This window comes from Melozone crissalis, unplaced genomic scaffold, assembly GCF_028551555.1.
Source record: "Melozone crissalis strain CALT ecotype California unplaced genomic scaffold, PUWL_Pcris_2 ptg000008l_1, whole genome shotgun sequence".
Classification (NCBI taxonomy): domain Eukaryota; kingdom Metazoa; phylum Chordata; class Aves; order Passeriformes; family Passerellidae; genus Melozone; species Melozone crissalis.
In genome coordinates, this window is record NW_026535786.1 from 11,363,681 (window position 1) to 11,485,269 (window position 121,589).

General features: G+C 46.8%; 8 protein-coding genes across 10 annotated transcripts in view; 5 read left to right on the plus strand and 3 right to left on the minus strand.

The window, feature by feature from the left end:
- LOC128933211 (C-type lectin domain family 4 member A-like) overlaps positions 1 to 1,475 on the plus strand; it is a 7,210-nt gene extending 5,735 nt beyond the window's left edge. The window contains exons 4-6 of the mRNA XM_054270141.1: positions 80 to 231; positions 462 to 583; positions 1,296 to 1,475. Coding sequence (XP_054126116.1) covers positions 80 to 231; positions 462 to 583; positions 1,296 to 1,443 — 422 coding nt within the window. The 3' untranslated portion in view covers positions 1,444 to 1,475. The remainder of the gene's footprint in view (positions 1 to 79; positions 232 to 461; positions 584 to 1,295) is intronic.
- A 6,475-nt stretch (positions 1,476 to 7,950) lies between these two features.
- On the plus strand, positions 7,951 to 10,565 carry LOC128933212 (C-type lectin domain family 4 member E-like). Its single transcript, XM_054270142.1, has 5 exons — positions 7,951 to 7,969; positions 8,785 to 8,877; positions 9,201 to 9,352; positions 9,581 to 9,702; positions 10,418 to 10,565. The coding sequence occupies exons 1-5, from the start codon at positions 7,951 to 7,953 to the stop codon at positions 10,563 to 10,565; spliced, it is 534 nt and encodes a 177-aa protein (XP_054126117.1).
- Positions 10,566 to 18,292: 7,727 nt separating this feature from the next.
- Positions 18,293 to 23,104, minus strand: LOC128933213 (C-type lectin domain family 4 member E-like). Its single transcript, XM_054270143.1, has 5 exons — positions 23,095 to 23,104; positions 19,967 to 20,059; positions 19,486 to 19,643; positions 19,130 to 19,257; positions 18,293 to 18,713 (listed from the first exon to the last, which is right to left on the minus strand). The coding sequence occupies exons 1-5, from the start codon at positions 23,102 to 23,104 to the stop codon at positions 18,569 to 18,571; spliced, it is 534 nt and encodes a 177-aa protein (XP_054126118.1). The 3' UTR covers positions 18,293 to 18,568.
- Positions 23,105 to 24,411: 1,307 nt separating this feature from the next.
- Positions 24,412 to 27,416, plus strand: LOC128933148 (C-type lectin domain family 4 member E-like). The gene is made up of 6 exons (XM_054270050.1): positions 24,412 to 24,448; positions 24,834 to 24,929; positions 25,362 to 25,454; positions 26,480 to 26,631; positions 26,858 to 26,988; positions 27,257 to 27,416. Exons 1-6 carry the CDS (start codon positions 24,412 to 24,414, stop codon positions 27,414 to 27,416), a joined length of 669 nt encoding a protein of 222 aa, XP_054126025.1.
- A 9,217-nt stretch (positions 27,417 to 36,633) lies between these two features.
- LOC128932910 (TRPM8 channel-associated factor 2-like) lies at positions 36,634 to 60,938 on the minus strand. Of its 3 annotated transcripts, none has more exons than XM_054269645.1 (9): positions 60,504 to 60,813; positions 60,255 to 60,406; positions 50,955 to 51,588; positions 46,909 to 47,879; positions 44,332 to 44,426; positions 43,183 to 43,396; positions 41,593 to 41,832; positions 39,386 to 39,723; positions 36,634 to 37,840 (listed from the first exon to the last, which is right to left on the minus strand). In XM_054269645.1, the coding sequence occupies exons 3-9, from the start codon at positions 51,569 to 51,571 to the stop codon at positions 37,595 to 37,597; spliced, it is 2,721 nt and encodes a 906-aa protein (XP_054125620.1). In that variant the 5' UTR covers positions 51,572 to 51,588; positions 60,255 to 60,406; positions 60,504 to 60,813; the 3' UTR covers positions 36,634 to 37,594. The 3 variants fall into 3 exon arrangements, with proteins under 3 accessions (XP_054125620.1, XP_054125621.1, XP_054125622.1); XM_054269646.1 differs by having other exon boundaries at positions 60,729 to 60,796; XM_054269647.1 differs by lacking the exon at positions 60,255 to 60,406 and having other exon boundaries at positions 60,729 to 60,938.
- On the plus strand, positions 60,863 to 81,087 carry FKBP4 (FKBP prolyl isomerase 4). Its single transcript, XM_054269648.1, has 10 exons — positions 60,863 to 61,127; positions 64,612 to 64,756; positions 65,955 to 66,097; positions 69,910 to 70,030; positions 70,605 to 70,761; positions 71,793 to 71,883; positions 72,230 to 72,313; positions 72,990 to 73,175; positions 73,718 to 73,957; positions 77,202 to 81,087. The coding sequence occupies exons 1-10, from the start codon at positions 61,044 to 61,046 to the stop codon at positions 77,298 to 77,300; spliced, it is 1,350 nt and encodes a 449-aa protein (XP_054125623.1). The 5' UTR covers positions 60,863 to 61,043; the 3' UTR covers positions 77,301 to 81,087.
- A 156-nt stretch (positions 81,088 to 81,243) lies between these two features.
- On the plus strand, positions 81,244 to 91,296 carry ITFG2 (integrin alpha FG-GAP repeat containing 2). The gene is made up of 12 exons (XM_054269907.1): positions 81,244 to 81,339; positions 82,742 to 82,837; positions 83,256 to 83,297; positions 84,113 to 84,290; positions 84,594 to 84,733; positions 85,143 to 85,291; positions 86,341 to 86,435; positions 88,182 to 88,232; positions 88,696 to 88,787; positions 89,295 to 89,412; positions 89,999 to 90,172; positions 90,320 to 91,296. Exons 1-12 carry the CDS (start codon positions 81,244 to 81,246, stop codon positions 90,460 to 90,462), a joined length of 1,374 nt encoding a protein of 457 aa, XP_054125882.1. The 3' UTR covers positions 90,463 to 91,296.
- Positions 91,297 to 97,775: 6,479 nt separating this feature from the next.
- NRIP2 (nuclear receptor interacting protein 2) lies at positions 97,776 to 111,902 on the minus strand. Its single transcript, XM_054269844.1, has 6 exons — positions 111,176 to 111,902; positions 106,383 to 106,559; positions 101,852 to 101,934; positions 101,310 to 101,437; positions 99,399 to 99,451; positions 97,776 to 98,584 (listed from the first exon to the last, which is right to left on the minus strand). The coding sequence occupies exons 1-6, from the start codon at positions 111,404 to 111,406 to the stop codon at positions 98,492 to 98,494; spliced, it is 765 nt and encodes a 254-aa protein (XP_054125819.1). The 5' UTR covers positions 111,407 to 111,902; the 3' UTR covers positions 97,776 to 98,491.
- Positions 111,903 to 121,589: the final 9,687 nt, after the last annotated feature.

Sequence of the window (121,589 nt, forward strand, 5' to 3'; positions counted from 1 at the left end):
CTGTCCCTGGAAAACCTGGATGTCTGCAATCACCATCTCTTGTTAGTAGCCTGCATCTGTCTGTCCTCTCCCTGCACAGACCGAGGCTGGATGTGCTGCCCAAAGGGCTGGAGAAGGTTTCAAGGAAGCTGCTATTTCCTGTCCACTGATACGATGGACTGTGCTGAGAGTGCAGAGAACTGCACTGGGATGGGCTCCCAGCTGGTGGTGATCACCAGCCAGGCAGAGCAGGTGAGTGCACAGGGCCCCAGAGAGAGGGACCCAGCAGGCAGAGCCACAGTGCTGGGCCCTGGAGGGGACTCAGAGCCCCTCCTTGTCCTGCTGGGGAGGGGCAAGGTCCTGTCTGCACCTCTGCAGCACCAGCCCCCTCTGCAGCACCAGCCCCACATCATGGGGATTCCTGATGCCTCTCTGTGCTCAGTCCTGCAACACATGGACATTGCACTGTCTCTGATTTCCAGGAATTCCTCACTGAGCAGAAAAATCAAGATGTGCAAAGAATGAATTTATACATTGGTCTGTTTGAGGTTGATGTCGACCAGTGGCAGTGGGTGGACAAGACTCCCTACAATGTGAACGCAACGTGAGTATCTCTGGATGAAGAGTGTTTGGTGTGACTCCTGGTAGGGAAAGAAAGTAGGAGACATCTGAGAGGTTCAGGTACTGCATGAGAGGGAGTTGTCACCCCACTGTCTTGCCAGAGAGTAAAGATGCAGAAGGACAGAACTTTGTAGTACAGCTGGTTCACACGTCCCCATCTGTGCTGGGTATTGGTTATGAATTAACTACCTATGACATGGAAATCATTGCTGTCAGCCTAGAAAAAGCTGCATCTTGCCATCAGCAAGAACCCTGAAGAGCTGACAGGTTTTGGCTGGCCTACACAGCACTTATGTGAGCAAAATGGCTGTGCTGAAATTCAAGGAAAGAGATGGGACAAAGGGAGAGAGCACCAGGACTGTCCTTGCTGTGCCTTCTTCTGGAGAACAAACTTTCCCTGGAGTCCAGCACGGGCCTCTGCTGTGTGTGGGGTGCATGGGGTGAGTGGTGGTGAGCAGTTGCCCCCAGCAGGGTGGAGCAGGGAGGCTCTGTTGTGCTGGAAGGCTGTAGGAAGGAGGCAGGTTTCCATGTGCCACTGGAGCCCATGGGATATGGAGTGGGAGGAAGGGCACTGCTTCAGTCCATGGATCAGCATTGGGAATTTGTATCTCTTGCCTGTATCTCTCCCACTGGGGCCTTTTCCTGCAGGGCTTTACAGTGGGCACTGGGGAGTAACAAGCCTGTCTGTGTCCCAGGTTCTGGAAAAGCAACGAACCAAGTAACGGCCATACTGAGAACTGCACTGTAATGCATGTGCCTGAACAGACCCTCAACAACTGGAATGATGTCCTACCAACTACGAAGCATCATCGAATTTGTGAAGCTGCAGCAGTAATTGTGTGATGGAAATCCCCCTGTCCTGAGTAAAGCTGGGAGCTCAGCAGGGAGCTGGAACAGCTCTGGCTGTGCTGGCAAGGGTGGGGAGCTCTGACACATCTTCACTGTGTGGGGTGGGACCACGTGTGTGGAAGTGAAATGAGCTTTGTCCAGCATCCCCAGTGCCTGTGGTGGCTCAGGGAACACAGGGATGCTCAGGCTCTTTGCAGCATCTCCTGTGTTCTTGTGTCCTCTTCTGTCTGAGTGAAAAGAGATGGAGTTCTCCAGGAGGAAAGCACAGGAATGGAAGAGAGATATCCCGAGATTCCATGTCCTCTGTCTCCTTGAGCAGAGCTGTTTGCTTTTTGTTGAGTCCCACACAAAATGTCCTCTAGCTGTACTGGTTTCCTGAACAAATTCTGAAATCTTAGAAAGAGAAAATAGAACATCACACCAATGAAGAAATTCTCTGTACCCTGTCTCTGTATCTGTTTTTTCCTCCATATCTAAGCGGGAGAGGTAAAGTCCTAGAATCACGGAATGGTTTGGGTTGTATGGAACATTTAGGGATCAAGTTTTAAACCTCTGAGTCTTGAGCAGGGACTCCTTCCACTAGACCAAGTTTCTCAAAGCCCCATGCAGCCTGGCCTTGAACACTTCCAGAGCTGGGCTATGCACAGCTTCTCTGGGAAAAATGTGCCAGTCCCATACAGAACCCATACAGAAAAGAATTTCTTCCTAATACCTACTCCAAACCTGCCCTCTTTCACTTTAAAGCCATTTCCCTTTGCCTTATCTTGCCCTTGTCACAAGTCTCTCTCCAGCCCTCCTAGAATCCTTCTGGAAGACTGCTATAAGACCATCATGGAATCTCCTCTTTGCCATGCTGAACAATCCCTATTCTTTTAGCTTGTGCCCCAACCCTCTGTCTCTGACGTCATTGCCTTTGGACTTGTTGCCATGGGAGAAACAATTCACCCTGTGCCTTCAGATCCACCTGGAGGAAAAAGTCCTCTGCCTGACTCAGGGCTGATCCCAGGCTCACCTGAGGCAGCAGCAGTCCTGGAAAGCCAAATCCTCAGTGGTGCCAGGAATGGCATGCCTGCCCAGGCCAGTCCATGCTGCAGAGGAGGCTGACGGGACAGGGCTCCTGCTGCACATGACATCCCATCCAGAACATCAGTGCCTGTTGCATTGCCTTCATGTCCTGCTGTCAACCTTTGGACACCATGGATCTTCCTTTGCTCCGTCTCTTCCCACTTCCTGCCTCCTGTGTCCTCACTTCTCTTTCCTCAGGAAGCCCCAAGGGCCCAAACTGCCCTGAGGGAACAGGGAATGCAATGGGGTGTTCAGCTCCTGTCTGTGTGCCTCTGTCCTACCTATGGATGTGAATCCCCCCTCTGTGTCCCAGGGAGAGAGGTAAATTTGTTCTGGAGGCAAGGTGCCCAGGAGATTTGGCTTCCTAATCCAGTGGGAGCAGTTGTATGAACAGCAGTGCAGGTGCTGCAGGTGGCTGCAGGTCCACATGTACAGCTCGAGGCAGCAGTGAGACACAGTGTGGAGGGACAGTAGGTCCTACATATCTAGGGGCATGTGGAAGAAAGAGGACATATACATGCAAAATACCGCACAAATCAGCACAGGCAGTAAGCACTGATCCCAACTCAAAGAGCTGCCTGTTCCTGTTCCTCTCCCTGACTGCAGCAGGATGAAATCCTTCAGAGAAAATGTCTGTTTACAGCTGTACAATGAGGCCCTGCTGGTGAGGGCCACTCCTTCTACACCTGGAAAGCACAGCCTGCAGTGGCACAGCTTCTCCCAGCACCTGCCTGGGCTGCTGGGCTTGCCACTGGCTGGAAAGGGCTGCTTTGTCTGGAGTCTTGAGCACCATTCCCACACGTTTCTGGCTTTTGCCATGCAGGATCCCCTTTAGGCCTCCCCTCTGCCATAACTCTTAGCGCACAAGCAGGACAAGGAGCACATTTCCTGTCTGCCCTCCTCCACACAAGAGCCAGCCCTGCACAGAAGGCTTAGGCCTGCTGTGGTGCAGCCAGTGAAGGTGCACAGGCCCTGAAGGACAGAGCTGACCAGCAGGTTCCTCTGCTGGCTGTCCACTCCTGGGCTCAGCCTGTGGTGAGCAGCAGCCCCTGCTGGGTCTGGACACGGCCCCCTCCCCTTGGCTGTAGGAAGAAGGCAGGATTCCATGCAGGACTGCTTCCCATAGGAGAAGGGCAGGAGGAGAACAAGGGTGATTCATCCTGGGAGTTTGGGATGAATCAGGATCTGGAAGAGTCTGTCTCCATGTCCCTCTGAGCCCTGAGAGCCCAGGTCCTGGAGCTCATCCTTCCATGCAAGGACTGACAACATCCTGAATCCCAATGTGTCAGAATCACTGCAGACAAAGTGGACCTCAGCCTCTACTTGCCCAACAGCTCAGCCTCATTGGTGAGAGAGAGGTCCAACAGAGTCCATCTTGTTTTTGGGTCCTCCATAACCTGTCTCCTGTCTCAGAAAAATCCATGGTAATGATCCTCCAGTTTCCTCCTGGATTGAATTCATCTTTCCTGCTGCAAACAAAGCTCAGAAACTTCAGCACAAGTTGCAGAGCCTGACAGCTGCCTCTGTGAGCTGCCCTCACCCACTGCTGGGGCTCAGGGCTGTAGGGCTGGATTTCAGGCTTTGAGAGGGGAAAGCAACCAGGCACAGTGGGAGCAACTTTCTCTGGGATTGATTCTCTCTTCCTGTCTGTGCTGCTAGCACTTGCCCTGTGCTTTCTGCCTTTCTCTTTGTTAGTATTTCCTTCCAGGTTCCTTGCCCTTATGTCATTGTTGCAGATAAATCTTTGCCTTCAAATTATTTGGAATTCCAGATAAGTGGATAGCAGGAGTGCTCAGGGGATTCAGGTTGATGGAGAAATGGCAATCAACCACTGAGAAAGAGAGAATGTCCTCCACCCAGTTCATTTCTGAACAGGAGCACACTTGGTGTTCTTTGGACTTGGAACCCTCTCCAGCCTTACCCATCCCACTTCCTGTTGGTCAGATGGCCTGGACAGCAGCAAGTGACAGAAATGGGAGTGTGAATGCAGACAGCTGTGGGAGTTCAAAAGCTGCAGCTATGTCAGGGGCTTTTGACCCAAACCACTGCTGTTACAGGAGAACATGACTACCAGCTTAATGGTAAAAATCAGTCATCAGCAGAGACTTCTGGTGGTACCAGGGAACTGGAGAAGTGCTGTGCTGCAAATATCCTCCCTTACCTTTCCTGGTTTCCCGGTCCTCTCCAGCTTCTCAGTGCAAATGAGTATCTCATGCAGAGCTATCTCCTTCTCTGATGCCACTTGAATTTGTGTCCCTTGGTGTCCTGTGGTGGGAACACGACCATTGTGCTCTTCAGGGCCTCTTTGGGTCTGAGAAGCTTCTGCCCTCTTCCAGTGGCCTGGGACAGCAGCAAGTGACAGAAATGTGAGTGTGAATGCAGACACCTGTGGGAGGTCAATAGCTGCACCTATGTGAGGGGGCTTTTGACCGAACCACAGCTATTACAGGAGAACATGACCACCAGCTTAACAGTAACCAGGGCATTAGGGAAAGGCATCTGAGACACAGAAGAAACAGTCTGAAAATAAAGTTTAGATGAAGCAAGAACATGGTAAGAGAAAGAAAAGGGAGAAGTGGGAAGGAAGTGGCAATGGAGCCCAGGGTGCTCTGCAGCTTGGCCACCTCTGTGTGCAAGAAGCTCCCTGGCAGCTCAGTGCTGTGGGTGACCTCACTGATGGCACTGAGGGCAGCAGCAGGCACACACCCACAGTTCTGCAGTGTGACAGTGTGACCCTGTGCTTTCACCTGTGCTTCACAGGCTGCTGGGAGAGCTGTGGATACTCAGGAACCCCACATTTCCAGCAGGAAGTGTGTGGGACCAGGGGAAGCCCTGCTCCCACAAAGGGGATGTGTGCTTGCAGCTGCCCTTCCTGCATGGCTGGTGGGAGGCTGGAGGTTCCACAAGTCTTGTGAATGTGTTTTTCTGTGGGGTGAGAGCTTGTGCACACTGCTTACATAGAGATGTTTAGAAATGTAGGCTGTGACCCTGCCTGCAGCCTGTTGTGCACAAAATAACAGAATCAGGGGATGTCTTCTACAGAGAGCTCAGGCTTGTCCTCCCTTGTAAGCAGTTCTGTACCCTGATCTTGTGATGCCTCAGCTGAAATGCCTGTGCTGCTGCTGTGAGCTCTCCTATTCCTGTGTCTCTGCCCCCATGCATTCCTCTCCACAGGGAGAAACCAGCTGATGGAACATCTCAGCCTGTTCCACGTATGTCTGCAGCATTTGCAGTCACAACCAAGTGAGACTTCATGATCTGTCATGCACATGGACTCTGGCACTGCCAAGTGATCCTTCTGCCCCACAGTGCCAGGTCATGCTGAACCCCTTTGCTCAAAGCCCAGCTCCCTTCCAATGCAATGAGACCAAAACAGTGTCACAAGTTCTCTGTTGTGCTCAGGTTTTCTGGGCTCAGGATGCCAATGGTCACTGCCCAGATTCAGTCACAGATCTCCTTTCCTCTTATTTTTGGTTCCCTTTTGGAGGCTGTGCTCAGTGGGTTTAACCCTTTGCTAGCCAATGCCAAACACACCTGCCCATGTATGTACTGTCACACACATGGAGCCTCAGCAGGAGAGAGCAGGCAGCAGAGAGGGAAGGCCATGGATGATCTGTGCAAGTGCCTGAGGCTGGGCAAAGGGAGATTGTGTGAGCTGCAGTGATGCTGTCCTTCATCTGCTTTCCTTTGTCTTGGTGACTTGGTGTTTTGCAATGACCATCTTGTGAAATGTCCTGGCAGGGTAATGATGAAAGTTCCCTCATCTCCTGTGCTGTGGGTACACCCAGGATATGGCTTTTTCAGCACATCAGATTAGAGCCTGTGCAGGCCCCTCACCAGAGTGGGAGGTGCCCTGTGCAGGAGGAAGGCTGTTTGTGCCCACACTGGTAACAGGGACCCTTGGAGAAGAGTGATCCTCCTGCAGAGATGATGAATGGCCAAGGGAGAGTCAGTCTTGGAAATGCAGGTAACCCCAAAACCTTCCTTGCTTTTTGTCCTCCTGCCACAGGGGTTGGGGAAAGGCAGGGCTGGGATGGATCCTGGGCATGGTGCAGTGGGCAGCAGGAGATGGGGCTCAGGGCAAGAGCAAAGCAAGAGATGAGGGCAGTGGGCAGTGGGCACGCTGGCAGAATGAGCTTTTCCTAGAGCCAGGGGGAATGGAAGTGCAGGCAGAGCGTGCCCTGCTATTCCCTTCAGTGCTGTGTCTGTAAACAATGGGGCTGAAGGGGGCTGTCCTTCTGTCATTGCCCTGCTAAAGCTCTCTGCATCTCTCTGAGCACAAGTCCCTGCTCCCATCTCTGCTGTCTCCAAGGACACCCCAGCCAGGGCTCCCCAAGAGCTCCCAAGTGCCTTTTCCCTGGAAACAATCGCTCTGTGGGTCTGGCTGTGCACACCCTAAGCTGGGCACTCACTGCTTTGGGCGACTGTGCCACTGCAGAAAGGGGCTCATGGGACAGAGGCACAATGCAGGGAGTGAGGGAAAGAAGCTCTAAAGAGAGAGGAAGAGGAGGGAGATCCACAAAGAGCATTCAGGGACAACAGGGTAATGGAAGACAACATGGAAGATGTGTTGAGGAGAAAGGTGGTCTGAGAGGACAAAGGGGGAGTGAGGGTTGGGCAGAATCCAGGCAGGTCTTGTGATAAACAGGGAAATAGAAAAGCAGCCTCAGGGCAGCTCCTGTGCTCCTGTACTCTGTGGCTCTGAGCCACTGCTAGGGACAGGCAGCAGGACCTGCTTGCAGCACCTGAGGGGCTCCCCAGTGCTTGGAAGAAGGGAGCAGCAGGGTGCTGGGGAACAGAGCCCCCTGGGTTATCCTGCTCCTAACTCTGGGCTGGGACACGCTCACTCTTGCTTTGTGTTTTCCAGCCCCAGCAGAAGAGAGAGGCTGCTCCTGGCTGAACATCTGGGTCTTCCTTATTTTTGCCCTTGCAATCAAAGCTGCCATTGGGACCTTGTGCCTCTGGCTTGGTGAGTTCCAGGGTGTCTTAATTCCCTTGGGATGAAGGGCTCAGGTGGCTGCCCTTGGTCAGGTGGGAAACCCACATCCTAGTGCCTCTGCCAGCAGGGCAACACCATTCACCAAAACACAGGTAAGAGACCCCTTCTCATGCAGAATCAACATTTGTGGGAACACATCTGTAGCTCTTAATCCACCCTTTGAATCTCAAGGAATAAGTAAGATCTCTTGGATAAGCTGGCTGTGTAAGGAACTGCCTGTGGTGGCAGCAAGGCCGTCAGAGCAGGTTCCTCTCAGTCTCTCTCAGTCTGCATGAGCTGAGAGCTTGGTCAGCTCTTCTCTGAAGGGAGAGTTTCCAGAGCCAATGAGTTCCCATCCTGCTTCCCCAGGAATGCTAAGGCAGTAGCAGTGTCTCCCAGCCAGCAGAGGTTTCATGGCTGTCTGAGGAAGACACTGATCCTTTTTGATCCCTGCAGGGATGAACCGCTCCACAGCAGGTCAGATCCCTCAGCTGAACTAAACCACAAGTCATTTCTCTTCTCATCCTTTATCATTGGGTACGGACAAGGTCACCTTTATTGGCAATTGGGCCGCTCAGCCAGGCATTGCCCATCTCCTCTGAGCCTTCCTCCATTACAGCCATTCACTCATCAGGCACTGGAGCCACTGGGATTCTTCTGCTCATCAGTGACAATAGTTCTAAATTGAAAGATCAATGAAAATAGGCATCTGGATTGTTGAGCACACACTGATCAGCTCCTAATCCATACTCCTGATGAGTGTCTGAGTTCCTAGGAAGTCCTTGGGATTGTGGCTGTGGCCTGTCACCAAGAGTGCATTATTCCCCACAAAGTGGAGCCAGTAAGTCCTCGGGGTTTATGGTGCTGCACCCTGGTTTCAGGAGCTGCAGCTGTAAGTGATTCCCTTCACCTGCACTGGGTGTTGCTGATGGAACAGGCCCAGCTGAGGGTGGCTCCCCCAGGGGCCTGTTGCTGTGTAGCTAAGGAAGAGACAGAGGGTGACAAGGAGAGGCTGCTTTGTAGACTGGCAGCTGGGCTGGGGGTGTGTGCATGGCACAGTGGCTGTGGCTGGGAGGGCTCCCTCCTGCCGTGTGTGTGGCATGTCCCCAGAGGGATGTGCTTCCAGGGGTCCCTCTGCTGTCTCACTTGGAAGGCACAGGGCTCTTTCTGGCTGGGAAGGAGCTGTGCCACTGGGGGGGCCAGGAGAGGTGACAGCTGGGAGCATGCTTGCTGGGGAAATGGTGGAAGGAGAGTGCAGGGCTAATCCTGCTGCCTTTCCTGTCCCTTTGCAGTGGTTCCCTTCTGCCACAGCAGTGACCAGCCCTCAGCCCTGCAGCAGCAATTCTCGGAGTGGGAGTGCGGCTCAGCGGTGCCACAAGGCCCAGGTCAGTATCCCAATGTCCCCTCTTCCTTGGGGCCAAGGGCCTCAAGGGGCTGTGCCAGGTCAGGTCAAAGCACATCCCCAAAGGAACTTTGGAGAGCCTTGAGATGCCCTTACAAGGATTGCCCCGGCTTTGGGTACACAAGGCTCACTGCTCATACCCCAAAGCAATGGGAAGGAATGTCTGAACTATCCCTGTTTCTTCAAGCACTTTCTGTCAGGAAAAGTCACTGAGCAGGACATGGGCACTGTCCCTGGAAAACCTGGATATCTGCAATCACCATCTCTTGTTAGTAGCCTGCATCTGTCTGTCCTCTCCCTGCACAGACCGAGGCTGGATGTGCTGCCCAAAGGGCTGGAGAAGGTTTCAAGGAAGCTGCTATTTCCTGTCCACTGACACCATGAACTGTGCTGAGAGTGCAGAGAACTGCACTGGGATGGGCTCCCAGCTGGTGGTGATCACCAGCCAGGCAGAGCAGGTGAGTGCACAGGGCCCCAGAGAGAGGGACCCAGCAGGCAGAGCCACAGTGCAGGGCCCTGGAGGGGACTCAGAGCCCCTCCTTGTCCTGCAGGGGAGGGGCAAGGACCTGTCTGCACCTCTGCAGCACCAGCCCCCTCTGCAGCACCAGCCCCACATCATGGGGATTCCTGATGCCTCTCTGTGCTCAGTCCTCATGGACATTGTGCTCTCTCTTTCTGATTGCCAGGTATTCCTCATTGAGCAGGGAACTCAGCGTCCGAGCAGAGATCTTTTCTACATTGGTCTGTTTGAGGATGATATGGGCCAGTGGCAGTGGGTGGACAAGACTCCCTACAATGAGACAGCAGCGTGAGTATCTCTAGATGAAGAGTGTTTGGTGTGACTCCTGGTAGGGAAAGAAAGTAGGAGAGATGTGAGAGCTTCAGGTGCTGCATGAGAGGGAGTTGTCACCCCACTGTCTTGGCAGAGAGTAAAGATGCAGAAGGAGAGAGCTTTGTAGTACACTCAGTTCACATGGCCCCATCTGTGCTGGGTATTGGTTATGAATTAACTACCTGTGATCTGGAAATCATTGCTGTCAGCCTAGAAAAAGCTGCATTTTGCCATCAGCAAGAGCCCTTAAGACTTGACAGGCCTTGGCTGGCCTACACAGCACTTATATGAGCAAAATGGCTGTGCTGAAATTCAAGGAAAGAGAATGGGGCACAGGGAGAGAGCACCAGGACTGTCCTTGCTGTGCCTTCTTCTGGAGAACAAACTTGCCCTGGAGGCCAGCACGGGCCTCTGCTGTGTGTGAGGTGCATGGGGTGAGTGGTGGTGAGCAGTTGCCTCCAGCAGGATGGAGCAGGGCTCTGTTGTGCTGGAAGGCTGTAGGAAGGAGGCAGGTTTCCATGTGCCACTGGAGCCAGTGGGATATGGAGTGGGAGGAAGGGCACTGCTTCAGTCCATGGATCAGCATTGGGAATTTGTGTCTCTGGCCTTCAAGTCTGGTATCCCATTGTGGTCTTTTCCTGCAGGGCTTTACAGTGGGCACTGGGGAGTAACAGGCCTGTCTGTGTCCCAGGTTCTGGCGAGAAGGAGAACCAAGTCCAGGCCATACTGAGAACTGCACAATAATGCATTTGCCTGCATGGACTCACAACAACTGGAATGATGTCCTACCAACTACGAAGCATCATCGAATTTGTGAAGCTGCAGCAATATTTGTGTGATGGAAATGCCCCGGTCCTGAGTAAAGCTGGGAGCTCAGCAGGGAGCTGGGAACAGCTCTGGCTGTGCTGGGAAGGGTGGGGAGCTCTGGCACATCTTCACTGTGTGGGGTGGGACCACGTGTATGGAAATGAAATGAGCTTTGTCCAGCATCCCCAGTGCCTGTGCTGGCTCAGGGAACACAGGGAGGCTCAGACACTTTGGAGCATCTCCTGTGTTCTTGTGTCCTCTTCTCTCTATGTGGTTCCAGCAGCCTCTGGCTGATAAGAGATGGACTTCTCCAGGAGGAAGGCCCTGGAATGGAAGGCAGATATCCTGAGATTCAATGTCCTCTGTCTCCTTGAGCAGAGCTGTTTGCTTTTTGTTGAATCACACACAAAATGTCCTCTAGCTGTACTGGTTGTGCTGAACAAATTCTGAAATTTTAGACAAGAGAAAATACAGTATCAGACCAATGAAGAAAGGCCCTCTGCTCTGTGTGCATATCTGTCTGTCCTTTTCCATCTCTAGGCTGTGGGGAAATAATCCACAAACTGTGGAATGGTTTGGGTTGGAAGGGACTTTTACGGATAATCTAGTTTTGTGCCCCCTGGATCATGGGCAGGGACCCCTTCTTCTAGACCAGATTGCTCATATCCCCATCCAGCCTGGCTGTGAACACTTCAGGGATGTGACAGCCACATCTCCTATGGGCAACTGGATCCCGTGCCTCACCACCTCACAGTAATGTATTCCTTCCTAATATTTAATCAAAACCTGTATCCTGTCATTCCCTTTTTTCCTATCATGACCTTCTTGTGTACAAATTCCCTCTCAGCAAGGCCATTTCCCCTGCTGTAATACTGACACTGGCAAGGATTGGACTTCATTCCACAGGGTACAGTCAATAACACAAGCAAATGTGGAGAAGTGTCACAGGCAGCTGTGAGAAAGCAGTTGTCAGCAGAGACTTGTGGTGGTACCAGAGAACCGAAGAAGCGCCGTGCTGCAAATATCCTCCCTTCCCTTTCCTGGTGTCCTGGTCCTCTCCAGGTTCCCAGTGCAGATGTGTATCTCATGCAGAACTAACTCCTTTTCTGATGCCACTTGAGTTGATGTCCCTTGGTGTCCTGTGGTGGGAACATGATCAGCAATGTCTTCAGGGCCTCTTTGGGCCTGAGATGCTTCTCCCCTGCTCCCATTGCTTTCTTCCCAGTTCCAAGCCTTACCTTTCCTCACAACTCCTACTTCAGCTATTTCTTGACACCATTTCTCTCTCTTTGCCTCAGCCTACTCTCATTCCCTGCTGGCTCTGCCTAAGCCCAGTTCTCTGGCTGAGAGCACAGTACAACTCCCTTCAGCCCCCGTAGGTCACACATCTAGACCCAGAGTCAGTGTGCCTCCCCTGGGGACCCACTGCCAGACAGCCCCTCTGGTTTTGGGACTCTTATGGGGGTCAAGCTCGTCCCTGCAAAGCAGCATTTTATCCACTTGCCTCAGAGTTTATTTGCATGTTGACTTTCTTCTCCACTGTGTATTTGCATGCATCTGTCTTGCAGGCATGTGTTCTTCTCTGGTTTGAGTTCATTTCTCTACTTCCCACATCACTTGTCCTCCCAGCTTGTCTCCTGGCTTGTCCCTTCTCACGTGTTCAGGGCAATTTCTGCTCTTTGACTTGTTGTTACCTTTTCCTCCCCATGGGCTCTGTCTTTGCATTACTGGAATGAAATAGTCCCTGCTTTGCCTCCTTCTCAACCCAGCCTGAATAACAGGATAGGGAGCAAAAGAAACACAGCGGGGCTCCACTTTGGTGATCCGACTGTGTCCTCTCACTTCATGGAATGGCTCTCCATCTTCCTTGTGAGTTCTTCCTGCACAGGAGTCCTGGGCTGAGACTTTCTTCCAGACACATGCAGGAGATGAGCTCTCATGGAGCCAGCTCTGGCCTGGCCTACCAGGCTGTCATTTCAACAATGGGTAGTGGTGACAGCACATCCTCGTGGCCCTGCAGGGGAGGGCCTCTCCCTGTGCAGCCTAGAAACCATGCCCTGCCATGCACAGCTTCTCCCAACACCTGCCTGGGCTGCTGGGCTTGGGTCTGCCCAGAGGGGGCCTCCTTATCCAGGTCTTGAGCACCATTCCCACACTTTTCTGGCTTTTGCCATGCAGGATCCCCTTTAGGCCTCCCCTCTGCCATAACTCTTAGCACACAAGCAGGACAAGGAGCACATTTCCTGTCTGCCCTCCTCCACACAAGAGCCAGCCCTGCACAGGAGGCTTAGGCCTGCTGTGGTGCAGCCAGTGAAGGTGCACAGGCCCTGAAGGACAGAGCTGACCAGCAGGTTCCTCTGCTGGCTGTCCACTCCTGGGCTCAGCCTGTGGTGAGCAGCAGCCCCTGCTGGGTCTGGACACGGCCCCCTCCCCTTGGCTGTGGATTCCATTCATCATGGACTGGTGCCCATGGGAACAGGGCAGGAAGAGAACATGGGTGATTCATCCTGGGAGTTTGGGATGAATCAGGATCTGGAAGAGTCTGTCTCCATGTCCCTCTGAGCCCTGAGACCCCAGGTCCTGGAGCTCATCCTTCTCTGCAAGACATGACAAGGCCATGGTGCAGGGTGACACCTCTCCACTTGTGGAGCCCTGGGGAACTGACTAATGTGAAAGGTGCAGCCTGTGCTGTAATCCTCCAGAAGGCAGCAGGACAGCAGGGCTGGAACAATCTCCCACAGCAATGAGAGCCATTGTCTCCTGTCCTGGGTTGAAAAGGAAGTGAGTTTTTTGGGATGCTTTGGTCAAACCAATATGTGCTCAGCTTTGAATATTGGCACCTGATGTGGCCTCTGAGGACATGGATTCGCCTCTGACAATACGGGGGTTAAAAGCAGGGAACTCCCAGTGGGGAAGCTCTCTTGGGTTCTGGCGTGAAGGAGGTCAGAGCTTCCCTGCCCTGCTGCTGCAGGCTGGGCGAGGGAGGGGAAGCCATGCGGCCCAGCCCGGTGAGGTGAGGTGGGGCCTTGGACAGAGAAGGGAGGTGAAGAGGCCCCTGAGGATGGAAGTGTGAAAAACGCCAATCACTTGTTTTTAAAATTTTTAAAAGTTTACTAGTAATAAAATAGTTAAAAAGAATAGTAACACAATTAGAGTAATGACAATTTGGACAAATTGAATTAGGACAATATGAGACAATAAAAACAAAGAGTTACGGACGTCTGGGTACCTTTTTCTGGGCATCACGAGCCCGAAAAAGGACACCCGTTAACAAAGGATTAACCCTTAAGAACAATAGCCCGTTGCATATTCATACACTTCATACATGATGAATAAATTCCACTCAAATACAGGATTCTGTCTGGTCAGTGTCAACTTCTTCCTTCTAATCCTAACAGTGCCTCCAAGGCAGGAAGAAGTTTGTTTCTTCTGATAAGAAGGCAATAAATTCCCTTTCTCTGAAAGATTTAGGTGTCCTGTGGCTGCTATCTCGCTGCAAGCCCTTTCTGTTAAACAAAGCATCTTACATAGCATAGTTTCTATTTTAACAATTTTTATAACCTAAAACTATATTTAACACAGTACTTAAGAAAATTAATACAGCATTATTTTCTAACACAACACATATAATATTCATTTTAATATTTGCGAAAAGCCAATCATAAAATACATGCATTTTTCACAGAAGGGTGGAGGAACACCGAGAGGCATCGGGCAGCCACCCCCCAGAGAGGGAGTGAGCTGGTGCCTGGGCTTGTGCCATCTTGAAATTTGATAGCACGGCCAGCTGAGAAGGAGAAGGAGGGGTTGCACCGAGAAGGTGCCCGGCAGGGCAGCCGTGGGAGTTCTGAGGAGGCAGAGCCTGAAATTTTTAATCCTTTTCTTGGATGATGGAAACCTTACAAATGCTGATCCTCCTGGAGGTGAATGAGAAGAGAGATAGAGATAAGAGGAAATGGGCCACGAGAGAAGTTGAGAAGAATCTTAGGTGGGAGTAGGTGATGGGGCGGCCTTTGGCTGGACTTTTCTTCTATAGCTATGGACAGAACCATTTTTCCTGTGACACAGAGACTGCATTTAGGGGGAGGCAATGGCTTGGAGCCACGATAGTGCAGTGATGTTATGTGAAGGAGTGCGTGAAAAGAGACAACGGGTGAGGAGGGTGGTTGGTGCCCTCTGTCTTCAGTGAAGGAGATGATCTCTGTTCTCGAGACCCCTCGGCCCCAGGGGGTGCATTTGGGGGAGACTGGTGTCCCGAAAGTGAGAGACTGTGTTTTTTTCTGGAACTGGGCGAAGCATCCTTAAAAGGGGAGCCCTAGAAGCAGCTCTGGTCCATGTGCAGTGGTGAGAACACTGGGCATGGAAGGAAGATGTCAGGATGGCAAATGACCGTGACATATCCAAATATCTGAAGCTGAAGCATAAAATGCCTGAGGGAGGATACCTCATCCTGAGGATAATGGGAGGCCAGCAGTTACACACAGAGGGTCTTTGAGGTGGGTGTGAATGCTGCAGCCTGCATCCCCACTTTGCTGAGAAGAAATATTGTGTGGAAGACTGATGGTCAGGCAGTGGATAGCATTCCTCCCTCCTCTGCTCTGAACACTTCTAACTCAGCCTCTCTTCATGTGCACGAGGTCCATCCCAAAGATGCTCCATTTGCCCTGTCAAGGCCTAGGAAGCTGCTGTCAGTTACTCCTGCCTGGCAAAGACTGGCTTTGCAAGGAGATTGGCAATTTGCTGTCAGTCACTAGGACACATGGCCAGTGCTGTGGTCAGCTGCCTGAGGAACAGCCTGCAGAGAACAGTGCAGCCTTGTCCCCAGGCCTCTGGGGAGTCTCCAGAAAAAAGGCCACATTTCCTCTCTGTCTTGGGCACATTCACTCTGTGTCCTGCTCTTGGTGCCCAGGTGAGACTGGAGGTGCTGCACAATGGGCTGGAGAGGTTTCTTAAGTTGGTGCTCGCACATATTGGCTGAACAGATGTCTTGGAAAGCAAGGACACAGGCTTCCACTGGGTGGGCATCAATGCAGAAGCACATCAGCAGAGTGGGAGTCTACCAAGGGAGTCTTGCAAATAAATGCTCGAACTGGCCACTGTTTGCCCTCCTGAAGCCCCTGGTTGTCATCCAGGCCATCAGTCTTCCACACAATATTCCCTCTCAGCCAAGTGGGAATGCAGGCTGCAGCATTCACACCCAGCTCAAAGACCCTCTGTGTGTAACTGCTGGCCTCACATTATCCTCGGGATGAGGTTTCCTCCATCAGGCATTTTATGCTTCAGCTTCAGATATTTGCAGACAAAGGCTGTCACTGCTGTGGGAGATTGTTCCAGCCCTGCTGTCCTGCTGCCTTCTGGAGGATTACAGCACAGGCTGCACCTTTCACATTAGTCAGTTCCCCAGGGCTCCACAAGTGGAGAGGTGTCACCCTGCACCATGGCCTTGTCATGTCTTGCAGAGAAGGATGAGCTCCAGGACCTGGGGTCTCAGGGCTCAGAGGGACATGGAGACAGACTCTTCCAGATCCTGATTCATCCCAAACTCCCAGGATGAATCACCCTTGTTCTCCTCCTGCCCTGTTCATAGGGGAAGATGTCCATGATGAATGGAATCCTGCCTTCTTCCTACAGCCAAGGGGTGGGGGCCGTGTCCAGACCCAGCAGGGGCTGCTGCTCACCACAGGCTGAGCCCAGGAGTGGACAGCCAGCAGAGGAACCTGCTGGTCAGCTCTGTCCTTCAGGGCCTGTGCACCTTCACTGGCTGCACCACAGCAGGCCTAAGCCTCCTGTGCAGGGCTGGCTCTTGTGTGGAGGAGGGCAGACAGGAAATGTGCTCCTTGTCCTGCTTGTGTGCTAAGAGTTATGGCAGAGGGGAGGCCTAAAGGGGATCCTGCATGGCAAAAGCCAGAAAAGTGTGGGAATGGTGCTCAAGACCTGGATAAGGAGGCCCCCTCTGGGCAGACCCAAGCCCAGCAGCCCAGGCAGGTGTTGGGAGAAGCTGTGCATGGCAGGGCATGGTTTCTAGGCTGCACAGGGAGAGGCCCTCCCCTGCAGGGCCACGAGGATGTGCTGTCACCACTACCCATTGTTGAAATGACAGCCTGGTAGGCCAGGCCAGAGCTGGCTCCATTGGGGCTCATCTCCTGCATGTGTCTGGAAGAAAGTCTCAGCCCAGGACTCCTGTGCAGGAAGAACTCACAAGGAAGATGGAGAGCCATTCCATGAAGTGAGAGGACACAGTCGGATCACCAAAGTGGAGCCCCACTGCGTTTCTTTTGCTCCCTATCCTGTTATTCAGGCTGGGTTGAGAAGGAGGCAAAGCAGGGACTATTTCATTCCAGTAATGAAAAGACAGAGCCCATGGGGAAGAAAAGGTAACAACAAGTCAAAGAGCAGAAATTGCCCTGAACACGTGAGAAGGGGCAAGCCTGGGAGGACAAGTGATGTGGGAAGTAGAGAAATGAACTCAAACCAGAGAAGAACACATGCCTGCAAGACAGATGCATGCAAATACACAGTGGAGAAGAAAGTCAACATGCAAATAAACTCTGAGGCAAGTGGATAAAATGCTGCTTTGCAGGGACGAGCTTGACCCCCATAAGAGTCCCAAAACCAGAGGGGCTGTCTGGCAGTGGGTCCCCAGGGGAGGCACACTGACTCTGGGTCTAGATGTGTGACCTACGGGGGCTGAAGGGAGTTGTACTGTGCTCTCAGCCAGAGAACTGGGCTTAGGCAGAGCCAGCAGGGAATGAGAGTAGGCTGAGGCAAAGAGAGAGAAATGGTGTCAAGAAATAGCTGAAGTAGGAGTTGTGAGGAAAGGTAAGGCTTGGAACTGGGAAGAAAGCAATGGGAGCAGGGGAGAAGCATCTCAGGCCCAAAGAGGCCCTGAAGACATTGCTGATCATGTTCCCACCACAGGACACCAAGGGACATCAACTCAAGTGGCATCAGAAAAGGAGTTAGTTCTGCATGAGATACACATCTGCACTGGGAACCTGGAGAGGACCAGGACACCAGGAAAGGGAAGGGAGGATATTTGCAGCACGGTGCTTCTTCGGTTCTCTGGTACCACCACAAGTCTCTGCTGACAACTGCTTTCTCACAGCTGCCTGTGACACTTCTCCACATTTGCTTGTGTTATTGACTGTATCCTGTGGAATGAAGTCCAATCCTTGCCAGTGTCCATACTACGGCAAAGGAAATGGCCTTGCTGACAGGGAATTTGTACACAAGAACATTGTTATAGCACAAAGGGGAATGGCTTTAAACTGACAGAGAGCAGGTTTTGATTAAATATTATGGAGGAGTAGTGGTTCCTTCGTAATATTTAGGAAAGTGAGTTGGTGAGGCACCGGAACCAGTTTCCCATAGGAGATGTATCCCAACTGTAATATGTTCAAGGCCAGCCTGGAGGGGATATGAGCAATCTGGTCTAGAGGAAGGGGTCCCTGCCCATGATCCAGGGGGCTTGAAACTAGACTATCCTTAAAAGTCTCTTCCACCCCAAACCATTCCATGGTTTGTGGATTATTTCCCCACAGTCTAGAAATGGAAAAGGACAGACAGATATGCACACAGAGCAGAGGGCCTTTCTTCATTGGTCTGATACTGTATTTTCTCTTGTTTAAGATTTCAGAATTTGTTCAGCACAACCAGTACAGCTAGAGGACATTTTGTGTGTGATTCAACAAAAAGCAAACAGCTCTGCTCAAGGAGACAGAGGACATTGAATCTCGGGATATCTGCCTTCCTTCTGGAGAAGTCCATCTCTTATCAGCCAGAGGCTGCTGGAACCACATAGAGAGAAGAGGACACAAGAACACAGGAGCTGCTCCAAAGTGTCTGAGCCTCCCTGTGTTCCCTGAGCCAGCACAGGCACTGGGGATGCTGGACAAAGCTCATTTCATTTCCACACACATGGTCCCACCCCACACAGTGAAGATGTGCCAGAGCTCCCCACCCTTGCCAGCACAGCCAGAGCTGTTCCCAGCTCCCTGCTGAGCTCCCAGCTTTACTCAGGTCAGGGGCATTTCCATCACACAGTTACTGCTGCAGCTTCACAAATTCGATGATAGTTCAAACATCTGACACTATTCCAGTTGTTGGGTAGTTCAGTATCCCTGTAGATTATAACGCAATTCTCATCATAGCCTTCACTTGGTTCTCCTTTTGGCCAGAACCTGGGACACAGAGACAGGCTTGTTACTCCCCAGTGCCCACTGTAAAGCACTGCAGGAAAAGGCCTCAGTGGGATACCAGACTTGAACGGAACAGACACAAATTCCCAATGCTGATTCATGGACTGAAGCAGTGCCCTTCCTCCCACTCCATATCCCATGGGCTCCAGTGGCACATGGAAACTTGCCTCCTTCCTACAGCCTTCCAGCACAACAGAGCTTCCCTGCTCCATCCTGCTGGGGGCAACTGCTCACCACCACTCACCCCATGCACCTCACACACAACAGAGGCCCGTGCTGGACTCCAGGGAAAGTTTGTGACATCTCCTTCTGTTTCACCCACAGGCACCTTCATGTCTACTCTACTTTCTTTCCCTACCAGGAGTCACACCAAACACTCTTCATGCAGAAATACTCACGCTGCTGTCACATTGTAGGGAGTCTTGTCCACCCACTGCCACTGGCCCTCCTGCTCTGCAAACAGTCCAATGTATGAATTGTCTCGTTTCGGATCTTTAGATTGCCTTATCTGCTCAGAGAGGAATTCCTGGCAATCAGAGAGAGAGAGACCAATGTCCATGTGTTGCAGGACTGAGCACAGAGAGGCATCAGGAATCCCCATGATGTGGGGCTGGTGCTGCAGAGGGGGCTCGTGCTGCAGAGGTGCAGACAGGTCCTTGCCCCTCCCCTGCAGGACAAGGAGGGGCTCTGAGTCCCTTCCAGGGCCCTGCACTGTGGCTCTGCCTGCTGGGTCCCTCTCTCTGGGGCCCTGTGCACTCATCTGCTCTGCCTGGCTGGTGATCACCACCAGCTGGGAGCCCATCCCAATGCAGTTCTCTGCACTCTCAGCACAGTTCATGGTGTCAGTGGACAGGAAATAGCAGCTTCCTTGAAACCTTCTCCAGCCCTTTGGGCAGCACATCCAGCCTCGGTCTGTGCAGGGAGAGGACAGACAGATGCAGGCTACTAACAAGAGATGGTGATTGCAGATATCCAGGTTTTCCAGGGACAGTGCCCATGTCCTGCTCAGTGACTTTTCCTGACAGAAAGTGCTTGAAGAAACAGGGATAGTACAGACATTCCTTCCCAATGCTTTGGGGTATGAGCAGTGGGCCTTGTGTACCCAAAGCCAGGGTAATCCTTGTAAGAGCATCTCAGGGCTCTCCAAAGTTCCTTTGGGGATGTGCTTTGGCCTGCCCTGGCACAGCCCCTTGAGGCCCTTGGCCCCAAGGAAGAGGGGACATTGGGATACTGACCTGGGCCTTGTGGCACCGCTGAGCCGCACTCCCACTCCGAGAATTGCTGCTGCAGGGCTGAGGGCTGGTCACTGCTGTGGCAGAAGGGAACCACTGCAAAGGGACAGGAAAGGCAGCAGGATTAGCCCTGCACTCTCCTTCCACCATTTCCCCAGCAAGCATGCTCCCAGCTGTCACCTCTCCTGGCCCCCCCAGTGGCACAGCTCCTTCCCAGCCAGAAAGAGCCCTGTGCCTTCCAAGTGAGACAGCAGAGGGACCCCTGGAAGCACATCCCTCTGGGGACATGCCACACACACGGCAGGAGGGAGCCCTCCCAGCCACAGCCACTGTGCCATGCACACACCCCCAGCCCAGCTGCCAGTCTACAAAGCAGCCTCTCCTTGTCACCCTCTGTCTCTTCCTTAGCTACACAGCAACAGGCCCCTGGGGGAGCCACCCTCAGCTGGGCCTGTTCCATCAGCAACACCCAGTGCAGGTGAAGGGAATCACTTACAGCTGCAGCTCCTGAAACCAGGGTGCAGCACCATAAACCCCGAGGACTTACTGGCTCCACTTTGTGGGGAATAATGCACTCTTGGTGACAGGACACAGCCACAATCCCAAGGACTTCCTAGGAACTCAGACACTCATCAGGAGTATGGATTAGGAGCTGATCAGGGTGTGCCCAACAATCCAGATGCCTATTTTCATTGATCGTTCAATTTAGAACTATTGTCACTGATGAGCAGAAGAATCCCAGTGGCTCCAGTGCCTGATGAGTGAATGGCTGTAATGGAGGAAGGCTCAGAGGAGATGGGCAATGCCTGGTTGAGCACCTCCATTGCCAATAAAGGTGACCTTGTCCGTACCCAATGATAAAGGATGAGAAGAGAGATTACTTGTGGTTTAGTTCAGCTGAGGGATCTGACCTGCTGTGGAGCGGTTCATCCCTGCAGGGATCAAAAATGGTCATGTCTGGCAGAGCTGTTTTCTACCTTATGCCACAGGCACTTTACCTGCTGGCAGAGGCACTCGGATGTGGGTTTCCCACCTGACCAAGGGCAGCCACCTGAGCCCTTCATCCCAAGGGAATTAAGACACCCTGGAACTCACCAAGCCAGAGGCACAAGGTCCCAATGGCAGCTTTGATTGCAAGGGCAAAAATAAGGAAGACCCAGATGTTCAGCCAGGAGCAGCCTCTCTCTTCTGCTGGGGCTGGAAAACACAAAGCAAGAGTGAGCGTGTCCCAGCCCAGAGTTAGGAGCAGGATAACCCAGGGGGCTCTGTTCCCCAGCACCCTGCTGCTCCCTTCTTCCAAGCACTGGGGAGCCCCTCAGGTGCTGCAAGCAGGTCCTGCTGCCTGTCCCTAGCAGTGGCTCAGAGCCACAGAGTACAGGAGCACAGGGGCTGCCCTGAGGCTGCTTTTCTATTTCCCTGTTTATCACAAGACCTGCCTGGATTCTGCCCAACCCTCACTCCCCCTTTGTCCTCTCAGACCACCTTTCTCCTCAACACATCTTCCATGTTGCCTTCCATTACCCTGTCTGTCCCTGAATGCTCTTTGTGGAGCTCCCTCCTCTTCCTCTCTCTTTAGAGCTTCTTTCCCTCACTCCCTGCATTGTGCATCTGTCCCATGAGCCCCTTTCTGCAGTGGCACAGTCGCCCAAAGCAGTGAGTGCCCAGCTCAGGGTGTGCACAGCCAGACCCACAGAGGGATTGTTTCCACAGGGGGAAAAGGCACTTGGGAGCTCTTGGGGAGCCCTGGCTGGGGTGTCCTTGGAGACAGCAGAGATGGGAGCAGGGACTTGTGCTCAGAGAGATGCAGAGAGCTTTAGCAGGGCAATGACAGAAGGACAGCCCCCTTCAGCCCCATTGTTTACAGACACAGCACTGAGGGAAGAGCAGGGCACGCTCTGCCTGCACTTCCATTCCCCCTGGCTCTAGGAAAAGCTCATTCTGCCAGCGTGCCCACTGCCCACTGCCCTCATCTCTTGCTTTGCTCTTGCCCTGAGCCCCATCTCCTACTGCCCACTGCACCATGCCCAGGATCCATCCCAGCCCTGCCTTTCCCCAACCCCTGTGGCAGGAGGACAGAAAGCAAGGAAGGTTTTGGGGTTACCTGCATTTCCAGGACTGACTCTCCCTTGGCCATTCATCATCTCTGCAGGAGGATCACTCTTCTCCAAGGGTCCCTGTTACCAGTGTGGGCACAAACAGCCTTCCTCCTGCACAGGGCACCTCCCACTCTGGTGAGGGGCCTGCACAGGCCTTAATCTGGTGGCCTAAAAAAGCCATATCCTGGGTGTACCCACAGCACAGGAGATTGAGGAACTTCCATCATTTCCCTGACAGGGCATTTCACACAAGAATCATTGCAACACACAATCTCATGAAGGCAAGGGAAAGCAGATGAAGGACAGCATCACTGCAGCTCACACAATCTCCCTTTGCCCAGCCTCAGGCACTTGCACAGGTCATCCATGGCCTTCCCTCTCTGCTGCCTGCTCTCTCCTGCTCAGAGTCCATGTGTGTGACAGTACACACATGGGCAGGTATATTTGGCATTGGCTAGCAAAGGGTTAAACCCACTGAGCACAGCCTCCAAAAGGGAACCAAAAACGAGAGGAAAGCAGATTTGTGACTGAGTCTGGGCTGTGCCCAGGTGCATCCTGAGAACAGAAGAGAATTTGCCAATACACTTTTTAACTATATCCTTTAGAAATATGGATGGAGCTTTGGGCAGTGGTGTTCAATATGCCTTCTTTGTGGGGCTGGAGGGCAGAAAGGATGATTGGATGGTGCTGGAGTCCCTTTGCATGCCAGATCAGGAATTTTGCCTTGGTTATGACTACAAAAGCTGACGCCCTACATGGTGTTTCTAGCAGTTCTCAAGGAGATCTGGATTCAAGTCCAGCAGCCTCATATTCCTAACGACATCTCTAAGGAAAAAGGATCCCTACTGGATCCCAATGTCCTCTGAATGGACTGAGATGGAAACACAGCTTTTGCTCTTGTTCCATCAGATGGTTTCTCCCTGTGGAGAGGAATGCATGGGGGCAGAGACACAGGAATAGGAGAGCTCATAGCTTAACATCCCTCCTAAATTGAGGGGCCCAGAACTGGACGCAATACTCAAGGTGTGGCCTCACCAGTGCCCATAGCTGCAACTATGAGAGTTTCACTTTCCCCCATAGCTCTGCAGCTTGGCCACCTCTGTGTGCAAGAAGGTCCCTGGCAGCTCAGTGCTGTGGGTGACCTCACTGATGGCACTGAGGGCAGCAGCAGGCACACACCCACAGTTCTGCAGTGTGACAGTGTGACCCTGTGCTTTCACCTGTGCTTCACAGGCTGCTGGGAGAGCTGTGGATTCTCAGGAACCCCACATTTCCAGCAGGAAGTGTGTGGGACCAGGGGAAGCCCTGCTCCCACAAAGGGGATGTGTGCTTGCAACTGCATTTCCTGCATGGCTGGTGGGAGGCTGGAGGTTCCACAGGTCTTGGGAATGTGTTTTTCTGTGGGGTGAGAGCTTGTGAACACTGCTTACATAGAGATGTTTAGAAATGTAGGCTGTGACCCTGCCTGCAGCCTGTTGTGCACAAAATAACAGAATCAGGGGATGTCTTCTACAGAGAGCTCAGGCTTGTCCTCCCTTGTAAGCAGTTCTGTACCCTGATCTTGTGATGCCTCAGCTGAAATGCCTGTGCTGCTGCTGTGAGCTCTCCTATTCCTGTGTCTCTGCCCCCATGCATTCCTCTCCACAGGGAGAAACCAGCTGATGGAACATCTCAGCCTGTTCCACGTATGTCTGCAGCATTTGCAGTCACAACCAAGTGAGACTTCGTGATCTGTCATGCACATGGACTCTGGCACTGCCAAGTGATCCTTCTGCCCCACAGTGCCAGGTCATCCTGAACCCCTTTGCTCAAAGCCCAGCTCCCTTCCAATGCAATGAGACCAAAACAGTGTCACAAGTTCTCTGTTGTGCTCAGGTTTTCTGGGCTCAGGATGCCAATGGTCACTGCCCAGACTCAGTCACAGATCTTCTTGCCTCTCATTTTTGGTTCCCTTTTGCAGGCTGTGCTCAGTGGGTTTAACCCTTTGCTAGCCAATGCCAAACACACCTGCCCGTGTATGTATTGTCACACACATGGAGCCTCAGCAGGAGAGAGCAGGCAGCAGAGAGGGAAGGCCATGGATGACCTGTGCAAGTGCCTGAGGCTGGGCAAAGGGAGATTGTGTGAGCTGCAGTGATGCTGTCCTTCATCTGCTTTCCTTTGTCTTGGTGACTTGGTGTTTTGCAATGATCATCTTGTGAAATGTCCAGGCAGGGAAATTATGAAAATTTCCCAATGTCCATGTGCTGTGGGGTACACCAGAGTGGGAGGTGCCCTGTGCAGGAGGAAGGCTGTTTGTGCCCACACTGGTAACAGGGACCCTTGGAGAAGAGTGATCCTCTTGCAGAGATGATGAATGGCCAAGGGAGAGTCAGTTCTGGAAGTGCAGGTAAGCCCCAAACCTTCTTTCCTTTCTGTCCTCCTGCCACAGGGGTTGGGGGGAAGGCAGGGCTGGGATGGATCCTGGGCATGGTGCAGTGGGCAGCAGGAGATGGGGCTCAGGGCAAGAGCAAAGCAAGAGATGAGGGCAGTGGGCAGTGGGCACGCTGGCAGAATGAGCTTTTCCTAGAGCCTCAGGGCAGCCCCTGTGCTCCTGTACTCTGTGGCTCTGAGCCACTGCTAGGGACAGGCAGCAGGACCTGCTTGCAGCACCTGAGGGGCTCCCCAGTGCTTGGAAGAAGGGAGCAGCAGGGTGCTGGGGAACAGAGCCCCCTGGGTTATCCTGCTCCTAACTCTGGGCTGGGACACGCTCACTCTTGCTTTGTGTTTTCCAGCCCCAGCAGAAGAGAGAGGCTGCTCCTGGCTGAACATCTGGGTCTTCCTTATTTTTGCCCTTGCAATCAAAGCTGCCTTTGTGACCATCTGTCTTTGTGAGTTCCAGGGTGTCTTAATTTCCTCAACATTAAGGGCTCAAGTGACTGCTTTTTTTCAGGTGAAAGCCCATATCCTAGTCCCTCTTCCAGGCAGGCAAATGCCTTTCACCAAAACAGGCCTGTCTAGTCTTATTGGCTTATCCCATGACTTCTGTGTCCCTTTCCTCATCCCTTCCTTAGAAGATTTCTAATCTGGGTTTGTCATCTGGGCTAGTGTGTCTCTCAGACAACTGAGATGAGAGAAGCTCTTCTGAGAGAAGGAATGACTGGCAGTGGGAGAAGTGGCCTGCTCAATCCAGATTTCATGGCTTGTTACTAAACAGTCTGTGTTGGGGCTCCAAAGCAGAAGTTAGAGGATAGCACAGGTTGCTCATGCACGAGATGAAAAGGATGACAATAGCACTTTGCTTTGCTTCCCTCACTTCTCAGTGGCGTTACTTGATGGAAGCTCTGGCCATTACAAGATTCTCCTCCAGAATTCTACTGAGTGGTTCTGTGTCCCCAGCAGTTCTGCAGAGAAAGGTGAGTGATGCTGAGAGCCTCATAAGTAACAAAAGGACTTCACCAACATTTTGTTTGGTTTCCCCTCAACCTTCGAGGTGGGGAATATTACTGCCAGTCACAAGTGGATTGTTTGAAGGAAGGAATCTGTGGAATTGAGGTAAGACACTCTATTGTACATCTTTAGTAAGAATGCTATGAAAACATGCTCCAGGTCAGTGAAAGAGGGTGGGTCATTCCATACCTGCATTTGACCAACCTCCCTACTCTTCCCCTCACACAAGCCCTCAATTGCAAGTCTAATTGACTGATCTAGAGGGAAGTGCTTTTATACTGGCTGCTTCAATCCAGCTTCACTTCCTTTGCTGGCTCACTGCCTGTTCACACAAGCATGATGGTCAGTGTGGGGGACAGAGGAGGGAGGATGATGTTTAGCTCAGAATAGCTGGGGAGCTGAGCTGCAGTCCCACATGAAGTGATGGTAATATGGAGCACTGGAATGCTGGTAGTGCAAGTTCTCAACCTCAGGTCAGAGATCCCTTCTCATGCAGCCATTCCCTTTGTGGGAACATATCTGTAGCTTTTAATCCACCATTTGAATCTCTGGGCATAAGGCAGGTCTCTTGGATAAGCTGGCTGTGTAAGGAACTGCCTGTGGTGGCAGCAAGGCTGTTGGAGCAGGCTCTGAATCTGCATGAGCTGAGAGCTTGGACAGCTCTTCTCTGATGGAATTGTTTCTAGAAAAGCACAAACCAGCTACTTCTCATCTTGCTTCCTCAGGAAGGGTAAGGCAGAACCATGTCTCTCACCAAAGAGAGGTTGCATGGACATGGCAGGACAGAGAGAGAAAGGGAAGAGACCCCTTCAGGCAGGAGTCTTGTGACAGGCTGCTGACAGCTTTACTTGTGGAGAGCAGAAAAGAGCATTTATCTCTGTCCAGGCTTTGGGATCAAACCACATTCCTAACACCTGGGACCCTACATTGAACTCACAGCCATGAAGGACAGCACTTCTTGTTCAAAAGCAGGAATTTTTTTTCCCCATAGTGGATGGCTGGATGTGCTGCCCAAAGGGCTGGAGAAGGTTTCAAGGAAGCTGCTATTTCCTGTCCCCTGACACGATGTCATGGGATGAGAGTGCACGGAACTGCACTGGGATGGGCTCCCAGCTGGTGGTGATCACCAGCCAGGCAGAGCAGGTGAGTGCACAGGGCCCCAGAGAGAGGGACCCAGCAGGCAGAGCCACAGTGCAGGGCCCTGGAAGGGACTCAGAGCCCCTCCTTGTCCTGCAGGGGAGGGGCAAGGACCTGTCTGCACCTCTGCAGCACCAGCCCCCTCTGCAGCACCAGCCCCACATCATGGGGATTCCTGATGCCTCTCTCTGCTACGTCATGCCACTCATGGACATTGTGCTTTTTTTTCCAGGAATTTCTCTTCAACTTGACAAAAGAAAAAGCTACTAGCCTCTATGAAACAAAATACTACATAGGCTTAGCTTCTTACAAAAATGGGAAGTGGCAGTGGGTGGATCAGACTCCATATGAGAGTACAGCGACGTGAGTATCCTGGTGGAGTGAGGAGAGCCCTAATATTCATGCCCTCAGTCCAAGTGACCAATATATTGTGTAAGGCAGGTATTTGTCAGGGTGGGATTTCTGTCTTCAGCTGCTCTGCAAGTCAGAAAACTTGCATAAATTTCTATTCCAAATTATGGATCCTGATTTCTGTCACAGTGACTTTCCTTTCTCTTCCACAAGTGTTTGAGGTGACTCCACATCCACTGTCATGCTAGTGCATTTCCAATAAAGGAACTTTCTTTTACAGGTTCTGGAAGCCTGGGGAGCCCAATTTACTCTTTGCAGAAAAATGTGCTGCAATTCATGTCAAGGGAAAGACAGACCCCAACACTTACAGTAACTGGAATAATGTCCTTTGCATCACAAGTTGCTATCGAATTTGTGAACAGGCAGTCAAACTTCTCTGAGAAAGGACATAAAATCCAATCTCCAAAGTACCTCAGTTCCCAGCCTGTGCCCCTTCATCCCTCTACAAGCTGGAGATCAGTTCTGGATGAAATAGCTCAGGCTGATATCAAGGACCTACTGTGAACCTTTCTACTCTCCTCCTTCAGAAACAAGGGTCCTAATTCTCTATCACTTTCCTTGACTCCTGGTCCAGACAATATCTCAATGATGTGGAAAAGGCCATCACTGTTTCATGACAGGATACTTGTCCTTCAAATCACTGGAGCAGAATTTGAAAGAAGAGCATTCAGTGGAGTATCCTTGTCCCTCCTCTGATGGGGAAAATTTTTCATGGCTGTAGTGTTTCCTTCCCTGTCAGCACATTGTGTGTTGATTAGTTTAAAAAAAATTAATAAATGTTAATTTATTAAATGTTAATTCTGCTCTTTGCATGAGGATGTGTGACATGATTCCCACAGTCCAGCCTCCCAACACAGAGGTTTTAACTTTTCAGTGTGTTCAGCACCTGTAGATGAGAATATTGCTGAGTGTGCTGGACTGGCTGGGAGCAGGAACAATGTAATGTTCATCTGTAGAGCATGTGAGGAAGGTCCTGAGCACTTTGGAGAATCATTTGTGAAGACAGAAACAGAGCAGGCTGTGTATTATTCAGTGTCAGGCAGTTTGCCCAGGATGTAGCAGAAACAACGAAGGATGTAGGAGATTCTGCCGAGATGTGGCAGGACAAGGCGTAGCAATAAAGGGGAGAGAAAGCAATTAAATGTTACAAGAAGGAAAAAAGCCAGAGTCCCCTAAGGAGAAATTTCTAATCAGAGAGAAGGGTGGAAGACCTCTATCAGAGGCATCACTGCAAATCAGATACATAGAAGTCTTGAGCAATGTTCTGCTTCCCTAAAATTTCCCAAACTCCAGTCTGTATGTTCCTCCCTTTCATCAATGATATCTATATTCTTTGAGAAGCTGGGAGTTTCTAGTTTGGGATTAAAAATACAACCTGAAAAATCAGTTCTGGGTGATTTTTTTTCCCCATCAGAAATGTGAGCACAAATTTTTGTCATTTCTGCCTGAAGAAGTGTATTTTCCAGGTTTCTGGTTTAGCCACTGGACCAAAAGCTTGGCTGTTGCAAAGTGTTTGCCTCCTAGTTTCTAAAGTTGCTGGATACTTTCACAATGGAGAAAACTTTTTTTTTTGTCCAACATGACCACAAACCCAAACACTGCAATGGACTTCTCGATTTCCCCCAGCTCAGTTCTGCAACTTATGCAGCAACAGGGTTTTGAGGAAGAAAAAGAGGCAGATGAGACACGCAGAGCGTGACCAATGTTTTACAAGCGGTTTTAGGGGCGCTGCAGTTCTGGTTCCTGGGAGGTTGATGGGGCAGAGCAAAACCCACACCAGGAGATCAGTTTGCAAGAAAATGCACGTACCTTGCTAGAAACAGTCTCCCTGCCCCAAATTTGGAAAACAAAGTTTTTCTTAAGATGTCATGACAAAAGAGGGATCTTGGGAGAGAGATGATGCTGGGTTTACATACAGAATTGTTGAAGGGATCTTCCCGATCCCCTCGTCAATATGGATTTGGCTGATGGAGGTGCCTATCTCCAACAGATAAAAATCAGTCTTTACCCCTCAAGTCTGTCTTGATTCAGGAGGCAGCAGATGGCACAGGAAGAGGTAGAGATGACAACAGATAGTTAGGTACAGCACTTTCAGAAAGCTTCAGAAGGACATTCCTGCATACTGAACCCAGGGCTTGGGTGGGAAAGACAAAAAGTTTATCAGGATAGCATTCTTCATGATGACACCTGCAGACCTTGCTTTCACGTGGACATCTTGGCCACATCCCAGCTGCCTCTCAGAACAAGACCTGGATGCTTACCACTCCTTGGCACATTAACTTTTACTTTGGAAAGGAGCTTGGGTCTGAGGAAAGGAGCCACAGTGACATTCACTTCTGAGAATACACACACCATCGAGTGCAGGTACTCTGACTGCTGCAGCGAAATTCTCTTGTGATTCAAACCTGAGCTAGCTTCTGGTTTCCCTCCAGAAAGCTCATCAAGCCCAGTCTTTGAGATGCTGTCTTCAGCTGGAAAAACATAATTAGAGCCATGTTAGAAGTACATCCAGTGTTGATTCTTATGGTCAGACTTATTAATTACATCTGTACACTGAGCATGCTTTATGTTTAGCTCTGACAGCTAAGGATAGGATACACCTGACTTTAATAAATCATTATCCTTGCCAAGCCAAGTGATGAAATAAAGTGAAATATATGTGTTTTTCTTGGCAGACACTATCTTTTATAAGGATTTAAATTTTCCTTCAAGGGTGTCTGTTCTTTTTTTAGACAAAGCAGAGAATTACACCTCTACTCCTTCTCTTTTTCCGTTTTATCCTACCTCAGATGATTTCATGTTCCCTTACATTTATTTCTCCACTTCTTTATTTTCTTTGCACTCCTGCTGTCTCTCATTTTTCCCCTTTTATTCCTTTTTTTTTTCCTTTTAAATATTGTTTATTGTTTCCTTTTACCTTTTCTTGCTAAGACTGCAGATGAAGAGCATACATTGTTGTTTGGGAGAAATAAAATAGAGAAATGGCATTTAAAGAAGCTCTGGTACTGGACACATGTCTGTTCTGTCCTTTAAAATTTACTGTTTCTGAAATTATTTCCTAAGCAGTCTTGTGTAAAGTATTAGTGCTAATTCAGGTACTGCTGGCCTTGCCGAGTTCATGTTATCCAAGAGATCCACAACCCCCAGTTCTTCACTTGTGCAGTTCATGGTGGTTATCCTTTGTTTATCTCAAGTTGTCTAAGACAAATCCTATTATTTTAGCCTTTATGTCTCTACCTGGTCACAAGGGAATAAAACCACTTTTTTATTTTATATGGAATCAGTTTATACACCTGAGCAAGCATTTTCACATCCTGCTGCTTATTTATAAATCATTTATCTTGGCAGGCTTTTGGACAATCTGCTGGTTTCCTGGAAATGCCTCAGCTGATCATGAGGTCCAACACTCCAGCACCATCTCCTGCTCACAGGAAATCACCTGCATTCTCTTGGTGTCGCTGTGATCTACCTTCATGAGATCAGGAGGAGATGAACAGTGCCTCTGACTCTGTCACTGCAGCCTCTTGTGATGCATCAATGCCTCTACAGCAAGGTAAGAATTCTGTAACATTCACTAGAAAGAGAAAACATAGCTGTAAGACAAGGAATTGCTTCGCTCAGGATCTCAAAATGCACCAAAAAATTGGCTTGTGCTATAGTCCATGTTTTAACATAGGGGAAACTCAATGTAGCATTTAAGAACAGGACATGGATCCGGTTGTTTAGACTGGAGATCAAAACAGAACACTGTAAACACACTCCAGTGGTGTGTTCCTCCCATGACATTCAATCCTGCTAGGTGAGGCACCTGCTGTCTTAGATTCTCACGCAGACTGAGTTGCCACAATTTTACATGCATTAGATGTCTGCAAATTTACTCTAGCTAAGGATCAAGGAGGTAACTTCACTGCCTGAACACTCTTTTGCTTCTGACATGAGCTAAAGCAGCTGTTTCTCACTACATAGTAGCCAACTCTGAAAGCAGAGCATGAAGGCAACCTCTTTCAGAACAATTAAATAAACATCAGGGCCTCTCCTGTGAGGTTCATAAAGGTTTTCTTCTAAAAGATCATCCTCATTTTTCATGGCTATAGCCATGATTTCACCTGAGTTCTCCCATTTATTTCCAGCTTTATCATCTCCTAGCATGCCTCTGCTTTTAAAGTGACATTTTCCCCCATTCCAACTCTTCCTGTAATGATTATAATTAACAAACTTTGTATACCTGAAATAAGAATAAGTCTGGAACAGAGAACATTTTGGGTATAAGGAAACAGAGAAAGTAAAAAATAGAAAGGTGTTGATTGGTTTCATTGGTAATAAGAGAGCCAATGCTTCCCCTTCTGTGGTTAAAATTACTTCTGTTGGGGAAGGAAGTAGTGGGACCCACACAGAAAAAGGCAGATTTGGGAGGAAGCCAAGAACAAACTCTTCTATCACATATACAATGCAGAGACACTTCTCAGATTCATTAGAGCACCACCCCATTCAGACACCCGTTAAAACTACTGCAGAGCACTGGCTTTAGAACAGAGAGTCACATTTTCATGAGTCAAAACCTGCTTAGCAGATATATTGCTTCATGGGATCATCTGACCAGATGGGGAAAGAAACAGCCAGCTGCTGGGAAGGGCTCACCCAGACTGGATATCCCCAGGCCTTAAAGAAACGAGTCAAAGTCCTCCTGACCAGACATGAAAAGGTTCCTGCCTGCAGATTCATTTTTGAGTCATCACCATCTGGGAGCTCAGTCATATTTTGGTGTTCAGAAAATATCTTGGTGAAGGCTTCCCATCCAAAGGCCTCTTGCAACTCTGAATCACAAGTGACATAGTAAAAAATACATGCATGGGAGTTCAGAATTATTCTTCCTGCATTCTTAACAAAATCTTGTATTACATTCAGTTATTGGTCTTTTCACAGGACATTTTAAAATTTTAAATGCCTACTGAAGAACCAAAGCAGCCCTTAAACAACATGAGATTATTCAACAAACTCATCTGTCTACTATTCACACAAAACCAAAAATCAAGTACTTATGTAAGTGCTCTTCATCCTGAAGGGCAGGACTGTGCTCACAGGCTTGATCCCTACTTTGTTTTTCCCAACTGTTACAAGTGTTCAAAACAAGACTGATAAACAATATCAACCCACCTCTCCATGCTTATAAGTATGCATATTTTAAATGCCTCTTCATACTTACAATACATAAGACTCTTCCAGAGCACAAAATGCAGGCTCCCTGCCTAGAGACTCTGCATAGGTGATGTTTGTACTGTCAACTAATCTTAGTTGCTACTGAGTATTGCATCACAACACTGAAAGACCAGCTGAGTTGTAGTATTAGGGAAAAAAGAAAAAGAGAAAGAAAAATAACAATTTCCAGTGATCAGAAGTCATCTTTGCTACTGCCCAAAGACTGTGGTTCACTATTATATCTCAAACCAATGTATTCCACAGACCAATGAGCCTTGCACTGTGCTGTGGTCACAAATGACTCAAAACAAGCACATTTTCTGAGGACTGCTTCAAAAACTTTTCCCTGAAGCTCTGGTTCTCCTGCTGGAGTTTGCTACTCGGAGACAGATCGGGACTGACTCATGTTGATTTGTGGAATCCTGTGAGCTGGCACAGGTACCCAGTGCTGCAGACTGAGTCAACAGACAAGATGATCTGGGGTAGGAATCAAATGCTTGCAGGAAGTGAGGAAAGGAAAGAAGCTTCCCTGGATTAAAAGAATAAATTTGTAAATGTGTCACAAGCTTAATTTACCTGCAGATCCATGGTCTGACTTCCTCACTTGATTTCAGACGTGCCTCATCACAATGGGCCTGCCTGGCAACAACTGGAATATGTCTGACCTCGGTCACCATCACTGGACCCAACACTGACCTGAGGACTGATTTCCATGCTTGACCTCAGACCTTCCTCATCCCTGGACACTTGCCTAGCCATCTAGACCATGGATACTGTGCCAGGTGTGCCCTGCTTGCCTCACTCAGGTGTTGTGGCTGGTCCCCAGCTGTCCTGCTGGCTGTGTTACTGCAGCTGGCTCCTGGCCACCAACCCTCAGGGAGCTGCCACCTCCACTGTGTCCTCACAGTGTCTGTTGTACCACAAAGCAAACTGGGAACTGGGATTCAGTTTATTTTGTTGTTTTTTGGGGGAAACACAGATTCTTGTCAGTTTGTTTTAGTAAAGTAGCTCTTTACTATTGAATATTATGGAAATATGGAATATTATTCCACAGCTCACTTGAGCTTTGGGTAGAATTTGCTGCTGATGGCCACCTTTACTTCTTCACTGTATTTGTCATCACTTTGGTTCCAATTTTGCTGGTTTTCATGCTGTTTGTAAAAAGCCTCTATTTTTCAGAAAAGACAAGCTTACTGTACTCCTTAACATCTTCCATGAACTCCTCAGTATTGCTGACAACCACAACCAGCTTTAAAAGTCATGTTCCAGTAGCTCTCCATAGGATTTCGATATCTTTGGTTCTTTATCCTTCAAGGACAATTCAGCAGGCTGAACTGGTTCCTCACAGCTCCAAAGTAGTGCAGGAGGGATACAGAGCAATTCACATCTTTGAAGTGATGCTACACTCCCCTTGTTTTAGCAGGTCTGAGAGAAGCAGGAAGAGTTTTATATGTTGGGTTCCACCAGAGGCCAAGTAGTGATGCCAGGATCTGTGCACAGGATCTGCAGTGTCTGTGCAAATCTTTTTATCTTATGAGATTATAGGTTATCTTATAGGTTATAGGTTATATAGGTTATCTTATGAGAAAGAGCCACATAAATCAATCCAGAGGCATCTGATATGTAATCTCAACACAATTGTTGCAGAGCCACTGGCGGATTACAACTTTACTGTTGGATTCAGAGCCATATGAGGCCAGATGTAATGATTAATAAAATCCTTCTGACAGGAAGACATGCTTGGAGAAGTAAATGCAGTATGGAAACACAGCACCCACTTTTCATGGAATGGTTTGGGTTGAAAGGGACCTTCAGTGTCATCTAGTCCAACCCCCCTGCACTGAACAGGAACATCTTCATCGCATCAGATTGCTTGCTCAGAGTCCCATCCAAGCTGATCTTGAATACTGCCAGGGATGGGGCATCAACCAGCTCTGGCTGGTGTGCCAGTGTTTACACTTGGGCCAGCCTCTCCTGAATCAGTTCTACTTGGCTGACAGCCGATATACCACACGAGTCAAGCTGCTGTGAATTATTGAGTAGTGGCCTGGGCAGCTAACGAATTTTTCAATTCAAGTGGCAGAAAACACCTCTAGTGCTGCATTCAAGTAGAGCTGAAAGAACCTGCCAATCCTACCGAGAAAAGTGCAGTACTTGAACAAAGATTAATTGGAAATAATGCTGAGATTTGGCCTTTAGGAGCCTCCTCATCACCCATAACAAACTTCAGTTTCACTGGCCTTGTGAATTGTCTTTAAACAGCAGATTTCTTCAATGACAGGCAGCAAAATGTTGCTTATAACCAACTCTTTCCCCTTACTACTGCCCTCACTTCCCCACTAATGGAAGCAATCCTATCCCTGCTAACACCAGGGTCTCATTACACAGTAGGCTGCCTATGTGTAAAATCTCCTTTGTCCTGCCTAAACCAGCTACCCGTGCTTCCCTTCTGTCTGCTGCAATTAGCATAAATTCACTCCCACAGCAACAAGATCAATGTGACACGGTACACATCATTTGGTGGCCAGCCTCCCTTCACTGGGTTTTACATGTCAAATTCAGCAGCAGAATATGCTACTTTTGCATACAAGCTCTTGATTTTCACAGAAGATTGTTACTCTCTCCAGTAATCTCTTCTTGGATGTGGTGGAATTGATCTGCTGATTTGAGGATCTGCATGGCCTCGTGATAGCGTTACTGCCTTGCATACTTCCCTTACAAATATCCATCACACATACAGACAAAATGTCCTGGTTATTATACTGGCCATGAGATATCTGGACATCTGCCACCATCGTTTCTGGCCTTGGAAAAGTTGCTGGGATAGCTGCTGGCCTGGCAATTGCATCCATCATCTTGATGCAGATGGGAAGCAGCCTCCCTGGGCTGCCCATGTGGTGTACACCAGCAGCTGGTACTGTCAGGATGACGTTCTAGTGGCCAGCTCAGCCCAGGGGGCTGCTACTGACAGATGGTTCACAACCAGGCAGAGATGTCAGCTCCCCCTAATCCAGCATTCAGGTGAAAAAAGGTGTCGGATTTTGGTGCTGTCTAGATGGTCTGGGAAAAGCCCAAAGATGGCCTTGGGCCCCCGGGTTCGAAAGGACGAGAGGAAGCTTCAGATTTGTTCTCGGTCTCGGTGTTTATTAATTGCTTATCTAAAAGATTTTCTCTTGGCCTGACAGAGTTCTGCTCAGCAGTCAGCCATGGGCATACACTGAGAGCCCCTGGGGCGGTCGTCTATCTTTATACCCGGAGTTACGTATACAATATTTATCATTTTTCTCCAATACCCTCTACCCTTATTAACCAGTGTTCCCCTAGTAAGGTCCAATCCTGGAGTGCCAACATCACCACAGAAGATGGAGGCCTAGAGGAAGAAGAAGAAGGAGAAGGGCACGCCCCAATTCCTCCATCTTACCTCTCTAGACCCCCCTGTACAGGGATCTTAAACCCTGTATCTCACACTCCAATTAACTTATCCCTTCACCATTCACCCCAGTGAAATCCTCCCGTCCTCATACTGATGTCATCTCCCATGTGGGATCAAAGTCCAGCCACCAGACATTTCTGGCAACATTCCAGGACTCCCGAGCCCCCCAGGGGCAGTCTTGTTCACCCTGCACCCCAGTTCTGAGAGACTGAGATCCCACAAAAAGGAAGCCAATTTAAAAAGAACTTTTAAATGTGAAGAAGGAGGACAATCACCACAGGTAAACAAACTTCTTTGCATGGCCTCAGAAACAATAAATTAATCTGGATGTAACTGTGTTTTACTGAATCACAGGGAGACCCTGGGATGCTGGCAAGGGCTTCAGTCATGTTTGCTGACCCCAGGTCTGCTGCTGCTGCAAGCTGATATTCAGTTTTTAATATCAAGCCACTTTAGAGGTGTCTCAGACATGCTTATACTGGGAACATGGAAAGAGATTAATCCCTAATTGAAAGTCTTATCAATATACTTTCTGGGATAAGAAATGGGAAGCTTAATGCAAAGACTTTGCTAGGACATTACATAATTTTGACATTTTCTACACACATGACCACAAAAAGAAAACCCCCAGAAAATCAGGAAAATATGGGTAAGCCATAAATGTAGAAATGCCTCTTTACTCCCCTGCTACAGTTAGGTTTTGGGACCACTTACCAAGCCTGAAGAAAGGAGGCTGCACAGTCTCTTTAATTGTGATTGGTATTTGACCTAATGTGCCCTCCTTTGGCACCATGATATATATGAGGCCACATCACAGAATAGAGACTTCCATGGTGGTTTTTTTCAACTTTGAACAACTTTACCACCAAGGCCACTTCTGTTTAGGTCATTTCTATTTAGGCCTTTTTTTTGTTGGGCATGGAGACATGAAAATAGGATCACATACAAAATGTACGAGTGTACGGTGATATTTTTTATTTTTTACTGATACATAAGGAATAGGCTGGGACTAGCGAGCTTTTAGGCTAAGCATTAACATGCTTGCCAAAACCCAGAATAGCTGAGCAATTATGAAAGAGCTGGGAGTAACATGAGCTTTTGTTGCACCTTGAAAAGGCTGGTCCTCTGTCTTGATGAACTGTTGTCTTCCTTCTCCCTGCTCCCTCAGGCTGTCAGGTGAGTGCCTGGATTTTAACCTTGGATGAGTCCACGAGCTAAACCTTTACTGACTACAATCAAGTCACCTCCCTGCTTCCACTCTCTCCTCTTCATTGGCATGCATCTTGCTGTCAGGCTATGGTTGAAGGACAGCTAAAACTTATAATTGACTTGTTCACATAAAGATGAATGCTGGGTCACACAGTCATAGAATGTAGGAAAGAATCTACAGCATTTCAGTATCAATTATGCATTATATAGCCTGTATATATGCATTATAAGGCCGCTTTCACAACAGCTGCTGTGAAATTCTGCATAATAAGAGGAATTAAAAATTAGGGATTTTAGAGTAACAAAAATAATTGTGAAAATCTCATGTTACTGAGATTATATTAAGAATACAATGTTGTGGAGGCTAATATTTGCTTTAAAGATATCTATTCCCATGGTCCAGGGACTGCTCCACCCAGAAAACTTCCACTTCATCAGAGAAAGGTTCTGTAGGAACTAAATCAACTCAGAACTACATTCTTCCTGAGGTGAAGCACCTGGAACAAAGCTCACTGATTATTTAACCCTTCAGAAGATAGCTTAGGTGGTTGCTGATCTGCTGATCCTTGTTGAATTTCTGTTGGGCCTGGCCTCCACTGGCAGCAAGAAGCTGAAGAATCCAGCATAAATCCAAGCACACAGTGATCTATCATGTAGATACACATGGAGATAAAGATAGGCCATAGCTAGTATAAGAACCAAGATTTAGGTAGTTTTCCTTTATGGTCTATAGGATCTCATTGGATCCTGTTCCCAGCTGGGTAGAGAGGACAGTTCCACAGACAGTTCTTTCTTGATAGGCCATCCCCAGGCTGTAAAGAATGGAGCCAAATTCTTATTCACCTGCTGAGAAAACTTCTGTGCCCACAAGTTCATCTTAGAAGTGTTGTCTTTTGGGATCTTGGAGATTTTCTGGTAGTCAGAGAAGAGGTGGGTGAAGGGGTCCCAACCAAACCCTTCCTGCAGCTGATGAAAAACAATACAGTGTACAAAGAGTTATCATTTCACTGGCATTATTCCTGTGTTACACACAGTAGAAAATTCCACGGGGTTTCTGCAGTATCTTTTAAAATGAATGCAAATTTAGATGAAAGCATCTAGGCTTTTCAGGCTTCAGAGCATAACTAACAGCACTAAAGTACAGAAAAATACCTCCCCATTACAGTGATCTCCCAAAACAAACAGAGATCAAAGATATACTGGGAGTAGCTAGAAGTGTCAGTAATTTATTATATAAACTGCTGCTTTGTGAAAACAGTATCAGAGGGGACACTGACAGAATAGCTGGAAAGAAGGGGCATAGGAGAACAAGGAGTATTGAGAAAGAGGGAGGGAGAGATTATGAACAGGGCATGCTTTGCCTAAGAGTAAGAACAAAAGGAGTTCATACAGAAAAACTGCTGCTGCAGAATTAGAACTGTTCTTCCATGCCTCATTTATTCCAGCAGTCCTGTTAGTAATCAGGCAGGAGATGAGACATCCCAGCCTACAAGCGTGGGTGAGGCAGCAAGGCAGTGGCCAAACTGGTAAGGTATTGTGGGAAAATTTCTCCCCTTAAAACTGTTCCCCTCTGTATAAATATTTTGTTATTGTTTGCACCAAAAATCCTCAGAGGATGACTCTTCAGCTTGACCATGCAGATGCTTATTTGGGATGTGGAGAAGTCAGGATCAATACCCCTCCAGTAAATGCACTTCTCCTCACGTGAAGTGTGAGAGCTCTCAGACAAGGGAGCTGAGGAACACTCATCTCACAACAGTCAGTACCTTAAGCATCATAATGGACATCTGCTTTGCAGTTCCCAGTTAAAATCAGCTGAGTGCTCTCTCCATTAGGCTAATAGTTTCTAGGAGGATTAAGGGATAGGGGGAATTTCTCTTGCATGCTTCCCAAGAGAATGCACTTTAATCTAGGATAGGGTTCATGTTTTAGAGTCTCGACCACAGTGAGGGATCCAGTTCTGTGTGCAGGAGGACAGGCTGAGCCCATCCTCTTGCCACTTGCTGGACTACACTGGCTCCACTCAGTGCACTGGATGATATGAACACCCTCCTATCTGTAAGTTTTCTAAAAGGCCATGTAACTCACCAGGAGATTGTTCAAAGCCTGGCTCTTCTAGACACTTTACAGTGCCAAGGTTTTTTGACAACTAGCCCACCATCCCACAGGAAATCTGCGGTGGATTAAAGAGCTGGGCCCAAGATTGACCCTCCTTTGCCCATGTTGTATAACAAGCAGCAGTTCCTGTTTCTCTTCCAGGGAGAAAGATTAGTACATTGCACTGAGCTATCTCCCTGAGTGGCTAAGCCCAAATCTGACAAAGGAAGGTTTTCAGGAGACCTCAACTTTAGGCACTCTGCCTCTTTACCTCTCAGGTGCGTTCTGGGCCCAAGATAAACCCTCTGACAGTAATCAAACACTTACAAGGCTTCACAGCTACAGTCAGCAGGCAGCAGACATCCCTCTGACAGGGTGACTGCACTAAGAACACACACACATTTTCCCTGTTACCTGCAGGTATGTCTCCAGAGCAGTCCACACGTTCCAGTCCTTTAGCTGAGCACCTTTCTTCAGATAGTCTTTTATCCTTTCCTTGCGGCACTGTGGCCTGAGTGCCTGATGGGCCTCATGCCTGGGAATGCCCAGCACCTCCTCATGAACATAGACAGACCAGAGGTTGCATGTGGCCTCTGTGGTATGAGGGGGGAACTCCCATGCCTGCTGCTGTTGATTGTGTCCCAGCTCATGGATGGGACCCCAAAGACCAGTAGTTTGCATGTGCTCCACGTCTAACATCTCCTTCACTGAATCCAGGTGGCCCATGATGGGGTAGCCAGCATGCATCCAGCCTGCAGGACAGACAGGGAGCAAAATGTCATTTTGTGCTCACCTCAGTGCTTCTCAGATGTAAATGATTATTGTATTTTTTTCATTTCTCTAGAGCTTTTCCTCCATCTCACAAATAACACTTTTTTATTACCATAAATGACCAACTTTTCCCAGTGTGACGTAAGGAAATACATCACATTTCACCCTAACAACAGATAGTGACCGTTAAACAGTCTAACAAGCAAAGGCAGGACTGAACCATCAGTTAAGTGCAGTTCTGCCTGCTTTTCCTTTTTATATATAAATGTACACTCATGGTTGGACTCATGAGGTTGAGGGTGAGGAGAAAAGCCTGACTATTGCCCAGAACACCCCTGAACTCCCACAGGCTGAGCACAGTCGACACCAATGTAACCATGCAATGATGTGACTGAGCACCATGGCACTCCTTGGGTGTTCCTATGTAGAGTGGATACTGCAGGCCTGCACTTCAGTGGTCACTGGTGAGGATGAGACACATGGAAAACACATGTGAGTCTGTCATGCTTAAGGACTACACAGCCTGTCATACTTAAGGCTGTTCTTAGCCCTGCAGGATAGCTATTCCATAAACAACCTCCCAGCAGGTTCCTAGGCAAGAAACATGCACTGCAAGGGATTTTACTTCTGCCTCTTTGGTGTCTTCTTCCCTAATTGGCCCTCCTGGAAGATTCCCAAAACTTCATGCAAGAGCAATGCCCCCACATTCAAATACCTGTTGTGCCAGGGTATAAGCAGCCCTTTACACAGAGGGAGCCTGGTGAATGAACAGGAATGGCAATCCCCCTCCTGCAGGAACTAGGGATCATAGAATGTGAATGGTCTGGAACTAGTTTCTGCAGGAACTAGTGAAGATCTTGAGCTTTCTCTTTTTTAATAAGAGGGATATATGCAATTAGCCATCACCAGCACCCAAAAAGTTCAGATCCAGAAATGTGAGTGAAACCATTTCGTCCACCCAAGCCAAAAGAAATTTTATGTGTGTAGACTGGCATTTGCTCAGCATAGCAAAACCTAACACTCCCAAGATGTGCCACAAATTCTTTCCATTGTAGCTTAGCAAAAGTTTAGGGCATCAGGGTTCATGCCAAGCTGTTGTCTCATTGTGGGATGATGAATTTAACCGTGATGAATTAAAGTTTTTTTTTAAAAAAACAACTGAGTAAAATTTTTATTGCAAAGTTCCATGTTTACTATATCATTTGATTCTTGATTGAAGGCACACAGTTCATAACTGGAAAAGCTGGAGTGGGGTAACATCAGCTGCAAAAATACACACTCCTGGGCTTTGACAGCAACACTGGATCTGCTTCCAGATGTGTGCCATCATCTCAGGCACACATCTTTTCAGGCTAAGCTTTGCCCACAATAACCTTTGTGGAGCCCACCTCCAGCAAGTAGGCACACAGAGGTTTAAAATTGTCACTGAACACATGAGAACACTCCTGTGGCTGAGCCAGAGAGAAAATAGAAATCAGGTCACTGCTTCCCAGCTGTACTGGCTCTGCAGTGCATTCAGGAGGGAGAATGGATAGCTGCATGTGAGCTAAAGCCACTGCAGTCAGCAGCTCTGCATCGTAACACACCCCAACAGGAGAACAGCTAAGGAGACACCACCAGTTTTGAGAGCAGGGAGGCATCTGCAAAGGTCAGTATGTTTTCCAAGCCCTGCCTTACCACATTTCCACCCTGATGGAGCAGCTCACAATTATGCAAGGGTCACAGTCATTTAACACCTCACATATGTTCCCAGTCTGGTTTTAGCAATATAAACCTTGAAGGAACAGACACTGCTGCTAGAGGCCACTTGCCTCTTAGCCCTGGAGAAGGCCATATGGCATTGTACCCACCACATGAGATCTGCACATCTGTTACAATCCTCTCTGGCCTTGGGAACTTTGCTGGCACGGCTGCCAATGTGCTTATGGCCACCATGATCTTGTCCCACAGGGTCAGCAGCGGCCGTGGGCTCTCCATGTGGCGGACGCTGTCGGAAGGCACCGTCAGGATGAGATTCTCAACAGCCAGCTCTGCCCAGGGAGCAGGGTAGTGCCGGATACAGGCCTCCCACTGCCTTTCACAGGTCTCCCCTAAAGAAACAACACAGAAAATCAGTTGAGCACAAGTCTGACTTTTGAGCATGCTCACAGAGGTCAAGCTCAGAGAAAGACAGCAGGTCGTGAAAATTTCTTGGAAAACAGTATGTGGTAGTTGCATGACTGTGGGTGGTGGCTGTTACATAGCCAGTCCTCAATCTGTTCTTGGGAAGCCTCCTCAGGCTCTTTAATAGGTAGGGAACAGAAAAGGACTGGCATATAAGAGAGTAGCATAGCAAGAACAGATCCCTGTTTTGTATCAGAAAACAAGAGACATCAAGTTTCTCCAGTGTCTCATTTCTTTTTGTCCAGCAGAGTTGCTGTTTCACATAACAATGCTGGCTCTGTTCAGTTTGGAGAAGAGAAGAGAAGAGAAGAGAAGAGAAGAGAAGAGAAGAGAAGAGAAGAGAAGAGAAGAGAAGAGAGAAGACTGCTGGGAACATGGGGAATTCATCAGAGATATCTTGTAGGATCTAGAGATGGCCATATGAGGGCACAGTAAAGCAGGCAGAGCACAAAGCATGCTTTGCCGTGCTGCCTCTCCCCAGCACAACGGTTTCCATCAGAAATAACAACTCCAGCTCCAAGAAATGTGGGTGTGGACAAACCCTGCCCATTTTGTGAAAGCTCTTTCACCTACTCCCAGCCACTTAGCAGGCTCAGAGTGACTAACCCAGAAGCAGAGATTCACAAATTGTAGAATAGTTTGGATGGAAGGGACCTTAAAGGTCATCTGTTTCAACCCTCTCGCTATGACCAGGGGAGACATCTTCAACTAGATCAGGTTGCTCAGAGCCTTGCCCAATTTGACATTGAATGTTTCAAGGAAAGCATCCATCATCACTTCTTTGAGCAAGTAGTTTCAATATTCCACCATCCTCATAGTAAAAAATTTTCTTCCTTATACATAATCTGAATCGAGCTTCTTTTAGTTAAAAACCATTGCCCCTTGTCCAACTGCAACAGGTCCTGCTAAAGGGTCTGTCCCCATCTCTCTTGGACTTGCCCTTGGTGAAGCTGTGCTGGCTGTTCCAAATCAGCTCCCTGTCCTCCAGGTGCCTTAGCATAGCATCTAGGAGGGTTTGTTCCATGAACTTTCCAGGCACAGAGCTGAGGCTGACAGGTTGGTGATTCCTGGGGACTTCCCTCCCACCATTCTTAAAAATTATTAGAAAAATGGGAATCACAGAGGACAGCATCGTAAGGAAAATAAATCTGGGTTTTCCTAAATCCAAGCATTTCTAAGGCCTTCCTAAGCACAGGATCATCTTTCCTTTCAGTCACTGGGACAACGACATCTGTGAGCAGCCCTCAGGCAAAAAGCACCAAGGTAAACAAACCTACCCAGCTTGAAGAAAGGAGCTCTGACTGCCCCTTCCACCGTGATGGGCACGCTCCCCAGTGCACTCTTTGCTGGTACTATGATGTAAATGAGGCCACCCCAGAGGCAGGAAACGGATTGTTTCTGGCAGGAAACATCACAGGTGCGGATTACCACTGGGGCCCGTTTCAGCTCCTTGGCTCCAGAGAGGTCATCCGTGTGACACCCAACCTGCACCTGGCAAGCAGAAGAGTAGGAACAGCTGGTCAAAGGTGCGCCAGTGTGAGCTGGCAGACTGACCTCAGCACCCACTGAGCACTGTCCCTGCAGAGCACGCACACAGAAGCAGCCTTCTGACTCCAGCCTAGTCCCTAGCTCAGTCTTACAGCTCTTCTCCCAGTATTCCTGGCCCAATTGCATCCTTCACCAGCAGGTCAGAGTCCTGCAGTGACTTCTTCCACTGCACTGCACTTGCATTTATGATTCCTCCACCCTTCCCCAGCGTCAGAGGCACTTCCTATAACATCATTTGGAGAGATGTGGTCATGACTGGCTTCTTTTACTGCGCCTCCTCCTTAGAGCTCTTATAATAAAACAGACAGCACGTGGCTGCAGGATCAGACAGAAGCACCTGAGTTAACTTTGCATTTCAGCTGCTTAAGGGAGGTCACTGCAAAAAATATCCAAGAAGGTAAGCATTTGCTTCTGTTGTATTTTGCAGAGAACAGGATCCCAAGTAACAGTGCCTGTCTCATCTGGATACATCTACATGAGCAGCAGTGACAGCACTGTCAAAGGAATTTATGAGAGATCTGGAGAGATGGAATAAAGTTTGGTTCATAGAAGGGCCCAAGTACTTATCCTGGACCTAGAAATAATCTTGATCAGGCTTTTTTGCACCATAACAGAACAAAAACCAACAGCCCTCAAGCAGCAGCCACACTCAGTTATCCCGCCAGCACACAGGGAGGGAGGAAGGCAAAAGAAAAGAGAAAGGACACAAGGTGAAGAAATTATGACAAAGCATTTTAAGTGCCACAGGGTGGCAGCAGTAGGAAAGGGCGGGGAAGGTTAGAAAAAGCCATTAGGAGAAAACCCCTCCCCGTGCTATTTTTGAGTTCTAACCCGACAATTACACCGGTGTAAACCAACGCCAAGCAGAGAGAGTTCACCTTCAGGCCCGCACCGACCACCAGGCAAGGGCACGTTATCACTGCTGTGTGCCCTTCGGGGAGGTAGAGTCCTGTGCTCCTCCAGGCTGTCTTTCCTAAAAGATAACAGAACACAGTCCTGAACAGTCAAGCCCTTCTTTGTCTGGACCATTGCAGATCCTGGAGATTTCAAGTTGCAACAGGAGAATAATCTTCTGTCCTTTCCTTTTCCCTTGCTCTACTCTCACAGAACCATCTCGCATTTACCCATCTCGTCAGAAATACAGTTTCAAAGAAATGAACAAAATCATCACACCATTAGCAAGCAAGCCCATCCGGATTTACACTTCTGGAAATGCCAAGTTTAAGTGTGCTTAGTAGTATCTTCTAAAAATGAGAAGGGAAAAAAAAAAGAGAAAGTAAGCCAAAACCCCAACACTTCCTACACCCAGACCCTCTTATCCTCAAGACCTCATAAGAGGTGCCAGCTATGGTGGGATTACACAATTGAAGTTGTAATGATCATAAAACATTTCCCAAATAACAGACTGACGGTGGCATCGCATTTTTCCTTAGTGACTGGTCCAGCACAAACTGGAGCCACAGGAATTGTCATTTCTCTGTGCTAGGTGTACCTGTAAGAAGGGTACCACCACAATTCAGCATGTTTCTAGACAGTCTTCCCATGGAAATGCAAGTCTCCTCAGCATAAATCTTGCAATTTACAGAATTTACAGTGCAAAACTGATCCATCTCTACTGTACTGATCAGGCAGATTCCACTCCCTAGTTCTGACATAAAGTTTACTTAGGTATATTTCAATCCAAATACCAGAAGTCCTAAAAACAGTTGAACTGTCATTAAGCACCCAACTTACAACCTTTCCCATCATCCATGAAAGCAGAACCAGTTTTGTCAAGCAAAACCTAATCCAATGAAAAATGCAAATTAGACTATATCACAGTGTGTTACCAGTTTATCTCGGTTTTGCTGAATTTGTACCAAAGGCAGTATTGAAATGGTGCTCAGGGTTTCCTAGCTTTTCTTTCTTTTTCATTTATGTGAAATGTCACAAATTCTGAGTATTTCCTGCTTCTGTCCTGACTCATTATTAAAACCAGTGAGAAGTTATTCTACAACTTTTCTCTCTGCACAGCCACTGCACTCAGACATTGCCGTTCCAGAACAGCCTCTTTTATCTCATTGTAATGATTTGGAAACAACTCCTCTAAATCATATTCTAATTTAAAAACTCTGTCTAGGGGACAAAAGTTACTAGTGGAATTTAACCCAGAGTTTCAACATATCAGTTGTAAGCAGGAATCTCAGCAAGCTTGTGGGAACTCAGCACATCATTCCTGATGTGCAGAGTCACCGAGACCACTCTTGGGGGGCTTGGAAGTCCTGGAACGTTGCCAGAAGTGTTTGGTGGCTAGACTTTGATCCTGCACAGGAAGCAACACCTGTATGAGGATGGGAGGATCACACGGGGATAAATGGTGAAGGGATAGATTAATTATAGAGTGAAAACACAGGTTTTAGAATCTCGGTACAGGGGGGTTCTAGGGGACAAGATGGAGGAATTAGGGCATGTCCTGTCCTTCTTCTTCTTCTTCTTGTCATCCATCTTTGATGGTGATGGTGGCACTTTGAGATTGGTTCTTACCGAATGTGCACTTGTCAATAAGGGTGAAAGGTATTGGGGAGAAAAGGTAAATATCTTACACGTAGTTTTTGGTATAAAGATAAGTGACCGCCCCGAGGGCAGTCAGTGTGCTCATGGCTGGCTTGCTGTGCGGACCTCTGTCGGGCCGGGAGAAAATATTGTAGATAAGAATTAATAAACAACACTGAAGAACTGAAAAACCTGAAGACTCCTTTCGTCCTTTGGAGCGTGGGCTGCCCCAAGGCCATCCAGAGCCTTTCCAGGCCATTAGAACAGCCGAGGGACGGGACAAAGGCTGGTACAGATACAAGGTCTAAGCTTAGACAAATCATTTATGGTGTATTTACTCAATACTTTGGCTTCAATGTGGTGTCAGCCCAAGAAGTTCGTAGCATATTTCCAGCCTGTTCCACCCCCAAAAACCAGATCTTTTCTCCATTGTGCTGATACACCAAGCTGTGGGACTGTGCTATAACTCAGGCTGAAATTACCTAGATAACAAATAAACTTTTTGTTTCTAACTCCCACCTCTGCGTAGGATGGATCCATAGATGGCTATATCAGCACAACTATGGGAACAGCAACCTGCAGTGTGGAGTCCAGGGCTTCTCAGAGAAGCTTTCTTGCCAAAACCATTGTGCCATGCAACTGCCCTGCAGTACCACTTGTTGGGAGTTCTTCTCCTGTCAGTGCCTGTGCACCAACCGGGAGGAAGCAGGACTTCCATGGGGTGTTTCAGGTGCTAAAATCAGGGCTGGCCACAAAAGGAGCCTGTCTGCCACTGCACTGAGCTCAGTCTCCTCCGAAGGCCAAGGTGAAATTGCACATCTGTGCCCATGCTCAGGCATACACTGACACAGGCACACTGAGGGCAGGCACCCCAGTGATCCCAGCAACAGGATGCCTTGAGAGGAAGAGAGATAACTCCTCACCTGGGTTTGTGCCATCGATTTCCACAGTGACAGGGCAGGCACAGACCCCAGCAGCAGATTTCTGCACCAGGGCAGCGCTGTCTGTCATGGTGAGGGACAGCTCAGTCGCCATGCACAGAAGCACTGCCTCTTTGGAGTTGCTCTTGACGGGGCAGTGCCTGCCGACCTGCGGGATCCCAGTCCTCTTGAGCACTTTGGTCAGGATGCGGTGCAGCGAGGCGTACGCCGGGCAGTCGCGGGCTGGGATGTGCAGGAAGGCAGCGCAATCCTTTGCCAGGGGGTGCAGCCAGCCCTTCAGGGGCTCTGTGAGCTCCTGATGTCCCTGCAGCTGCGTGCTGAAGAGCAGGAGCGCCCTGCGGAAGTGGTAGTGCTCCCCCGGCCCCAGGGCTGGGTACTTGGCTGCCTGGCCGCACTGCCCCAGGATGCTCAGCCCAAAGCGGTTCAGGATCCTGTTGCCAGGATATTTTGCCACAGCAGCTTTGCCAGAGTTCTGAGAAGCCCAGTACCAGGCCTGGCCCCCCACCAGCAGGCCACCTCCCTCTGCCACGAAAGCGTGGATCCTCTCGGCTTCTTTGTCACCGTAAGAAGTGCAGCAGTACACGCTGATGTCACCTGCCAGCTGTGACACCTGCGACTTCACCTCTGCCTGAGACAGCAGGCTACACAGCTTCTCCAGGCTGGGATCCACCCCCACCAGCCCCTTCCTGCCGGCATCCAGCCAGGAGACAGCATTGAGCAGGAATCTGGCCAACTTTGGGGAGAACAGTTGGCCCTCATGGGTGGCCACCACCACGCGGCCGCGGCCATAGCGTGCGGCAGCCAAGAGGCAGCGCTGGGAGCTGTCCAGGCACAGCGGGAAGGCCAAGGCTCCGTGCACCAGCAAGGTGGAGGGGATGCCCCCCGTCACCAAATCCAGCTCCGGCACACCGCGCAGGAGAAACTCGGCGTCATGGCTCAGGTTGGCCTGGTGCCTGCAGAACCAAGAGAGGTCCAGGTTAGCCCCCAGCCCAGAACCCTTGGCACAAAATGACTGGAGCCATAGCTGAAACTTAAGGAGTTATCTTCTTGATTTCACAGTGTCCTAGGTTGACTATATGCTTTTATCCCTAGTAGTCTTGTTCTGTTTATGCTGAATAATAAATTTTGCACCTTTAGGACTTGTTGCAGAGAGTGAAGGGGCAGAGAAGAAGCAGCAATTTGTCCTCAGACACTGCACTCACTCCTCCACATTCCTGCTCCTGGACTGTGTTGTCTGCGGATGGACAGACAGCGGGACAGAGCTCTCCTTTGTTTTAGTTAGTTTTAGCTAGCTGAGGCAAAGCAGTTCCCTGGCCTGTGGGTTTTTTCCCTTTCTCTGGAGCTGTTCAAAGCTGCTCTGGCCTGAACACCAGCTGGGCACCGGCAGCTCACACCTGGGGCCCACCGGGCCGGGCCTGGGCCGCGGCATTTCCAGCGCCTGAGGGACTGATCAGAGACTGAGTGAGCTGAGCTGCAACCCAGGGAGGGGGTTTTCTCAGTTTGTCATCTCTTTTGGAGCAGCAAGGGGTTTTACTGTTTAATATTATTTAGGTTTCATTGTTTATTAAACAGTTTTTTTCCACTTTTCTCCAAGGAGGTATTTCCTCCCAAACCGGTTGGGGCGAGGGACCAATTGAATCTGCTGTCCTAGAGGAGCCCCTCTGGGGGTTCTCTTCAATATTTGCCCTGAACCAGGACACAGAGAATATTCTGAGTTGGAAGGATCACTGAGTCCAACTCTTAAGTGAGTGGTCCATACAGGGATCAAACTCCCCTCCTTGACACTATTAGTAGCACCACGTTCTAACCAACTGAACTATTCTCAGTGGCCATCCTTGCCTCTTCTTTCTCCTTCATCGCAGGACATCATGCTGTCAGCTCTTTTGTTAAAAAAAAAATCCGTCAATGCCTCATTTTCCTCCTTTTAAAGCCTCAGTTGTTACAGCCAAGCAAATCTGTAGGAATCTCAGCCCTCATTTAAAAATTGGAATAAATAAGTCAAAAGGAAGCTTCTAGACCTCTGTCTTTGAAGAGCCACTTGAAAATCTAAATACATTGCAGAAATTAAAAAATCAGACCCTTCATAGTTTTTTAAACTACAGATTTAAACTGCACATAATGTGGGAATCAGCATATCTCCTCTAAGAGAAACTTCCTCTATTTGCCCCACCCTAGGCTTAATGAACTAGGCGAGCCCAAAAGATTTCTGTGCTTTTCCCAAGCTCTGTCACTGCTGAGAACTGAAGAAAGGGGTGCTGGGACAGATGGGCTACATAGACAGGCAGACACACAGCTAGACAAATCATGAATGACTGGAAATTGAATTAGAGCCTTAACACATATACCTCACATTACCTCACATTGTCAGTGTCCACAATAAAAAGAGATTAGGCTGTGCAAGGCTCTCTTATCTCTGCTATTTTCATATAACTCCTATGTGTCACTGTGTGGAAAGACACGCTGAATTACTCTCATTTGCTTTGTGTACACTTTCCCCTGGTTCTGCCAAACAGTTTTCCCCCAACACCTGTGAAGGATCTGTTGCTACAAGGCCATTGCTGCCAACTCAGTGAGAATAAATGATGCTGCCCTTCCTCATGCCCGTAGGACAGGAATTAAATCTGCAGCTCTTCTTTGGTTATTACTTTACTGAGACCCTTTGTCACACAGAGCATGTGTCCAGACATATGGCACAGCTCTTGTCTCAGACTGAAGCCTGATTCTCTGCACACAAATCTGGCAAGACCCAGATGTACAGAGTTGTTGTGTTACACAGAAATTGGAGATCTAAATTTCTCTGTGCCTCTGGATTCAAACAAAACCCCCACAAAAAAACCTCAACAAGGTGTAATTCACCCTTAGTTACCATTTGAAGTCTTGTTAATTGTGATGTAATTTTTCTCCTGAATTCCCCACCCCTTTCCCTCTTCCATGCCTTGTGCATGAAGCAGTGGGAATGTGCTTTTGCAGTGCAGGTGGTAACATGAAGCAAGCAACAAATTTTAATTAAGAAACCTGATTTATTAGCTGCGCCCTAAGCATTTCACTGAATTAAACAGCAGAGCTCTCTACTACCTTTACCAGAAAACAACAGAAAGTATCAGATCCCATTAATTGTTTGAAAATATTAGACATTTAGCATTCTACATCCACAAGGAAAAGGCTGTGAAGGAAAGACTTGCAGGGAGTTTTACTGTAATTGCTGTGGCTGTCACTACAGTGAAATGAAGCTGCCACACAGAGGAAGTGCAGCAGCACTAATGCTCCTTGGAGAATCTGCTGTGCCTTATGTAACTTAGCAGAAAGTGGCATGAGAAAGAGCCTGGCACAGCCACTGGCAAGGGGAGGAAGAGAGCAGGGCAACATCCAGGTCTCCAATGCCTGGTCAGTTGTGCAATACGAGCCCTGAGTTTTACACCTGATAATCCAGAACCCAAAGAGCCAGGCTGGAATCCCAAACAAACTGAGATTTCTTGCCCACAGCCTGTTTCAGAAGCTGAGAAGGGAGGCGGCACCCAGCCTCAGCTCTGGCCAGCTCCAGGGGCTTACCTGCAGAAGCAAATTCCTGCAAGGAACAGGCTAAACAGGTTTGGCAGATGTCAGCCAGAGCCTGGCCCAGAGAGCTGTCCTGCTGCTTCATCTCCAGCATGGTTTACAGCTGTGGGGAAGTTGCCCTGAATGTAGGGATGTGTGGGGAGAAGGAGTTCCTCCTCCTATCCCTGTTTTGCTGCATTTCACTCGGGTACACTTGATCAAGCAGGCTGTTCTAAAAGATGCCTCCTCTCATTTCCTTCTCTGAGCATGGATTCCCTGGGCCTGGTCCTGCTGCCCAGGAAGCAGTTGAAGACAGCATTCTTTCCAATTGCAAAGAATGGTCCTCTTTAAATTGGAAGGCAACAATTCCATGCTGGTTATTAAAGAACCAGCATTTACCATCACCCTCACCTCTCACCTCCCAAATCTTCTACAAACAACTCACCCACATAACCTAACTGCTGCTTTAAAGAGAGGGCAACTCAGGTACTCACGGGACAACTAATGGGATCTTGGGAATCTTCTTGGCCACTTTGAAGACGCCTTTTTCCACAGTGTTTCCTGTGAAGTACACGCCAGCCATGCTGGTCACCTGGTTCCCAGGGAATTCGAACAGCACCTTCTCCTTGCCGTGTTGACTCGCCCAGTACCAGGCTTGGCCTCCAACAAGCAGCCCTCCACCCCCTTTGACAAAGTCCATGATGCCTCTGGCCTGGGAGCTGTCATAGGCATCCATACAGAACACCCCCATGGACGGGCTCGGCTTTGCCTCCACCTGCACTCGGGTGCCAGCCTCGAGCAGCACCTGGGACAGGGAATCCAACCGAGGATGAACCCCAACCACGGCCTCCGGGCAAGGCTTGAGCCACACCATGGCATTCCTGAGGAACTGGGAGAACTTGGGGCTCTTCAGGATTCCTTCATGGGAAACGACCACCATCCGGCCCTTGCCATACTGTGAGACCGCAATCAGGACCTGCTTCTTGGCGCTCAGGAGCACAGGGAAGGCGTCCTCTCCAACAAGGAGCAGCTCACAGGGAACAAAGCCTCCCGTGAAGTCCCACGGCCCGACACCATCCACTAACCGCTCGTAGGTAGCACAGGGTTTCATCTCCAGGACACTCCTGTCTGGTGGAGAGAAGAACAACCTCTATTACAGTGAAGTTCAGCAATAAGGAACAGCTGTAACAACCCCCTGGAGCAATTTTTTTGTCAGCTAGTAGGAACTCCAAACAAAGAGGAGTCAGATTTGCGGATACTTTTTTGGAGATTCGGTTTGTTTGCCATTTTGTTTGTTTGTTCACTTGTTTTAGCTTTGTTACCACACCATTTACATACTTAAATAGAAGTGACAAGTATACCATGATTAGGGAGACAAAATGTCTGTTTCAACACATTCTACTATGCACTAGGGAGGAAAACAGGGAAATAAAGGTATTCACTGTCCCATTAACAATTTATTTGAAGAGGGAGAGTGCCAGAAGGTCCAGGAAGTCTACTAGGAACTTGTATGGTAGAGGTGGTTTACACAGGAACAGCCAGAAAATGAAAAGGCTGTATCAACACAATGCACAATATAATTCAAATATGTCGTTCACATTTTAGCTCCTACTTGGATAGGTACAGAGCTACATGCTGCTGCTGCAACATGTACTTTTCTACTTCCATTTTAGCACTATAAGCCTGTGCTTAGTATTAGGAGGTGCTGTGAGGGAGAGGAAAGTCAGCAAAAATGCTGGAGATGACCAGCTTTCCTGCAATAACTGTGAGTTTAAAGCACATAGTACCCATGAGAGCATGTCTGGGCACAGGAGATTAATGACCTAGTTCCCTGATCCAAACAGTTTTAAATCTCAATAAAATAATTTCTCTTTCCCATAGCTTTGTTTCATCTGTTCTCCCACCTGTGAAGTAAGGAGAGTGTACTGACCTCGATGCCAAGCCCTTTGAGGTCTCTGAGTGACACTGCTCTGTTAAGGCTCCCCTGGTTTCAAAGTTTGGCTCAGCTTTGTCCTGAAGTTGTCTTCTGCTGATCTGGAGCAGCTGTGGCTGTGCAAACAGGAAGGCTTTGAGGTATGAGACTCTGACCCAGTCCCACCCAGCTTGTGTCATTCAGGATTCAGAAGAGTGACTGAGCACAACACCTACAGCAAGGGAAGGAGCTGCTCTGAAGGGGCGTGGACCTTTCCCTGGCAGCATCCCTTGCCAACACCAGGCTTCACACACACTTCACAACTGGCTACCCTGAAAGCAAACCCTTGTCATCCAAACACAGGAAAATGGCAAGTCCTGGAGAAGCTGCATCCTTGATCTGGATTTGTCAGAAGCCCCAGGGTGCTTAGAAACAGCAACCTGATCTAGAATGACAGTATCACTTATCCTCTGTGGTCATGCCTGGAAGTGCTGTTTTTCACCAAAACTATCATAGGACTCCTCTATTGTCTTGCATATGATTCATGAGTCAAAGCTGATTCATGAGTCAATTTAACATGGGATTAACATGGGGATAAAAACCACAATGCCCAGTAACAAAGAGCTTGATTGCTGCCTTACTCTGAATCTCAGCTCTTTGTTGCTGGGTTTGAAGAAGCCCTACATGTAAAGGCACATAAAAGGTCTAAGTGCTTTAGGGTGTTTTACTACAAAGCATGCAGCAAAGCAGTAACGCAGCCTTGCAAAATACTGAGGGGTGTTTTGGTGATTTCTGTGGATTTGATACTAAAGTACCTATACTGACACATTGACCATGGTGCAAGGGAGAGGAAAAGTGGTTGGATAGTTTCAGCAACTCATATGAAGCTATAGAATCACAACTACTGAATGGTTTGGGTTGGAAAAGGACTTAAAAGAACATCTAGTTTCAAACCTTTTGCCATGGGCAGGGACACTTTTCACTAGACCAGATGCTCAAAGCCCCATTCAACCTGGCATTGAACTCTTCCAGGCGTGGGGCATCCACAGCTTCTGTGGGCAACCTGTGCCAGTGTCCTACCATCCTCGGTAGAGAATTTCTTCCTAATGTCTAATCTAAACCTGCCCTTTTTCAAGGCCTTCCCCCTTGTCCTGTCACTGCATGCCCTTGTAAAAAGTCCCTCTCTAGCTCTCTTGTAGCCCCTTTTAGGTGCTGGAAGGGGCTCTAAGGTGCTCCTGGAGCCTTCTCCAGTCTGAACAACCCCAACTCTCTCAGCCTGTCCCCATAGGAGCGGTGCTCCAGCCCTCTGATCATCTCTGGACTTGTTCCAAGAGCCCTGTGTTTTCCTTCTACTAGGAACCCCAGAGCTGGATGCATCACCCCAGGTAGGATCTCGCAAGAGCAGAGGAGCAGAATCCCCTCCCTTGCCCTGCTGTTCATGCTGCTCTGGATGCAGCCCAAGGCACAGTTGGTTTTCTAGGCCGTGAATGTACATTGCTAGGTCATGGACTCCTGGTCAAACCAACACTCTCAAGTCCTCCTTGGCAGGGCTGCTCTCAATTAATTCTCCATCCAGGCTGTATTTGTGCTTGGGATTGTCCCTCAGTTATTCTACATGGGGACAAATCACCGGACTAGGTTTGATATAAGATCAGCAAACTTCTTAGTCCCCACCTTTCTTATCACAGGATCTGAAAGCTAACATCCTACGCTCTCAGCCTAGGAACACTCCTGCTCCCTGGCATTTATCCAGAACAAGGAGTGGCTGTTTTGGAAAGGATGTTAATTCTCTTGACTGAAAGCAATTGAGACCATATAACAGAATTCCCAATTCCTATGTAATCACAATTTTTCCATTTAAATTGTGTGAAGCATTTCAGAGTGGAGGGAAGAAGCGCACATATTAGACCCCGAGCAGACACAACTACAGATGATCTCCTCTATCTAGACACAGAAGGGAGAAAACTCAGCAGGAACAGAGAACATACATGTCTAACAAGTATTGAAGGAAGGTGCAGAAGACTGAGCTGGCTGTCTCACATCAATTAGGAGGAAAAAACCACTAGACCTGAGCCCATATCGAAGGAAGATCTTGGCTCCTAGCTGCATCCTCTCTTAATGGGGAAGCAAAAATTCTCCATGACAATGTCCCAAGACAAAGATTCTGAATTCCTTGTCTTCCCTAATGCACTTTCCACCTCTCACCTCCAGAGAGTTCCTACTCCCTACAAAGCTGAGAATACTGTGAGAGTAGGTATTGGAGCAAACATTTATAAACCCTGCCAGAGGACTAAATCATTCCCAGTCTTTCTTCTGTCTCTGGAAAAGGGACAAAAAATGTGGTGGGAAGGTAATGGGGTTTCATTAAATGCAAACTTAAGATTCCATCATCTGCTGTCCAAAAGCCATCACATACAGGCAAAAGAGATATGATTCAAAGGAAGGAATACCCCTTGATCCACTCAGGAAGAGTACCTGTGAGACAGAGGACCTGAGCAAGTTCTGAGGGTGAATATGGGAATAAATTTTGTGTGTTAAGTGGTCAGTCACTTTTGGGCAAGTCTTCAAGGTCCCTACAAAACATGGGAGGACCTCCATGAGTAAAAATTATGGGATTGCGCAGTATCTGTGAAGTACAGGACAAAAGAGGCAAGACAGGCACTGACATGTCTCTCCTGTTATCAACACAGGTAAGCCTAAGCGAGTGGGACACTCCATTTCTAGGGATTTGGCTGTTCTTCCTCATTAGGGTGAGCCCATGGGTTTTCCAGTCTTTCCTCTCTTTCAGATTTGCAATCTAGCTGTCTGCACAGTAACTAAGAATCAGCAATACTGCAAAGTCTGTAAGCAGTAAGGAATTGGTGGACTCTTGCTTCTTCTCATCTTTATCAACAAATTGATCAAGGAGAGGAATTATGATGTTCAGCATTTGCTGAAGACACAAAAATACTTATTTTCATTATCTGTTCATCAGCAACAAGGTTTTAAACTGAAAGAGGGAAGATTTGGATTTCCCAGATTTGGCTATAAGGAAGAAATTTTTTATGGTAACAGTAATGAAACACTGTAACAGTCCAAACATCCAATCTGACCTTCTTCTGACACAGCCAGAGAAAAGGGATGGGGAAGTGGGAGGAAGCCAAGCAAGAAAACTTGCATGGGAAACACAAAATTAAGAAAAAATACATTAAGAAAACCTTTCTAGAGTTACATAATAAAAGTAGAAAAAACAAAATTAAATATGTCTAAAGGAAGGAGAGACGAAGAAAAAGTACATTAGGTTGCAAATTAAGGAGAACTCTAAAATTAGATCAAGATAGCAATCACCAAAGGAAGCTACTGCAGGTATTTATTTTTAACAATGACAGGCCTAAGAATTATTAGGAAACATACTGAAAATTGATGAAGTCTAAAAAAATATATTTTTTTAGTAAAAGTGCTGCAGAATCAATTAGGCAATTACCATGTGTTATTGGTATTATTTTCATGTGGCACTTCAGAGCAATAGATTATAAAACATTACAATTTCCAAGCCTAGTAAAATGTTGCACTGGTTTGAGGAAAAAAACAACATGAATTGCCCATCCTTTCTGGTGGTGTTACTATGCACACCAGTGTTAGGGTACACTCACTGGCTAATGAGATGCAAAGAAATAGAAAATCTGAATGTCTAAACATACATTTGTCCAGTAATCTTAAGTACTTTCAAGGCAAGGAAAGAACAAAAGGAAACCAACTGATTAAACATGATCAGTGCATTTGGAAAGGTATATAACATCTTAACTATAATTCATTCGACTAAATTTCTGTGAGTTGGAAGTTAGCTAATGAGCTATAATTGGTGAAGACAGGAATACACTGAATCAGAAGAAATGCCTATAGAAACAAGTGCTGTTTAGTATTTTTGAAAATATTTACCTGGGATCTAAAAAGGACAGCATATATCACATACATGAAATCACCAAATAATAGAAATCAAGGTATAGAAGCACAGAAGAAATAACCTTACTAGAGAACAATTTTTTAAAAATGAGACCTTGCCTAGTTGTAAGTCCTACAGTCTGTAATTTTAGAAAAGCATTGACATCTGTTTGTGAACAGGGAGCTGAGCAGTGCAGAAATTCCGGGGAAATGCAGACACAGAGCCCTTTCCAGCCTGGCGCTGGAAGGGTTGAGTCTCATTTGCATGCCTGCTGTGTTACAGCTCAGATCCCTCCCCTGTAATTGTAGCTCGGTTGTAAAGCAGGGGATGAGTGAACACCACCCCTTTCAGTTGAGAAGGAGCAGAAAAGAGAGAGGTCTGATGGTCTTTGTGTGCAGGCCGTGTCAATCCACTGCAGTCTGCAGTGACGTGGTCATGAATATGGAAAAACAACAACTTCAGCCCTCCCAAACCAAAAGGATGGCACGGAACTTATGTGCTTTATCCTGTTGGAGAGCAAGGGAAAGCAGGGATGCTGGGACAGCTCAGTGAAGCTGAGACTGAGGAACAGGCAGGGCATAACTCAGGTGATGGGCAGCTTAATAATCTATCACTGACATGTCACACAAAATTCAAGTGTAGGGTCAGACTGATGAAGATTTGTGCTCTATTGTGGACTTCAATGGCAGCACTGCTTATTGCAACAAAAAAATGTGCAATTCCATAAACTGAGCATTGCTTCCTCCTTATCACCACTATTTTTTATAATGCAGCAAGCAGAAATAATTAAAGCTGTCCCTGATCTATTAAGTCACATTCTTTTCCAGCTCAGTATAAGTGTGACACACCAACAGATGAGCATCTGGGGTTTCCTTGGATTTCGACAGCAACCAAACAATCCCTCTGAAGAAATGTATGCCAAGTAAAAAAAAATGAACAAGTTTACTTAATCCTTTGTAAAAATCAATCAATGTTTTAAAGCCTTACTTCAAATAACATAGGTGTACAAATTACTGCTGTTGCCCATGGTGTATGAGCTATCTTATTTGTACTAGCTTCTCCAGGAAGTTCTTCACCACACTCAAGCCATGCTGGGCTGGATTTTGTGTTCCCTGGCAGGTGGCATCAGGGTGTCCCTGCTGATGTCTGGCTGTCTGTCCACCTGCCAGCTGGTGGCCAGTGCCAGTCAACACAGAGTGTGTGGCTTCTGCCTTTATTCCCTTCTTACACCCTGTGCTCAGCCCTTTCAAGCCAATCAAGCATGAACCCAGCACTCTTGATGAGTGTGGTTTCAGTTCCTGTTCCAATCACAAAATAATTGGGTCATTCCTTTTTTGGTTACTGTGTTTGCCGTTATCTCAAAATGTCATCTTGGAGCTTGAACAGACACGCATTCCTCACTTCTTTTCCCGGTTCCGGGAGTCTGCCATGCCAGCATCATCAACACAGTTGGGCAAGTGAACTTACAGGCCACAGCGTGTCCCAGTGGGGCTTTGGTCAACCCACACAGCGCAGTGATTCCAGCCATGGCACGCCTGGGAAGCCAACCCTGTGACAGGTCCTCCCTTCCCGATGGGCTTTAGGCCACCTTGAGTCCCACCCTTGCCTGTGCAGGACCTGCTGATAAAGCTATGTCTGAGCTGTGGTGCCCTATGGCATCTTCTATGTTTTAAGTCCAAGCCTTGTTACCTTCAGCAAGTCTTTACATAAACCTATTCCTAAATCTAGCATATTGCTGACCAGCTTTAGGTTGGCTTCATGTCCTGGGAGGTTGTTCCAGACTCTTGTTGGAATTCGTTGTTTTTTCAGGACATTTTACTGCTTGGAATGTTCTCGGATGCCTTAGGCAATCATCTCACTTGTCTTCCGCTCTGCCTGAAAGCTATAGCCAAAATTTTCATTTTCCCTTCATCTAAGCGTACCTATCGAGTTCTGAAATCTTTCCCTTGTGTCTGCAATGTATCTTCTGAGTACAGGCCTGACATGAGGTGCCTTTACAATGCTGTGGTACTATAAGCAAGCAATTAGAAGAAGCTTGACAAGAGACTGTTCTGACGTGCCTTCCCTCCATGCACACCCTACTGGAAGCATTATGGCATTGACATCATCCCACTGTTCTTTTGCTGCTGTCTTTGTCCCCTTTTCCATAAAGCCCTCCACACACAGCCTGTCAGGGAGACCCTCAAACAGTATCTAAAACAGTCTTTGGAAAGTTACTAAGGAACATAACTTGCAGTACTTGGTTTAAATTACTTATGTAAGGGCTTGCACTGCTATGTTGAAAACTAGGGGATGGCTGGAAATATGAGCTGTGTAACATCTGTAAATGATCTCCACTAAAAGATCTCCTTTCCTTTCTACTACTTATCACTTTATCAAACTTGGTTCTAGCATGTTTGGCAGTTGTAGATAATTTGGCACCAATTACACATACTGCAATTTCCAAATGCTGGATTATGAAGTAGAAAACATGCAGCTGAAAGAGTACCAGTACCAAGCAGAAACTTCATTGCCAAGCGTAAGACAGAATGACCTGCAAAGATTTATTTTAAACCAACACATAGCTGGTTTATTATTAGAAGTAGATGAAAAAAAGATGTCAGATGGATTGAGAGCGTAGGAGAACTTGTGTGCTAATGCTGACTGGAGATTGTAAATTTAGCACCCTACAGACTCATTAGAGGAAGAATTATCTCCTGTGTTTTTGCTGTGCCTCCTGCAACAAGACCTGCTAGACCTGCTGGACTAGAACCAACTTAGATGCTTCTCTCCGTGTTCCTCAGTGTATCAAGGTCCAGAGTCTATGCACAGAACCAGCTTTGTACCTCCTACAGATCTAATCTGCAATCAAATAACTCATCCATGTTAAATTGCAAATTGCGAACAGCTAGAAATTTCCAGACCAAATTCACGCAGAAACCACAATCCTCTCCTCCTCTGCCTTCTCCCTTCTTACTCAGATTGAAAGTCAACTAAAGTGTACGTTTGCCCGGGGTTGAAAAGCATGCTCTTTCTCAGGGGAAACCTGTAGATTTTGCAGTTTACACCCAGCCGCCAGAGTAACCACAGGTTCTTTTAGTCTCTTTTGCTACTCCTTTTCTTTGGAACCGGCAGAGCCCACCTCAGGCTGCTGGAGTTGCCGTGTACCAGGCACAGAGCAGCCCCGCACAGGTCAGACGCAGGGTGTACCCTCCTCACAGAGCAAGCTCCGACTCCAGGGACTTGTACTGGAAGCGCCCGGGGACGGCACTGCGGCTTGGAAAGGCAGCTCGGGGACACTGCGCGCCCGCCTGCGAGCCTCCTTTCCCCTTCAGTCACCGCTTTAACAAAAGCTCAAGGAGGCTCAAGCATCACGCTGCACAGCGAGCACCAAGCGCGGCGGGCGCAGCAGAGGCGGCGGCTCCGCGCGTCTCCCGCTGCCCGGGAGCGGCGGGCGGAGCTGCGCTGAGCTGAGCTGAGCCGCCCCGACCCCGCGCCCAGCACCCACCGGGAAAGCCGAGGGAGCGGGCGGGAAGGAAAGTTCAAGAACAGCCGGGAAAGGTGCCGCCCTATGCGGGGAGTGGGCAATGCTGCAGCTGTGCGGCCGGGGGGCGGATGTTCAAGGCTTGCAGTGGAAGGCTGAGCCAATTTAACACTTTTGCTTTCCTTATTTATGGCGAAGGTGATGGATACGATTCTAGTCCGATTTTGAAAATTGGATTTTGCAAATGATTTGGCCGAATGTACCATACCATCCGGGAGAGATGTACAGATGCTGAGTAACCCAGAATTAGACTGGTCTGCTAATTCCTGCATATTCGTACTAATGTTCTTCATATTAAGAGGGAGCACCTATTTCTATTTATGCATCCCTAAATACTCCAACAGCAGGCTGACGCGCAAATCGGTGCTATTTTATCTGGATAGATACAGACAGGCAAGCCACAGAGCTTACACTCTGTGTCCTAAGCATGTCCTTACCTTTCCTGGTCCTGGGTAACAAATGGCTTTCAAACACACGGCTCCTAATGGGACCCCAATCAAGGGATGCCCGAGCTCCCCGGGATGCACGCTCGCTGTCGGCTGGGTGCTTCTGTGCCCAAAGGTACTACCTTTCCCGGGACCACCTAGTACTGCGTGGTGGGCAAAAAGAATATAAGCCATGCATCTACACAGGGTTGCCAAAACTGAGGGGTCAGACGGGTTACTTTTATTGTAAGTGCAGCTTACAGTAAAGCTTCCCCAGGGCAGGATGCAGCAACTCCTCCTCGCTGCCGGGCGGGCTCCCCTGCATCACCAGCGAGAGGCGGGCGCACCTGCCCTGCAAGCCCGGCGCTGTAAAAGCGCGCCCTCCCTCCTCTCATCAATAAGCTGCTCTTCTTCGTCCTCCTCCTCCTCTTCTTCTCCTTCGCCCCCGCCACCCCGGAGTATAACGCGGCCAGGCGGCTGCCTTACCCCCGCCGTCCTCTCCGCCCCCGGGGGCGACGCAGACTTTTACCCCGGCCCCTGGCACGGCCGGGCGCTTTGCGGCAGCAGCTCTAGAAACTTCTCGGTCCCTCCCTCTCCCCTCCCCTTCCTCCTCCTCGCCGAGCAGGGGCCGGCGCTGCGGCGAGAGCAGCAGGGAAGGAGGCGTGCGGCGCCCGCCCCCACCCGCGCTGCCCGGAGCCGGAGGCGCAGCCAGGCGCTATCGCAGCCTCATCCCGGCGCTCAGCGCAGCACCGAGCCCGCCAGGCGGCCCTTCCCTGCGCAGAGGTGGCAGCGGCAGGCAGCATGACGGCGGAGGAGATGAAAGCGGACGGGGCTCCCCTGGAAGGGGTGGACATCACTCCCAAGCAGGATGAGGGCGTCCTCAAGGTACGGGGCGGCTGTTCCCCATCCCCACCCTCCGCACGAGCTCGGAGGGGACCCTGTGCTGGCGGGGAGCGGGGGCATTCCTCTTAGCCTGCGAGCGGGTGCTTCCCGGGCGCCCTGGCCCTAGCGGGCCCATTGTGTGCCCCGCGGGGAAGGGGCCGAGGCGGTCCCCGGGTATCCAGGCAGGGCTGGCGCAGCGCGGGCGATTAAACAACAGCGGCGGAGGGCGGGAGCGCGCCCCGGCTGCGCAAGCGCCGCCCGGCTGGCTGCGGGGTTCCCCGCTCCTCCTGGCGGCTCCCCGCTCCTCCCGGGGCCAGTCGGAGCCCGGGCTGCCCGCCGGGAGAGCTCGGGGTCACGGGGGGGCTGTGCAGCGAAAAGGCGCTTCCCTTGCCTTTGGGCTTTCCTCCGCCGTTTAGGGGGAGATGCGGGAGGGGCGGCGGGCCGGGCTCTCTGTCCGGCTCACAGCGTGGCTTGTGGGGGTCTGGGTCCATCCCCGCCCCCCCAGCACGTGTCCGGGGCCGGGAATTAAAGATGGAGCCCCGGCAGGGCACGTGCGCTCGGTGCCCGTCCCCGCCATGCCCGGCCCGGCTCCCCTCAGGCCGCGGGCTCCGGGCCGCCCCCAGGCCCGCGGTGCGCGGTCCGGTGCTCGGAGCGGCCTGGCCGCCCCTCGGTGCTGCTGGGCCGGCGGCCGGGCAGGGCCCCGGGTGGCCGGGCAGGTCCCCAGCAGGTCCCCGGCGCGGCCGAGGCGGAGCGGCTGCTCTCCTTTGTACTGGGAAGGCAGGCGATAAGGGCAGCGGGATTTATACCGTGAGGGGGAGTTGTGCGAACTTCCTCTGTCAGACGTTGCCTATTTCCATATCTCTAGAAACTTCCTTAGGCTCTGCTAAAAACTTCAGCGATTATTTAGAAGCGTTATTCAGCCGCAGTAAAATTTCGAAGTTACGCTGTTCAGGAGGAGAAAGGGGCGCCACAGCAAAGGCAAAATTCTGGGTTTAACCTTTAGAGCCTTCTGAATTCTGGGTTCATTACGGAGGCACTGTCTCCCGTTCAGGAGAGTATTAAGGGAACAGATTGAAGATGTTGGCTGCTATATTTCTGCTTTTCCATGTTTCCTGCTAGCATGTTTAGGTGAGAATTTTTGGGTTTTGCACATAGTACAGTATCAGGTCAGAGTTCTCATCTGCATGGCTGCCCGGGTCTCCCGCAGCCCAGATGCCTTGAGCATGGCAGAAGGGCAGTGGGATCTGCCCGATTCATGCAGTACCTGCTTTTTGATGATGGAGAAGCAGCAGGTGTTTTTTGGGTGGGTTTTTCTGTCGTTTTTTGTTTGTTTGTTTGTTTTGAGGAGGGGAGTAGAAAACACTAGCAAACGAAGTGAGGTTGTGAAAATCACAAAAATTGAGATTGTGACATGGTAAGTAAAATACTGTAAAGGTCACAAAGTCCAGCCTTCATAGATTTTATTATTACATAATTGCTGGAGTGCAGAATGCATGTGCTGAAATCAGGCGTCTAGCTCTGAACTAACCTACAACAATTTTGTACTGGTATTATTGCAGCAATTGCAGGAGTGTGTTTATTTGCTCATTAGCTGTATATCAGAATAGAATCCACAGTTTTTACCTGATATTGCTGAATATACTTGCACAATTCCTAGAATAAGTAATTAAGTTTGGAAATAAACCATTTGAAATGCCATATGAGCTGAAAAATCCCGTTTCTTCATCTGAAAAGGAAATACAAACTTACAGAAAATAGTATTTCCATATTCACAAGTAAAACTTCAGTCTCTTCAAAATGGAACAAATGCAAAAGAATAAATTGTATCAATAATGAAAATGAGATATTTGTTACTGTAGAGTACCTTTATATGGCACTACAAGAATATAGCATTTGGTGAAGTTTAGTAAATTTCCATTAAAACACAGTTTTTCAAAATTACATCAGACTGGCTGCTTTCAAGTGCTAGTTTGCATCTACTTTATGCAGATTTGCAAATTGCATCTGCTAAGCATGATGTAGGTCAGGTTGCTTACCTGATTCATGTGCTTTTCTCATACTTCTCTGTTTCCTTATCTCTGTGAGAGTGGTTGCTTGAACTTTTGCCTTCCTTGGGGAGACATCACAGATTGGTTTTGTAATGCTAATAAAGGCCGTGGTGCTGGTGCAGGGTTAAAGGGATGGTGTGCTGTATGAGGTCAGGCATCCCTTTTCAGGTAGAGCATCTTTTCCTTAAAAAAAAAAAAACAGGCAGCCAGGATTTTTTCTAGGTTTTGTTTGTTTGTGGGGGTATTTTTTGTTTTAGGCTTTCAGTGAGGTGCTCTCAGCTTGTTAGTCTGACAGAAGCTGTCGGTGGTGAAGCTTTGGTTTTGGATGGAGGGCCCTGGCATTTCAGCTGGATAGTCAGTCGCAGGGATGGTGGGAGGCCAGGTGGGAGATTGACAGTGGTGGGTTGCAGGAAGCTGAAATTTGTGAGGAGACTCCCAAAGGTCTGCCTCATTCAGTGAAAAACATGATTGATATAGAAGCATGACATTTAAAGGAGGGATGCCCTGTAACCACCCTTGGATAGATATTTATCTTCTATAACAGAATGTTTTCCAGGTCTCCATGATACAAGCAAATACAGTCCTCCATTGGTCCCCTTTTGCCTGGCTAAGATAATGCAGAACTTAGGCTTCGGGCTAGCTGGCTTCAATCTATATTGGGAAAAATTCAAAATTCAAATCTGAACTTCGGGAATCCTGTTATAGGCAAGTCCTCATATCCTTGCATATGAGATATGTCACTATTATTCTCTGATTTTTTTATATGCTTCTAATGAACACCAGAGAGATTGTCCCCACTTTCTGGATAGTATAGATTCCTTTAATACTTGTCTTGCTGGGCAGGCTGGGGATTTTCTTCTCCCTAAAAAGAAAAGCAAACCCTTGTAGCTGTATGTGAGACGAGGGTGCTGACGATCCGTGTCAGAGTTGTGGGGAGACAAAATTCTTGCAATAAATAATTTTTAAGTGTTACTCTGTAGGCTGATAGAACTAAGAGACACTGCTAACCTTTGTTAAACTGCCTGGTTGAACTTGAATAATTTCAGATTACATGTTGGAAAAGACTTTGCAGGGCCTTGTTCTCTTGTTTAAGTGCTTTGCCTAGAACACTGAACTGGGGTGTAATGATACAGAGGTGATGAGGCAAATGCTTGAGTAAAGAAGAAAAAACCCTGCCTAATGCAGAGATCTGTAAGCTGCTCACAACTGTTGCCTGTTAAATTCTTGTATCACAGCACAGCCATCTTGAGGTTCTGCATTTGCAGCGCTGCTAATCTGCAGAAAGAACAGCCAGTCCATTTCCAGGTGACTGAAAGAAACCTGCAAATCGTTTGTCTGCCAAGGATGGTAACACACATATCTAGGTATTTGTGATTCATGTCCAGTGGGCAAGCAGGCTTGATTTCTGTGATGTTTATGCTGGTTGCTGTTTTCCTCAGGTTGTCAAGAGAGAAGGCAGTGGGACAGAGTCTCCGATGATAGGTGATAAGGTGACCGTCCATTACACGGGGTGGCTTCTCGATGGCACAAAATTTGACTCCAGTCTGGACAGAAAAGACAAATTCTCATTTGACTTGGGGAAAGGTAATATTTTGTGTTTGGTACTGATCAGTTTTGGGGTTTCCTTGTGTGGCTCCTTTGCTTTTCAAAACTGCCACTTAAACTTGTTTTCTCTTAAACTTGTATTCTCTTAGAATGGCCCCATCAGAATGTGAGATTTTTGTGAATGAGAGAACTGTGTAGCCCCTTAAAAGGCCTGCTGAAGAATTCACAGGCCTCAGACAAAGTACTCCAGGAGAACAAATCTGTCCTGAATGTAGATATAAGGGGCAGTTAAATAGCCAGAATATGCATTTTTTTGGTTGGGTTTTTTTGGGGGGCAGACCTCAGTTCAGGAGTGTTTAATTGTGACCAGGTACTGGGACAGGATACACAGAGGCAGCTGTCTTATGATGAAACACACTCTCTTTTCCACAAAATTCTCAAGTTAACCCAAATATGAGTCTTTGAGCAGAGCATCTCTTCATTATCAAAATATTTCATTTTTTTGAAAATCTGAGCATCGTTATTTCTGCAAATCTTATTTCTCAATCTTGTATTCTTCCCTGGAAGTTTCTTACCTTCTTCTTTTTAAAAAATAGATAATACCTCCTTTTTAAAAAGAGGTAAATTAATTGTACTTCAATTTGAGATGATATTAAGTGTGCCTATTAACACAAGACTAATAGAAAGTCTGCTTGATGAGTCAAGAGGAGCAGCAATTAGGACAGCTTGAGTAAGAGAGGGGAGTTTGTTACAACTTTTCTTCCCTTTCAAAGGAATGCTACTACTTTCTTCCCCCTTTCTGTTACAAATGTGTGTAACTTTTAGTTACCACTGGTGCTGTTCTTTGCCAGCTGATAAAAGTATGAACAGAAAAGGCTGTTGGTTTGGATTGTTTTCAAAACAGGAGCAGGCAATCTCTCACCCTAAGGCCTTCCTCTCGGAAGAGTTTATTGTTACTTCCTCACACTTGGGACTGTGCCAAGCACTTCAGCTGGTGTCTCTGTTCTGTTATTCTGTGAAAAGAGTTGTTACACCTGGAATGAAAAAATGTTTAGGCCAAATTTGGGTCCCTGGGAAACTTTAGAATTTGGTTAGGCTTAAAACTGATGTACATAAATCAGTGTGAGCACAAGTTCTTCAGTATTTCTGCTGTCTCAGCGTTTGTATACTAAAACTGATAATGCTCAGTTTCACCTGATCATGCCTTTCATATGTGATTGGCATTTGACTTGTACAGGTGAGGTGATCAAAGCATGGGACATTGCTGTGGCCACTATGAAGATTGGTGAAATCTGTCGGATTACGTGTAAACCAGAATATGCCTATGGCTCAGCTGGGAGCCCTCCAAAGATACCTCCCAATGCTACACTGATTTTTGAGGTAAGTGAGAGATGGTCACTAGAGCTGTATGCTTGAAAATATGTGTGAGGCAATACCTTTTCAAAACAGGATTGTTATATTTTCCAAGGAAAATAACATGGTCCATTTTGGGTAGCATGGACAAAATTTTAGTCTGGCTGCCACTGCTCTGTAATGGCTTGGTTTCCCTTCTCTTTTTAAAACACTTGAATGATCTTCAGTGGTGAGTTGTGATTTTGCAGTTACTGGGTGATTTGCAGCAGTAAAGTGCAGGCTGGGAGGGCAGACTATTTCAGTGATAGACTGAATGGTTAAAATCTTTAATCACTTCATAACACTCAGAGTAATGATATATTAAATGTTTTCAACTGCAGGAAGAGCAATTAATGCCCTCAATAATATATTTTTATACTAACTTGTGTTTTCTTTACATTAACATTACCTCTTATGAGCTATTTCAGGGAGAAAAGAGGTAATTGCCCCATGTAAACTGCTGGAATACAATATTTGAACAGCCCTGCAATTATGAACTCTTTCTGTAGAACTGAGCATTTCAGTCTGCCTTAAAGGACCATAAAACCAGTTTGTATTTAGGTTGCTGGTTCATTGCCAAAGTCTCTCTGTGCATCCAGGCTACACTGATCAGTCTTGCCCCCATAGATGAAGTCCTGTGCACTCACTCAGTGCCTGTGACAGACTTGGCAGTCTTGAGTTTGGCAGCTGGGTAACCCAGTTTGACAACTCACATGGCCATCTGCTCTCCTGCAGCAGAGCTGCATCTCTTGGTGAGCATGGAGCCACTTATCCTTGGTGTCTCTCAGCCTCACCAGGAGAGGAGAGGTTTTATTTCCTACTGACCTTAAAAGCAATTTTCCCCCGCATCTTCCCCCTCCTTCCCCAAAGGGGGGTGGAAACAGCAGCTGTCTCTTGTGTGTTATTTCAGAAGTGAGAATGGTTGCTCAGAATGCTGAGACTTGTATTTGATTTTTCCATGTAGGATGACATGAAAGCTGTTTCTGGAGCATACCTTGACGGTCTCAACAGGGTTTGAAGAGGATGGATTTTTCTTACTGTTGAAACAGTTCAATTTGCCAACAATTGTTTCAAAATAAATTCTGCCTGAGAGAAGGCAGACTCTTAAGTGTAATTTTTAAAATTACTTTGCTCTAAAGCACTTAATCAATGGAATGGAATCCTACAATTGGGGGCATAAGAAAAGCTTTAAAATTGATGATTGCTCTGAGATTGAATGTTTTATCTAATATCTGAGAAAGGTGAAAATAGCTCACTCAAAGACTGAAAGTCTGTTTAGATTTTATAGGAAGCAATGAGCATCTGTTAAGAAGGGTAAATTATACATAGAGTCATTTAGGTTGGAAAAAACCTTCAAGACCATTGAGTCCAATCATAGATCTGACACTGCCAAGTCCATCACTAAACCATTAACCCGACCCAGTGCTGCATCTACACCTAAATACCTCCGGGGAGAGTGACTCACCCACTTCCCTGGGCAGCCTGTTCTAATGCTAATATCCATTCTAAACCTCCCCTGGTGCACCTTGAGGCCATTTCTTCTTGTTCTGTGACTTGTTACTTGGAAGAAGGGACTGACCCCATCTGGCAACAGCCTCCATTCAGGGAGTTGTAGAAAGTGAGAAGGTTCCCCCCAAGACCCCTCTTTCTCTCCAGGCTGAACACCCCCAGCTCTCTCAAGCAGCTCCTTGTGGGACTTGGGCTACAGACCCTTCACCAACTCTGTTGCCCTTCTCTGGACACACTCCAGCACCTCAATGTTCTTCCTGAACTAAAAGGCCCAAAACTGAACACAGGATTTGAGGTGTGGCCTCACCAGTGCCTAGTACAGGGTGACAATCACTGCCCTGGTCCTGCTGGCCACACCATTGCTGATACAGGCCAGGTGCCACGGGCCTTCATATAATTGGATATTGAGTTTACTTTGCATTTGGGTAGTGTATTTGCATTTTTTTTTTTCATGGACCTGTGAGTAATAGGATTAAAGATATATTCTGTGTGAAGGATTAAAAAAATATTGCTAGCAGGTAGTGTCCACTAAGGGATGACATTTACTCACTTTGAGTGCATCAAAATTGAGACCACTATTTCTAAAAAGTAGTGTCATGTAGAGCTGTTCGTAAAGAGCATTTTCTTACCTAGAAATCTGATGTTATTCATGGCTCAGTTGTATTGGATCAAACTACCCATGGTGGAGTGCTGTGTGCTTCTATGCAAGTGATACCAGCTGTAATCAGGGCTGAGCTGATGATTGAAATGCAAGCTAAAAGCTCAAGGCCTTCTACCTAGGCAGCACACTGGGGCATTCTTAAGGGCTTAGCACTGCTACACAGGATGCATGTGGACAGCAGAAAGCAGAGAAACTTTTATTGTTCTTCAACAAGAGATAATACCTGACATTGGGATAAATAAAAGTGTTTTATTTATCTGCAAGATGGGCTTTGGTCCATCAGGCTGCTCCTGAGTCTGTCCCCCACAGTCGCCCAGGTTATTCACTTCCCACTGGGCTTTTCTTGGTGCTGCCAGTCTGGCCCCTCCATTTTCTGGGTATGCTTTTAGGTAAAAGTATTGTTTCACTCATGAGTCTTGATATCCCCTCATGCCTGCCTGGGCAGTTAGGTTGAAGGGAATAGGGGAGGAAGGAAAGGACCAAAGCTGCCTATGATGGTTTTGTACTTTCCTAACAAAATAGCCTGAGGCTCACTGGCTGCAACAAGTAAGTGGTGCTGGGTGTGTCCTGACTGGGGGTGTGGGTTGGAAATTAGATCCAGGAAATTTTCCCAAGTTCTACTAGGTTGCAGTAGTTTCTGGCTAGTATGACTCTCAAGCAGCTAAAGTCTCTTTAAGTTTCCACTCTTTTATTTTTACCGAGGTGTACTTTTTATTACTTCACACAGTATCAGCAGGGTTCTTTTGCAAGTGCCTATCCCCATACCAAATTTTCATACAAGTCGCATTACAAAAGACCCTCTAGAACTTACATCTCTTAAATCATAAGAGATTTTTTGTACCTGTGTTGTCACACCAGCATTTTATATGATAAGAAGTAATGCATGTCCTCTGATTTGGAAGTTTTTTTCTTTTTTGATCTGGTAGTGGTTTTGTTTTTTCTTTCTCATGATTACTTTTGCTGAGCGATATTATTAGATTGCTAGATTATTCCATAGAATAGTATTGTTCAGGCTGGGAAAAAAAAAGAGGGGGAGGTACACATACCTGTATGGTCATCAGTAGGATGTTGAGGAATTACTTTTTTAAGACTGACTGAAAAGAAAGACCAGAATATTGTTTGTTACTAGGTATCAATTAAAATAAAAAGTGGAAGTACTGGTGGATATTCAATTCCTTTTGCATTCCAGTTATCTCAAGTCCAGTGTCAGAAACCTCCACAGCATTAGCTCTGAACTTTTTTTTTTTAATGAGGTAGTCTAAACAATGCTGATTATAATGACTTGCTTTTTTGTGCTTGGGAGTAGTTTTCACTATTGTTTTACTCAAAAATAGGATATGATTTTTTTTTCCTTCGCTTCATAGCAGCAAGGAAAATACCTTTTGTAACTAGACTGTTTTTCTGTGTTGTTGTGTACTCCCACTTGAAACTATGGTTTACATTTACTTGGGAAGGCATGTGAAGATTCAGACTGGATACTTGTCTCCTACTTGAGCACTAGTTCTTAAAAATCTAAAACAATTTGTTGCAGCAGAGGGTTAGAAGTTTCAAAGATCTCTGGAGAATAAATCCTGTGAGTTACTAAATTGGTGTAATAAGAATAAATGCAAGGCTTTTCTTCCTTCAACAGATAGAACTTTTTGAGTTCAAGGGGGAGGACCTCACTGATGAAGAAGATGGTGGCATCATCCGAAGAATCCGTAAAAAAGGAGAGGGCTACTCCAGGCCCAATGAGGATGCACTTGTAGAGAGTAAGTGTGTTGTTACATAAATAGTGAATGGATTTGCAGTGAGGGGTGACAGAACCTTTTCACAGCCTACAACTGCATGTCCTGAGGGACAGGAATACATGGCTTCTCTTTTCTGTACCAAGTAACTTAACAACCTAGAGTAAGCTTTCCTTCTCCTGTTTCTAGCAAGGTTTACATTTTCCAACAGCAACTGTGTTTTCTGGTGATACTGAATCTGTTGAAGTGCTTATCTGATGACAAAAGGTGATTGAGTCTCATAAAGTATTTCCATGTGCTAAGGAACAAAAGGGGAAGTCATTCTGGCAGTTAATGTCAGAGTGGAAAAAACAAACACTTAAATGAACAACAAAAAAAGAGGGGTTGTTAAATTGAACAGCAGAAATTCTGTTTGCTGCCAGTAGCTGCCACGCCATAAGTAGCTGCTAGAAGAGAAAAGACTGTTCAGGAGGAGGCTTTGGCGCCTGTGTGTGTGCTGCCTGCCTGTATGGAACTCCCTGTGCACTCCTGGGTACTGCCCACTGCCATTCATAGATGCCTTCTGATTTCTCTCTGCTGTTCTGGTTTTTGTTACCAGTCCAGTTTGAAGGCCGACACGGAGATCGTGTTTTTGACAAGCGGGAATTGCGGTTTGAGATTGGAGAAGGTGAAAACTTCGATATTCCTCATGGGCTGGAGAAAGCAATTCAAAAAATGGAGAAATCAGAGGAATCTGTGTTCTATCTCAAGCCCAGGTATGCTGTTTCTGGTGTTTGATACAGGAAGGGCTCATACTAATCATCTGGCAAGAAGGAACTATTTTATTATAATGCCTTTAAGCTTTTTTTCAGCGCTGTGGTAGAAACCTGGATCAGCCCCAAAATTTGATGTATGAGAACTGTCATGCTTTGCCACTTCATAGTGAAGCAGTAGCAGTCCAGAAAAAATTAACTAAAGTCTCTGTAACGTTGACCTCTAAATATTTTTGAAAAACATTGCTCTCAAACTTGGATTTTTGTGATCCCTTTTCATGACTGATTACTATAAAACAGTCCATGTGTAGACTTGGATATAGGCAGAATTTTCTCTTTACAATGAGAACACATCTGAAACAAGTGGAGTTGCACAGATTGTTTTCATTAAACTTTAATTTATTTCAGTTTTTATTTAATTTTTTTTAAACTGTAACTAAGCCTGATGGGAGCAGAAAAGGAAAGCAATCTGATCTAGAGGGTTTTCCTGCTAATATGCTGCTCTTTCTAGAATTGCATAGCAGTACCTTTCTGTAAGCATTTCCTGTTTACCAGCTGGTTAGCAGTGTCTTAAGTGTACAGCTGCTCACCTAATCTTGGTCTTTATTCTCTTTGCTTTTCTAAGAATAGAACTAAAATACAGGTGCTCTGAATGCAACACTCAGTTTCAGACCATAAATATTAAATATGGTAGTGGCAATTTGAAAGTTGGTTGTTTTGGTTTGGCTGGTTTTTGATAAAGGGATTACTTGCTTTTCCTTAAAGTTAACTAAAAAACTAATAAAATAATACAAGTTGCTAAAAGATTAATGAAGTCAATACTAGCTTTCTCTTACTTTCTTTTACCTTGTCCTTGCCAATTTTGGAATTGTATCTAGAATTCTTCAAGCCTTTGTCTTGTAATAATTTATACGCATCCCAAATTTGCATGGGGTTTTTGTCTCCCTCTTCCTATGTAGCAAATATAGCTCAATGGATAGTTTTGAACTCTTCTTCATAATTTTTGCTTCTCCCTCCCTACCCCCATTTTACAGCTATGGTTTTGGAAGTGCTGGGAATGAGAAATTTAAGATCCCTCCAGATGCAGAGCTGCAGTATGAAGTGAAACTCAAAAGCTTTGAAAAGGTGAGAGCAAGAGATGAAATCCCAAAGAGATCCGGGGCTGGGGGAAGAAGTGGGAGTGCAGCTTAAACGATGACAATGGAATCCTTGAATGGTGATGTGAAACAAGGAGGCCACTGTTGCCAGAGATGATGCTGACATGCTGGGAGCTCTTGGCTGGAATGGTCCTTATTCTTTCTGTATCCCTGTCTGTTGCCATCTCTCATGCTCTGGGCTGGTTTCCATGAGCAGTGCAAAGCTCTGCTTTGCCAGGCTTATCTCAACCATACTCTTAGTGGGAAACAACATAGCTACTTGATTTCCCTAGAAGTTGTATTGAAGTTGACTGGAACTGTTCTTGTTTGGGTAGGCTAAGGAGTCCTGGGAAATGAACACGGATGAGAAGTTGGAACAGAGCTCTATCGTGAAGGAGAGAGGCACTCAGTACTTCAAGGTAAGTTACAGTACCCAAGTAATAATAGCATTTCTTGGTCCGTGTCATGAGTTGATGATGATGTTTACAGCTTCTGTAATTTCTGTGTGGTGTTCATTGTATTCTGTGAGATTTTACAGGGAGAGCTGGAGGGGAATGTGTCTTAAAAAAAAGAAACTCGGTTGGATTATCCAGAGAACTAACTGCAGGGAGCTGTCTGTTAGAACTGTTTGCTCTGTCTACACATAACGCTGTAGGGTGTGCAGTATTTCAGTTCCTGCTGTGGGACAGTGCTATGAGTGAACAGCATTCATTTGGGTAGAGATGTGTGGAGAAGCTGTTGAAAACAATTTCAGTAGCTAAAGGAAGAGTTTGCTATTATCTTTGTATTGCATGTTGAGAATTCCCCATCTTCCCTTACTTTTGCATCAAAAGTTGAATATAAAGGTAGGAGTTCAGTGAAGTATCAATGCTGGCATATATCCCTAGCTCTAGTGGGGAACCCGTTAAGTATTCCTAAAGATTTTCTGATCCTGTGCAGGAATGGCTCTCAGAAGTAGTGTATTTTTGATGATAGATGTTACTTTTTGATCAAATGGGGTTTTTTAGATGTATTGCTCAAGGCAGGCAAAAGGGTCAAGAGGGAGATAAAAGTTCTATGATGAGCTTTGTGATAATTGAGCTGCCTTGTTTACAGGAGGGGAAATACAAGCGGGCAGCATTACAGTACAAGAAGATTGTGTCGTGGCTGGAGCACGAGTCGGGACTCTCTGAGGAGGAGGAATCAAAAGCCAAAAGCCTGAGGCTTGCTGCCCACCTTAACTTAGCTATGTGCCATCTCAAGCTAAAGGAATACTCCCAGGCTTTGGAGAACTGCAACAAGGTAGTAGGAGTTGATTTATTCTTAAACTGCACAAGCAGTCTGACAGTTTGTCTTGCTTTAAACATTTTAGGGACAACAGGCCAATGTAGTGTTTGGTCTTTCTTACCAGCTATCGTTTGGGTAGTATGGAATTTTTTATGGAATTTAGTGCGATAAATATCTAACAGATTTTTTCATAATTAGTGCCCTTTGAACATCTTTCACTAACTTGCTGCTAAATTGAGAATATTCAAGTATTTAGAAATAAGGAACACTTGAGATGTGGTGAAGGTAGTCATGTTGGCAAAGGCCTTTCAAATAACAGGATTGCTCCTTGACTAAATCTTAGACTTGCTGGTTCTCTTGTCAAATAGCCTACGATATTCATTCCTCTTTGTACTTACTTCTGCTGTACTCCACTGACTTTATCAGTAAGCCCTGACAAGACTCATAAGCCTACATCAGAAGGTACAGTTCCTAGCAGTCACTGATGTTCTGACTGCATATAATTTTTATAAAAGAATAATAATTACTGAACATGACTTTGGTTTTTGTGAATGCAGGCACTAGAACTGGATAGCAACAATGAAAAAGGCCTTTTCCGGCGGGGAGAAGCTCACTTGGCTGTCAATGACTTTGAGTTGGCCCGAGCAGATTTCCAGAAGGTGATACAACTTTATCCAAGTAACAAAGCTGCCAAAGTGCAGCTGGTGACTTGTCAGCAGAAAATCCGGGAGCAGCATGAGAAGGAGAAGAAGATGTACGCCAACATGTTCCAAAGGCTCGCAGACAAAGACATAAAGGTAAGTAACACTACTGTGAACATGACAGGAGGTGGTGTCCTGTGTTAGACAAGGAACAGCGGTTTAGGTACTCACCTTGCTTCTTATTACAGATAATTATAGCAGAACACTCAAGTAGAACACTGCTTTGGGGAGCAGGGATGGAACTCAGAATGCCAACAGTCAAAATTATTAGGCCATCTTGTTTGAACAGGAAAACCAGCAGTACCAACCATTGCACAGAAAGCTTTTATCTATTTCAACTGAATTTGCCACAGACAAGTGTTAATCAGAAGGCAGTTGAACTGATGAGGTGCAAACATGACAATGCTCTATAAGTGGAAAAAGCACCCGTTCCTCGAGAATCTGTTGCAAAGAATGGGCTGTTCTGGTGCCTGGGGTGCCCATCTAGTGACAACTTGTGTCTGTCTTACAGAGCACACTCAGGCTGCTGAGCACCATCTTACTCTTCTCATGGAGACATTAGGATGTGGTTGATGGTCTCCATTACAAATGTCACAGATTATGGATTGTCAGAAGATTGATTATTCTGCTATGTGGATGGTTTTCTTAATAAGCTTTCACTAGAATTTTAGTAAATGCTAGTTCAGTTAATAATGGCAGTATGTGAGTACAGGTTCTAACAAGATTGTATTAGCTACCAAGAAACATTTCAGGTTACTGGTGAGAATCACATATCCTAAGAAAACCTAGTTCTTTTACTTAAATCTGATGGTCTAGAAGGACAAGATGAACCTGTAACTTCTCTGACAAATCTGGGGTTTATGTCAGACTCTAATTTCCTCAGTAACAGTGGGGAGTAGAGAAGTTTGTATTTTATGAGGTTATTTTCACCTTTCCAGAATATACATGGAGAACATACAAAATTGCCAGATTCTGGTACATTAATTTCCTTTGGTTAACTGTGTCATTGAGTCTTTCCAGAGGCATGATATCCTCAGATGAGTGTATCCTGACAGTTCAGCCATTTCGGACTGTCAGCTGACAATTTCCTACATGAAATGCTTCACTCTCTTCTCTTTTGGGTTAAAGCAGCCTGATGTCAACAGTCTTTGTGTATTGAAGCATAAAAGAAAGTATTCTGTCTGTCCTTCTAGACACAGTGATGTAAAGTCACACAGTATCTTAATTTTTAATAAAAAATCTCAGAAATATAAAGATACTGCAACCAAAGTAGAATTGTTTCACTGTTGGACATCTTCACTTCTGAAATTGCAGGATTTAATTGCCAGCTGTCAGGTTCTGTTGTGAAGGATCCTTTAGGTTAGCACAGCTGCTGGGAATTTAGCTTCCTCCACTAGGTGTGGGATACAGCAGGATCTGTTGAAATAGGAAGAGTGGATTGCTGAAGCAAGCTATACTGACTACAACTTCAAAAGCTTTGAGCTTTCTTCAACTTCTTAGACAGATAATTGGAGTAATATTGTAACATTCTTGGCAAAAGGCAGACTCATAGTCTTTGCGCTGCAGACTGGGATATGGGAAAAACATTGCACTTAGTTCCAATTTCCCTATCTGCTTGGGATAGCATCAGTTTGAAGTTGTAGAATGCCTTAGGTTGGACTCCAACCAAATGTAAATGGAATGTTATTGTTTGGCATCTAACGCAGGACACAGGATTTGAGGTGTGGCCCCACCAGTGCCAAGTACAGGAGGACAATCCCTGTCCTGATCCTGCTGGACACAGTATTGCTAATACAGGCCTGGATGCCACTGGCCTGGTGAATTCTTCCCAACCAGTTAGATGATCTTGGGAATGTGCAATGTGCTGGTTTTTTTGGGGTTTTTTTCCTCTGAGCCATCTGGCTTGCTTTAAATGGATATGGTTTTATATAAAATGGGAGTGATGGAACTGTAAACTGTAAAGGATGCTTACTCCCTGTGCCAGTCTTGAGGTAGTTTCCTTGCAAGAAAAACTTGTTTTCCTGTTACTGGATTTATAGTGTTGCTTTACTCTAGCTCCAGCAGTGTCTGTTAGTGGTGGTGTAGTAGAAGTTCAAAGCTCTGGAGAAGAGAGTTTGTTTACTAAATGTCTTCTGATTGCTTAGAAGATCGCTTGGACTGCAGTCCTGATGCTCCTGACACAGTCTGTTAAATTCAACAGCCACTCTTGCATCAGTAGTTCCTTTCATTAATTTGAAAAAAGTTCACATATGTAAAGTGTGAATTTTTGAAGGTCATGGTGTTTATCACCTGATCTTAAGCCTAGGATTGGTAGCTGACAGATTTTCTGTGGAGAGAAGACTTAACTCTTGTGTGCTTTGTGGAATGCTTCTAAGGATGAAAAACTGACCTTTGATGCATGAATGTTCTTTTAAATGTGGTTTTATGTTGCAGCCAAATTGATGTAAGATTTTAAGGATTCTGCCCATTTCCCCTTCTCCCCATTCTGCTCTCCCAGCATTGTATGCTTAAGAGTTTGCTTGGTTTTGTTTGGTTCTCATCTAAGATTATCATAAAACAGATGGCCCAAGATGCTGGGCTGACAGATGAAATAGCAATTCCATTGCACTAGGTTTTGAGATGAGCAAGCCAAGACATTTTTACTTCCCCTTACTGTGCTTGAAAATTATTGTAAGGTCAGGATGTGCTGGTTATGTCCTATTGTAAAAGCTGGCCATGGAGCTCTGACCTTATGGTTCTGCCTTCCACACCTTTTTATGAGGAAGATGCACAAGGAGAGGGCTTTAGAGCAGCCACACTGCCAGATCATATCTTCTTCCAGTTTAGCTCTTGCACAGGACATCCAAATCACTGTTGTTGAGTTTGAAGTGTCTCTTCACAAAACTAGTTGTCCAACAAAGATAATTCTTATGCTGAGTGCTAGTGTGCCTCATACAAGTTGGGTCAGGGTAGGCCATGGCAATGGCTGAAAATTAATGACATTAATATTGAAGCAGGGCAAAAGCAGTTCCTGCAGAAGCTTCATAAATTAATTTCATTTAAAGGACTTCTAAGAAAGTGTTGTGTGGCAAGTGGGTGCAGGCCACATTAAGAATCATAACCACCTAACACCAGTATTATATTTTGGCCTCCTCTGCACTGCTTCTGGTTTCTTAGATGCATGAACATTTTTGGTTTCTTTTGGCTGAAGATAATAATATCTTAATTCAGTCTGGCAGGGTAGATGAGCTTTCCAAGGAATAAGAATCAAACAATGTTTTTGCTACATATTTTTGTATAATAATAATTTTTGTAAATTTTGTATAATATATTAATATATTTTCTTTGTCTCTCTGTTTAGTCATCTGCTACTCTTCAGACAAGCCACACTGAAGATGCAGAAATGAAAGATGCGCAGAATGGAGTTGAAGATAAATCAGAAGTTGAAGCAGAAGCATAAGAAAACCCCTATTCCATTAGTTTTGTAAATGAAAGAATTTCCAGTGAATTAGACCTTTATTTTTCTACCTGGTTGGATAGTGGCTTCAAGGGAGCAGAGGCTGAAGCCACCATGCCACAGTCAGTTACAGCTTTATGTGGCTGTTCAAGAAGCTGAGTGGCAGCATAAATCTGGCTTAATCCTAGTGACTTTATTTATTCATTCAGCCTCTGTTACTGTTTGGGTTCTGTCTGGATTTACTCTGCTTGGTTTATTTGCATTTTCATAGAATCATAGAATGGCTTGAGTTGGAAGGGACCTCAAAGATCTAGTACTAACTCCCCCTGCCATGGACAGGGACACCCTTCACTAACCAGGTTGCTCAGAGCTCCATCCAGCCTGGTCTTGGATACTTCCAGGGATGGAGCATCTACAGCTTCTCTGGGCAGCCTGTTCCAGTGCCTCACCACCCTCAGAGTAAAGAATTTCATCCTGATACCTAATCTTAACATGCCCTCTTTCAGTTTGAAGCCATTCCCCTTTGTGCTGTCACTACTTGCCCTTGTAAATAGTCTCTCTCCATGTTTCTTGTAGGCTCCCTTTAAGGTACTGGAACCCCACAGTTTGGTCACCCCAAAACCTTCTTTTTTCCAGGCTGAAAAATTCCAGTTCTCTCAGCCTTGTCTCATAAGGAGAGGTGCTTCTTCCCTCTGATCATCTTGGTGGGCCTCCTCTGGACTTGCTCCAAAAGGTCCATGTCCTTCCTATGCTGGGGACCCCAGGGGTGGATGCATTGTTCCAGCTGGGGTCTCACCAGAGTACAGGGTGAAAGTCCCCTCCCTCCCCTGCTGCCCACACTGCTTTGGATGCAGCCCAGGTTACAATTGGCTTCTGGGCTGTGAGTGCACATTGCCAGCTCATGTCCAGCCTCTCATCCAACAGCACCCCCAGATCTTCCTTGGCAGAGCTGCTCTGGATCTGTTCATCCCCCAGCCTTTATTGATACCAGGGGTTGCCCCAGCCCAGGTGCAACACCTTGCACTTGGCCTCCTTGGAGCCTCATGAGTTTCACATGGGCCCACTTCTCAGGCTTGTCCAGGTCGCTCTGGGTGGCATCCTGTCCTCCAGGTGTGTCAAGGGGACTGCTCAGCTGGGTGTCACCTGCACATTTGCTGAGGGTGCACTCTACTCCTTCATCCATGTCATTAGCGAAGGTGATAGTAACACTGGTCCCAGTATGGGCCCCTGAGGGACACCACTTGTCACTGGTGTCCATTGGGACGCTGAGCCCTTGACCACTAGCCTGTAGATTTGACCGTGCAAGCAGTTTCTTACCCATCAAACAGTCCCCCCACTGCATCCACCTCTGTCCAATTTAGAGAGAAGGAAAATTACAGAAATAAGGGTAAATGGCACCTGTAGCCCTTCCCTTGCCCACTCATGGAGTCACTACATCATTGAAGGCCACTAGGCTGCTCAGATGGTCCTTGCCCTTGGTGAAGCTGTGCTGGCTGTCCCTGGTCACCTCCCTGTCCTCCATGTGCCTTAGCATAGCATCCAGGAGGATCTGTTCCCTGATCTTCCCAGGCACAGAGCTGAGGCTGACAGGTCGGTAGTTCCCGATTTGTCATCGGTGTTTTTCTTTCTGGTTCCAGCTTACTTTAATCCCAGGTTCTGCTTTCTAAATTTATTTCCTTGATTTGCTTCAAGTAATCAGCTTTTTTCAGGAGTCCTCATGCGAGACTTAAGAACAAATTGGCGCTCCCAATTCTTCTGCCTTGGGATTGCCCTCTTTCCCCTTGTTCAGTAGGGAGTCCCTTCCATTAAGTTTTGTAGCCTTTCTTGTATGCCTCCTCTTTGCAAATTGCTGAAGGTGAAGACTGTGAAGTCACAGCTTAAGTAATAAAGCTCCAATTAAACTCAAGAAAACGGAACTTTTCGTGGGTTTTTATTGGAATTTGCACAGAATTGAGAGAATATACTGTCCTTTGGTCAGTGTTTTCTTGTCTGCATAGCCAGTGTCCTGATTATTTTTTTCTGTTGTTTGTGCATTACCATAAAATAGTCCCATGATATTTGATACAGTATTTACCCATATATTTGCAAAAGGGAAAAATTATGTTGCTGGAAACTCTGCATAAAGCAAGTCTGTAACCTGTGCATAAAGATTTTCTATGGTCATATTGCTACTTTCCTCTTCACCCCACCACATTGTAAAACTGGACCAGAGGGAAAAAAAAACAACAAACCAATACATCTAAAAGTGACTGGCTTTGAAGTGAAAGTAAGGGATAATGGCTTACATATTACAAATACTTCTAATGAACTACAAACTCCTGAGTGATTCTAATGTCTGCTTGCCCAGATCTCACAAGAAAGCTATTACTCAGTATTCTGCTTCTTTCTGCAGTTTGTGTGTCTTGTTTGGGGGTGGGTGTGCTTTTGAATTTTGTGGGGGCTTCTGGTTGGGGTGGGCTTTTTTTGTCTGAAGGCATGGAACATAGTACTCAAACTCAGCTGTTGTTTATCCTATCACGTGGTGTTAAATTCAGCATCTCCAGTGTCCTGTTTAGAGACAGGGGCAGAAGGGGCATTTTTTTTTTGCCTGCTCTGCAGAAGAAAGGTAGAAAATCTGTTTCTCTCAGATTAACATAAATGGACTTTTTAATGGTGAGAAAGATGTCTTTGCATGGCATGCCATGGGCTGGAATTTGTGTGTATATTGCAGAGAGTATCCCTGTTCTAACATGTAATAGAATGTGAATTCCTGGTCTCCTTTGCTGAAAGAGAAGTACTGTGTAAGCACTTGAACTCGTGGGGCCTGGGGGAGTGCCACTACCTGTCCTGCAGCAGTGCCAGCCCAGCTTGGGCCCTGGAACTGTCACCAAGCAAGGGCTGCTTGGAGTGCTGCCCTGCCCCAGACACCAAATACAGCACCTGCTGCTGGGTTGGAGCGTGGTTAGAGAGCTGGGAGCTGCAGTGCTCTGAATCTCATGGGGTGGGTGGGATAGGACAGAGGCAAGAGAGATGCTTGGGAGGTCACTTCCCTTAAGGAAATGCTGATTTCATTTGCCTGATAAAGCCTTGGGGTTGCCAGGTAATGGGGGTGATTTTCATGAGCTCTGACTGTAGTAACAGCCTCTTGTATGTATAAAAATTTATACCAAAGCAGTACCCCCTCTTGTGGGAAACAACACTGTGAATGTCAGCTGGGGTTAGAAGAAGGGATTTATAGAACTAGTAAAACAGTTCAAGGGGACAGGAATGCCAAGCCAGAGTACTTATTAATCACGTAAATACCTTGATTTGTTGCTAATTATTCCTGGAAATACAGGCCTCTGTGGCTTAAACTGGTTTTGCTGCTAAAGCATAGAGCCAAGTCCTAATGAGAACTTTGTAATTGTTGAACAGCAGTTTTCAAAAATCTACAGGCATGATAGTTGTACATGTTTCTGAAAGCAAAAAGTGATTTCTGTGGCACATCTATAAAAAATCTAGTCAATGGTGCATCTGTTGTTAAGTGTGAGCAGTCTTGAAAGTACCACTGTGCCCTTGTTGTTACTACATAAACTATGAAATGTTTGAGAATGTAAATCTGTTAAGGACACTAAACATGCCCTGTTCAGGCGGCTGAACGGATGTTCCGTGCTGTCTTAAAAGTGGGTCTGGTTGCCGGCAGAAGGTGGCAATACTGGTATTTGTGAGTGAGGTCATGCATGTAAACTTCAACTATAAACTTCGTTATGTATGTCCTTATAGAGGAAAAAAAAAAAGAAAACAATGCTTAAAATAAACAGTTGCAGTCCTGACTTTGTAACCCACACCCGTGTGTGTCTGCGTGTGTAAATCCTTTCCGGAGCGCGGTGCTGTGGGCGGCGGGCGGGCCCTGCGGCCGCCCCGCCCCGCGCTCCCGCCGTGCCCGGGCCCGCGCAGCCTCGGCTCGGCCCGGCCCGGCCCTGCCGCCATGCGCTCCGTCAGCTACGTGCAGTGCGTGGCGCTGGACTTCGCCGGCAGCCTCTTCCCGCACGCCATCTGCCTGGGGGACGCCGACAACGACACGGTCCGAGCCCGGAGACCGGGATGGGGCCGGCTGGGGGTGCCCGCGGGGCCGCCTCGGTGATGGGGACAGCCCAGGGCTGGGGGAAGCACCGAGCGGCCTGTGCGGCCCCGGGGCGGGTGCCGGGAGGAGCTCCCAGCCCCGGGGACACACACGGGCCTTGGCGGGCGCCCGGTCAGAGCCCGCAGGAGTGCCTCTGCAAAGGGGATGTTTGCAAAGGCTGCAGCGGGTCAGGGTTTCCCTCGCCATTTCCCGTGCCCTGGGTGGTGCACAGCCTGAGCGAGCTTCGCTTGTGCTTCATAGACACTCCCCTGTCACAGCGGTGGGGATGCGGTGTGCTCTGCTGGGCACAGCTGGTCACAAACAGGGCAGAGCCAAGTCTCGGTGTCTCTTGATCCGTGTGATGGAGGGATTGGGAATGTTGCTGCCGGCCCCTGAAATGATTGGTGTGCGTTTAGAGTGTGCATTGGGAGTGTTGCTGTCAGCTCCTGAAATGATTGGTGTGCATTTGGAGTGGGCATTGGGAGTGTTGGTGTACACCCGTGTGCATTGGGAGTGTTGCTGTCAGCCCCTGAAATGGTTGGTGTGCATTTGGAGTGGGCATTGGGATATTGCTGTCAGCCCCTGAAATGGTTTTGATTTGTCTGTAGCCAGGAAGAGGTTAGCTTAGCCAGCTACATGACTGCTGTTTCTCTTCAACAGTGAAGGTGTTTTACAGCCTTACCCTGGAAAGTGTCATGGTTAGCAATGCAGTGGATGATTAAAGAGATTTCCCCATAAAATGTTGTTCTGTAGGGTTCTGTAGGTGTGCAGGGGATTATGAAATGCACACCATTTAAATACAAAGAAGCATGATGCAGGAGATGAGATAATGGGAGTAGGCTCATCAGTATGGATGGTTGGTGATTTTAGAAATCTTCTTTAAAGAAATAATCACCATTCTGAATTTCCTTTACCCCTTGAGCAGTGAGATTGAACATCCTGTGTAAATCTGTTGTGTTCTTGCACTCCCTTCCTGGATGGTTGTGTTTTTGTCATTGCCATCATCTTCCTTAGGTGATTCAAGTCAATCTAGATTGAAGGATGGAAGATGGAGTAATGATGATTGTTTTAACATCCAAGCATGATGTTGAAACAGTCAGTGACACAGCTCTGAAACAATGAGTGGAGAACCAGTGGGTAATTGGATGTTGCTCTAAGGAGCCATTCTCCATCTCTTTTATCTGCAAGAATAAAATTAGGGCTTTTATATTTTCCCAGACTTTCCATTTTGATTCAAGATTGTCTCTAACTCATTTTGTTTTGCTGCTTCTTCCCACAGAGTGATTTTTAGATATGAATTCTGAAATTTTTATTGTTAATGTAAGTGTGGATTTCTCCCTACTAACCCAATTTTCTTGTACAGCTGAATGAACTCGTGGTGGGAGACACCAATGGAAAGCTCTATGTTTACAAGAATGACAACAGCAAGCCCTGGGCTGTGCGGTCTTGCCAAGGAATGGTCAGTTCTTGACAAATTTTCTAAATGGTTGGGCCTTTTGGTGTATGTGCAGCCAACTATAATTGTCCTTTGCCTAGGAATAAGTAGGCTGGGAGAGGAATGGTAGCCAGAACTGATTCTGATGTCTTCCATGTAATTATTCAAGACCCCACTTTTGCCTACAGCCCCTTGGGCTGGAAGTGATGGTCAAATTAATGGACAAACATATAAACTGGGCTTCTGTCCCACCTTTACCCTGCCCTGTGCACTCTGGCCAGTTGTGTTTCTTTCTGTCCCTTGACTCTGCTGTCCTTGTCCTTCAGAAGCCTGTTAGGAGTTCAGGAGATTCTTTATGGGAGAGGAGGGTAGGGCAGAGGGGTATCCCAGGGTGCTGGTTTGGGTTGCCTTTTCTCATGGATGGCCTTGTTTTCTTTTGCAGCTCACATGTGTCCGTGTGGGAGATGTGTGCAATAAAGGAAAGGTGAGAGGAGCCAAACTCTTCCCAGCTGTGTCTGTAGGGCATGTGGGAAGTGTTCAGGAGATTAGGGTCATGTCATGTGCTGAGTGTGACAGAGGAGGACAGATTGCACATGCTGTCTCTCCAGGGTCTGCCTTTGCTCACAGAGTTTTAGCACCACTGTTTTTAAACTGTTCCTCTGTTTATATGTTACTGGTATTTTTCTGTGAGCCTTGTGTGGGTTTTAGAGAGCAAGGAAATCCATCCTGTCTTCAGAGAGCACATTTGATTTCTGTTTGAGGATTGCTCCTTTTGCTCAGTGGCTTTTGCCTTTCTTGGGCTGTATGCTGTGGGCCGTGGTCCTTCTGCCGCTTGGCTGTGTGCATTTAAGGTCATCTAAACAAGACTGAGACATGGAAGAGTCTGGACTCCCAGGCAAATTCCACTGGGTCTACTATGACTCCTTTTGTTGGATTGCTGTTTCTGGGGGTTAAGCCAGGACCAGTGAGTCCAAAGGTCCCAGTTCAGGCACCCTGCCCGAAATACTGTAGCTGTGTTTCCTCTAGTGGGGAGCAGAGCTGACGTGGGCACTGAGAAAGCCACACATTGTTTGAGGATTGCACACATATCCACTTGATACTGTAGTCTGACAAAGATGAGCAGGAAGTTTGGACCCTGCCAGTAGCAGAGAAGTTCATGTGCTGGCCAAAAACCTCCTGTTCTGTAGCAGTCATTGATCTTGATCGATCTATTCTTGTGTCTTCCTTTGCCCTGCTGTGGGACAGCTTCTGCAACTTCTAAAAGAGGAAGAATTAAAAGGTTTTTCTTTTCCCTCACAGAATTTCGTGGTGGCAGTGAGTGCAGAAGGCTGGTTTCATCTTTTTGACCTGACTTCTCTGAATTCAAAACACCCAGATGCTTCAGGCCACCATGAGCTGGCAGGGGCAGAAGAGCAGAAGCCAGTGTTCAAGCAGCACATTCCTGCCAACACCAAGGTCATGCTCATCAATGACATTGGTGAGCCACAGAGCTGGGGTGGGAATGCAGGGTGAAGGGGTTTGTGTGTGAGGCAGTGGGGAGAGAAGGTGGGGGGGACTTGCAGAAGGAAATTACTGTCTTGCTGAAACTGACACTCCAACAAACCACAGCCAAGCCATGGAAGGGAGAAACAAGAACTTCAGAATTTTTCTGAGGTGCAAGCTTTCATGACATGGTTGGGGTCCTCAGGGATGCTAACTATAGAAACCAGCAGAGTGGTTTCTGCATTTTTGCGCTCTTAGGGCTCAAGAGAGTCCGGCTGTCTTTTGCTTTTCCCTGCAGATGGAGATGGGAAGTGTGAGTTGGTTGTGGGTTACACTGACAGGGTGGTCCGTGCCTTCCGCTGGGAGGACTCATCAGAGAACCCAGACCATGTTTCTGGGCAGCTGATCCTGTTGAAGAAATGGCTTCTAGAAGGTCAGGTAAGGAAAAAGGATGTTCAGAGCAGTACTTGTCATACAGTCTTCAAGAGGTGGTACTTTCAAGAGAAGAAGCACAGAATCTCAGTCCTATGAACAAAACAATTGTCATGTCAGTGGCTTGAGAGGAGATTTGCCCAGTGATTTTTTTGTACAGCTGGGAGTTGGTCTGAGAAGCAGTTGCTTTTTCCTGATGGGAGAGCATTATTGGAAAGTACTTGTGTTGCTTTAAAGTGGCTTTAGGTAGGGAACCAACCTTTTACTGAACTTGGATGTTTTGCTTCCAGCTGAATTTGTTCAGCTGCTGCTCAGCTCTATCAGAAGATTTGCCACATTCAAATTTAGTTGCAGGGAGCACTGTAAACCTTTTGGAGTTCTTGACTCTCTCCGTGTTTTCCCTCTGCTGCTGTAGGTGGACAGCCTGTCAGTGAACCCAGGCCCTGGTGGCTCACCAGAGCTGATGGTGTCCCAGCCAGGCTGTGGCTATGCCGTCCTGCTGTGCACCTGGGACACGGAGCAGCGCGACGCAGCCGCGGGAAGGGACGGGTCTGCCCCGAGCAGGTGAGGGTGTTCCTGCAGGGGTGCATGGGCACATGCCCCTGTGGATGCCTGTGACAAGGGGGTGCCACCACATCACTGTTGCAAAGCAGGGGGTGCTGTCACTGTCCTTGCTTCAGTGGCCTGCTGTGCTGCTGACACCTCATCACTTAAACCCACCTACACCCAAGCTTCCATGAACACTCTTCACATCTCTCTCACAAAGATGAATACTGCTGCTTTCCTTTATCCCACTCTCTTCTTGAATTGGGCAAGGAGAGTGGCAAAACCAGCTCCCTGAGGGTTTCTCACTACTGGGAGCTAAGGTAGGGAAGTGAGTGACCTAGATTTCCAGAGAAGGTCACCAGATTACAGGATAACAGCTGAGAGACTGGGCCAAACCAAATACAATACCTGAAGCCCAGGATAAAACTGGGCTCATTCTCTTGTTTCCTGCAGATGAGACAATTGGAAGTTTTCCTAATGAGACCCCTGGCAGCCAGTGCTGTAAATCACAACCACAGCAACCAGGATGTGCAGTGAGGTGCTTGCTACTCTCTTGGTGCTGGAAGGACCCTGGTGGGGAATTTGGGTGCTTCTGTGCTGTTCTGTGAGACTTCAAGGCAGACACAAAAAATGCAGCAGGAGGGGACCTAGGCAATTCTCCTTGATGTCTTAGAGAACTCAGTGAAATGGTACCTGTTAGCCAGAAGCCAGGCCCAGATGTAGTCTGTCACCAAACTGTTCAGTCTGGGCAGATACTTTGTGAGAGAAAAGCAGCCAGGCTTTTATAATAGTAATGACAAAAACTGTCCTTTTTTGGGGGGGTTCCTTTTTTTTTTTTTTTTTTTTTTTTTAATGCATGAAATCATTCTGGGTTTGTGTTTTAAAAAATTGGTATATTTCTTTAATACCTGGGGTGGTATGCATTTTCTTCCTTTACCATTAAAGGGCTCAACCTGTTCACAAACTGTGGCACTGTCTGTGTTTGTAGAAGTGCTCCTGAAGTTGTTCTGAGACAGTCCCAGGTGTGGTTCTGTAACTTTTCCCTGTTGTCTTTCTCTTTTTCCCAGTGAGGCCCCTGTTCGAGATGTGATTCTACACCAAACATCTGGGCGGATTCACAACAAGAATGTCTCCACTCATCTCATTGGCAGCATTGCCCGAGGTGAGAGATCAGCAGCTTGGGGTCTCCAGCCCAGCAGTTGCCCCTGATGGTTTTTCAGTACAGAATGAAATAAATTTTGTGTGGTAGGGAAACAAACTGTTAGAGGGTGCTGCAAGAACACAGGGATCTCAGCCTCTCTTAGCCAGCTCCCAAAGAAAGACAGTTGGATATTTGCATGTGAGCTTTTTATAGCCTTTGTCCTTCCCTAGGTAGCCCTTTATCCTTCACTCAGCACAAGAGTTTTTTTCTGCAGCCTCTGCTGACCTGCATTTAGTCAGTTTGAATGGCTGCCATGCCATGCTCCTACAGATGTCCTTGATCCTTGCTTCTGCATGGCTGCAGCTTATGACTCCTTATGCCCTGGATGCATCTCTTCCTTCCCACAGCCTCATCTTCATTCTTGCTTTTCAGCATTTGAATCTCAATTCCTGGTGGCTCTTTGCTGCTCCTCCTTCTCCTGTGCAGCTCCAACCTCTCCATAGCTGCTTTCATATTTCATCTATGTCATTGTCCTCTGTTTTTTTCCACTGTGTTGTGTTCAGGTCTTGTATCTAAGATCTGCACAGCTGCCAGCTTCTCTCAGCCCTGACACACTGCTCTTGTGTCCAGACTTTTCCTGCATGCTGCCACTGCTTCCCTCCTGTAACTCCTGAACCCTCCTTTGGTACCTATGGAGAATAAGCTTTCACTGCCCCTTGGGCATAATAGAAGGCAGAAAACTCCCAGCAGAGATCACTTGCTCTTGTGTTGCTCTGCCCAAGTATTGCCTCCTGCAGTGCTGTCTGAAAATGATTCAGCCTGTCCAGTGTAATTAGAGGTTGTGGACAAGAGCAATGCACTGGACCCGCCCTCTTGACGTTCCTCAGAGGACCTTTCCTGCCCAGTTCCTAAGCCTGTCATGTTTTCAGCATCTCTGATGCTGCTGTGAGCAGCATGGTCAACAGAGCATGAAATCAATTATTTCACTGCATATGAAGCCTTGCATCTATTGAGAGATGTCTGTGAAAAACGAAGGCACACAGAATAAGGGATGAAGGGCAGGCTGTGAAAAAGCCCACTGATGCTGGACCATCAATAAAGGAACAGCTGAAGAGTGCCATGCTGACCAGTTTCCAAGGGGGACACAGCACATCTCTTGGATCAGAGCCTGTCTGGGTGCTTATCACTAGGGGCAGCTAAGTACCCAACCAGCTGCTTTTGCTTTAGGCAGATCTGCAGAAAGGGGATGGTTTGCAGCCTGGGAGTGTGGAGGGGGGCTGCAGTTCGGAGCTGTCTGTGGGCACTGGAGGTAGGCTCGTGTTGTTAACCTACTCTGGGGAAACTGCCTGCTTGCTTTCACCTCTGCTGGCTTGCTCCTGACTGCCAGGTTTCCTGGGTTCCTCCTCAGGGAGCCAGTGCCTCTCCTGCATTGTCAGTGAAAGGGTTAAATGCAGCTTCCATTGAGTACTGCTCCAGTCCTCTCTCTGAGAGTGTCGTATTTTTAAAACTTGACCTTGCATGTCTTTTCTTTTTTTAGTAGCTAGGTAGAGAGTTGACTGAAGGGCTGAAACAGCCCAGTGGTCAGGGAGCTCTCCTCTTCAGATTTAATTAGTGACATTTGTCACTGCTGTCCTGCACACAACTGGGCAAGGATGGGAGGCAGCATGGATCAGCTTGGTTTGGATCTTTTTTATTGTTTTCAGGAGAGGGAGGGGACGATGTTTACAAAATGGCATCAATGGCAGTAATTTTCTTTTGCACTTACAGGCTCCAGTGAGAATAGTGGCTCAGGTCTCTTTGCCCTCTGCACTCTGGATGGTAAGTCCTGCCAGTGTCCTGGAAGAAGACCTGGGGGGCAGCTAAGGCCTGTCACTAATTGAAAGCAGGGATCCAGGGGCTCAGTGCTTTTGATTTTTAAAAGAATGGGAAGCTGGGCTTCAGAAACCCTTCAAGGGTCAGGCAAGAGAATTTGATTCCAAGACCCCTTCTGCTGACATATTTTATATGAAGGCACAGAGGGCACTGGGAGGATAGATGCTTGTTTAAGTTCCACTCTGTTATGGTCAGTGCCCCCTGCCCAGTACTGATGCAGTGTATCTGCATGATGGGAGCCTGGTAGGGGGGTCAAGTGTCCCCTGTGGATTTAGCAGCCAAGTCCATCCCCGTGCTATTAGCAGCTAACTCTCTGCAACCCTGAGTGTTGAAAGAGTAGGGCCTAGCATTAGCAAGCATCTTGCTCTCTTTTATTGTTTTCAAGACAGTTGTTTTTTTCTTTCTTCAGGAACGCTGAAACTGATGGAGGGAGCAGACAAGCTGCTCTGGTCTGTTCAGGTTGATCACCAGCTCTTTGCTCTGGAAAAGCTGGATGTTACAGTGAGTATCTGAGTAAGGCTGGGAGAGATGCAGACAAAAAACTCAGCATGGCTTTGTGCATATGAACTTAGAAAGGGCAGGAGGAGTATGACTCAGTTGGAAAAGGCTGGGATTATCTCAGGATGACACAGAGTGTTCTGGCTGTAGCAGTACATTCTGCGCTCAGGTCAATCTGCCCAGCTGCAAGAGGTTGAGCTGTGTCTGCCTGTTAGACCCAGCATGCATTTATCCATTCATAAACTTTTGTCTCCCAGCTGTTTTTCAGTCTTACTGCAAAGCTGAATGGTTTTGCTTACTGCTAATACCCTGATTGTCTAAAATCTCTTACAGTACGTAAGGATTGCCATGTAGAATAGAGATGAGGTCCAAGTGCAAAATATCTGGATGAGATGTCCAGAAGTGACATCTGGACATTAGTGTTGTGTCTCTGAACCAGCCAGAAAGATTCTTGGCTGTCCCTGGGAGTAGGTGGCACCTGTGTAATGCTCAGTGCTGTGGTTCCTGCAGGGCAATGGGCACGAGGAGGTGGTGGCGTGTGCGTGGGACGGGCAGACGTACATCATCGACCACAACCGCACGGTGGCCAGATTCCAAGCAGATGAGAATGTCAGTGCCTTCTGTGCAGGTGGGAAGCCTGACTGCAAAGCCAGCCCTCACAGTGTTTTCCCCTCAAAGCTACTGCTCCCATCTAGGAGACCCAGAATCCTTTGTCTGCCTGCAGTGGGGGATAATTTCCCTGTGTGCATGTTGCAGGAGGCCCAGCTAGTCTTTCCTCTGGTGGCATCTGGGAAAAGTAACCGTGAGAGAAAGTGATGCTGAGACTTGTCTATGGTGGCTTGGGGTTTTTTCCTTGTCCTTTTTGGAGGTGCTACAGTGGTCTCTTGTCCTCCACACTGCTTTTTTAATTTGCAGACTTCTAAGCTGTTCTTAAGTGGAGATAAGGAGCCCATGAAATCAGCCTGAGTTTTAGCTCTGCTCAATCCTGTCTCTCAGACCTTCAAGAAGCAGCTTGCACATTCCCAAGCTTCATGCAGTTCAGAGGCGGCTTCTTGGATTGTCTCAAAGGGACTTTGTATACCCAGGCCCATATCTCTGCCCAGGTGCTTGCTGTTTTCTGGTAACAGCTTTGGTACCTCATCATGAAATGTCAATTATTTGCTTTCTCTTTCCTTCTGGAAGTAGTCAGATCTCCACACTTCTGCTTTCTGCAGGCCTCTATGCATGCAAAGAAGGGAGCAACAGTCCCTGCCTTGTTTATGTCAGCTTCAGCCAGAAGATCTACATCTACTGGGATGTGCAGCTGGAGAGAATGGAGTCCACCAACCTGTTGAAAATCCTGGATGGTGACCCAGAGTTTGAAAGTCTCCTGCAGCAGCTGGATGTAGGTGAGTGCAGAAAGAGCAGAGGGCGTACAGAAAGAAAGAGGATGAGATGGCAGATGATGTGCGGGAAACCAGAGTATTTCTTGAGGAAGAGGCTTTCACACTGCCTGGTGAGAATGCCTGACAACTGCTTTTCTCTCTTCTCCTTAGACAAAAACGATGTTGATGCTGTCAGAAACCTGATTCACAAAACACTCTATTTTCCTGAGAAATACCATCTCAGCAGCCCCTCGCAGGATCCTGCTGGAACAGATTCTTCTGCCCACTGCAGTGGCATCCAGGACCCCTTATAACAAGAAGGCTGACATCTTTAATGCCAGCACAAGCTCGTCTGCAGCTGGAGTTGGGCATCTGATGAAGATGACTGTTCCTTCCCTATCTTGTGAAAACTTCCAAACAGGAAAGGGTCTACAGGCTGTGAAGGGATGTTCTTGGCTGTAGGCTTGCCTGTATGTGGTGGGTTGGTTTGCCTTCAGATGAGGCAGCTACAGGAACAGAAAGGGCCAAGGATCTTGCATGTAGGCCTTCTGTTGCCAGTTTCCATAATCCTCACTGACTAGAGTGCACCACTGGTCACTGTGAAGGAGCAGGGAGGTCACAGATGGAGAGAACAGCTGAGCCAAGTCCCCATTTTGACCTATTCTTGGAAGTACTTCAGTGAATACTTCTGAGTTCTTAGCAGGATCACAGTGCAGGAAGTGGAGATGGAGGGACTGAGTTAGGGTGCAGGCATGGGCCTTCTCTCCCACAAAGGTGTATTTAAAGTAGAGCCATGCATTGTTTGTCTTTGCTTTGCTGCTGCTCTTCTGCCAAGCAAGAAGCAGTTTCTCGCAAATCACGTGTTCTGAGTAGCTGGAGACGTGCACAACTTGCACAAATGAGGTGTGGAGAGAGAGCAGCTCCAGCAAACCCAGCTCTGGTCAAGAGTCATTGCTTGTCTCCATCTTCTTGGGCAGGGTGATCCCAGAGAGGGCTGTGACTTAAAGCAGCTGTGAAGCGGTCAGCAAGACCAGTCTGACTGAAGTGTGGATCTGTGGTGCTATGAGAGCTTGGCCATCCACAATAAGCAGGGAAAGTGGAAATGCCACTCCTGCCTCTTGTTGTGGAGAGCATCATGCTTTGAGTCCTGCACAAATCCTGCACAGAGCTGAAAGAGGTGGGCTGGAGGTGATGTCCCACTGGCTGGCATGAGGAGTCTGGTAAAGGGGAGCTCATTTGCAAAAGCCCAAGCATGAGCCTTTCCACATACTGTTGTTGCTGTGCTTTTGCCTCTCTTAGCTTGTCTCTTGCCTAACTCAGCTTGTTAGGAAAGGGGCAGCAGGCCTACCTGCTGGCTTGCATCGATTACCCCCTCTCACTTGTGTGATGTTTTATTGGACATGTGTGATGGATGGAGCTGTCCCTTCGCCCTTACAGCAGCCTGAGTCACAGCAAATACAATCCAGTGATCTGGAGCAAGTGGCAGCATTTAAAGATCCTGCAGGCAGTTGAAAACCTGCTGTGCTTTATTCTGCAAAATATCCAAGGGCAGCCCTAATTGGGAGAAAGTGCTTTGTATAGAGAAAAGGAGTATCTTGCCCTTGGGTGAAAGTGACTATTGCTGAAGCAGCCCTGTGTGGTAGAAGGCAGGATCTTTACATAATAAGCCCTAGCTGTTCTTTGCAGTTTCCCTCTGTAGATTTATATAAGCTTTTCAGAGGACAGTGCTGTCCTCTGCATTTGGTGGCAGTGGAAGTTGGGGCATGGAGCAGTGAAATGGTGTGACCTGCTCTGTACCTGCCAGCTTGCTTTTCAGGCCACTGTATCTTCTGACTCTCTAACTGCACTGCAAGTTTCTCTCCATTTTAATAGCCTTGCTGAGAAGCATTTTTAAATGTTTCCCTGTCCTACTAAGTGCTTGTGTAAAACGGAGCTCTTCAGGCAGGACCTTTCAAGTAATAATAAAGCTTATTAACAGTGGTGTTTAGAGCAGCAAGGCTGGAGTCTGTGAGCTGTGGAGAGCTGATACCACAGGGACCATCTACTCATGGGCTAAAGCGAGGAGTTTGTCGTGAAGCTTGTCAGACCTAGACTGTAACCTCAACAAATTGTCAGCTCTTGTGACACTGAGATGTGCAGCCACCCATCCCAGCAGGAATCATCACCATTGCTTCTGGCAAATAGGGCCTGGCAGGGAAACAGCGTGGCTTACACTCATAACAGAACAACTGAGTGCTGTCTGTCCATGCCAAATATAAACCTTTATTAGCAACACCAAATATAAACCTTTATTAGCAACACAAGCGCAAGGGGTGTACAAATGGGTGCACATGGCTGGAACTGCTTTATGCAAAACAAACTTTGCTGTACAGGTTGAATGATCTCCAAGAAAGGAAGGTCAAACTGATCCACTGTTGGACTATTCATTGTTGAGAAAGAATGAGAAATGGTTGCTGAAGAAGAGATGACATTTTTCTAAGAAACATCTTTAAAAGAAAATGGGGCAAAAGCCTTGCAAATATTGTGCACCCTAACCCTCTTTTGCTGGCCTGAGGATAAAATTGCTGTGCAAGCCCAGGCAATGCACACTATCAAAAGCAGAGGTGAGAAAATACAGACACTACAAAAACATCTGTTCCCCAAAACTTTTCAGCTCTTAAAAACCATTGGAGAGGAAAAATACTAACATTTGAGGGCTTCCCCTGACAGTTTTGTATTGCATGCAGCACATAATAACTTGCAGATGCATTTTGCTCCTGTGCCCCTTGTGCACAAGAGAAAATGAAGTGTCTACAGAAGAATAAACTGAACATCTGTACCGTTCCTTGGCCAAAAGATGGCTTTCCTTATTTTTTCCTGCCTCGAACTCCTAAGTGCCAAATACTTCCTGAAGTCTGTTATTCAGGCTACTTCCACTGGCAACAATTTTTCTGAAGTGAAGTGTCCATCTTCTCAGGGAAGGAGCCCCTTAAGGCCCTGTCTCTGGAGTGATGGAGTTACATTATACTTTCTTTGTAACTAATTGTCTCTTTGTCCTTGCCAGCCGACACAAGCCGCAGAGTTGGAATTAGAAGTGGTTCCTTCCCACACAGCAGGAAATGTTTGCTGTATCCTTCTCTAGCAGATTGGCATAACCTGCTGGTGCTGGGAAACTTTTCAACAGGGCAGCATTTGCAGGACAGCTTTGTATGTCCCAGTGCCAGCACACAGCAAGTGAGGAGTCTGACAGTATTCTCAGGCACTGGGGGTATTTGCAGATAAATGATTCATGGCTTTGGTTCTGATGCTCAATTTACTAGCAAAAAAATAAAGGGAGGGGGTTGCCTTATTTTCCTGAGACATAATAAACCTGCTCTCCATCCCTGCCTTTGTTTTTATTATCTTTCTGCTATAATTTAGTTATTTCTATAACTCTTTAGGTGTATCCTGGCATGTGCCAGTGGAGTCTCTTGAAAGGAGGATTGAATGCAAATGTAGGTATGTGGCTCAATGGTCTTCAATGCCAGAGCTTACCTGCTAGTGAAAGAAGGATCAAGCCTCTGGGAATATGGATGCCTGCAGCTCCCATTCTGTTCAAAAGCAAGTGACCCCAAGCTCCTGGAAGTGGTCCTGATTATGGCTTTGGCAGAATGCCTGTTCTCAGGAAGGACACAAGTCCTTCTCCCCACCCCAGGTGTATTGCACACTGTTCCAGAGATTTGCCATGGCAGATCTTTCCCTGCAGACTGTTCCACAGCTGCCATGCCCACTCTATTAGAAAGCAGCCCTGATAGGAGCTGACCACCAAGGTGCTTCAAAGAGATTATCCCTAAAATAATAACATTCCATTTTTTATATTGGAGGGACAGGTCTCATCACTAGGAAGCCAGTGTTGGACACAAACAGGATGTGCCTGTGTCCTGCTCTGAGCTGGCACTTTGTACTGATCTTCTGCTTTCTGTATGAAAGTGTTGGCATTTTTGATTTTCAGTGAAAAAGACCTTTAGATTATTCCATTGTTCCCTTTATCTCCCAAAAGCAATAGAGATGACTGGAATTGAGAGTAGGGAAGTATATATGTATAATAGACTTTTCCAAGAGAAACTACAATTAAGACAGTCTTCAGCCTTGCCAGCCCACTCAAAAATTACTTACTGTGCTTCCCAGTGTTGGAAGACTTAAAAATGACCATGTTTGTAGATGGGAGTTGAGTTGGCTTCTTTGAAATGTTGTAAGTCCTATTTTACAATCACATTTTAAAGCCAAGACTTCCTTCTTTCACAGTGGAGGTTATGCTTCAGATGTAAAGACACAAAAATGCTTTGGAGAAAGAAAAATATCTGTGGGCTAGAATTCAGAATACAGATGTCAAATGCAGTAACTGTGTGTCATTTTGTGCCAAGTAACTTGGGGAGATGAAAACCCACCAGGAGCTGTGTGCGTGAGGAAAGCAGGTACTGACCCTGTAAGGTTAGACTGTGATTTAGTGAATGGGTTGAAGTGAGGTGTCTGCCATGACATCATGACCTGCAATTCTCATTTAGTCATATAAATATTTTTTTCTGGAAGTTCTGCCCACAGCAAAGCTTGATGGGGAGGTTCCAAGATAACTGTTGGCAACAGATTCCGCAATGTCTGGACAAAAGAGACTTCTGCTGAGTGGATCTCTGTTCAACTGACATGGACAGGAGGAAGGTGAAGAGTATGTCTTCTGCCCTGGAGCTGATTTCAGAGCAGAGAAATGTATTAATTTATTGCTTTCTTGGAAACATCCTCTCTGTGACTGGGAATTTATACATGCAGTTGTTAACAAAGAGGAGAAAGGCTGGCAAGATTGTGGCACAATGTGGGAGTGTATTAGCAGCCAGGGTACAAGGCAAGTGTTAAAAGGATTCTCTAAAAAGGAAAGAATTCCTTTTTGAAGAAAATTTGCCACTTACCAGTGTGAAAAGAAGGAAAGGAGGATCCAAAGGAGTCACTAAGCAGAGAAGAGAGGAATAGATAGGGCTGGAGATTTTCACCTACTGTAGCACATCAATTCAAAGATGAGCCTGAACTGTTTGTTAATGGTTTAGGATATGAGGCATATGATCCACAGAAAGGCTTCAAAAAGGCTGGAGGATGTTCTGGATGTGAGCAAAAGCAGTTATTCCAAGACAGACATGTAGGAACAGCACTTGGTGAATTCCAGCAGCAGCTGGAGTGCAGTATCTGCAGGGCTGCAAGTGACAGGCAGTAGTCAAAACAGAATTGTCAACTCAAAGTTGTGGCAGTTTTCTGTAGGATCCCATCCAACACTCCTTTTAAATCATTGGAAGGATTCCTGTTGGCTTCAGTTTGAAGGCTCCTGCTCACCTACACCCTGCCCTAGCCAGGACCCAGCTGCCAAACTGACACCAGGCACTGCTCTCGTGAGGAAGTGGCCAGCACTTAGAGCTGTTGGTGACCCTCCCCTTCCCATGCACTTGTGGGCACCAGCAATGCCCAGCAAAAGCTGTCAGACACTCTGGAAGGCAGCAGAGACCTGCCTGGGCATCAGCAAAGCCCAACAAAAGCCCTGTGCTCCTCCACAGGGAAGCTGGGCCCCTTATGGGCCTGGCAAAGCTTGGCTAAAGCCCTGGGACACTCTGAAAGGCAGCAGGGCCCCTTGCAGGGCAAAGCAAAACTTAGCAGAAGCCCCAGGGTGCTCTGGAGGGAAGCAGAGCCCCTTGTGGGAATGACAAAAGCCATCAGATAGGGCTAGGTGGTTGTGGTTAGGTGCAGGATTAGGGAAATGGGTTAGGTGGTTGTGGTTAGGTGCAGGGTTAGGGAAATGGGTTAGGTGGTTGTGGTTAGGTGTAGGGTTAGGGATATGGGTTAGGTGGTTGTGGTTAGGTGTAGGGATAGAGTTGGGGTTAGGGGTTATATTTTGTTACATGGTTTGCGGTTTAGAGGTAGGGGTGAGCTTTAGGCCTTGGAGTTAAGGTTTAGGGGTTGGGGTTAGCTTCATGGTTAGCATTATGGTTGGGGATTATGGTTAGGTTTTGGGCTTAGGGTTTATAGTTAATGTCTTTATGATTAGGTTTCTGTCTTGGGTTTAAAGTCACATGGTAAATGTTGGGGTTACAGTGTTAAATTTAGGGTGTTATTTTTAATGTTTTATTTTATAGTTAGGAGGTGGAGATTTGATTTGAGTGTTAAAATTAGCATTGAGTTTTAGAGTTTGTTTTAGGAGTTAAATTTAGGATTAGGATTTAGTGCCTTAAATCTTAGATTTTGTGTCATTGTTAGGGTTTATTGTTTGGGTTAGGGCTAAAGTCAGCTTTTGGGTTGAGAGTTTTTTTTAATAGATCATAGAAATTAACAAGATTTGTAATGGACATGGTATCTGTATGTGTAGACTATTTGCCCTTGTTCTACATGCTGTTTTTAGAGGGCAGTGGGATTTGGAAACTGGGTGAGTTGATGCATATAGCAACAGGTGTTTTGCCTATCACAAGCAAGATTTTGTCAGCAGAATTGGCCCAGGCACCACAGAGACTGCAGCTAGAATACAAGATGGTTTAGTACAAGTGTGAGCTATCTAGACCCCTTGATAGGGATTTTAGAAGCCAGTCAGGCATGCAAGTGATACAAATCCAGGCGGAATTACTGCTGCTTTGGAAGACAGGCTCATGGAGCAGGCATGCTTTCCTGACTAAATGAAAGAACCATTGGTGTCACTCGAGAGATTCATGGAAAGAAGTTCATGCAGCCAGAAATAGTCAGATGCACAAGTAGAAGAGTGGCAGAGATGTCAAGGAATGTATCAGAAGCTGCAAGATATGATGACTAACAGTAAAAGTCTGCTGCTCCTTGTGGGAGCAGCAGATGCCAGTCATGCCAACCATCACTGGTAACTGAATCCCAAATCATATCAGCCAGGCTTTACTCTGATGTCCTTAGCATGTGTTAAACTAGTAGAGAAAAGAACTAACACAAAAAAAAAGCAAAAATGCATACAGATATTTTTTGAGAAGCACAACAGGGACAATGACCAGTTTGATAAAAAAGGAAGAGAGTCAGCAGTGTTTAATCCAGGAAAATAAGCCAAATGGGGTTGTCATTGCCTTTTAAAGGTGGATAAAGGTATAGTTTGCAGTTTGGACAGTGAATCAGTAGCCATGAGGCATGGAACAAGCCCTGATCTGGTGCATTTTTCCTAGAACTAGTTAAGAATAGAATATGTGTTTTTAATATAGCTATGCTTTAGTTTGGAAATGAAAAAGAAATTAAAGAAATCAAATAGACCCAATTGTTAAGTGACTTAATAATCACCTTTAACATTCCAGATGAATTCACAGCTCTCTATTCCAGATGAATTCACAGCTCTCTAACCAGAGCTGATGCTACAAATTCTCATTTGGTGCAAGAGAAGCAAAGTTGATGGACTGTGTGATGCCAGGACTCAAGGCTGATGATGTGTCTGTGTTTAATCACTGGATTTCAAGTTGGAAGAAAGGAGCTGACAGAGCAGAAGACTTGGTGCTGTAATTCATCTCAGCATTTAAACTGAGTGGCAGGATCTCTGATGAAGCAGCAGAGGGAACAGGGATGCAGCTCTAGCAGCTGGAGTGCAGAGAGGAGTGGCCTGGCCAGAAGAGCAGGGTGTGCAGGTCTGGTTACAGAGTGTACACCAAGAGATGATAAGCATTGCCATTCATATAATATAGCTCAGTGCCCAGAGATGCAATGGCAAAGCCCAAGCCCCTGTCAGTGTTTTAGGTGTCTGCACTCAACATTTCTGTGAAGGTTTCTTAGAACTGAGAACTATAACTTTTTGCCACAGTTTTCCCAAGAAAATACTTCTGTTCTGCTCTGAGCCAGCAAAAAGCAGCAAAATCCAGCTTCCCAGAGTACAGACAAAGGGAACAGAGCCCTTCTGACAAAGAAACAGGACTGGTGTACACTGGCATTGAGGCAATGAGAAGGAAAACATTTGTGGTAATCTTTGGAGGTCTTTGAAGAAAACGCTGTTCTCCTGTCAACAGAACAACTGGAGATAGATTGTTCACAGAGACTCTCTTGTGAACAGAGTGTGTTGTAAAGTCATTAAAGGGGTAGCATAAATTTATTACAGAACCAGAAATTGGAGTGACTAGTGCCAAATAGCAGAACAAGAACAAAATGCCCACTTGGCACATCAGGACAAGCAAGAGGGTCCACTGAAAGGAGGGATATCTCAAGTTGAGGCACTCCCAGTGACAGCTTCCAGCACCCACTTGCCTTTTTCTCACTCCCCATTGAATGCCTCAGCCTAGAACTCAGCAAGGTTTGGGGCATGGGAGCCTCACCCTCATCTCTCTCTCATGTCAGCAAGTCTCCAGACATGGGGAATGCAGCCAGTCACTGACCAGGCTCTTCAGAGGCATGTAGAAAAGGCAGCTCCTCACTCAGTGCTTTAAATCTCAGCACTCCTTCCTCCAAGTCGATGCAACACTAAAGAAGGAGAGAGGCAGTTATTTTCTGGACATTTCAGATAGCAAATCTCATGATATCTATGACTGAGGAGAACCTGTAACACCTCTCTGGGTTTGTAGAGACCTTACAGTTTTCCTTCCCTGCCCCACGTGCTACCTCCTTGCTCCAGCTCCCTGTAGTGGGGTTCATCTCCAATCCCTTCACAGGGCCATTTCCCTCCCTTCTTCCTATAACCCTCTCTGAGTTGATGTCCTCACATCCCTCAGCCATTCAACCCATTGTTTTTCCTGTTTTATGAGCCTGGCACGTGGCCACAAGTGTGTGACAGGCAGGAGCCAGCTTGCTGCAGCCATACCCTGAGCCACCCAGGAGCCAGGCTCAGCAGAGCACTGACCCTGAGCCAAGCTGACAAAAGGACTCTTCCCACTGATGGCCAGCAAGTGTTGGACACTGAATGTGATCACACAGCTGCACTTGGCTCAAAGCAAGGGCACAGCTTGTTCTCATCTGCCTTCCAAGGGCAACACGGATATGATTCGTGCCTTTTCTTGTCTCCTCTTCAGTTTCCTCTTGCTGCTTGCACGTTGTATGGTCAGGAATGCAGAGAATGGGAGATGTGATTGTATCCTACTGAGTGTTTTCTTTCTTAAAACCTTTAAGAAGGGCTGGGAATGAGTCAGTGACTCAGAGCATACTGCGCCCAGTCAGGCAGCTGTGTGACAAGCATTGCCCTGAGAGACCTGGACATTAAGTAATTTTGATGCTCACAACAACCAGATCTTGGGGAGTTTCCTGAGGGGAGCTCTGCAATAAGCAAGGAGCTGTTCCTTACCTTAAGAGACAACAGAGTCTGGAGGCCAATGCAAAACTCCAGCATTTCATCATCTGAGAAGAGAGAAGAGACTGATCAGGCTATAGGTTATGTAATACTGCCTCATTAAAGAAAGTGTGTCTCTCCTGTAAAAGGATATGAAATACAAGAACATCTGATTCATGAATTTTTATGAATCAATGTAAAGCAGATAAAAAATAACAAAGAAAAGGATGAGTTAAACACACCAACATTAACAAGCAGGTGGTAGCAGTGAAAATAATAAATCTCTCTCTTCTGTCACTCACTGATGAGCCTTTAAAGGAGCTATTTAAGCACAGTCCTGTAGATGGTCAAAGTGAACTTTGCAGCTGATAAGAGAAGGAAACCATGATTATCATGACTACTGTGAGGTAAATTTGAAAGTGTTTGTGTGATTGAAACTTAATATATCAGAAGGGGCTTGTGAGATCCCATGAAACTTACTGTGAGCTGTGTAAGGGAAGGACAAAAGGCAGAAGGCAAGCAGCAGGGTGAATCAGGGGAGAACAAGCATGGGGAAATGGAAAGGAGAGGGGATAAGGGTCACATGCAAGCAGGCCCTTGGTTCAGTTTTCTGACCAAAGCCTGCACTTAATGGCTGCAATCTATCCAATCTTATTAAATAATTTTTATTAAGGTTTTTTTTTCAAGTTACATTTTACAAATGTGACTTGTCTGTCCTACTTGTAACTGCTGCAAGTCTTCAGTGTCAGCAAACACAGAAGATGCCAGGGGTTAAAGTGGTAGCTAAGGGGAATTCCCAGGTCCTGGAGTCTGCAGTAATTAGCAGCCACTTGTAATTTCATTAGCACTTCACACATCTCCTGGAGAACTGCTTGCCCTGTAACCCGTGGCTGTAATTTATAATTTATTTCTAACCACTTAAGTGAGAGCACAGGGAGATGTAAGACACAGGTGTGGCAATTCTGTTCCTTCCAGACAGCCATTTCCATGTTCCAACAAAATGGGTAGTAGGTAGCAACTCTGGGGTAAATTCACCTGTTATGGTGCTAATACAGATTCCCCATGAAGGGCAAGAACAAGCAGAGTGGAAACCAGGAAAGAATAGCAAGCTGGAGTGTGTAAGAGGAGGAAGCTTTTTATGGATAACTTAGGAATGTGGGAAGAATGAAAAGAGAGAGCAAGGCAGGCCTTGGAAGGTTAACAGGATCATTGAAGATGGGGAAACAGATTAAAGCAAGAAGGTAAAGCTGGAAGACTAATAGGGAGAAAAATCGGGGGGGAAAGAAGACAATCCCGTTATTTTCAGCATATGCACAGCTTGATGAAAAAGCAAACATGCAGCCTTTCTGCTGTTTCTGGGCCTTCCTCAGTGCCCCTGGCCTGACCTTGTCTCCTATGGCTCCTTCCTTCACAGGGTCCTGCTGCAGGACACTGAAGGAGACTCAGCACTCTGGGACTTCCAGGTTCTTTCAGGGTGCTCCTGCAGCAGAGGCACAGGAGCACACAGAGAAGCACTCTAGGAAATAAGCTGTACCCTCTGTTACTTTCTCTGATGACTTCCAGACAGCCAGAGATACAAGTTCCCATTCCATAGCAGAACATAAGGTACCAGAGGATTAATCAAAGCATCTGCAGAATTTTATGAAAGGTCCATTTTAGAATTGAAATGAGAATTTTTCACATCCTTAGTTAAGACTGAAAAAGGACCTATTTTCTCCCCACTTTCAATGTCTTCTCTGTACTCTTCCTATGCCCTTTCCCTTTGGTTACATTGAGGGTATTCACTTGTATGTTGGCCTGCAGTGGAGGTGGCCACATCACCAACCTTCCACCATGTCATGCTTTTTCCAAAGGTCCTTTAAATGCCCTTGGCAGGGCAAGAGGGACACAGGAGAAACAAGGAAGAGGAGGGACTGGCACTCTCACCTACAACCAGCGCTGAACACAGCACTGTCTCCTGGCCAAATTGCAACTCCAAATGTTCTACTCGGCCAACAACGCTGGGGATGGGAGGAGAGAGGTCTCCACAGTCCATGGCAGACACTTCTTCCAGCCTGTGGGACACAAGAGGTGTTATTGCCTCAAGCAGAGGAAGAGGGGGAAAACCAGGAGTTCTCACTGATGGCAGTTCTGGGTCTCACTGGGAACAGGCCCACAGGAGGGGGAATCTCTTTCATACCGTATGCCTGGAGGCAGATTCAACCAGCAAAACCTCAGCACCAGCCACCAGCTGGGCAACTTTGCCTTGCAGCACATGCAGGCAGAATTGCACAGCTCTGCCTCAGAGCCTGGGGTCTGCACACACCTTTGCCAGTGCTCTAATGCCTTTCCCTGTAGCCCACCCTCTGCATCTTCTCCTCAACAGCCGTGCCAGCCATTATCCCTGGGGATGGGAATCCAGAGTGCCTGAGTTCTTGCCATGGTTTTTCCTTTAGCCATCCCTCCTTTTATAGTATGCAAAGACTTACCCCAGCTGGTTTAAACACCTCTTGGAGATGAGGTTTGGTAGACACCCAGTGTTAACAGTTGCTTTCAATACCTGACCTTGGCACTAGAAAAAACAACAACAGATAATTACTGTAGGCTCAAAATTGGCATATTCACTCCTCCAACAGTGTGACTTGGATTTTCTGAGCAACATAGCCAAGTTATGGTGTTTCAGGCAGTAGTCAGAAGGCAAGAGTTTCATCCAAGACAATGTGCTTTCCCCAGTGCTCTGCAAATCACTCTCAAACACTTCTCTTTGAATTTGTCTTCCTTCATTTGTATTTGATTGCCCAGACACTTACCTTAGTGTGACTTAAACTTAACAGTGTTCCAGTCAAGAGATGCACAGTTAGAGAGTTTGTTCATAAAACCAACACGGACTTTGTTAGCAGAGCAGTAAGTAATATGCAAAAGTTTCTGAAGGAATACAAGCACGTGCTAGTTTTTCTGGGTTTCATCTCTCCATTTTTTCTGGTATTGCAGGGAACAATGTCCCAGAGATAAACGTTTATTCTCAGTAGAAAAACTGCCAGAGGGAGAAGTCTGAAGGAGAAGCAGGAGCATCCAGGACAAACACATCTGAAATGAGCTTGAATTTAAGGCAGTTCCCAAGATAACTGGCAAATCCATGAGACTCCTGAATCCAAGATACAATCTAATCAAGAGATTACTATTTTGTGTAGGGCTTACATCATATTCCTATATAGCTCCTTAAGTTTATAAGACTTGATATTACAATAGTCACAACTGGTGTCATTTAGCAAAGGGGCCTGCACTCTGCCCTGCACCCAAATAACCTGTGCATGATTTTACTGGAATAATTCCCAGTGCTTTGCTCATTTCATTTCTTTACCCCTTTGAACATGAAAGGGAAATGAAGATAAGGTTGCCATCTGTTTTCTGTCCCCTCTGCAGAGAGGTCCTTAATGGCAGGCCTGAGGTGATGAAGTAACAGCAGGTCACATTTATTTTAGGGGTGTGAAAACACAGATTATCAAGAATATCAATAAGAATTAGGTTGAGGAAAAAAAAAAAGAGGAACAGGACTTAGTAAGGAACTGGAAAAGATGGACTGTCATCTACAAAATGTATCTTTACCTATGGTGCCTAATCATACCTATTCTTGATGGCCTCTTCTTCAAGGCTCTGTCTTACACCACTGTCCAAAAAAAAAAAAACAACAAAAAACCCTCCAAAAAAACCCACTTCCACAAAATTTTCCTTTTCAGGGGCTCATTGTACTCCTACTATCATGTGTGTTTTTCCTATGATTCCTTCTCTTCCATCCACTATGGCACTCTGTGACACAAACCACTCAGAAGATTCAGCAACAAACCTGCCACTTCTTCTCTACTCTTATGCTCAGTCCCAACAAGTTTAAATGCTTGAACACCTTAAGCAGACCAGCGTGCCTATGAGGGACTCTGTGCAGCACCAGCAGGGTCAAGGAAAATGTCTCAATTTGCTGATTTCTTATCTAAGCCTGTGTATGATTATTAATCATCACTGAGAGCTGCATCCAGTATTTTCAAGATTTCATTTTCCAAAATGTGTTATCTGTTAGTAGTTATAAAGAAAAAGAAGAAAACAACTCCTGTGAGAAATACTGGAATGCTGCAAACAGACAATACCAACAGGGTCCCTTTCAGCCCAAACCATTGTGTGATTCTATGGCAAATCTCCCTTCTGATTTTAGAGCTCTGCAATATCGTTGCTGCCTGGTCCTCCCTAACACATCAGCACTGCCTGTAAAGGCTGTGGCCAGACTAAGCAGAGAGGCAAGATAATGCACAGAGTGCAGGTGCATGCCAAACATCTGCCTCCACATCCTCTATACTCAGAAACAAGACCTGGAGCATGGATAGCAATTGCTGAGGAATCACTTGGGAGCAGCAGACTTGAGATGCATGAGCTGCTGCTGTTATAATAAGCCTAAGCTGTATCACTAGGCAGATTACTGAGGTTTTTTTCAGAGCAGGCTGGGAAATCTGCAAGTTAGAGACTTGACAGGATATAATAGGACAGTGATTATTCTGTAGAAAACAACATTTAATCTCATTGAGTGTAAACAGCTCTTCACCACTAACCATTTCCCTAGAGAACTCACCAGGAGTCCTTGGTCCAGTGTACCAAAACTACAATGCAGGCAGCTCATAAGCACTGCAAGGCTTCTTGGAATAGAAGGACTTTTCATCACTTTACCCACTCTCATGTCTACTCCAGAATTTTCAGTCTGTTATTACCAGTCACGTTTATTTGTTATCTAAATGTCAATTATGGGAATTTCCAAGAAAGAGGGGAAGGGGAATCAGTAAGGATCACTATAATGAGCTGTGTTTTCTGAAATGATGTGAGTTCTAAAGTCAAGAAGCTGCTTTAGCAAACAAAAGGCTGATCAATCACAGGTTGCTTTGGCATAGAGGAAAACTGGCCTTCCACAGCAGTGATATTTTTCAGCATCTATTTCCAAGTCAACAAGAGACAAGCCCCACCACAAAAAATAACAGCTTGATTTTATGTTGCAGAGGCCAGTCATGACTAGTTTTCCAAAGTACTTCTCAAAAACTGTCACAAAAATGGCCAATTCTGCTAAAGTACCGCCTGGGCAACCCACCTAAGCAAATAGGAGGGTGAGTGACTGTAGTACAACTATTATAGACTAGGTCTGTCTGTGATCTCTGGGACTTAAAAGGCCTTAGACATAGGGCAACTAAAGCCTGTTAAGAGTAAAACCACTTACTGCCTGAAACTCCATGTACCACTGAAGTCTACATATATTTGGGTTTATTCCCTAGTCACATTCACAAGTCAGGTGATGCATTTGTTACCCCTTTGGGATTTTCAGCATACGTGCCTGTGTGTAAATGGTAAATAACCTTTTCTCAGGAGTCAGGAGAAAAAAAGACTTCTCTGGGCCTGTGCTCCATTTCTAATAAAAACTGCACTATAATCAAGCAGATCTCCAAAAGGTACCAGCTCACCTCTCTGGTTCAAATGAACTGGCAGTCTGAATCCTATTTCCTGCCACAGCTCTGTTACTGACAGCAGAGGCTTTTTGAAGTTCACAAATGTGAACATCAAAAGCAGCAAGACAAAAAGAAGGGGAGGAAAGCTTCCCTTCCTTCAGTGTAAGATCAAGGGTGACAAACAGTGACTGGCTCCTAAGAAGGGCAGAAAACGAGAGAGATGCCTGTGCAGAATTCAGGGAGCGTTACATGCAGTGTTAGGTCTATTTCCTTGCATGTGATGCTCATTAACCTTCCTCTGTGAGGGAAAATATCATGTGGGTGACAGCTGGGGTTCAGTGCATTAGAAACACAAAAGGAAATGCCTGGTGGACTGTAGCTCTGACTTAGCTACTGCCCCTGGGATACAACTCCTGTACATGCCTGTCCTTGTTCAGTGTACATGCCTGGCAAAAACCCCACCCTTTATTACTAAACTTCCTCCTGCAGAACAATAAGGACAGGCTATTAAAGAAAAAGAAACACCTTTATTTGCTCAAAACCCGGCTCCAAGTATTTGGAGAAATTACCCTGAGAGCCATTCATCCTAGTATTCTGTCCCCAGGTGTGGTTATGTTAACCCAGCTATATTAAAGTCTAAAATGCAGGATAAGCAATGCCTAATTGCAGCAGTGAAGGCTGCAAAACAAACCAGACAGTGGCTTTGCTTGGTACTGAGATGTCTGATCTAAGCCTTTCAGAAACTTCCTACCAGGCTGTGTTTCTATTATGATTTATTGTGCTACATGAATTTTCAAAGGTATATATGTTTTTCTTGGAAGTGTAGCCTTTACACTCGCATATGGGAGACGTTCTTTAGGACAGGTAACTGAACTAAAACCAGCTTTAAAATGGGTTTTGTGCAACAGGTCTGTATCTTGGTGAGTCTCATAACTGCATGTTACTGTGCAGCTCTAATCATCCAGCCCTCTTCCATGGGCCGCCGCTTTTGGATGTGCTTTCTCTAACTGCAGGGGCCAGGGTGTAGTGTGCTCTGCGGTATAGGAGGATATAAGAAGAAAAGGAAGCTAAAAATACTGCTCCCATCAAGAGATGCAACTGTGCTAATTTGGAGCACAGTTAGCCAGCCACCTTCTGAGGAGCTCCTTTGACACCTGAGAGAATCAGACTAGACTGGAATTAGTTAAATGTAAATCAGCTAGAGGCACCTGTCTTCAAGTGATAAGGAGACATTCCTTGCTTCTACACGCAGTTATAAAATACCTCATATCATGGGAAAGCTGGCCTTCAAAGCAAGGAGATGTGATTATGGTAATTTATGTTCAAATATGGGCAACTAGAAGAAGGCATGTAGCAGAAAGGCTTTCCTCTGGCTTTTGGAAAACCTGCATCCAGATTCTAGGAGAGGCCATGCATGAATTCTCTTCTTTTTGGCTGCAGCTGGCTTTGCAATTTATAACTCAGCATGGCCCCTGGGAGGGGGGCAGCTGGAACTCAGTGATGCTGATTTCACAGTGATGGCAAATGCTCAGTGTTGTTGCCTTACCTGGCACTGTATTAGCAGGGGTGAAGCCTCTTTTCTCCTGTCCTCTCCCTTTTCCATCTTTTCATCCTGGTCCTTGGCCAGCGGAGACTGAACCCGTGCAGACAGACCCCTGGCCTCGCCCCGCAGCTTGTTCAGGTTGCCTTCCAAGAGGCGCCGCTGGACCACGCTGTGAGGCTGCTGTCTCCATCACAAAGAAAGAGAAATCCCAGCTAAGTATGGAGCTAAAGACAAGATATTTGCTAGCCCAGGCATGCAGGTTGGAAATGCCATTAACCCAAATGGTCATCCTGGTGAAAAACATGCTTATCCAAAAAAACTTTCTTTAAATCCCAAGGGTTTTTTTGGTAGCTGCTAATTTGGTGTTAAAGTTTGGAATGTCTGCAACAGGCAGGTCTCTGGGATGCAATTATTGGAGGAGAAGAATATGCCTGATGAATTCTCTCCCCACACATATCTGTTCCTTCAGCTAAACATGCACTGGAGAGTCTAATTTCTAATTAGAAATTTTGAATTAGCGCACTGCACAATTCTAATTTCAAATTAGTGCACTGCCTGCTGGGTGTATGCTGACATCCCACCAGGCACATTCACACCTTCCAGTGTGGGAGGGCACGAGGAGCACAGCATGTGTGTGGTGCACATGTGGGCAAGAAGGCAGGACTGCGGATATTTTAGGTGTACCAGCTATTATTTGTAGTGAAGCAGGAAGCTCCCCTAGGAGGAAACTAAAACGAACTTCTAATGTTCCCTGGAGTCTGACTCTGCTCCCCACCATCAGATGCTCTAGATTTTGCCCAGCATTGATCCATCCAGTCCCTGCACAGCTACTGAATCAACAATGGGCAACACCAACGGAACAGGTGCCTGTTGCAGGTAGCTTTGTCCTTTATCCATGTACTCAGCCCCACGGCCATTCTGCAGGAGTGCAGCTGCTCTGGGCTGGCCATGGCATTCCCAGTAACAACAGCCTGTTAGAAGAAAGGCCAACAATCTAAAGGGGTTAATGTGTTACAGCTTAAATTGTTGTTTTTATCTCTCTAAAGAAAAAGAAAAAAATGAATCATCTCCCAGGTGGTACAGCAGTTTGATGCAGGATCTTGTCAATGGGCAGGCCAAAGACCTGAACTAGACCAGATCTGCCAATGAGCTGGGCTGCATTAACCCCACAGTTTCCTTGTGTTTCAGACTAGCCTCATGCAGGGCCAGAGAGGTGTGCAAGCTGCAATATGAAGCACCCTAATTTGTCAGATTTGCCCAGTGGTTGGTGCAGGATGGCTGCCACTGGCTCTTTGGTCACACTCAGCATTCCTCTTTGCAAGATGCCAAGTCCCTCTTACCTCTGCCTCCCTGCCACTCAAGGGGTGACAGTCAGATCATTCACTTGCTGCATGAGAAACACTGCAGCAGTTGAAAAACTGGGGCAAAAATATCCCTCTGTTCCTGGTCTTTTCCCAGCCTACTGTGCCAGCCCACAGCACAGCTGGCCCTTGTGCTTAGCTCCCTAAATACTCTGAGCACAGTGCCAGTTTGGCTGCCTGCTAACATCTGGGCCATGGGAAAAGGGCAGGGAACAAACAGCAGGTCCCCAAATTCCCATCCTCCCTCCTGCCTCTCACAATCTGCCATGCAAAGGACCTTTCCCCCTTCCTGCAACCTTTCCCACAGAATGAGCAAGCTCTTTGCAGCTGCCACCTCTGTCCCCTTCTTGTCACTCAGGCTGGGAAGGGACCAAGTGCTGGTGGGGATTAGCTGAGCTTTGGGATTTTGGAGGCAGCTGGTTCAAGAGCAGACTCCCAGGGCCCTGCCTATCTTCTCTCTCATCAGTGACATGGATGGAGAAGTGGGGAGAGCAGTGCAGCTCCTGGACTGGTCAGAAACAATTAGATTTAGAGGATGGTAAGGGAGGATGTTGCGAGTGTTGTGGCCAGGAGCTGGAAAGCATGCCCTCTGAGGCACTTAGAGGGACCAGAGAAGATTCCCAGTGCAACTTAGGGAAGGTTCAGGTCCTCCAGTGTGAAACCTCCAGGCCTTGCTATGATTAGTGACATTGTATGAGCTGGGGATCTTGATTTTTGGGAGGTGAGAAGCCAGATCTTCAGGCCTTCTTGGTACTTCCAGAATATTTTAGCTCATGTAGCTACTTTTTTTTTTTTTTAATTTTTCCATTAAAAAAAACCCAAAATTGATCATGCTTTTTGTTGCAAAGGTGGAAACATGAGATCTCCACGGCAATATGTAAATACTCATTATTGGAGACATGATGGGCCCATCAAAATACAGGCACTTCTGGATGCATTGCTTAAGCTCAGTGCCCACCCAGAATACACAGAGAACAGTGGCAAAAAGTAACAGCTTGTGGCTGCAAAAGAAAGTAGGTATTTTATTTTAAATTACATGAGGCCTTGCTCTAGTTTTAGCACATGGAGCTGCCACAGCTGGAGTCTCTGGCACTGTCAATGGAGACCTGTTTTGGGGAATTAATTAAACTTTCCTCCCAGTGTCAGTGCTGTAGGAGTCAGGGGTGTTTTTCTCTCTCTATCCAAGTCAAACTCTCCAGCACATCCTACCGCTGCTTCATTTTCAGTACATTCCTTTTTTGTATTCCTGTCGTCCAGGAGGGAGCCAGATCAATTCAGGAAAAAGAGATGGGGTTTTCATAGTGCTAGAGAAATGTCTAGAAAAATAAGCCAAAAGCATATTTGGGACTCTGATTTGCAGTGCCCAAAACATCACAGCAATATCACAGTGTCCCGCTGAGTTGCAGGAACCTCTGAATCCCACTTGGAAATTTAAGACCTGGTTCTTCTTTTGCTCCAAGTTAAAGCAGAAATGGAGGTACCACATTGACCCCAGGTAATGGCACTGTGTGTGTGAACTTGGCACAGTGGTCACACTTTGTTTTGTGCCCTCTAGCATCAGAGCAAAATGTCCATGTGAGAAAAACCCATGTCATGCTTTATTCACTGCTCCTTAGGTCCATGGTAAAAATGTTTCAGCTGTTCTGTTATGGACCAAACATGAAGTTGCAGTGGGTTGCAGTGACTGAACATTGTCAGCATACAGCGAGTTCTCCTGCCTGGAATGGTTATTTCCAGCAGGAGGGCTGCTTGTGGCAAGTGATTTAGACAAGAATTGTCTCGCTCAAGGAACCCCTTAGGGCTTCAGGGTGCCAGTTGTCACTTTGAGGCATGGTGTGACAGGAGTCAATCCCAAAGCAAAGCTGGCAGATGTGTTTCTGCCTGCCTTTGTGGCTGGGGCCAGCAAACACGCACCAGAAGTGTCACAAGTGGCTCATCCCCACACCCTGCCCAGGGACAGGCCAGGGTCAGGCCCGGCTGTGCTCCGGAGGGGATATTGGAGCTGCAGCTCTGCAGGGCCCCAAGGGCCAGCACTGGCTCTCCGGGCTCCAGCGTGGCCAGAGCTCCTTCCCCACGGGGAGGAGAGTCCCTGCTCCTCACTAGGACAGCACAGATGTGACACAGCTCTCACCCTCCAGCCGTGACCACGCTCAGGGCTGGAGGGACACTCCACACCGTCCCTGCTGACAGCCATGAGCGCGGCTGCAGAACGGGAGCGACTGCTCAGGGGGACTTGGAGGAGCCAGCCAGTCCCTGCCATGCCAGGGACTCCCAGCAGCTGCAGGGGGGGTGGTGGGAGCGGCAGGACGTGCCAGGACACGAATGTGGCACTGACCCCTCGTCTGCAAGCCACTGCACCCCGAGGTTTCTGCAGGGAGGATCAGCTCCCGCTAGTGCCAGGTCCCACACGTGTGCGGCCCTGTGCCACTGCGTGCCTCGGGAGCTGGGAAATGACTGGAGGCACACACACCAGAGCATCTGTGGTGCTGCTGCCATTGTCTGAGGATACAGAGGGGAGCACAGACTGCAGGCAGGGACAAGATCTTTTATGACACCCACTGCCACAGATGGAACAAGTGATTGTGCCCCCATCACAACCAGACATGAGCCCTCTTTTGGGAAAATGGTTTAGACCTCCACATCCTTGAGCAGTTTAACTCTACAGTGGAGAGAAGTTGGACAGCAAAACTGCCTGAGCAAGGAGAGTATGTGTGCAGTTGAGCCAGTAATAGATCCTGTGGGAATCTGCTTCCAGCCTCGGGGAAACCCTTCCAGAGCACAGACTGCCAAGGCTGCTGGAACAGACCTCCCTCCCCGATGCTCCCTGATCCACGTCACCACAAGGAGATGCCCACAGGCCTCGCTCCGGTGCCTCCTCCCCAAAGGAGTCATCCAGAGTGCCAGGTGCTGCATCTGCCTGCCTGCCTGGTTTGCAGTCCTGCCCTTTGCTTGCCCCTCCATAAATCCAGAGAATGGAGGAAAAGAGAAAAATGCGAAAAGGTGACAAGGTCAAACATAAGTCTCTCAGAATTTCATTAATTGTACTTCCCTCCCTTCTGAGTCCAGAAAGCATTCTGCTTTTGAGCTGGATCATGCAGGGATACACGGGGGCTTTCAGAGATGTCCCACATAGAAATATACGTGTCACATGAACATACATAGGTATTGGGTGAATGGAAATTTGGATTCTGGAGAGTCCTTCCAGTCCATGTCTGCCTGAGGAGTTTGGTTCCTATGCGGAGGCACAAGAAGATGGATGCAAACAAATGAGTGATTAATTCTTTCCCCTCACCCTGACCTGCTTCTAGATGATGCTAAAGGGAAGTTTCATTTTTGCTGAACCTATGATCCTTTCACAAAACCTGACAGAAGCTCCCAGCTGGAATGAAGGCTATCAGGAGAACCCCCTCCCAAACGGGATCCCACTGGACTCACCAGATCCTTGGAGGTGCCAAGCCTTGTCAAGCCATCCAGGGGCAGCAGATCAGCAGAGTCCTTGTGCACGAACTGGGTGGCCTGTTTGAGGCGCCTCTTCTGTTGCAGAATAGCTTTGTTCCTCAGCTCCATCTCACACTCCTGTCGCTCCAGGTCGGGAGCGCCCTCGCTCTGCTTCTCCTCCTGGTCTCCTTGCCCCAGTGCCGGGGGGCAGCTCTTCCTTGTGCTCATGGGGAAGATTCAGACGGAACAGGTCCTTCTTGGTGTGCTGGGGTGTTCCCCGAACTCGTCTCCTGGTGTTTGCCCTCTGGAGGCTGACTCAGTCTCTGATCTCCTTTCCCTTTCTCTTCCTCACGGCTCTCCTTCTCTTCCTTTCTCTGCCTTTCCTCCTGCTCTCTCAGTTATAACTCACCCATCTCTGAAGTGTCTCGGTGCCTGCTTCTCCCTCTGTCCTCTCCACTCCTCCGTGTCCCTGTGCTCCCGCCTCTTCCCCTCCCTCACTTCTCCTGCCCTGACTGCAGCTTTGCCTCCTCCAGTCCGTGGGTCAGTGTCGTAATAGAAAAAGCCCCGCGTCAGAAACCGCTTTCCATAAATCACGGCAGAGCCGGCAGGATGCTCCGGCTGGAAAAATCCAGCAGCAGAAGGATGGCCCCGCTGGATGCTGGGGGCTGGACTTACCTCGGCGGGCTGCGCGCACGCACGGCGCGTCTCCGTGTCCGTGTCCGTGTGTGTGTCCGTATCTGTGTCCGTGTGCGTGTCCGTGTGTGCGTGTCCGTGTGTGTGTCCGTATCCGTGTCCGTGTGTGTGTCCGTGTGCGTGTCCGTGTGTGCGTGTCCGTGTGTGTGTCCGTATCCGTGTCCGTGTGTCCGTGTCCGTGTCCGTGTGCGTGCCCGCCTGTCCCCGGCTCCCGGGGACACGCTACAGCAGCCGGCTGCAGCCTGCGCGCTCCGCTGCCTCTGCCCGGGGGATTTGATGCTTCCCCGTGTCTCTGTAAATCCTGGCAGCGGCTCGGGTCAGCCTGGAAGATGATGCAGTGCCTTGGTAAATGGGAGAGTATCCTCCTCAAGGCTGCTGGCAGGCATGCCCAGTCTCATTTCTGCAGGGAGTGCCGTGCCTTTGCAATGGGCTGCGCTGAAGGGTTGTTCTGTGCAGCTTGAATGAAATGCTGAAGGTCTGCTTTCTGCTTCCAGCCAAGGCAGGCTCTGTATTGTGCCCGACTCTGCCCTCATTTCCACCCCACTCTACCAAAGGCAATCCCCTCTGATGTTGCAGGAGCCTAAAATCACTGGCTTGTTGATACCAGCAGACTTGGCTCTCTGTTTATACCAAAAGAGTGCTGACACTGCTGCAGTGTGGGATGCCTGGACCAGAGCAGACATCCCTTCCCTCAGGGGAGACAGGACATGGTAGAGCTCTGGTTTTCAACTTTCTGTCTCCATATTGTCCTGCTTGAAACTATGAATTTTAACTTGAACTGATGCTGTCTCGTTTTGATCCCTTTTCTCTGGTTAATGCCCTGCCCTGCTAAGCACCAGCTCTGATATCAGGTGCAGGGGAGGAACCAAAACTTTACTCAGCTGTGAAGCTAAGGACGGCATTACATTTCCAGGAAAGCCAGCAAGGGGTGAAACAGCTTTCATGTGCATCACAGAAGGAATAGCAGCAACTGACTACAAAACTTACAGCAAAAGGACACTTTCTGTTGCTCCTTTTGTTTGTTTTCTATCTCAGTAGTATGGAACATTCCAGTATTACTGATACCAATTATTTCTGTGTTCTAGACTGTGTATAAAAAAGTGAGTATTAAATATTAAGAAGCAAATCCAATGCAAGGTATTACGGTTTCCACCAAATCACAGCACTAGATTTTTCAGGAGTAGGAGTGGAAATACATTCTAACTGCTTTATACTCCAAGGCCAAACTTCAATACCATAATGCAGGCAGAGTCTCCACAACAGCTCAGAGGTGTTTTGAGCTGTCCTTATCTATGAGTCAAATTAAGAAGCGAATTTAAGTAATGAATATTTCCAGGGAACCTGTGTTCCCACAGTCTTGTTTTCTTGCCTGTGGGTTGCTCTGATTCCTGATTTACACACACTCTTACCTCCTGTGGCTCCACTGAGTATCCTCTGAGTCTTGCCATGAGGCCCTTTAACCATCCATGTAAACCAGTACAGAATCATGCATCTCTACTCTCACACAGGGCCAGGAGGTGCTTCCCTCCTACTGACTGTGAATGCCTCAGCCACAACAAGACCAATGATGGTAGCAAGGGGCACTGCCAATTTTCTTAAGGCCTCAGAATGCACCCTAAGACTGTAAAGTGCTACAGAACATCCTAGGAGCAGATCACCTACAGTCCCTGCCTTGAAGTCTATGGGCAGAGTTACACAATTTCTGATGAGATCCCCTCCCACCCTGGATGTGTATGTGGGAATGAAGAGGAGGGAGCTCTCCTAGTTCCCAGTCCCAGCACCTCCTTGCAGCTAGCCACCCTTTATTAGTTTATTTTGCACAGCATTTTGGCAAAGCCTGATCAGAATTGGTTTCCCTTGCAGCTGGGCTGGAGCCATTGCTTGAGCAGCTCTGCTTTTGGGTCTCACCAGTTAGTCCTGGTCCCTAACTCATCAAGCATTTCTCTCTTCGTGCCTCAAAGGGGAGGAATCTTCAAGTCTTGTTTGAAGCTTTCTCTCTTCCTTCATCACTTCTGCTTCTACATTTAGGTCACTTAACTCTTTATATGCTGTGATGTGTTAGTTTCTAGATCTGGCAAAAAATCCCAGCATTTTTATGGGGGTGAAATCAGCTAAGGTACTACATTCTCCCATCAAAGACATGATAGGTTCTAGGTCACTGCTTATTTTCTATTCAGCTATTACTTTTTCCATCCTGTTCTTCTTAAACAGACCCCATTTACTAAGTAGGTTAGGTGATTTCTGGCTTTGTGGTTTTTAATTTTTTTTTTCAGAATGGACACTTCTATGGGTTTTCTAATAAGAAATCAGACCACAGTTCAGTAAATTTAAGGGGAATTTGCAGCAGTTATACCTTTCCCAGTCATCTTTTGCAGGCCCTGAAAAATAATGTATGACTCACCAGTAACCTGTATTAGAAAAATAAAACTGATTTTGATGCAAATATTCATACACAATCCCATACACACCAATAAACTATTTTCTGATGCAGTCACATCAAATAATCATAACCCATTATAGCTCGATATTCTGCACCCTTCATACAGAAATCTCTACAGGGTGTGTAAGAGTGCTATTTAGACAATAGAAGAAACACTCTGCCTCCACAGAATATAAGAGCCCTTCTCCCTGCTCCAGCTGCCAGCTTGGCCTTCCAGCTCAAGCACTTACAGGCCAGTGGGAGCTCTGGGGCAAAAGGTTCCAGGTTCTAAGCACTTTAGCTGTGTTCATGGGTGTTGGTCCCTGGACATGATCACCTCTGTGCCTGAGAAGCCCTGAGGAAATCAGTAGTAGTGCTCATACTTCTAAGGAAAGGCCCTGAAGAGCAGCATTTCCCAGAAGCCAGTTTGCCCAGCCAAGAATCAAGAGAGGAACAATGTACTCCTGTCAGCTACTCATCTGTTGGAAGAAATTCATTAATAGCACCTGAAGTAGTACAGGGGAGTTGAAGGAAGCAACTGGCAGATTAAAGAATGTGAGACAAAGGTTTTACTTTCCTCTGTCAGGAGCAGTAGAGAGTATCCCAGCTGTTTGAGAAGCTGCTCTGTTGAGGGCTTTCACTGGCTTGGCTTTAAATTTCACTGGCTGAGGTCCTTCTGCCCCAGATTTTCCCTGTATCTCACTTTACCTAGCCTAATAATTCCTGTTATAAATATTCTCCTGCTGCTTTCGCAACTTCTAATGGTTGCCTCTCTTTCTTAGAGATTTCTTTTCAGCTTTGAATTTATGTCTTTCAACAGTTTGGAAACTATTATTTTGTCCCTCTGAGATTTGACACAGTGCAGGTGGGAGGGTGGATTGTAGATGGAGAACTTCATATTTCTGTTGTGACAATCTGGGTGCTTACAGAGCTCAGCAATAGCTCCCACATAATGTAACCAGCACAGAGGTGGTTTTTACACTACACCAGTTTCCAGTGCACCATCTCAGTAGTAGTGTAAGGTTCACGTGGGTGTAAAAGTGACCCTGGGTATAGCAACTGTGTCAGAGCCAGGAGATTCCTTGTGGTGGATACTGCAGGGCAACAATGAGGCAACTTTCTGCTCATTCTCCTGCATTCTCACAGCCTGTGCAGTCTGTGCATGCACAGATGGTGCAGAGGAGGAATGAGAGGACAAACCTTACTCAGGCAAACCATGCATGCTTTTCTCTCCCTTCCATCTCTGAAAAAGATTCTTTGAAAAAGAAAAGGCTCCTCTGCCTTGAATTCCCTCCAGTTTGTCTATTTGTATAATAAAATACCTTTGTATTCTTGAAATAATAAGGAAAAGGTTGCAGTATTTATATCTGTGAGTATGTCTGGCAAGTTTCCTTGAGGTAAATGTCATCTCAGATGTACATAATGTTTAGGTCAGCTGCTGGACAGTAAAGTGTGTCCTGCCAGCAAGGTCAGTCAGAAAGTAGAATAGTTTGCTTAGTTAGGTAATTTAGGGTCAAGTCTCTGTAGTTGTCTGCCCTATGGGATAGATTTATGGTTGCACCATGGCAAACTTGGAATAATGTTGTCTAATATGAAATTCTTCTGCTGTATAAATATTTCTTGATCATTATAAATACAGTTATGAATATAATATCATTATAAATATAATTATTTGTGTCCTCTCTGTATTGATTTTCTTCTTTGGGTTAAACTGTGTTTAAAAAGGGCCTTTTCTGTTTGGTTGGAATTATCATTGCCACAGAACTGACAGCTGATTGTGCAGCAGGCAATACAAAATTTCCTCTTCCATTACACAGATCACACTGGAAGACTTTGCCTTTGCTTTCAGGAGGGGAAAGAATCTCCACTGGTGTGCATCTCCACTGATGCACATAGCAATGGCAACTGTCTTACCCATGCTAGAACTTCTCTGTGGTCAGCATGAGGCTTAAAGTAGAGAATAATTCCTGGTAGGAAGTTCCTTACCCATAAAAGTGTGCAAGAGCCTGAGATGAAGGATAGTTACTCATTTAATGTCGATAGCACAGTGTTTGGAAATGTGTAGTCTCAAAGGTGTCTCTCCTCTATGTGTCTCTCTGTAGTTGTTTCATTTTGCTGTCCCTCCACTTCCCACCCATACGGACAACAATATTTCCATTATCCACTTAGCTTGAGGCTAAGAATGCACTTAGCAGGCAATTTTTTCCAAGTCTCTACATAATGCCATAAAAATAATGATGAAAACTTTACACCATTAAGGCTCCTTCCAGCGGATGTCCCTAGAGCTGAATACTTGAGCAGTAAAAGCCAGCACAGTTAGAGTTGCCTGGTAAAGCTTAATTTGGTATGCATATGTGTGGGCTTATTACTAAAACCACCTACAGAGTCTTGGCAAGGTGCTTTGAGTGGCTGTTTATGGGCTTCTATAATAACTTTTTTTTTCCCATGTGAAACAGCAAGAAGAAAGAAAAAAGACAATGACCTGTTCACTTTTTGCCTGTGCTCAGCCAAACATAAAATCAGAGCAGATCTCATCTTGCTGAAAATGAAGTCCAGATATAGTCCTTGGAAGGTAACAATCTCTCTGATGGCTGTTTTTGCCCCAGTGTCATTTCCTTTGGGGACCGGTTTTACTTTCACAGTCCCCCATCAAATACTGTGGAAACCTTCCCTGTCAGCAGTTGCCAGGTGTACTGTGATGTTTGTTGTTTTATTTGTTTGCAAACGGCTTCTTTTGCACCTTAAAGCAGTTGAGATCTATCAAGTTCTTCATCAGCAGCATAACTTGCTGAAATTAACTTCAGCAGTGGGGGAGTCAGCCATTCCAAAGGGTGTTGCAGCCCACCTCCTGTTCTCTTGTTCAGGCAGACTTGTATTTAGAAATGCAATAATTCAAGCATCAGTATTCACAGAGTATATCTTTAAAGTCATGCTCCTATTGTGGATGGCTTTTCAGGGACAATACCTCAGTCCTGCTCAGTGAATTGGCACCTTTTCCACAGTATATTCTCTCCTTGCTGCTACATGCAAGGCACTAGGCCCAGCCCTCGTAAAAGAGTCATACCCAAGACCAGAAATAAGTATTCCACATCCCTAATGCTTTTCTGTGGTAGCCGATCATTTTGCCCCAGTCTTAAACCTGAGGACTGTTGGATCTGTGGTGCTTATCCAACCTTTGACTCTTTATGCTCTCAAGCAACCTCTAGTTGTGCCAGTGGAGGTTTGAAACGAATTTTTGGAAAAATTTCTTCATTCAAAGGTTTATCAAGCATTGGAAGAAGGCTTCCTGGGGAAGTGGCTGAGCCACCATCCCTGGAGGTATTTGAAATGTGTATATTGTGACACTTAGGGCCATGGTTTAGTTGTGGGCCTGATGGTCTTAAGGGTATTTTCCAACCTAGATGATTCCATGATTCTTTGTCTCCTGAATCCTGTCTCTTTTTGACTCTTTGAGACATTTTCATCTGACCAAGATCTTTCTTTGTGTGACCCACTCCCTGTGGCCAGCAGAAGTCCCTTGGACACAAGAGAGCTCATGTTGCCATGCTCAGCTGCTGGAAGTCACAAAGAACAAGTTCAGGAAGAAATCTCCATACACTCCTGCAAGTCTGTGCTGGGGCACACTCTGTACTGAATAAATCTCTTCTCAGATTTTAGTTGCCAGCTGACTCTGCTAAGGATGTGAAATAGATTTTTTAAAAGAATCTTTGTAACAGCCAAAAACTGGAAAATTTTCACTCAGCTCTTAAAAAGGGAAACATCAAAGCCAAGAAGGACAAAAAATCCTTACAAAGCGAGGAGGTGTTAGGTCTTTTCAAGAAAAGGTTTGCTACAAAAGTGTTGTTTTAACCTGAGCAAAATATTCTTGTGCTCTTATTTGTAGAAGCAATTGGGCTGCTTGAGCTGCATTCCCTGTGTTCTCTGCCCCTTCTCTCCCCACTAGAATAACTCTACCTGAGGCTGATATTCATTTTGGCTATTTTCTGCTCAGACAATTCAGGATTTTATGATGGAATCACCAGCACAGTAGTACTTGTAGTGCAGAAGCAGCTTTGTGTACACAATGCACATGCAGTGGCAGAGGGATGTGTTATCACCCCAGGGATTTGATGGATAACAATGCTGCTGTAAGAATGTAATTTTATTTTTGATTTTAAGTACTGGACTCCTTTGGTTTCCTAGCCTTTGGGCTGCATTTGTTATGTGCACCAGCTGTTTGTTACGTTCTTTGTGGCTAGGCCTTGGCATGATTTAAATGGCAGCTGAGATTATCTCATGGTCTCCTGACTTCAAGATTTTAATAAAACAGCAAATAAATAAAACCTGAGAGTCAGCCATGGGAAAGAGCAAAACAGCTCTTATCACTGCAGCATGCCAGTCCCTTGGGTATGCATAGCAGAGTGCAGACTGTCAGGAACTAATTAGCTACAGCATGGAGCTCCTCAGAAATGTGGAATCAGACCATTCTGTGTCATTACTTGGAAAACAATACTGATGCTGAAGGCATCTCTGGTGATCCTGCAAGTTCCAAGGGATGTGCTTTATGGTGTCAGTTCTGCTGCATTCCTGACCTTTCTTCCCCTCATGGAGGAGTTGGATTGGATACTAAATATATCAAATTGTCCAAAACTTTAAGGCTACCATGAAAGCAGGCAAAACTGCTTCAAACAGAAGCCTTCCTAAAGTGAAGCTTGAAGTGGAAAATATGTGTTGATAACTCAGGACAGATTAGACTAGCAGACTGATATAAATTCTCCTAAATCAAGTGTTTCAGGGCTTTGCAATATACATGCATTATCCACAATAGAAATTCCAGCTGAAACACAATTCCAGCATGCAAAATAGCTTTGGGCATAGATAAACATGCAGTCTCAGAATTCAGAGTGAAAAACCCCTAAAACATGTAAGCAATCTAAACACGTTGCTTCATGAGAAAGTATAAAGTTGAGATGGAATGGTCTGGCCTGTTGCATAATGATATTATCCAAAACTTTGTCGTTATTAAAATTTACAGAAAAATACATAAAATGTGAAAGAATACAATGCACAAGAAAAGATACCCTACTGGTAGTGATAAACAGTGTTCTATAGAAAATATCAACAATATTAAGAGATTCTTCCCAAGACCAGTGAAGATGAGGTTTTTTTGTCCTGTTGGAAAATTTTTCCATCCATTAAACAGTCAGGGTTCTAATGAGCCAATCTCATATTTGTAACCACAGATGAGTACAGTAAACCTACCTTTTACAAATTGCACAGCAGAGACCCTGTTGGCAGCAGCCTCCTTTACGTGCATGAGAAGGTAATAGAGACCCACAGTAGGCACTGGAGCATAAATCCATGTCTGACTGCAGTTCAATAATAATTTGTGCTGGCTGTTTTCCTTGACTTTATTAAATAACATCATTAGATGTTTCTGGTTTTAAATTTGGTGCATCAAAAAAAAAGCAGATGTGGAGGATAAATAATTCTGATTATATATTTGTATGCAAACAGCTCATCAGTGTGCTCTATATAATGACTTCCCACAGATTTTGAGATGTGGAAGAGAATCTGCTTTGCATAATCTTTTGCCTGTAAACTGTAACTGGGTATTTATTATGCTTATTTTTCCAAGAAGTTTGCAACCGAAACACAAGGACAAATGTGTCATTTGACCTGCATCAGCAGCTCAGATTCATGGTCTTGACGTTCTGAAACTCTGCTTGTTTCAAAGCAAGAAGCCAGTCTGGGATGAGTAGTGAAGCAGGACATTTTCTTCTTAATCTCGGGCAGCTAATACTTTGTTATGCCCTGAATATCTTTTTATCCAGTTGTAGCTCTCACCTCTTCTGGAAAAAGGGGAGTGGGGAGAGAAACTATTTCTGTTCAGGAACCAGCTCACATTTTTCAAGCCTGTAGTTTTTCTCTCTGAGTCTATTGTGCATCTTAAAGAGGAAGCCAGGTGCTTTACTAAAAAAAATAATTTCACCTTTGTTAAGAGCTAGACTGCCTTCTGGGAGAAATGAAGGCCTGGCACCCTCATAAAAAGATTTCTGCAATGTAAAATAGGGTCTCTTTTCTTCCATATGGGGAAGTGATCAAGTTTTTCTGCTACCAGCCAAGCTGCAAAAGTAAAAGGGTGGCAATTGTCCTTGCTTACCTCATCTTAGGGGGCATCCAGTCCTTTGCAGCTGACAAAATATAATGGGAGGAACCCCACTCAACCAGTGAAAGGGAATTACCTTCTCCTTTGGGTCTGTCACACTCCAGGTATCAACCAGAGTTGTCAGAGGAGCAGAGCATCCATAGCACTTGCTGGCTCCCTGTAGATTTGTGTGTCTCAGATCCCTTAACATTTTTATCCTAAATTAATGTTTGCTTTTACAGGCTGGAAGGTGTTAAACAGCTTTTTCTCTTATCAGAATGCAAGGACAGTGCTGGGATGCTCCTACATGTACCCAGAGAAGGCCTGGGAATGCTGTGCAAAGGATGTGAAGAGCTGTGCCCTCCTCCACCAGCTCTTGGGCTGGTGAGAAGACATGAAGTATGGCTCTGCTCTTACTGCAGGAGGGGAGACAGAGGCATCTGGGTCTGACAAGATCACACCTCTACACTATAACCTATAACCCTAATTCTGAGCCTGCAGAGGGACAGGTGATAACTGTCTTTCCTCAAGGAGAGCATCCAGGCAGAGTATCAGGCAAACATAAATGGAGAGAAATAGTCATATTTTGTGATCAAGTCCTCACCAACTGGTGCTTTGAACTACTTTGGCCAAAACACTGGGACATCTCTTCTGGGAGCAAGAGGCAGAATTGCTTATTGTAATTTTTTCCATTGTTCCCTCGATCATCTTTTATGTAATTGGCATTGAGCAGTGCTCTCACTGCAACACATAACAAGAAGGGAAACAAAACTTTGGTACTATTATGTTCAAAATAAAATGTGAGGTGGCCATCAGAGCACCTCAGCTGACAGGGACAGCAGGGGAGCACCTGCCTGGAATTGACACCATGGACAAGAAAATTTCAGTATTTGCTGGAGCCATGATCTTAGTTAGCTGGCTCTCAGCTGTCAGTTATGTGCACACATCCTCTCAGGAGCAAGAAGTGAGATGAAAGGGAGAGAGGATGCCTTGAGAGAGCCAAGCAGAGTGTTAACAGCTGTGTAACATGTACTAGTAGAAAGTGTGCGAAACCAGGCCCTTTCTGCAGCCTTGTAACCCCAGAAGAACTGAAATTATAGCCATTAAACCAAAGTTTGGAAACATTTTATGAGGGCAAATAACCTCTAACAAGTACACAGGAGCACTATGGT

Coding starts and splice junctions, on each gene's coding strand:
- FKBP4 (XM_054269648.1), top strand. CDS start 61,044: ATGACGGCGGAGGAGATGAAAGCGGACGGGGCTCCCCTGGAAGGGGTG. Junction 71,884..72,229: donor AACTCAAAAGCTTTGAAAAG/GTGAGAGCAAGA, acceptor TTGTTTGGGTAG/GCTAAGGAGTCCTGGGAAAT. Junction 73,176..73,717: donor CTTTGGAGAACTGCAACAAG/GTAGTAGGAGTT, acceptor TTGTGAATGCAG/GCACTAGAACTGGATAGCAA.
- LOC128933212 (XM_054270142.1), top strand. Junction 9,353..9,580: donor TCACCAGCCAGGCAGAGCAG/GTGAGTGCACAG, acceptor TCTGATTGCCAG/GTATTCCTCATTGAGCAGGG. Junction 9,703..10,417: donor CCCTACAATGAGACAGCAGC/GTGAGTATCTCT, acceptor TCTGTGTCCCAG/GTTCTGGCGAGAAGGAGAAC.
- LOC128932910 (XM_054269647.1), bottom strand. CDS start 51,571: ATGAAACCCTGTGCTACCTACGAGCGGTTAGTGGATGGTGTCGGGCCG. Junction 43,397..44,331: donor TGGTCGGTGCGGGCCTGAAG/GTGAACTCTCTC, acceptor TCTGCTTGCCAG/GTGCAGGTTGGGTGTCACAC. Junction 37,841..39,385: donor CTCTGGAGACATACCTGCAG/GTAACAGGGAAA, acceptor GTTTTTCATCAG/CTGCAGGAAGGGTTTGGTTG.
- ITFG2 (XM_054269907.1), top strand. CDS start 81,244: ATGCGCTCCGTCAGCTACGTGCAGTGCGTGGCGCTGGACTTCGCCGGC. Junction 83,298..84,112: donor ATGTGTGCAATAAAGGAAAG/GTGAGAGGAGCC, acceptor TTTCCCTCACAG/AATTTCGTGGTGGCAGTGAG. Junction 90,173..90,319: donor CCTGCAGCAGCTGGATGTAG/GTGAGTGCAGAA, acceptor TCTTCTCCTTAG/ACAAAAACGATGTTGATGCT.
- NRIP2 (XM_054269844.1), bottom strand. CDS start 111,406: ATGAGCACAAGGAAGAGCTGCCCCCCGGCACTGGGGCAAGGAGACCAG. Junction 106,560..111,175: donor TTGGCACCTCCAAGGATCTG/GTGAGTCCAGTG, acceptor TGATGGAGACAG/CAGCCTCACAGCGTGGTCCA. Junction 99,452..101,309: donor GTGTTCAGCGCTGGTTGTAG/GTGAGAGTGCCA, acceptor CTCTCTTCTCAG/ATGATGAAATGCTGGAGTTT.
- LOC128933213 (XM_054270143.1), bottom strand. Junction 19,644..19,966: donor AGCGGTGCCACAAGGCCCAG/GTCAGTATCCCA, acceptor CTCCCTGCACAG/ACCGAGGCTGGATGTGCTGC. Junction 19,258..19,485: donor GCCAGGCAGAGCAGATGAGT/GCACAGGGCCCC, acceptor TCTGATTGCCAG/GAATTCCTCTCTGAGCAGAT.
- LOC128933148 (XM_054270050.1), top strand. CDS start 24,412: ATGAATGGCCAAGGGAGAGTCAGTTCTGGAAGTGCAG. Junction 24,449..24,833: donor AGTCAGTTCTGGAAGTGCAG/GTAAGCCCCAAA, acceptor TGTGTTTTCCAG/CCCCAGCAGAAGAGAGAGGC. Junction 24,930..25,361: donor CTTTGTGACCATCTGTCTTT/GTGAGTTCCAGG, acceptor CTCACTTCTCAG/TGGCGTTACTTGATGGAAGC.